Source organism: Pieris brassicae, chromosome 1 (genome assembly GCF_905147105.1).
Source record: "Pieris brassicae chromosome 1, ilPieBrab1.1, whole genome shotgun sequence".
NCBI lineage: Eukaryota > Metazoa > Arthropoda > Insecta > Lepidoptera > Pieridae > Pieris > Pieris brassicae.
The window spans coordinates 3,059,685-3,180,131 of NC_059665.1; the positions used below are offsets into that span (position 1 = coordinate 3,059,685).

The following is a 120,447-nucleotide window of genomic DNA, read 5'->3' on the forward strand; positions in this document are numbered from 1 at the left end:
TAAATGTTGATACTAATGAAAATGAAACATTTCTGGGATTTAAATTGAGTGCTACATTGTTGTAGTTTTATAATAAAATATAAACAGTAATCGCATTCAAGAATAAACTTCACTAAAGAGTAATAATTTATATGTTATTTATTTTAACATATTTATTATTTAGCACAGCTGCAGATTTTAAACCGAACATTCCAAGTTCAAGTTTGCGATCGCGATTTTTCAAAGCATTTTAAACGAATGTCTACCGCTGCGTCATACAAGCTCGCGTCAGCCGAAACGCCGGTTGCCAGTATACCTCAGACTTCACGAGATACGGCTGAAAACCGCGCATCCAACGCTCTTGCGTAAAGTAAGTTATCTGTGGTTTATTTTTCGCGGGAAAAAATTGTGAGGCACTTTAAAATTTGCATTTGGAAGTGGTGTTTTATTTGCAATAACTTTTTATTGTGTTTTATAGTTTGTAGGCGAAATTTCGTAAACAGTTGTTGAGAGGTAAGTTTTCAAACAAATTACAAAAAACAATGAAGTAATTTGCTTAATATAATTAACTAGCATAGTTATATATTTAATTATATAATTGCGTTTTTAAGAAGTTAAAAAAAATATCTTTATTTTAATGTTTCTAATACATTTATTGTTAAAATATCTATCGGCTATATTAAGCTAAGAAATTTGGGACCAAAAATACCGATTAGTTAACGTTCACTATTTTAAAAAAATATTGTTAATAATGATTAATTTATTGTTAGTTTGTATTTTTATATACAGCTTAGTTATTATTTATTTTATGATTAATGTATTTACACTAACCCTTGGGCAGCAGATGTTAAACTTTTGCAATTAGTCATGTCGGAATGTTTACGTCACACGGGTCTGCCCAATTGGTTCGAAAAACCACCCATTAGGTTAGGCTTAATTTGTAAAAGCAAAATTCAACCGCTCAGCAATCATATATTTCTTAATATGAGGAAAGCTTCGTAATTTGTATGTTATAAATGCTAAAATTTAGAATTAGCAGCAATTAAAAAAAAAATTCACCATCGAAATTCTATAATCCTTGAGTAATATAGGCTGTATACAATTTCATATTTTAAAAATCTAGCCGAGGTTTTCTAAATATACCACATATGAAAAACAGATAATATCAAAGACTTTGCTACTAGAGTTTTTAAAAATCGACTTAATATACTACTTTGGGAAATATATATTATTCTATTAATAATTATTTGCGTGAAACAGTATATTTATTGAATAACGTAATAATATATTTCAATAATGTGATGATGAAAAGATAAAATAATATAAGAATTGACTGTAACAATATGACTCATAATGTAATTGTAACTTCTGTTCTACCTTTTAAAGACAAATTTGCACGCCATTATGTGTGGCAGAATATGCGAACTTTAGATTGTACCACCCGAAAATGTTTGTACCATATTCTTGCAATATGTTATTATTATAAAATAGTTTTGTGAAATGGTGTAAACTGGTTGCTTCAGTGTGTTGTTTGTGATGACTCCTAAATAATATTACCAATTAATTCTAAATAACAGTACCAAGATATCTGTGTCAAAGAACCACTAACCTCTGTACGGCTACGCATTTTAACATTTTATTACTGGACAGAATTTTGTATATATCCTTTAATAAGAATTTATTACTCTCTAGGGAACTCACTATATTTATAATTGACTTCGCTAACCAAAGTTAAACATCGAATCCCTTTAGATCAAAATTTGAATGATTGCCCAACAACTTTGAGCGATTTCATTTCTATGATGCTCGGATGTAAGATAGCCCCAATAAACTGATAATTTCTATTTTTTATTGATAAAATTGATTTGCCAGCTCTCAGCACACTGATACATCGATAAGAGCCCCATAAAATACAATTTTTGAAGGGAAACTTATTTATCGGCGTTGGAAAAAAATTACCATCTCATTTTTCGGTTATGCGTCACATTTTTTCGTTACGAGCCATATTTTTCTTGTCCGGTCACGGTTGATTCGAAGAGATTCGAAGCTATTAATAACAAAAATATATAATAACGACAACAATAATAGTAATTCTATTACACTTAATGAAATTCTGTAATAATCTTAGTAGTAATAAGGTAAAATGAAATAATTGTGTTATTTGTATTCATGTCTATAATAATATAAGCTTTTGTTAAACTTTATCTTATTTACCATTATTTAACCAATTTCTGTAAAGTTGCATATAGTAGATCATTTTTCAAAAAAATCAGATCATAAAGAAGTTTCACTTCTTACGTTTGTACACTAGTACAAGCACTTATAGGCAAACATCACATACACGAAGAGATCATACAATTATTAAACAAAACCATTACAATAAAAAATTCAAATTACAAAAAACTTACTCAAACACATCTTACATAAAAACAGTACCCAAGCCGAAAATTTCTGTATCTTGTTCGTGTTCATTAGCTTTTCTTAATAGGAAAGTAGGCATTCTGTGCGTGACACACGCCGCCAACTTTAGTTATGACGCTTGGTATTCAGATGGCCACTATAAAATGATATACTGATAATAAAAAAAAACACCAGTTCAAACCAAACCGGATAATGCGTGCTTATGTTAAATGCGCAAAGTGTGCAAGAATATCTGTGCGCAGTCTTCAACACACGTTTCAAACTTCACAGGGATAGTAATCAAGATCAAGCTCCTCGGCTAACACTTATTATCAATGCTACTTTAACATCATTGTAAAATATAACTCGGAGAAAATGTTCGGCTTGTTAGAGTTTTAGTACGAGATGTCTGGATGATTTTATTACTATTGGCTACAACATCAATGGTACAATAGATAAAGATGAATTGCATTTTTATATCAGACGAGGAAATTCTATAAGCAAACACTTTTTGAGGCCCTCCTAGGATGTCTTTACCGACTTAGGAAACCTCTTCCTTTAACATTACTATTATAAGTTGTAGTAAAAAAAATATTCGTATCTAATTTAAATAAAGATTAAACCCATAAAAGTTGTCGTTCCATTATCATTGTTTCCATCCTTAATAGACAGAGCCTATAATATGTTTAATAATTTAGTATTATGAAAAGTTATATATAAATTAAAGAACTGGAATGGTCATTGGAGAATCGTAGAAAAATAATTAATATAAAGTTTGCAATTAACATATTTAACAATCGGGATGATTGCCCCAACCTTTTAACAAAATTTAAATTTCGTGTATCCTCTAGATACCCTTATTTATATATATACAGATATAGATACTTTATTATTCCGAAAAACGCGTTTGGGTCAAAGTTCGCCGCTGTCCAGCTTGACCATTCTGATTAACGAGCTAGGTCTGGATATCCATAGTTGCTTCCCTCACACTTTGAAATCGATTATTTTTAAAATTCAATCGAATTGGTTTTTTTTATTATCTATTCGTGTATGTCGTTTGCCTATATATGCTTGTCATTTTAAAATTTGTATTTTATTGTTCTTGTAACAATGTATCAATGTCCCAAGCGTTTGCAAGCTTTTATAATTAAAATAAGATTGACATTCTTCATCATATATAATGTTCTTCATCATCTTTATCATTCGTGTAATGTGTTTGCTTTAACTTAAAAATATTTGCTACGCTATCTTGTTAATTGTGAATTTTTTGGGCACACTTAAAGTCCTAAAATGTTGCTTTAAGTGTCTTGATGTGTGAAGCGTTGTCGAACTAAATTTGGCAGACTTTGCAGCTGTCGACAAGAGTTTGCCAGTCTGACCGATGGCTTTTTGATAATATTTGTGTACGTTAACCGAATTTTTGTAATAGAATTACGTCTTTTAAAACGTTTTATGCGTTATTTCACATTCTTCCCTATCAAAATAAACATACTACGAAAAAATGATCTCTTAAAATCCTATACAGATAATAAATCAATTATTACTCTAACATAAGCTCTGATTTATCTATATTACGTCTCGTTTTCGTTACCTTTTCTTAGATTTAATTACTGTTTATTTTCATCATCAAGGCACTATAGCTTATTGATTGATTGGCCTGGTCGAGCACGAACCTCCAGCCCTCCGTGATTTTTGCTTCCAGTTCGTGATTATTGGCTTAGAGGTCCTGCTCAAGTCCAGTCATCGTAATTTAGCTTGCCGAGGCTTCGCTTCCAGACAATAGTTTAATAGTCGTAATGTGTTGTTTTTTATAGTTTCTATCGTATCGTCTCTCTTCTTTTACTGAACATTATTTTCATGTATTCAAAAATAGAGATGCTATCAGTGCAATACGAAATCATATTTTATAAACTCAATTCAGACGACATTCGAAGAGTCGAGTTTGCAATTTGTTTTCTTGGAATTTCTTACATTCCATTGATTCTTTATTGCGTATTACGTACATCTCCTTGCATATTATTTGGAGTTTTATCGTTATATGTTTTTCATTTACTTTTACTTGCTTAATAATGTGGCAGATTATTTGCCTATACCTATTCTAGCCATAAATAGTAAAAAAATAACTTTTATATTGCAAATAACATTTATTACTTTTACGTTCAGGCTAGAAATCAATAGAAGCACGCACTCTTTCCATGGAAAAATTCTTCACTGCCAATCGTAGGGATTGTGCTAGGGACTTCCAACTAACATGGCGGTTGGAGCAAGCCGTACTCTCTAAAATTGACCATAAATCATAATCCAGCGGGATTAAGATCGGGACTAGACGACGGCTTGTCTTCAGCTCGGATGAAGTCCGAAACGTTCGTTTCTAACCAAAACTGCGTAAACCCAGCTTTTCGAACCGGCACCGAGTCTTATTGGAAGGACCATTCTTGGTTATATGCACATGGTGTTCTTAAGGGGGCTACCTTCTCAAAAATAGTATCTTGATACACTTGTGCCGAAGATTTGATTTTCATAAAAGTATGGCTCAGTCACTCCTTCATAGCTCACACACACCAAACTGTCACTGAAGTCGTATAGTACCCACGTTGCACTCTGTCGACTAATTGAAAAGCTTCCTTAGAGCTTTGAGCATAAATACGTTCGTATTGTTTGTTAAAATGTTGCTTTTTCTGTGACCTCCCTTTGCGTTCCGCTTTAGTAGTTGTTTCGGTCAGTTAAGAAATGACTCGACGTCCTAATTCATCTTTTAAAATACGCGACATGGTTCTAAGTTCTATCTTCATCTCCGGAGATAAAATATTTTGCTTTCAGACAGGATTTCTTCGAATTCTTTCCCTTACTTCTTTGACCACCTTTTTCGTACGAACACCACGTACGTGGACGGCCAGATCTTTTTCTGTCACGAACAGAGGAGGTCTCGTTGTACCTATTAATAGCCCGGTCCACAAACATTTTACTAATACCAAGCGTATGGAGAGTTTTAAAAGTGGCTCCATACCTACTTTGTGTAATGCAATCACAGCGATTCGGTTCTCTTTATCACCACACTCCATTTAATATCGCAAAATATTGTACAATGTATTGGCGCGAAAATGAGAAAACCCAACGAACAATGATATAAAATGACAGATTCTAAATTCAAATGTAATATTTTGATAATTTTCAATTGTAACGCAGTATTTATGGCCAGACTAAATATAAATAAAAGATTATCCATACAGTTGTGGATGAAGAAAGGTATATCCTCAAGAAATCCTCTTCCTCCATCCTCCAGGGGCTTGACCACTGACCTCTGACTGGCCCAAAAGCCCCAGTGGCTAAAATTGAAAAGTCGTATATAGCCTTAGTAATTGCTTACGAAGTATTGCAAATTTTACATACAAAAATAGATCGTAAGGATAAATATCTGTCTCTTTTAGTCACAAAATAAACCCAATTAGTCAGAAAGAGATAATAAGTAAGCGAGTACAATATTTGACACAATTTTTAAGATTGATTTAGTTTATATGAATTGAAAAGTATATATTCGCAAAAAATAAGAAAAAGGAATTACTTATTAGTCATAAATTAACCTAGATCAAGCTTAAGATGTTATTGATTCTTGATTCGTTAAGAATCGAACCTCCGGCAACAAGTCATATAAAAACTTCATGAAGCGGTAGCATTGATAAGTATAATATCTGGTAAAAATTGTCATTTGTTTTTACCACAACTGAAACATCGTTAACTACAATTTTACAAGTAAAGCTTGAATTACTTACTGGAAAACCACGCGTTTAATGGAGCGTGGATAATATAACAATGTGAACATTCTAGTCACTATCAGGAAACGCTGTGGGGGTAAGTATGATGGTGTGCTAACCTCACTCCACAATAGGAGTTAATTTCCTAAATGACGGTATCCTCTTTTATGGTTATGTGAAAAGTAAAATGTCCGGATATTGTGCTAGTCTATTTATATTCTATATAAATCGTTTTGTGTCATTATTTTGGCAATTCATGCATAGCACTAGCGATCCGAAATTTCGTCATATGTACGAATCATTGTGTGCAAATTTTCACCCTCTTACGGTGAAGGAAAACAAAGGCATGTGTATCAAGCACGGAAAAATAATCACAAAATAGACACAAAAATCTGAGGCTAAGTCATTCTAAGTAATGGTAATTGACAACCAACAACGGTACTCTATAACTTCCGAATACCATTATTTTGTTATTTCAATCTCCGCAGCGTCGATATTACAACCTAGTCATTGTGATCGTGATCAAAACGCAACGCAACGCTTAGGGAGGAAGGTAGGTAGTAGTACTACGCAGTTACTCTGTATCTCCCAAAGCGATAGTTTTTCGCAGTTGTAAAATAACACCTGAACACCTACACATCGGCAAAGAAGACGGAGGGTGAAGGCTGAGAAAAAAGCGGGCGTAAAAAACTGCCGGTACTCTTTTAAAATAACAAATCATCATATAAAATGACTATGGCAAACATAGATAATACCAGAAAGGAGTTCAAAGACACCTCATCGTCAGACTTATTATTATTATTAAGCCTTTATTGCTGACACCCAATATAATGTATATAAACAGTGTTTGGTTTTGTTTGGTTAATCAGCGTGTCCTGTGACGTATAGGCCCCTTCTAGCTGCTTCCACTATTTTCTTATGTTAGTTCTTCTTGCCCAAGTTCTACCGCCCATTTTCTTTAATTCGCCTGCCAATCTCTTGCTCCGTGTTCCCATTTTCATTTTTCCGTCACGTGGTTGCCATTCTGTAATAATTTTTGTCCATTTCAACCAACTATGTCTCATCATGTTCCGGTCGAGCGCAATTGAGTTATTTCGAAAATAACTTAAAATTCCAATTGAGTTATTTTCTTAATAATTTCCTCAAAATACACCGTTGTAAATGAAGCGCAGGCGCCATAGTTTTTGTCCAGTCACAGAAAAACTTTATGCATACAATTGTATCTTTATTTAATCACCTTCTTAGAAGTTTTTTTTTTTTTTTATAAAATAGGGGGCAAACGGGCAGAAGGCTCACCTGATGTTAAGTGATACCGCCGCCCATGGACACTCTCAATGCCAGAGGGCTCGCGAGTGCGTTGCCGGCCTTTTAAGAATTTGTACGCTCTTTTCTTGAAGGACCCTAAGTCGAATTGGTTCGGAAATACTTCAGTGGGCAGCTGGTTCCACATAGCGGTGGTGCGCGGCAAAAATTGCCTTGAGAAACGCTCAGTCGTGGAACGTCGGACGTCGAGGTGATACGGGTGGAATTTTGTATTTTGCCTCGACGTCCGATGCTGAAACTCAGCTGCAGGTATTAATCCGAACAACTCCTCTGAACACTCTCCATGGTAAATGCGGTAGAAGATGCAGAGTGACCCCACATCTCTACGCAACGCCAAAGGATCGAGCCGCTCGGAGAGGGATTGGTCATCGACGATTCGAACCGCTCTTCGTTGGATACGGTCAAGTGGAAGGAGCTGGTACTGGGGAGCCCCCGCCCAGAGGTAAGAACAGTATTCCATGTGGGGCCGTATTTGCGCTTTATAGAGTTGCAAGCGGTAGCCCGGAGTGAAGTACCGTCTCGCCTTGCTGAGCACACCAAGCTTTTTGGAGGCTAATTTAGCCTTTCCCTCCAAATGACCGCGAAACTGAACGTCGTTCGATATGTCAACGCCAAGTATTCCGATGCTGGCTGTGGCTTCAAGAAGAGTGTTTTCGAAAAGAGGAGTAGCGACAAAGGGTATTTTTTTCGCGGAAAACGCGCAAACTTGTGTCTTCTTGGGGTTAAATTGGACTAGGTTTAGTCTACCCCAGTCCGAGACTCCACGTAAAAGAGTTTCGACTTCAGACACAAGTTTGTTCCGGTACTCATCGACAACTGCCCGAGAAATACCTGCCCGGCCAGTGTAAAGAGTATCCCCAGTACTGTCGTCCGCATAGCAATGAATGTTGCTAAGTTGCAACATGTCATTGATATGCAGAAGAAACAGGGTCGGGGACAGAACACAGCCTTGTGGGACCCCAGCATTCACGGGTTTAAGGTCGGAACATGCTCCGTCGACGACGACCTTGATGCTCCGATCGGCTAGAAAGCTGGAGATCCAGTCGCATAATTTCTCAGGAAGCCCGTAGGCTGGTAGCTTCGAGAGCAGTGCTTTGTGCCACACCCGATCGAAGGCTTTCGCTATGTCCCAACTAACCGCTAGTGCCTCCCCCTTGGACTCAATTGCCTCTGCCCATCTATGAGTAAGGTATACTAGAAGGTCACCAGCTGAACGACCACGACGAAAGCCGTACTGATAATCGCTAATCAGCTGGTGGCCCTCTAGATAACTCAAGAGCTGGCCATTAATAATGGATTCCATTATTTTGGAGAACAAGGAGGTTATTGCGATTGGGCGATAGTTGGATGGATCAGTGCGATCGCCTTTTTTAGGGATCGGATGTATCGAAGCGGTCTTCCAGCACTTCGGGACAGTGCCGAGCGAGTACAGGTACCGGAAAAGGCGCGTCAGGACCGGAGCCAACTCAGGAGCACATGTACGCAGCACAATTGGAGGGATACCATCCGGCCCGCTCGACTTATGAATGTCCAAGGAAGATAGTGCTCTGCGAACAGCACGTTGCTGGAATGTGATTTCCGGCATTGAGTTATCACACCGCGAAATCGCCGGTGGTGATCTCCCCCGGTCATCCAAAGTCGAGTTGGACACAAAGAGACAGCCCAAGAGGTCGGCCTTCTCCTTCGCAGTGTGGGCGAGCGAGTCATCCTCTCTGTGCAGCGGTGGTATCGATGGCTGACAAAAATTCCCTTGTACAGCTTTGGCGAGAGACCAGAAGGCTCGGGTCCCAGAAGGGAGTTGGGCCAATCTCTCGCCAAATCTGGCGATGTGCTCTGACTTTGCCTTAGCGATTTCCCGTTTGAAGGACCTGGAGGCTGAGTTATATGCTTTTTTATGTTCGCTGGTATTGGCATCACGAGATATCGCCGCCTCCGCCCATGCATTAAAGCATTCTCGCTTTCGACGCGATGCCGCCTTGCAAGAACGCTTAAACCAGGGCTGTGACCTGCCACCGATCGGCACCGCAGAGAATGGAATAAAAAGTTCCATGCCCTGCAGAACCACTTCGGCGACAGAGGCAGCGACGGAATCTGGAGCTTCCGACGAAAAGCACATAGGCCCCCAAGGGTAGGACGCAAAGAAAGACCGCATCCCATCCCAATCTGCTGACCGATAGTGCCAAATACGACGACAACCCGAAAAACGGGGCCGAGGAGGGCGCGTAGTAGGCACAGTACTCCGGACCACACAATGATCCGATGAACCTAATGGCGGGTCAACAGAGACTTGATAGGTCTCCGGATGTGAGGTCAGCAGAAGGTCCAACAAAGAGGGTTTATGACCATCCACATCTGGTATTCGCGTAATCGCAGGGACCATTTGTGACAGGTCGTAAGCTAAAGCAAAGTCGTGAAAGGATCTTCCCGCGTGATCGGTGGTTTCCGAACCGAGCCAATCGGCATGGTGAGCGTTAAAATCGTCAAGTATCACGATTTCAGCGGTAGGAACCCCTTCGAGCAGGGAATCTGTAGCCATTTGGATGTGCTCAATGAGTCGCTCAGTTTCGGTATTTCCGCTATGGGACCTATACAGGCATGCGTAGAATCGCGGATGGTCATCGCAGTCTACGCGCAGCCAGAGGCTAGATAGGTCCCTTCCTTCAAGCGACCCGAGGCGACGAGAACAGATATCCTCTCTGACGTACACGCAAACTCCCGCCCGCGGCACAAATGAATGTTCCAATTTGTACCCCGGGTAGGAGAGGTAGGAAGTATCAGCCGGGAAGGATATCTGAGTCTCAGTAAGGAAGAATAAGGCCGGCTTCGCAGTTTCGAGGTGAAAGTGAACCGCGTTAAGATTAGAGTTGAGCCCCCTAACATTGGTAAAGTCCACTGAGAGCGTGGAAGGGGATGCCTTCGGTAAATTCTTCCGTTTGCCCCGAGATCGAAACTTATAGTTTTTTGAGCAGTTTTTGCCCAACCCAGAATACGAAGGGCAGCCTGTGCATCCACCACCGAATACTGATTGTTCCGATGATGGACGCTCAGAGGGGGATTCTCCACAGCGGAAACGTGTGGTACCCCCCTGGGGTAATCTCTGTTTAAACTGCATCTTCATATTCTGGGGGAGGGGGGAATTGATGGGCTCCGGGAGTCTCACTCACCGCACGAAACGCGAGTACAATAAGATGAACCTATTGCATCACTTCACGCCGGTTTTCTGTGAGACAGTGGTACTGCCCCGGTCGTGCCTGCCCGATTCGCTGAATCCCGAAAGCAACAGCATGGCACTCCCACTAGGGCATGGCACTCCCACAAGTTACAGAACACTACCCTAGTAACTAAGGCCTATCCAAATCATTATATATTTCTACCAATGCAAATAATATTCTAATCATGGACTGTTTCATAACAAAACTTGTACGATTATATAACAAAACACCATAATCCAACGGTTTAATTCAACACATACAATATCTATGATTAACTATACAACAATATATATTTACTAGGTATAAAATAATTACATATATTATGTATGAAAAACCATAGTCAATCCGTGTTATATGCAAAATACATTATCAGCGATATGTAGTATTTATTATATTTGTTATTATAGATAGAAAGAAACATTTATTAACAGAAATTCACACACCTAAAGCTAAAACTAAATATAACTAAAAAGATATAGAAGAGTGCAGTTTGGACTGTTTATATTTCAAAAATCACTCCGCAATTTCAAGTCAATGTTTAAGTCTTCCGCCAAAAACTCAAAAAACTTATTTTGTTTGAGTCGCCCGTAAAATAAGCCCTCACAAAGCTCTTATCAACTGGCTGTTATTATAGGAGTCCAAACATCAAATTATTGTCAATATCTACCTAATTATAGTAATGAAAGAAAATAATTATGTTAGATGTTTGTCTTGGTATGAAGTTTTGATAGTAAGAGTCTAGGAAATTAGTTGGCTATTTTTATAGCTGGTGGTACTTTAATATTGTTAATTGGCCACATCTGTAAAAAACATTCTAATACTAATATATAAATGTCACCTAACTACAATCTAGATTATTTAAGTGTGACGGCAAAAATATAATCGATTTTAAAGTTTTTTTAGGTAATAAGAGGCAAACAGGCAGGAGGCTCACCTGATGTTAAGTGATACCGCCATCCATGAACGCTCACATTACCAGAAGCCTCGCAAGTGCGTTGTTGGCCTTTCAAGAATTGGTACGCTCTTTTCTTGAAGGACCCTAAGTCGAATTGGTTCGGAAATACTTCATACAGGAATCATCGCTTCTTGTCTTAAGAACTATTTCTAAGAACTACATCTCATTTGTATCCGTAGAATATATATTTTCTATTATTTAAACTTAAAAACCTTGCGTCATTCAATACTTAACAACACAACAAAACTCTTTTAGTCTAATACAATCTTTAACCAATTCCTGACACGAATCTCAAAGAATTATGTATCAAAGGAAATTGCCAAAAAAGGCAATCAAAAATGAAATCTGTACAGAATTACAGTTATGTATTCAAAATAATATTGTTATTCCACAATAACGAATGTCGAATGTGACTGACGTTCCATACATATTTTTACCAATTTTCTGTAAAGGTAAATAATGATTTATATTTCTGTGTAAATGTGAAAACAAGATAAATAAGTTATTGGTTTACGTCACGTCAACATTGTTATGCTTTTGTAATACATTTCATTTAAGCCAATTCTTTTAAGTCATTATATAAACTATGAATCGTTTGTCGCTCATTACTTCAAATTTTTATAGTAAAATAATAAAGGCGTTTCCTTGGAGACAGGTCACACAACAACATCTGTAACTATAGCGATATACACTTCTACCTTAATATGGGTATATTTTTTTGTACCACTCAAACTCAGGGTTGTGATAGTACTATATTGAACAATCTACATTGAAGTTGGGTTTCAATAGATAATAATTATTCGATAATTTTTAACAGATTATCAATTTTAGAGTCTCACAGTACTGGCGTAAAAAATAGACAAATACAAAACTTTAGTCAATAACTAGTTATGTAATTGCGTTTTTGTTACCATTGCAATGAAACTTGGGACGTCTTCGTTAATTTAATGTCAAACTTAAATCTAGTTTTAAATGCTGTCAAGCCATCTTTTGCGAAGTTTGATAGCGCTTAAGGCAAAATTAAAACGGAATAAGAAAATCACCATTAAAATATTAAAATGTGTATATATAACAGTAGTATAATAATGTGATCTAAAGTTGTTGATTCTTATTTTTCTCATTCTTTATCAATTTTTGGTTGGTCGGAACAAATTGTGTCGGACAAGAAGCACAGTCCCATTTATGTACTTTGTATGCTTGTAGTGTGAAGTATCAAATTTTTACTCGTTTATTCTCTAAGTCCAGAAAGGAACCGCTATGTCTTCTCAGTAGTATTCTTCATTGTCGTTTTATTCAAAGATCCTAAATTAAAACATTAATTTTCATACATTCATATTAATTTTCATAATTTTCTATACAAAACGTCACGACTGCAAGAACGAACGATTTTTTAATATGAAATCTGGACTTACACCATAGATACCTTAAACATATAGCTATGTTGTTTAATAACGTCATTAACACTGCCTGTTATAAATCGGTTAGCGTGAAGGAAAACTTTCCTCAGGTCTATGATATTTTTAATTGTACATAATTAGGTAACGCCTGAGATGGTCAGTATCTTTTCCAAGTATTTATCACTCAAATTACACTCAGATACATACTACATTAACATAATTTTAAATCTATAAAAACAAAAGACAAACGTGTTCTAATTTCAAAAACGAATATACACGTCGAATTATAAGGCTTTTAATAAGTCCTACCTTGTGCTACACCTACATGTACGCACTACTATCACTTGCGTGCCACCTGGCAATGTGAGTGACCACGAGCGGCCTCGGGATACATAAAAAAACGTGACTTTACTTTACGTCGGTACTTTTTAATGATTTATACAAGCATTAATAAACCATCTCAATCGCTCATTAATCAACGAATTGAGTGCACATAATTTTTCTGAATAATTAAGTCAGAAATTTTAATTTTGCTGAATCGCTTTTCTATTATTCCGCGTGAACTGATATTTGCTCGAATCCATTGCTTTTGAAATCCGAATGGATTTCTACAAATAAAGCCATCAATTTGTTTCAATCCTTTGCAGATTTGTCTGTGTAACTCATGTAACGTGCCTAAGTCCACAGAGTGTGTATTACAAAGCGATAAAGATTTTACTTTTCAAACAATTCAAAGGTGAAATTTAATTTGTTAGACTTCTGAACTTCTGAAATATGTATTCAGTGTATCTTCGTTCACTCACTAATTTGTCTATCTATTTTGCAATAATAATTACTTGTATTTAATTACAATTTCACATATTTCAATAAATACTTAAAATTACAATTACAATTTTTGATATTATTAAATGTATGAAATATTTCAAATTCATATCATGGTGTATTTCGCTTAGCAATTGACAGATGACTACCAGCTAACGCAACCTTTGATTTAGGGAAGGGAAAATGTCATTACTTGTGGCAGCGTCCATGCCGGCAACGCACTCGCGAGCGTACTGGTATTGAGAGTGTCCATGGGCGGCGGTATCACTTAACATCAGGTGAAACTCCTGCCTGTTTTGTAAAAAGAAAAAATGCGTCGGGCTGTCTCTCTGAAATATGGCGAGGGGGCCGATGGCTGACCATGCGTGAAACTCGTGAATGGGTGCTACTTGTGGTGACTGGTCGTACTTGCGTGTTCCCACGGGATGTAAGTGCGTGCTTCTATGTCACCATGCCTCCTGCTGATAGAAGGTCTTTGACAATCTGAGACAAATTCTTGTTTTTAATTCATTTTATTATTATTCATTACTTAAGATGTCATATGGTACATGGTGTAATTGTTGCAGCTCCTTACAAACGATGTGTAATACAAAAGAAACTTGGCGATTAAAAAGAGTGGCGGAAAGTTAAAAATCCGAGTGAGTGAGTGAGTTCATAAATGAGACTGATGACCTACGTATGTCAAAATCGAATTCGAATCTGACCCTAAGTAGGGGCATATACAGTATAGTGTATATATACATACATAGTATAGTATAGTTATTGCAAAGGCCTAGTTTCATTCATTACATTATTATAAAATTGGCTGGCTTAGCTTAAAGTAGCTTTTTATTTATAATAAAACTTTAATCTAATAGTAAAAGTCTTCATGAAGCGAAATAAAAGTTACTATCCGTCGTGGAGATAATTTATATGTCTGGTCACTGATCGACCACTAATTGAAAACAATAAAGACAGCGCACGTCCATTTTCTCTTACCAATTTAGTTCGACACTTCCCATTCCCACGTTTTCATATAACAAGGAAACTTTCACGAATCCAATAACAATAGTTGTTTTTGTAGTAATTAGGAAAATTATTACAGATTTTCTATAACGATAACGTCTTATTTTTATACGAGTATTTTGTGTTAGGTAGTAAATAAGTAAGGGCTTAAGATAATGTATTAAATGTAAGTTTTTTTATGAGATTTGGTCTTCAAATTGATTGGTGGTATATTTTTTTTGGATTCTGGTCCTTTTTTTTGTGTGCGAGCACGTCCGGTGCTAAGTATTATATGCTGGTCTGGTGCTGTGAATTTGTAAACATTTACAAATCTAACACTCGTGATTATGCGTTGATGGCTTTAATGGTGTTCAATATGAAGTAAGGAAGTGGGTGCCGCTTGGACGGAATGGAAATAAATAGCATGATGATGAAGGTGGCACCCCACTGCACAATTTTTCAAGGCGAAATAATGGCACGTGACAATAAAATCTTCAGTGACTCTAGGTCAGCATCGATGCTATTATGTGAGAACGATCTCTCGATCCCCAGGTAGCCAGGATCCGCAGGAGCTCTAGGCTCCAGAGTGCCTCTTCTGAGCAATGGCGCATGTTGATACGCCAAAGAACGTGTCCAACGTTAGCAAACGTAGCGGCGGAAAAACTAAGGTCAAAACCTGAATACGCCGCATACAGAGGGTATAGGGTCACATATTAAACGTCAAATAAGGCAAAAGACGTTAGTACCTTGGAATGTGCGCTACCTGGAGGGTGAAATAGATGGAACTACAAATAGTATTGTTTTTTGTTAACATAGCACACTACCATACACATAGCAGCGGTGACCACGCACGCTGCAAAGCACTCGAAACGTCGGAAAATTTTAAATTTAAAATTATGTAAATAATTATAAGTTTATTATAATAATACATAGCTTCAATCCGGTTAAAAGGTCTTTTCTTTCAATGGAACTACAAAATTGGCCTTGCGAGAAATTGCGTCCCGACTCGCCCATGAATATTGTAAACAAAAAAAAATATTACCTATGTAGCCGGGGCGTTTCTCGCAAGACGCGTAACACACCATTCGGGAACTAATAATAATATAATGTATCTTCTAAAAGTAAAATTTAGATAGAGTAAACATTTGAGAGATAGAAGTCCCTGGACACAATGGCAGGGGAGTAGAGTACCTACTGTTAAACAAAAAAAAAATATGATGTACATATTTATTTCGATTTAATTATCTTAAATCGAAATTATATAAACTTAAAACCGTCACTTTCGATGGAATTAACATTTAGATTCTAATGTTGCAATGTTAAGTTGAAGTCGTGTAATTTTACCAAATGCAAATCCATACACAATATTTTCACCGTAGGTATATAACTGATGGAAAACCATCCTTTATCACAATTCCAATAGAATATCAAAGATTTTACTTATCTTCAACTGCTTACAAGTAAAAAACTGTGCAGTAAAAAAGAGATTCAATTTCAATGGAAATCTAAAGAAATGTTATGAGTTCATTCGATTATTTGAAAATTGTACATTGCGGCACTGCATATTTATTTTTCGGCTAGGTTTTAAAAGCGTAAATTGAATTAAAGATCAATGTGAATCTCAGTGTGTTTTTTTAGATAGACCAATAAACCAGTAACGCAGAACCTAAAGGTTAAGCTTGCGACTCTGAACCCTCCAAAGCGACATGTAGGTTGGCTTGACTAACGTGAAAATTCTTAGACCGCAACCTCGAACGAAAGAAATATAACCTTACATAAAACATATTTTTTCATTATCATTATCATTATATACATTATCTTCTCTTAGTACGATTTCCAAGTAAAAAGGGATTTGATTCCCTTTTCCCGTGTCAGAGAAACTGTTGACTTATTCAAACCATGAAATCCAACGTTTTGTTTTGTAAAAGTGCATGCAATACCGGTTTAACAATTCAAAATTAAACTGCATTGATGATGAATTAAAGTGCAGTGACAAAAGTGTTTTAATCTTATTTAAATCACGAAACATTTCGTAAGATCAATAACAATGTACTATACATTCTTTTTTTAAAAATCTTTAAGATACGACATATCAACATTTTCGCCTCCACGTGTGTTGTTAACTTTACTAATCCAACTTAGTCATAACATATCCGTGACTCTTTAAAGGTTTGTTTTAGAAACTTACACCGTTGATAACACCCAGTTCTGATTATAAAACTCCTTTTTAGGCTTCACAATATAAGATTCCTGATATAGCAATGATACTATTTAGACACGTACGTGCTTATGATAGTTAAGTGAACTTCTGTTGAATTGTATTGTGTCGCGCCAAGCCGACGCATATTCGGAACAATACACGATAAATTGTTTCTTTTTTTCTTTTATCACGAGGTATATAATTTTATTGAGGTTTTATTGTTAATTAAAAAGTACTTAGTCGTCACGGGCGGCTATTTGATCTGTTTATAGTAAAGGTTTGAATATCGTAGATAATTGTGTGCATCCTGGCACAAAGTATAATGGTAACTTTAGTAATACAAACTTCATTTGATTTTTGAGTTGACTTATTTTAATATGATGTTATATGCGATTACATAATTTATTATAAGGACAGATTTCTATGCCTCTGTCAATACCTCAGCAGTTGACTTATTTTGATATATTCTATTTACTTGATACATTTTCAAATCTATGACCAATTTATATTATAGAGCCCATTGGTTTAGGATATATTATTAGATTTTCTGCTAAGATTTTTTGACTCTTTGAGAATAATATAAAGTTTTTAACGAGCAGAAACAACTCTCCTTAAACCTGATATCGCACTTTTGAAGCTCGGTTTTTAACAAATTTGTACGTTAGCTAAAGAATCACCGACGTCTGGCTTAGCTTACTAGCGTCAAACGAAAAATAACCAGGACTCTTAGACAAAGACTCTTTATGACAAGATAAGCAGTTATGACTGTAAAAAAACATCCAAAATTGTTTAAAACATTCATAGAAACTTGCCTTTATATACCGAGGGATCCAACACTGGGGGTCCCTGCATGCTCCACCACGATGTATACAAATTATTGTTACGCCATGGCTATAAAACTGTTACCTTAGTCACCTTCTTAGAAGTTATAGATCACTGCCATGTAATTATTTCAAGGGGAAGGTGATTAAACTTTTAAAGGCAAAGTGCCTTTATAGCGTAGGCGTGTATTTGGATCGTAGATTTGACACCGATTGTAAATAATTTAACTTTGACATTATTTTATGTACTTAACAAGACATTGTAAAAATGTATATGACATTTGCATGCCTATTTATATATGGCTGATTTGCGGATATTGATCGATCGATCGATTACCCACTGTACCACTATCTTGACAAAGAAACGATTATTATTATTATTAAAGCGTTCTGGGTTGTATAGTACTAAAGGAGTTTATTTACAGCAGTAATACAGATATACTGTACAATTAAATCATTAAATAAATGTAACGGGAACTGGCGACAAGCTGAGCGCAAGAAGTGATGGGTTTTATAATTCTTATTATTGATAGGTAGTCGATAAGTCATGGAGGTATTTTAATGGCCTTACTAGAAATGTTATGAGAAATGTCTTAATTAAAATCCTTATAGTGATCCGCTTATTGAAGTGAACTTTGTGGCTTTCAGACAATACCTGGAGTCTACAATATTGTGATTACTGAACGCGGTTACAATAGTTCCTTTGAAATCGTATTTCAAATTAAAGAGAATGACGTCGAAACAAATAATTACAATGCAACACCTCGGTAGTGTCTTACGTATTTTTCATACTATAATCCTAGGATAACTGTAACTAAACGGTTTTTGGTTTTTCTTTCGATTTATAAAATTGAATTTTTGCTCCTAAACCAGACTTCAATCAGTGTAGTTATATTAACACAAATTAGTTATTAATAGAAAATGTATAATTTGTGGTTGATATTAAAATATAGCGATTTTTTAGAATTTACATCTTTCGTTATATTACGAAAGTGTGACCGCAACACAAAAACATCGAATGTAATAAAAACATCCAACAATAGCTTTGGAGGAGGCTTTTACCCTTCATAGGTTCCTTAAAGAACAGTTAAGTATATATACAAAATAGAAACAGCATTTAAAAAAACCATTTTACCAAATATACATTACCAAGGTAAAGATAACTAACTGTTCTTTTAAGTTACTTACAGCAGTTTAATAAATCGAAGTGTATTAATAAAAGCTTTTTTGTTTTTTTTAAAAAGTCTACATATTGCGCAGTGGCATATTTTATTGATATGATATACTATTTGATATCAATAGTGCAATCGATAGATGGAAAATATTTCCATATAAATGGTTTGCGATATTTATAAGTTATGAAATAGTATTAATATAAGAAGAAAAGTTCTAAATACAAGTTCGATATTAAATCAAGAGAGGCAATCTTTCTTCGATTCGTAACATTTGAAAAACATATTGGTCCCAAACAATAAAACATTCTGATCAGGCATTGCCAGTTCAGTGATCAGACGATTGTGGAAATTCATTACGAGCTAAGCCTATAAGGTTTTGCATTATTCAAGTTTCGAATCACATTCGGTATTTTTTAATATAAAAGGGTTCCCAAATCTTACGTATTATAATGAATTGTTATCAAATGACACAATACACACAACATTCTTATTTTTGAAGTGAAACTTCAAAATCGCCGTTGAAAAAAAATACAGTCACATTTTTCGGTTACGCGTCACATTTTTCCGTTACGCGCCATCTCTTCTTGTCCCTAACACGATTCATTCGAAGAGATTCAAAGCCATTTATAACAAAAATATATAATAACGATTACAATGATAGTAATAATTCCAATACAATTAATGAAATTCTGTAATAATCTTCGTAGTAATGAGGTAAAATGTAGTTGCCTGGAAGAGATCGCTCGAAAGCGATAAGGCCGACGCTCTTTTTGATTTAATTATATTAAATTTTTTTATTTTCTGTAGTGTAACGAAGTGTTAATAAATAAATAAATAAAATGCAATAATTTTATTTTTTGTATTCAAGCTTATGATAATAAAAGCCTTTTGTTAAATTTTATCTAATTATACCAATTTCTGTAGTTGCATATAGTAGATCATTTTTCTAAAAATAAGGTCATAAAGAAGTTTCACTTCTTACGTGTGTACACGCTCACATTTTATTTTATTAACATCTCATGGTCATATGTTTGTTACGTAGCTAAGTGAAAAACTTTATCGTCTTGTCTTTGGTTCATGTGAGTAATAATAATACTGTAGTGACGCTATCAATTCAAGACGGTTCAAGTATCCGTTTCTTTGATATTTTTTTATATACAAGTAGCCTAATTAGACGAACAATAATCTTGTGACTTACATATTTAATAAAATTAAATTAAATCAAAGGACGGGAACATTTAGCATTATTATTATATGTCTTTCGGTGACGCGAAAACAGCTGTAACAAAACGGCATTCGTCAAACGTCAAACGTCGTTTTTGATCATAAAATATCAATATCTGGGGGCACGATAGTGCGCCCGCCAAAGCGACATGGTCGTACTATCATTTTCTCGAAGCAGTCCCGGCCATTTTCGACCCCCTATAACTTCGTTGTGGATAAAGTTAGGAAAAATATTTTCAATTACCAAGCAGGGATTGCATATTTCAGTTACCTATTTGAACCAGTAGTTTAACAATTATAATAAATAAACGATCTAATTTAATATAACATTTATTTATTCCCTCATTTCTTTTTCTTACAGTAACCTAATACTAATGCAATCGAAAACTTATTAATAGATAAGATAAACTAAGAACACAAATATACAATACAAGAAAACATAATAAAAATGACTAATTATAAATCATGAAATTCTTGTCAATTCAGCCAGTGTGCAACGAATATCCGTCTCAGTTCTCAGTCTCTATTCAGAGTCCGCAAGACACGCGTAAATGATAAATTTGTACGCGCTCGCGGCACTGCAACATGCATTACTAGTGATATACATTGTGTTTTCATGCGATGGCCATGTCAATTCAATTATTCAAAACATATAAGAATTGTAATGTTGATATGGTCAGTATAAGGTGTTGTTAGGTTGGCTAATTACGTAGTAACTTATTCAAAATTCAAAATCATTTATTCATATAGGTAGGTAACACAATGTACACTTATGAACGTCAAATTGTCAACTTTGTATAAAATGCTTCTAATTTTACATTTAATCTCAGATCAACGTAGAACGGAAGAGAAAAACTGGCACTAAACTCTCCGCCACTCTTTTTAATCGCCAAGTTTTTGTTTTACACAACGTTTATAAGGAAGTGCAACCATTCCACATGACATGTTAAGTAATTAATAATAATAAAATAAATTAAACACAATTTTTTTTGTATTCTCCTCTATCAGCAGGAGGCATGGTGAAATAGGAGCACGCACTTACTCGTGGGAACAACACGCAAATACGTAGTTGAAATAACTAATATCCCCGCATACGCTTAAGTACGACCACAAGTAGCACCCGTTCATGAGTATGATGCATGGTCAGCCATCGGCCAACTCGCCATATTTTAGGGAGAAACTTATAATTAAGTAGGAGCTGAATATTAACGTCTTGGTATTACATGGATCTTTCCACTTTCTACGTAGAAGAACTGCGTTGCGAGACTCGTTTTTTTTACAAGTTATGTTTTTGACGGCACTATTCTTTTTTATCACCATATGTATATGGTGTATGTACATGATTTCAATAATATATAAAATACACGTGATCCCTTAAAGAAGTTTAATTTAACCTTACTATAGAAGTCAGATTACTTATTCACATATTCATAGAATTCCGATGACCTAAGCTTAAAGCGTCTAAGTGGGAACTATTCCAGTCCAGCGTAACTTCGTCATAGCCTGCCCTTCATTTGAATATTGCACTTTGCACACTATATATCACATAGTAAGACGATTTGATGCTACTTTGAATGTTTGTCAACTAAGCAATGTACTTACTATACTAACCAGATTTTTGTAGTTTACGAGTACAAGCTCTGGGTTGGGCATACTTAAAAATTATTTTAAATACGATTTGTTCTATATTTATTTACAAAATAATTAAAAAGAAGCCGTCCGTAGCCGTGACAAGCACCTATTGGTGTATATATCCTTGATAAATGGACTATCTAAGTTATCAAGAATTTGACACTTAGATGATAGATTAGCGCGTCCAACGAAACAAACACACTCTATCTACCACTTGATAATAATAGTATAGATCACAGTTTTTGCTTCCATTTCTTTACAATTGTATTTATAGTAATGAATTATAAAATAAGAGAGCGTATCTTGCGCTTCATTAAAATATTTTTATTGTTTTCTGTTTTATCTCTTCTATTAGGTTTACATGAATATCGCTTAATAGCCATTAGGCATTGCGCCATGTTTAATATTGTTATTAGAGCATTGTTGGTCTAGTGGCTTCAGCGTGCGACTTCTCATCGTCGTCATAGGTCGAGGTCGTAGGTTCAATCCCCGGCTGTGCATCAATGGATTTTCTTTCTATTGCGCATTAACATTTAAGGAAAACATCGTGAGGAAACCGGCTTGACTTAGACCCAAAAAAGTCGACGGCGTGTGTCAGACACAGAAGGCTGATCACCTACTAGCCTATTCGATTAACAAATCATCATGAAACAGAGACAGAAATCTGAGGCTCAGATCTAAAAAGGTTGTAGATTTTTATTGTTATTTTTTAAGTCTTGAATGTGTTATTTAGTGTTAATTATTTAAATAATATGCATATTCCATAATCACATAATATTTGATGAATTAATTATGCGCTAACTAACAAATTGTTAAATGTACTGTAACTTTTACATAAACTACATTTAAAATCACTAAAATATATTGTTATACAACTGAGATATATGTTATATTTACTTTATCTTTAGCACAATGTATAGATATTGTGGACTCAATTTGTATCTGTTACAAATAGGCAAGTAGGGAATCAGCCTGACGATAATCCCCGACCCTGAACACTCGAGTGTTAAATGCAAATAGACAGAAAAGGCACGGTTGAGGTTCAAACCTACAGCCAGAGGGATAAGAGTCACACGTTTAAGGCCAACGCTGCAGGATTGTACTAAAGTCACAATTACAAAACATTGTAAACCTATTTAAAGATTTAGATTTGACAATCTCCAATCTTAACATTGTCGTATTTATCATAACATTGTCTGCTTCGTGAACTAAGTATTGTTGTATGATCTGTATGATGATTTGCTATTTTATAAGAGTACCAAGAGATTTTACGCCGGCTTTTTCTCTAGGCCTACACCCTCTGTCTTATTTGATATATATATATATATCAATTCAAATTTAATGACGTGGAATAAGTGATACCTGTATACTATATTCCATAATAAATATATTCTATATATTGGCCGTGGCTCACTTTTTAAAATTTATATGCTTGGTGAATGCTTATGAGGGAGTCGTTGCGAAACATATTACGTATTTGTTTTAGACATTCTGTTTAAATCACAAAAAAATAGTTATTCAATTGTAATTAACTACATAACATCATTAGTACATATTTAAAGTAATTTTAATAAAGCTTTATAAATTTTAAACTTGATTAAGTTATAAAAATGTCTACTTTGTCAAGTCAATTATGATGACAATGTCATTTTTAATTACATTATTTGCGACAGAATATAAGTTAGAGTTCGTCATAACTTTTACACCTTAAGTATCAATAATAAAGTTTTATATAATTTAATTAAGCGGTAAACGATGAAACGTGTTAATTTTAATTTATTATCTTCATCGTATAACTTTACATATATAATAAACATTTAAATAAAACTTCAACGAATATAAGTGTCAAGGTATTTTTATTAAAGCGTTTTAAAATCTAATTTAAAACTAACTACACAAGATTTGTATGTAAAACGGCTTTGCTTTGAATATAAAACATTACTAAACACTTTTGACTTCCTATGTCTTACAAAATTGACAATGAATGCTATGTATGCAATGTATCAGACACCCAAATACAACGACTATGAAATTGGGATAAATAAGCCTTTCACTATAGAAATGTTTCCTTAAGATTTCCCGGAAAGTTTTTTCTAATACTAGGATTAATATTTCTCTAGTATGCTATGAAACTGGGTTTCAAGCTCTTAAGTGATTGAAAGCAAGCTATTTCCATCCGCAAATCTGTTTGGATGCAGCAAAATGGTTTAAACATTTTCTTATGTCTCTCCATATTCCGAAGTGATACTTAGACAATACGGAGATACTGCAGTTTATTGGAAATGTCTTAATCTTTTATTCAACAACTTAAGATATGTCTCAATAATGGAGATAACTATAGAAGTTAAAGTATTAGCCTAATAATATTGGGTGGAAGTTTAAGTGTTTTGTACACAAGCCTTCGCTCACTTTGTTGGCGATGTATTAAGTCTTAAGTTATTAACGTTAAGTGCATACGCTCTGCGTATGAAAATTGAGTCAACCACGCGAGATCCACAACCCTACGATTTGTTATTGTTACGAATCGTAGCATATAGACACAAAAAACACGTGCACAAAAGCATTAGGTCTCTTCATAGTGAAATTCAAGATCTCATAGATAATTGGGATTATTTTTTGAGACCGGTTTGAAAAACAAAATCCGGCTTTGATAAACAACTTTAACATTCACTGTAATTATGTGTTCTTTGTAACGATCTTCGAATGTCGATAAATTCAGTCAAACGATAAATAGGGTTTCTCTCACAGAGCTCTCGACTCTTGAGGGCTTTTCAAATACCGAGGAAAATATTGTTTACAGTTAACTTAAGTTTTGCTTTCCGTTTCACGTTTTTCTAAAATCCAATGTAACCGACACGGTATTTTTATATAATTCGCATTTAGATGTAAGATTCATTTACTTAATTTATGTGAAACTTTGTATCCACATGGAAAACATCTTTCGATAGGATCAAATGACACTTCTGAATAACATTAGCTTGATAGTCTAACTTTGCGTCTCGTTCACTGTCATTTAGATTAGAAGTGTCATAAGGATAATGCATTGTCTTCACGTTACTTTTATTGTATAGTATAGGAATAGTTTGTTTGTCAAATAAAATAAGATAGAGCAAAGCTACCAGAGCTGGCAGCTACCTCGAACAAAGAATTAGTCTAGCTATTTAAAGTTGCCAGTGTCTTCGGGACCTTGCCTTGACTCCTTTTAATAATATATTTTAGTTATTATATTTTCAGGTTAGCCATTGTTTTTTGTTATAGTAATTTATGTAGGATTACTATATATGCGTGTTCGTTTTACGATTATACATTTTGGTGACGAAGACTTTGTAAGATGCTTTGATTTTCCAATATTTTATGTTGACATTTATTATAAAAGTCCCTCAAAGGTCGGAAACGCATTCACTAGCAGTTTTGCCTGCGATACCTTTTATGTCCATTCTGTAAGCTTGTTTCCTTCTAATTCATATAAATATATAATAAAAATATATTAGGTCCTTACATATGAAATTGGCGTTTTGTCGTACTGGCCACTTTGACCTCAAATACCTCCTCTTTGGTTAGGAATTTCAAATTCAAATTTGTACGCCTATTTACTCATGTATTTGTGCTTCGATGACCGTCATTCATTAGTTTTTTTCTTCTGTTTGCGTCACTCATTTTACAAAATGGAAAACTTAAAGTATCGCATTATTTACGAGTACGAGTTCCGCCGTGGCACTAGTCTGCGGAAACAACTCGAAGGGTGAATGATGTGTATGGCGGTCATGTTGCAAAAGAAAACATAGTTCGTTTTTGGTTCCAACGTTTTAGTTCTGGAAATTTCGACCTGCAGAACAAGCCCCGTGGACGGCCTGAGACCCAAGTTGATAATGAAGTATTGAAGGCTATTGTGGAAGCGGATCCATCGCAAACCACGTCCGAGTTAGCTGCAGGCTGCGGTGTTAGTGATAAAACTGTTTTAATTCACTTGAAGCAATTGGGAAGATTAAAAAGCTTGAAAGGTTGGCTTCAGTCAATTCGTGAGGTACCCACGAATTGACTGAAGCCAACCGGCAAACGCGCGTCGACTGCTGCGTTACATTACTGAACCGGCACAATAATGAAGGTATTTAAAACCGAATCATTACCTGTCATGAAAAATGGATTCTTTACCGTAATCGGAAGCGCTCAGCGCAAGGGTTGGATCCTGGCCAGCCAGCCAAATCCTGCCCCAAGCGAAAATTAACCCCAAAAAAGTTACTTGTAAGCGTTTGGTGGACTAGGTACCGGCAGGTATTGTTCATTGCAGTTTTCTCAGATGTCTATTGTCAGCAATTGCAAACCACGACGGAAAAGCTAGCGGCTAAACAACCTAGGCTGGTCAATCGCTCCACGCCACTGCTACTTCACGACAACGCTAGACCACACACTGCACAATAGACGGCTATCAAATTAGAAGAGCTTCAATTGGAATGTTTAAGACATCCTCCGTACTCCCCGGACCTTGCTCCAACAGATTACCATTTTTTTCGAAATTTGGACAACTTCTTACAAGGGAAAAAATTGAACTCTGATGGGGCAGTCCAAATCGCCTTCACAGATTTTATTGATTCCCGTCCGACTGTTTTTTTTTAGTAAAGAGATTAATGAACTACTACTAAGAGATGGCAAAAGTGCATAGAAAACAATGGTTCATACTTTGATTAATTAAATATATTAATATTTAAAAATATTCGACTTTTTGTTCCTCCCATACAAAACGCCAATTTCATATATATTGCGAAAGATGAACCTCTTTAAATATTATTAAGATGCAAGGTAATGGATTAATATAAATCGTGTATGAAGGATAATGAAAAGACTATATTTGTGGACGAAGTACTTTATACTTACTTATTTTTGGCTATACCTACCTCCTAGAGCAGTCTATTAAATCAGTTTTCAATTTATAAACAAAACTCTATTAGTGTCGACTAACAAAGCCTACACTTTGGTATAATCTTTTACGTAATTAGAATTTAAAACCGGGCGTGTTACGCCCAGTTTGTGTCTATACGCAAAATGGAAACGATAAAACATAACAGGGGGCAAACGGGCAGGAGGCTCACCAGATCTTAAGTGATACCGCCGCCCATGGACACTCAATTCCAGAGGACTCGCAAGTGCGATTTTAAACTTGGTACGCTCTTTTCTTGAAGGTCATAAGTCGAATTGGTTCGGAAATTCTTCAGTGGGCAGCTGGTTCCACATTGGGGTGGTGCGCGGCAAAAGCTGCCTAGAAAAACGCACAGTTGTGGAACGGTAGGCGTCGAGGTGATACGGGTGAAATTTCTTAGTCGGCCTCGAGGTCTCATGATGAAACTCAGCTGGCAGGCAGGCAGGTATTAATCCGAACAACTGCTATGAAAATTCTCCATGATAAATGCGGTAGAAAACGCAGAGTGACATCACATCTCTACGCAACGCCAGAGGATCAAGCGGCTCGGCGAGGGATTGGTCGTCGACGATTCGAACCGCTCTTCGCTGAATACGGTCAAGAGGAAGAAGCTGGTAATGGAGCCGAATTTGCGCTTTATATAGTTTACGTGTTCACTATTATTTCAAATAGGCGTTAGATTTTACAGATAAATTCATTTCACTATGAAAACACGTAATTACTTTACCGTAAACCGTAATAAGAAATAACTTCAATACCCATTGTACCTGGGTTTTATCTCGATAAAATGTAAAGTACGAATAACATCAGTTAAGGATATTACGAATTCCGTGTACCTCACATATTAACCCTTTGATAACTACACCCGCTTTACTTGGGACAAAATGGATGCCAAAACTATGACAGTACTGTGTCGTACCATTACAAACAGTAATATTTACATCAGTTAATTAATTGTATCTACTTTAATTTAGGAAATTGTTTAAGTAATGTACGATGCAAGGCCAAAGATTTTGCTCACTGAGGTTTTCTTAGTTTTATAACCGCTGCCATATCCTAAATCGTCAGAGTTTTATCCCGAAAATTAGTTGGTTGCTGACATATGATTAACAAAGCATCCACGTAACTATAAACTATTTTACCTGACCGAGAACCGTACTAACATACTGATTCATAAATTGTTCAATAAAGTATTCGAACACTCAATATGAATACATACATACATATATAATGAATTATCATTTATGTGCGTATATAAAGTAGTTTAAGTTAGGTAATATTTTGTCTCATTTATCTAAATAAAAATATAAAAGATAAAACTTTATACATAAAGATATAACTATGACTCGAAAAAACCCAAATATGATAAATTGCAACTAAAAATTGTTTTTTCCGAGAAGGTTAATGAAATAGTTTTCCGTGATTTCATTTATTTTCTGGAAAATTAATTAACGCGGAATTTATTTTGAATGTACCAAATGAAGAACGAAAATTAATTCGCCTTCTGTATGCCCAAATACGAATTTTATTATTAGCTCTTAATTACGTGAAGTTTCACGTCACGTTCTTTTTAAAATTATATAGAAATTTAAGATGTTTATGAATAAACCAACGTTTCTTTACTGAAAGGCCGGCGTGAATTGCTAGTATAGTAATTTAGTTTTAAGATTCAAATGCTTATTTGCCTGTATTAAATATGAGAGAAGTTTCAACTATGTTACTAAAGACGGACGATAACGATATGTAAAATGTTAGTACAATCCGGGACTTAAAAATACACAAAGATACTTTAAATAAAAATGTATGTGTGTACTAGTGTACACACGTATGAAGTGAAACTTCTTTATGACCTTATTTTTCGAAAAAAATTCTACTATATGCAACTTTACAGAAATTGGTTAAATAAAGTTAAATTAGATAAATATTAACAAAAGGCTTTTATTATTATAGACATGAATACAAATAATACAATTATATCATTTTACCTTATCACTACTACGATTATTACAGAATTTTATTAAAGTTTATTAATTCTGTTTCTAAGTAGTTTATTTATTATTAATTCCTGTAAAGTTGCATATAGTAGATCATTTTTCGAAAAATAAGGTCATAAAGAAGTTACGCACACAACATTTCTTTGAACAACAAGGATAAATAAATAAATAGGATAAAAGGTTAATATTTAAGTTACAACTACTACGTATATGGGTGAATATAACAATGATTCTATAACAAACAAGTGAAATACCAGGGGTAACATTGATTTATCAACTTTGTAACTACTACGCAACATGGTTAAAATACGTTACTAAATGGGCGTATTCGACTAAGCAACAATATAAAGTAAATAAAGCTAGTACAGTATCATGCATTTTTAATATCATTTCCACTTTTATATCTTGAGAAAACAAGGTGCAACACAAATATTCCAAGTCATTGTGAAGTTATTTGTGAGCAGTAAATGGTTAAAGAATACATACTGTTCTTTTTATAGAATAGGGGGCAATACGGTAGAGATTGCGTGGCCGGCCTTTTGAGAATAGTTCACTAAATGACATTAAATAAAAAGAAAAATGGTTGGTATTGAAAAAAAACAAATAAATACATTAAAATAAAATATAAAATTCCATTAACAGTTTTAAACTCCAGACACAAGATTGCGGATAAAATTGTTAACTCCGACGTATACGCGAAAGAAACATTTTTAAAAGTTCATCCTCTTCACGTCTTCCTTGTACGGAAAAATTTAAAGTATGTAAACTTTAATGAAGTACCTAACTTTAAATTACATCTTCGAAGTGAAATTGGCTATGTCGAAGTTCATACATGACTTAACCTTAAACTTAGAAGCTCGTTGTAGTACAAAACTTTTCTTTCTTTTACAAAATACATTATTAAAAATACAAGGTATATAATATTTATTGTCTTTTTCACCATCAATCTCATCCACGAAAATATTACTTTTTATCTCAGTAAGATCTAAAAAAAATAAGAATTGTTATGAAGTGTTAATTTATTGTTGCAATGTTCTGTGCTTGTGGGTTTTAATTTGAAGATAAGTACACCGTATATCTTCAGTATTTTGTTTTGTGTGTCTAAAAATCCAAATTAAATGAAATATCGCACATTATCGATTGTGTATCATAGTCGCTTATTCATATCTTCGAAAAAAATTGTTTATACTCATAAAAATAAAGTCGTAACAGCTAGACCGATCATTATGATTTTTTATTTATTCTCTTTATATTCGAATAGCGTAATTATTAAAACAACGTTCAGGGGTTTCGTAGCTGTCAAACATTTAATGTTCATTCCGTCGATACGGTAAACTTTCCCTTCAGATTAAACGTATTTTAATAAAGATTTCTAATCGACAAGATATTGTAATGGCGTATTTAAGATTCAAAGAAAGTTGAATATCATTAATGAAAAAGGATTGAATTATATTGATTCTTAAATATTTATGAATGCGATCTAAAATTGTTTCATGTAAACGAAGGAAAATATATCAAGCTACTGAAACATATAAGAAAACAAGGCTCATTGTAACGTTAGGTATTGCTGTCCGGTTATAGTAGTGAAAAATATTTTGTAATTTTATTACTTTCATAAAGTCATAAATCTATAACACTAAATTAATTGAGTTACGGGGTACGAAATTCGCATTGACTTTAATTTTTTTCGAAACAAATTAATAATGGCACTACTACATATAAGTTTTTCCCCGTTTTTCCCACTGAAGAAGTTCAATAATAATCTTTATCAGTCGAAATATACATTTTAAATTGTTAGGTGATAGTTGTAATTGTGAAATCTACCGTAAATGACAATAATTGACAAATGTTGGTCCTATTGTAATAAATAAAATATTTTGTATTAGAATTCACATAAAAATAAATTTTTGTATTATTTAATTTATTTGTATTGCGGTTTCTTGAAAACGTTTACACTGCACACTGAGAGCTATCATTAAATAAATATTATGATTATGCGGATATAAACTGTATTTGCTTAGACACAGATGAGATAACTTTATGGTCTTTGATCTATGCCGAAATGCTGATTTCGCGAATTTCATTAATTACTTTTTGTATGCACAGGTTTTAGAGTTTAAATCGTGGCCGGCCGGTAAAATAACACATGAAAAGTCTAAACCCCAAAATCGATCACAGACGGCTGACAACCTACTTCTCTATTAAGAAAATTTCAAAGAAACAGATACATAGGCCATCCGGAGTGCTACTTATATTGTTAGTTGTTACAAATAATGCAGGGTAATACGGTTGACGGTGACATAAAAGGCGAGCTGTTGGCGTACTAACCGCTGCGAAACATTATCTTTGAGACGTCGGTGTCGTACAGACGGTAATAATTAAGGTATAAGTAAGAAACACAGATAATATCTAAGGAAATTTTGCGATATTCTGATTGTTTGGTAAACTGAAAATTGGGATCAATTTGTGTTCCAATGGCACATTGCGTTATTTTTTAATTGCGTAAATTTAGCGACATGTTGTTTTAAACATGGTACTCTTTGTTTTGGTTATAAGTTTGTATTATTAAATAGTCCTGATTTCTAACAACCTACCTAGTCTTGCTATAAATACAATGAAACATACTTGTACAAATACATACTTGTATAAATACTTGCCATGAAACAAATAAAAAAAATCCATTGTACAGCGTGTTGGTTTAATACATAAATATAAAAAGAAATTAAAATATAAAAAGTTTATTCCAAGCAGTCTCCATTGGCTGCAATACAGTCCTTTAAACGTTGAGGCCAGATACCAATAGAAGCATGCACTCTTTGCATGGGAAAATTCTTTACTGCCAAACGGACTCCAAATTATCATGGCGTTTAGAGCAAGCCGTACTCTCGAAAACTGACCATAAATCATACTCCAGTGGATTAAGATCGGGACTAGACTACGGCCATTATTCAGCTCTGTGATGAAGTCCGAATCGTTCGATTCCAACCAAGACTGCGTAGGCCGACTCCATGACCCGGCGCTGAGTCATGTTGGAAGGCCCTTATTTGGTTATTGCACATGGTGTTGTTAAGGGGTTTCACTACCTTCCCAAGAATGGTATCTCTAAACACTTGTGCCGATGTTTTGATACCTTTTTCATAAAAGTATGGCTCAGTCACTCCTTGATAGCTAATACCCCACCAAACCATCACTGAAGTTGGATAGTGCCCACGTTGGATTGGATAGTGCACTCTGTCGACTAATTGAAAAGCTTCCTTAAAGCTTTGAGCATAAATACGGTCATATTGTTTGTTAAAATGTTTCTCAACTGCAAAAATGTTTTCATCCGTAAACAACTTTTTCTGCTTTCTACAAATTCTTACCTCCCTTTGCGTACCCCTTTAGTAGTTGTTTCTATTTTACCATCCTAATCTTTTTTAAAATATCAGTTAAGAAATGTCTAGTATGTCTTTTATAGTTTAAAAGTCCTAAGTCTTCTATTAAAATACGCGACATGGTTCTAGGTGCTATCTTCATCTGAGAGATAAAATCTTTTAGCTTTCGAATAGGATTTCTTTGAATTCTTTCCCTGAATGCTTTGACCACCTTTTTCATACGAACACTAGATGGACGGCAGATCGTTTTCTATCACAAACAGAGGAGGTCTCGTTGTATCTATTAATAGCCCAGTACACAAACATTTTATTAATACCAAGTGTATGGCGTTTTAAAAATTGCCAAATATTGTACAATGTATTGGCGCCAAAATGAGAAAACCCAATGAACAAAGATATAAAATGACAGATTCTAAATTCAAATGTAATATTTTGTTAATTTTCAATTGTAACGGTATTTATGGCCAGACTTTGTATGTTACTATTTCTTATTTTACAGACAAGTATAACATTCAAGTGCTATATCATAAAATTGGAAATATATGATCAATACTTCGTGATATGAAACGATTCATCTTGTATCAGGAAATTTCGTTTAACCGGTGTTGCGGTTCATGTTGCCTTGAGGTTATTTTTACGTGTTGCTGTATGTTATAAGATTCTTTTAGTTGTATCATTTTAAAGATAAAGGAAACTTTTAAAGACTTGTAATCTTTAATTTATAAAAGGTTTTACAATATAGTGTTATCTAGAGTACTTCTGTGATAGAAATATAATGTTTAAAGAAATTTATTTCTTTTATTATAAAATTATGTAAAATAATTATAAATTTATAATAAAACATAGCTTCAATCCGGTTAAAAAGTTTTCTTTCAATGCGTAAAAGCTATGTTAACAAAAGATAATACTAAAATGTATTTTTCTTTACATGAGAAACTTAATATATACGAACGACATACACGCCATCAGCCGTCCTAATTTTAGTCTAATAGGTTCATTCTGATATGTTTTTTAATGCCCTTTTGAATTGGTTAAACACGCTAATATTACGAATTTTAGACGGTAATTGATGAAATAGTTGCACACCCTCATACTTAATAGACTTCTTCAAATTTTTACGCGGCTTTGGCAAGATAAGCAAACTCGCTCGACGAGTATTGCGTGTAGTGTGTTAGATTTCTTTGAATGGTAAGCTACTATGGAGAGAGTTATTTAAAATTTAATAAATGTAGAGATGATGAAAAATGCAGAAACAAAAAAAAAATTACTAACAATTGGCACTTCTCTTTTAAAGATAAACTTGCAAAAAACCCATCGTATAAGTCAACAGCACTACAACTCAAAGCCACTTCATTGTCGTATGTTTCTTTCTAACCTGTGCAACAACATGCTGGACTAACTTCATACCTTGTTTTAACCGAGCATTTCTGGTCCTAGAGATTTGAGACGTCGAAAGCGTATCTCCTACTAATCGCTCTTATTCTGGGTTCTACGCTACACTAAACAGAATAGTTAAAATGTAAAATTGGCTGCTGGGCCTTAACAATCTTGATATTTTTCCGTTTCGCCCATCCGATTACTGGAAAGGCATTCTGTAATCACCATAGGTTTTTGCTTTGCTTTATAATTTAAGGTTTTTCTTTTTGTAATACTTTAGTAATTTATCTTTGTTATCTTATTGATTGTAAGTATTATGTTTGTGCACGTCGTCCGCACCTATTCTAGACGCCACATATTGGTTATATATTGGTATAACTAGTTTCTTTCCTCTTTTTTGTTATTTGTGGCCTTGTTAGCGTGGCTATAAATAAATAGGTAACGTGTAACGCATATCATAACTACTGAACTTCACCGGTTTACTGTTACACTGAACAGCGATAGCAAAGACAACTTCATTATTGTTTTTTGTGCCACGTAATCCTGATTTTAATCATCACTAGAAACGAGTACGCTACAGTTAGAAGTCTCCTAAGGCTGTGCTAAAAACTTTGATAACTTCCGTATGTCAAAAACGCGTTCGTTTTTGACATATGGCAGTGACGCTAAGTATCGTTTCGAAATCTAACCCGTAGATTTGGAATCGAGAGCTAGCGGGCATGATTTCGTTATGGCAAAACCTATACGTTTTAAAATGATCTTTCCCTTATTTTTCCCTTAAAGTAATCAAGTCGTCATCGACAGTCCTTATAGTGTACTGCGAACGAGTTATTCTTTGTATTTCGAAACATATTACGTTGGAAAAAGATTAATGATCTTTCATTTTTAATACTTAACTAATCACCTCTGATGTGAGCATATTTAAAATTTTACGTTGAAGCAATCATCGTTACCTCACTTTATTTACTATACAAGATAAATGGCTGTATCTAATGCTTTTCACGTGCAAAATCATCTTTTACTATGACGTTTTAAAATTATTAACATGTAACATAGACAAGGATTTATCTTCTCTGATAGATTGTGTGGTTCGTGTGATGTTATAGATTGAAATTCTATATAATTTAAACATTTATAGGATATCCTTTTCTTTAGATTAGATAAGTCTTAGTTTCAGAAAGTTTCAAATTCGTTTGGTTAATGTTTACGAATCAAAATCTGTGTTTAATTAAAAAAAAATCAATGGCGCTACAACCTTTTTAGATCTGGGTCTTAGATCTCTGTATCTGTTTCATAATCATTTGTAGGTCATCAGCCTTCTGTGCCTGACGCACTCCGTCGGCTTTTTGAGTCAAAGGCAAGCCGGTTCCCTCCCGATGTTTTCCTTCACCGTTGAAGCGAATATTAAATTCGCACATAGAAATAAAGTCCATTGGTGCACACGCGGGAATCTAACCCACGACTTCAAAGATGAGAGTCGCACGCTGAAGCCACTACACTGCTCTTGTGTTTAATAGAATCCTACAAAATACCTTACTATGTAAAATAATAAAATAGTTTTTAGTAATCCTTGGCTTTTTAGGATTTCTCAAAAACAACTACTTATTTCTTATGTTGTATTTATTTCATTATGATTTAAGAGTTTTTGTACTTTCTCTTCTCAATCGTTACTCACTCCACAGGCTCTGCACTCCCAAAAGTATCTTGGCCTCCGAAACTAAAAACTTCCAACTATCCTGTGCCACCTACCACCATGTGGAGGTCATGCGCATTGGTTCAGCGCAGTCTTGATTTGATCGGTCTACACATGATTTATTTTTAGATGAGCTTTTCTAGTAACAATTTAACTTGATATAAAACGTCGCTTTGGCAATATTTTTTTTTAATTCTTAAAAATGCCTACCGAAGTATTAGACGCTATATTAAAATGTACTGTAAGTCGTGTTCTGAATATTGAAGAAAATGTCTTTATCTCGAACTTTCGCAGATCCGTACTTTGGGAAGTTTTAAGATGATTTAATAAAGGTAAAGTTCTGACGTTCGTTTTAACGTGCGTGCCTTACTACAAGTTTTCTATTACAGACAGTATAATATTAATATGATACGAAGTATCCAATTTTTTTGTTTGATAAAATGTATATAGGATTTGAACAAGCTGTGTTAATAAAGTTACTGTTGAAAACATAGCTTCTTTCCCAACTTGTTATATTTATAAAATAAAGATTGTCTAGTAAAATAATTCTAAATCTTTTATTACATTAATGCGTATGAATGATAAAAACAAGTTTGTTGGCCTAATTTATCATAAAGTAAAACATGTTACAGCTGTCGACATTCGTCAGGCTATTTTTTAATTTGGCTAATGTAAATGAAATTTAAAACTGCTGATTTGATGACGCATTTTCAAAGTCTTCAATTCTGAAAAACACTTTTTGAACGGATTAAAGCAATTTTTTTCCGACATTTCGCGTGCTTTTCAGCGTGCGTGGTCACGCTGTGTTGCGTCGGTAAAAAATAAAATTTAGAATTATGTAAATAATTATAAGTTTTAATAATAATACATAGCTTTAACCCGTTCAAAAAGTGTTTTTCTTAATGTGTAAAAGCTATTTGAACAAAAAACAATACTGTCTTCAATTCTATTTTTTTTTATATATATAAATCGGATACAATTTTAATTTTAGGGCAAATAGTTCGGGACGATGATTTTTTGCCTAAAATATGTTCATGCTAAGAATGTTTAGCAGTGTTTTCTGTAGTATGTCTATAATCTATATGTCATTCTATGCCCAGTTAATTTTTCGAATAATTGCTAATATATTACAATTCACGGGATGTTATAACCATTTTGTGTTGAAATAAAACATCTAATCTTTAAAGTCACGTCAATATCTGATCTCGTTTTGTTCTCAAATTTTTAAATAGATTAAAGAAGCGAGTGGTTAATTTTGTTACTGACATCAACTTCGATTAAAGTTCACTTATGACTGCCAAGGGATCTTACCTGAGGAAAGTTGGCGTTGCCTCAAAGAAATGTTATAGAACTTTTCATCGTGGGCTGGCAAACTTGGAAACCTGTTATGTTTAAGTATACATTATTTTAGCGACATTTAAAAGTATTATAGCCGCTACAATATACCTTTTGGTCTGTTTTGTGTTATGGGTGATTATACAAAAGTTGGGTAATTCTTGAGGACATTTTGTTTATAATAGTTATTAAATCACATTTCCACAAATTCGGGTATATATGATAGCTAATCTAATGAATATGTTGTTCCAAAGCGGGCCAGGGGACTGACGAGGGTAACATAGTACTGATAAAATACACAATTTTGTAAGAATTATAATTCAATTGAATAAAAATGAGTATAAATTTCTTAGGATTAAACAATGGCACATGTCTTTTAAGTATTAAAATCACTTGGTAACAATTAAAAATAATTATTAATATGTAATACTGGGAGAAAATACTATCTCAGTTATCAAAACAGATTTTTGACATTTAACGTAACGTTATTCACTTAACTTTTACTACTGCAATTTTTTATTAATATTACTTATAAAATTAAGAACAATAACAATATAATACTATGAAAGACAACTATTCCAGTCTTCATAACAGCCTTTTGAAGTTTTTATATGTTATAGGACTTAACACTACGTATTTTTTTAACAAATCTAGTAAATATTAAAAGCTATGCCTGAAAAGCATCTTAAGAGATAGTAATAATTAAAATAAAATGAGATCTTCTGCTTCACAAAAACAAAAATAATGCAAAATAAAAAATTATTTCTCGAAAACATCAATATTTTCTTTAAATTGGTAAAAAACTCTCTTCCCTTTTGTGATGAGGTTTGGTACAGGTAGTTTTTTTATTATTTGATCCACAGGAATATCTGACACATCTTGTTCATCCAATTTAAACAGAGTGCCATTCTGGTTACAAATTTTGAGAAAAGTTACTCTTACTTCACCGTCTTCATCGTCAACAGAAGAGCAGACCGCTGCATAATGATATTCTGTTTTCTTTGTGAGATATTTGACCAAAACATAATCACCACGACTATAATGACTTTGATAGTACGAACCGCTAGTTCCAGGTGCCGATCGAGTGCTATCCAATTTAGAGCGATCGTCATTGTCTTTAACGTATGTAGATAGTGGTATATCATCTTCAGAGTCTGAGAATATGGTAGAAAAATTGAGACGTGTACTATTTTTAGCACATAATTCCCTATGATAATTAATAGATCCTAGCTTGTAATGATTACATTCATCGGTATCACAAAAACAACTTAGTGACTTCATTGTAAGATTGTTGGGAATATAAGCTGTGCCAGTCACCTGATGCACCAATAGTGTCCCCTTAAAAGCGACCATTTCAGACGACTTATCATTAATGATGGTGTTCATCTGCTCAATTTCACTCTCTTCGATCACCTCCATTTTTATACCTGGGCATCTTTCACGAATGACAGTAGCGAATTCATTCAGGTTAGTTATATCCCCTCCTGTAGCAATCACTTGGTCTGCTGTTCGTTTACAAGTGGCCCCTACACCATCGGGTGCCCCCTTCCCATGTCCAGCTTCATGAAAGTTCCAGGTATATTTAATAATATTAGGGAGAATGTCTTGCAGTTTACAGCATAATACATAAAAGATGTTAGATGGGCCCAAATTGCACCAGCGTTATGAGACAAATTAGTTGAGATAGTGCAGTGTGAAACAACGGAGTTTTTTAGATAAACGACAACAGTATGTAATGAAATTTGGGTTCGCGACCCGCCAAAATGGAAGGATTGAATTTCTTGGTTGTATTTAGTCCAAAAAATTTCTGAAAAATCCATATGTACAATAGCACTGGTTTCTGATAATGACTTTTTCAATTGCTTAATGGCATTGTACTGGTGTAATATCCTAAAAGAATGCCGGAAAAAATTATCATTTCAAGTTTTGTAATGGCATTTGTAGGGGACAATTCCTGTGTTTCTATTTTACATTTCATCACAAATCGTTCTTTCTTAGTTTTCAAATCTGTTATGGACTCTTTCTTACTCACCCACTGTTTTATTGATATTAGTTTTGATTTATTAAATTCCGTGTAAGACAGCGTTTAGAGCAACAGTTATCACATGTTCTCTCTAGACATCTCTCAGAATATCGATCACAACAAAGCAATTCCAACATATTTTGGTGATTACTCACGGTTGTAAGTATATTTACCTTCTTTAGAGCAGCAAGTTGAAGGTCCATGTTTTCATGGATCGTGCAACTACAAGTTTCACGGTTTGACAATGTAGGGGGTACCACCCAAAATGGTCGAAGTCGGGCAAATAAGGAATAACTGATTACACATGGAGTGGTTTTCAAAAATTTCTTATGTAGGTTTTTTATGGTATCAAGTAAATATCTCTTCTGTATTTTAACTTGTTTACGAGACACAAATTCTTTCTTACCTGCAGCTTGACGGCTGTTAGAATCGTCTTCGAAAAACTTCTGTACTAATCCTTGCATTCTATTTTTACTTTTATTAAGTTTTTTATTTGTTTTATTCTTCATTAATTCTTTCTTTTTAGTTAAATCTTTACTCATTTCTTCAATTCTGGTCGTTGGTGTTTTTTCAACAGATTTTATAACTTTTTTTAGCTGTTTTTTGACTCGTTTATATTTTTGACGCTGAGTATTAAGTTTAGTTTTAAGCTTTGAAACTATATCCTTCATCTTTTTAATTTCTCTGTTTCTAGATTTTCTTTGTCTTTCACTTCTCTTTTTAGCTTCTTTTGCTCTTTGGTCTTCGTTTATAACAGGTCTGATTTCTTCATTAACAAAGGATTGCATTTCGTCGTCAGTTGGCGGAGGAGTATTCTGGTGTATGAAATTATTAGCGGTTTGTTTCAAGAGCTGTTTCCTTTGCCTGTAGTTTGATGAATAATTTTTCCATTTTTTTCTAGTTATTCGTTGCTCTCGTGGTGTCATATCTTCAACGTTTTTTCTTTGTCCTTTCTCTTGTTTCTTTAAGTATTGAAGTTTTTGTTTTTCTTTGTATTCCGCTAATTTAATGGGGTCGCTTTTAATTCTGGCCAAACGAATCTTTTCGGCATCTCTCTTTTTTAGTATTAGTATTTTTAGTATTTCTTCCCTAGTCAATTTGCTTTTAGCGTGTCGCATGATGTTTCAAACTAAAAAAAATATAAATGCTTATACACAGTTGCAATTAAGACAAAGTTATCTAAAACAAAAAAAACATCAGTCCTCTGGAAACACGTCAGTCCTCTGGCCCAATACCTGACAGAGGACTGACACCAACGGACTGACGAAAAAGACTTTAATTGTAGGTTATAATCAGAACTAATGTATTTTTTGGTAATTTCGAATATTGGCAAACTAAATTTTAACAAATCATAGTTAACAATGTATAAATGAAAATAAACCTCAGATTAACAAGAAAATTGCGACTCACCACAGGACTGAAATTTTGACTGATTAGCACGTGTATAGATGACAAAAACAACCCAAACACTGGTACAGTTATGGCGGCCGTAAAATTGTGCGGTCCGCAACTAACTTCATTACCAACATTAAAATTCAAACAGGGATTAGTCGTTGAAGCAGTGATATTTGGCGCGAATTTCCAAATTTAAACAACACACAACGGACTGACGAATAAAAAAAACACAAAGTTTCTTTCATTTTTTTAAATAAAGTGGAGAACATTGCATTATGAAAATTGTAGTATATATAACTATGTACATAACAGATTACAGTAAATCAGTAAGTTTTCTTAAATCAAAGATAATGTTTAATAGATAGGCACTTGATTGTTAGTTTTTGGGATTGTGACATGCCAAAGGACTGACGTTTTAAGCATAAATTGTGTGTTATTATTAAGTTGTATTTAAAATAAAGAGCTGAAATTGGGTGAACAAATAAAGGACATTTCATTGTTTTAAAATATATTGTAATCTTAATAAAATATAATGAGACTTTGTATATATTGGCTGATGACGTTGAGTTACCCAACTTTTGTATAATCACCCATATATAGATCTTATACAATGCAATTTTTAGATTGAAGATCTTTTCTCACAATATCTTCGTTCAACGTACGTTATATTTGTACGTAAATCATTATACTGTGGAAAACGAATATAAAAATTGATATAAGTTTATTAAAAATATCTTATTTATTCCAAACCGTATGAATATACATATTTTATATTCAAAATTTGAATAATTAACTCAAGAGAACCGGCTCACAAGAAAAGAAACAATGCTACAACTTCGAAGCGTTTAAAAAGCCAACCTTCTGTGCCTGACTCACACCTATTGTGCGATCTAAGTTTGCTATAAGCAAATAATAAGAATTAATTATTTATTTGCTATGTCAGTGGTACAATGCGTGGATGAATCACAACGAACTTCCAATTCAATTAAATTATTATTTAATTAAATTATTTATGTTATATGTGTGTATTAAAAACCTATAGCTCATATAGAACTAAAGAAGCACTACACTTTTAAAATCTAATCACCTTGCTGATGAAAACATTATGAGGAAACTCCTGGAAAAGGTAATAAAATAGTTTAGACGTCATGGTATAGCATGAATACAGCGTGGTGCGGACATGGCCATTAAAGTCGTGTTGGATCTGTTGATTCAGTAAAGCATCTTTAAATGTTTTATATACGAAACGCCTATTAGTCGGCCTCGCTGATAAGAGTCTCACGTTTTGCTAGATCAACACAACTCTCATTAGGGAAGTTCATATATTAAAAATACACTGCATAATGTAAAATGTCTTTGTTTTATAACGGCTCGTTTATACCGTGTACGTGGATGTGGGTGGAAGGCAATTAATTAGCAAATTAATTTTCATTTTCGACGTAGTTGATGTTGAAAAGCACGCAATACATGAAACACAACACTGTGTGTAATTTTTACGTCAATTTATTCAAAAAGATCCGGCTTTTGATTAGTTAATGGTCTTATCCGACTTCATTAAACTAGACCATTGTTTGAAATGGTTTTTGTTGACAAACACAGCCTTTTCGCCCAGTCCTGGTAGAATACGAATACTCAGTGTATTTCTATTTTAGTAGGAACAAACATCGTACTAATAGGAATGCGCTTACTTGCTGGTAGAGATTTTGAGATAGTACGTTCCGGACAATTATCACTACTGCCGGAAACATAACCTTTTCGATGTGTATTCGACTCACACAGTCCAGCATCACCAAGCTCCAATTTCCCGGTTGCTCTCTTAGCTTAATAGTTTTCTCGACTTTTCGCCGGAGAGCGAGCTATTTGTGATTTTGAAATGTACTTAGAGTTTAATGTATAGAATAGATATTTATTTACGTAAGCTGTAAATTAATACAAAATTGTGTAATAAATCCAGTTTATACTCAAAATCAAAATAACTTTATTGATATAGGTAACAAAATACCCTTATGAACGTCAACAGAAAAGTTGTTAAACTGATTCTAAATGTACGTTTACTATAAGTTTCCAAGCCAAGAAGAAGCTGGAGGAGGCCTTCACCGTCGGAGGTCGAGTACTAGTCAAAACATAAACGACATGGATTTAGTGTAATTATAGTGTCCTCGAATAAAGGCTTTTTATTTTATATTAGATCCCAAGCCAAGGGCGTAGAGCGTAAGGAAACAATTTATATATAATATAAAAAAAAACATTATAAAAACAATATATGGAATACCGATATGTGAGATAGTTGTTTCCGAGTCCCCACTAATAGTTAGAGCATGACCAATATAGCAAACATCTTTTAAATTTGACTTGTGAGTCGCACTTAGCCAAAAAAAAATATTGCATAAAATGGGATTTCACTCCCCACTTATTGCTTTATATACTTGCCTTCAGACGTGTTTTTTAACATGGATTTTAGTCTTAATATTCCATGCTTCACACCTTATAAAGAATGAAGAAAAATAAAATATAGCGGTATCCAATTCAAACAGATGCTTCTACAGAAATATCTCAATAATCGTAAAAGCATACAAAAATATCTGAATTCCTTTCAACGTTAACCGTAAACACGTTCATATTAAACTCGGCTTCACACGGCTTTCACAGAACAGCAGTCCAGGGAATCATTTATGAGCCCCTAACCGCTCTTAAACTTTTCTTTATAGGCGAGAATACAATAAGCGGGTCTTGTACATTGGCTATACTTTCCTTTGACCCTCGGAGATTGCGTAAAATCCGCCCTCAATGAAGTTAATATCAACTTAATAAAAATATCGTAAGGTGATTTTTAACGACTTCCAGATAATATTATTTGTATATGGCTTTTTGTGTTGTATTTTAAATCTCTGTAACAAGGAGACAGACTTTAGAGTTAGTTTCGATGATGGGTTATTGTTTTAGTGTGAAGCAACCCAGGATTGTTACAATTCAATTACTATATCTCACTTTAGATATTTATTTAAATGATAGCTTCGTAATGGTAAAGAACATTCAAGAAGGTTTAAATTTATTAGAACATATTGCTACCTGTCGAAAATGAAGCCCGATTTTCTGTACAACGATTTACAGCTGACATTAACTTCATTACAGGAAAATATTGACGGTACGAGCTTTGCACGAAGTTAAAATATAAGATACTTTTATCATATTAACAATATGTTTCATATTTCATTTTGTATTCGCTTTTCATGGACGACTTTATTCTGAAATCTAATATGTTTAATTAATTTTCGTGTAAGGTAATATGAATATAATAATTTAATAGGATTTCATAGTTATATATTCTTAAAGGCATGATTTATTTTATTCTTACATTTCCAGGACTCTTTCAAGAAAACGGTACCAATTTATAAAAGGTGGACAACGCATTGAAAGTGTCCATGTAGCAATTAACATCAGGTGAACCTTTTGCCAATTCAATTGTTCTATAAAAAATATTCGCATAGAATCTGAGCCCTAGTTTACGACGAATGATATTTGTGAATTTACACTTTTGACTTAAATATTCTTAACACAAGTCTCTTCACTGATCTCAATATATACTAATATGGAATCGTAGGAAGTGTTTGAGTATTTTAATTCTTTTAAATTAATAAAAATGTTACATTCTTAAATTGAACTAAGAATTCCAAGAATTGATAGATTTGTCGGTCTTCCATTGCACAAAGGTTTTCTAGAATGTAATAAAAGTTCTATTTTTAACTTTTTTCCATTGAACAACAAATAAACTCCTTTGCAAAAACGGGCATCTAAGGAAGTTTACATTCTAAGATCGACTTTAGTTAATTAAATGAAGTTTGTGGTGTAAATCAATACGCGTGAAGTGAATTCTGGCTTTTTTTCATGACTTTATATAACCGTTGTACACGGCCATACAATAAGAAGAGGCCGCAATGACTAGAATTTTCTTCAATCAAATAAAGTGTAAAAATCTAATAACGAGTGGGACCTCCCGTTGCCAAAATCACAGCTTGAATGCTTCTAGGCATGCTTCTCACGATATTTGAATAACTAACGTTTTGAGGAGTACGTTCCTACTCTTCTGCAATTACTCTTTTTAGTTGTTAGATTTTGTGGAGCAGGTTGCATTGATCTTACTCATCTCTTTAGAACATACGATACATACTCAGTTGGATTGGGGTCAGAACCTGACGGATTCCAACTTCTTGCAAATACCTTTTCAGGTCGCCAGAATGGCGAGCAGCGTTCATAAAAACGGAATCTTCCTTAAGATGAGTAGAAGTTAACTTGTGGACATCGGGAAGAGGCTTTTGGCTATCAATATCAAGTGGGCCCTAAATTACTTCGTGAGGACCTTGTTGCTTGACTTCTTAAATGTTACTGTTCATGGCCCGCATTCAGAAGTAGCCTTCAGTGCCTGAAACATATAGATTTTCGGATGTACTGGCCGATTTGTCAGTTTTTGTGCGGTACGGTGAGGTTTTTTACTTGCATGGTGACTTGATAGTGACTTGCATTGTAAAAATAGGAGCATTTCTAAAAGCAATAAACGACGTCATGTATCAGATTTAAAACTAATTTTTCCATAAAATAAAATAGGCCTAGAGTTCAGTAATAGTATATAGTAATATAATAGCCCTTAGTTCATAAATTATGTTCTATAAACTACGACTTTATTATACTAAAGTAGGTTACCTAAAAAGGTTATATATAATACTAAAGTAGGTTATAAATAATATAGCATTTGACAGTAGTTTCATACCGAAGATAATTGCGGCTTACGAAATGATGAAATTCCTGTCCCGAGCTCGGTATTTTCAGGGGTCAAATAATCGATTAAGGATTGCCGAATTGTTCGGACGATTTTCGAGTATAACTCTCGCAGCTGCAAGTCGTGAAAAATTTTGTACCCTTTTTCAAACCCAGGTTGAATTTGAAAAAGTTTTGTGGTTGTTTTGAAATCTACCCTTTTTTATCTTTTAACATTCTGTTTTGCGAATTTTGTACTGACATTTTTTTAAATATTAAAGGCAACTGGACTAAGGACGCAATGCCACTACATTGCATCTCTAAGTGTGGTACTACGAAGAGTCTTATCACGATTTAGTGTTTTGTATTCTAATGATTTATTTAATAACTCACTGAATTTTTATTATTATTATAACAATAAAAAATTTCAACTTCCGTGAACGGAATTGTGAACGGAATAATTCAAAATTTTGCCGCCCGTTTTGCACCGCATCAAAGTTTGCCCAATAAGGCATTTCATTTAACGAATTAGTAAGCACCGTCTCGCGATACTTCTACATAGATTGGCCAGTACATACGGCCAGCAATGCACCATTTAGATAGGACCTTTATAGGGTAACTCTGCTTCGGTCACTCTCTATAACATCGTTACTAAGCTAGTTTAGAAAAACATGCCATAAGTGGTTACTGACACGCATTTTATATTGTCTCATTGTAGCAAGCAAATTATTATTCTTTAATGTGAAGTACTTGCGAATCAATATCGACAAAATATTATTCCCTTAAATTGACTTTGCTAAATTAATGATACGTAGACACTTAATAACAAACTATGTATTGTCATAGAAACTCGAGCAGAGTGAAATATGCGGGAAAAGAGTATTAATCACGGAAAATACAAGTTACGTGATATGATGGGGATATCAGGCATTAAGTAAGCCATTTATTATCGTTGACGGAGAAAAAATATTACACGATATAAGTTCATAAATGGGTTCGTGCTAGATATTACTGATGGACTTTAAACTAAGTGTTATATGAAGTCTATGTTGTATAATTCATTAAATATTCATAATAAACGTTGTTTAATTCGTCAAAGGACAATTGTAAACCTAAATCAAGTTCACCATAATATCAAGTATTTTTCTATTTCATCAAGACAACGCACCGTGTCACAAATCAATGAAAACGAAGGCAAAATTCCATGAATTTGGGCTTTATATTGCTTCCGCATCATATTCGTCAGATTTGCCCCCCAGCGGTTTTTAAGTAATTCTCAGACTTCAAGAAAATGCTCGCTAGGCAAGAGGTATCGCCGAAACTGAAGCGTATTTGAGGACAAAGACAAATCGTACTATAAAAAATGGTATTGAAAAATGTTGAATAATATAATTCTTTAAAAAAATCTACGTTATCCCACAAACTTTTCAGTCCCACTGTTACAGATAATAAAAGAGATAAAAATTGTGTGATTGTATTACGTGACGATGTCAAAGTCATTCATTAGATTTAGGTGCTCTATGGATGGCAGTCAAAGTGACTACAGTACATTATAAATAAATATTAATAGCGTGACCTTATATATAAATATTAATAGCTAAATATCTACTTAATTATAATATCTTAACGAATTATTATTATATTGTTTATTAAACCGTCGAGTGTCAAATACTTATCATTTTTTTATATTTTCCTTCTATTCTCCAAGTTACTTATATAAAATAATGATATATATATATCATTATTTTACGGGGACTTTTACAACCAGTAATGTGAGCTCAATAATTATAATTTTATTATCGGAAGTGTTCTGCTAAACTAATAATTGATTTTATGTTTCCCTTGAGCATAGCATGTGCGTCCGATATTTATTATGATTATAAAATATGTTTTTATGAAAATAAAATAACGGAACAAATTGTATACCAGTATTTTCCAAATTACGCTCTGCGCGAACGACGTATGATTGACGTGATCTGAGGATGTCAAAAGTTTGATTACGTTGAAGATAAACTTCGAATTCAATGTTAGGTAAATTCACAGTAAAAGGGATAATCAGGCTTAATAAACTGTGTATACATTTGTGTGATTTTAAATTCTCCGTTTATTCGACTCCGTGACTTCACAGCTATACGCAGATATTTGACAAACAGTATGAATTTTACTCATTGGAACTAAAGAATAATAGTAGATAATAATAACCTGAGGCCACGAGCCGTACTGGTTGCCTCATTATGTTTCCCTTTATATCGATTAATTGCGCAACAATTGAATTAAAAGCAGTGTTGGTCTAGTTGGCTTACGCGTGCGAATCAACCCTGATTTGAACGCACGATGCGTTCAAATCGCGGCTATACTCGCATCTATATAAGCAATAAATAATAATAGTATAATATTACAGAGGCGTAATTTAAACAACGCTCTTAGTTTAAATGTACGTATACAAACAATATACATACTTTACATAATTTTTAAATACTTTTACCTTTTTATCGTCTTAAATGATATTTTTCTCTATGTGGTTCGCACCTAAACAGAGAAATCACCTTCTTCGTAGAGTAGTAGGTTAATAATATACGATAAACCTTCTCTCTATTCTCGAATTTCAATGAAGCTTTAATATAAGTAAACTTCACTTGAAAATGCGTGATGTGTAATAATGTAAACAGTCTTGAAGACATGCATCCGGGTGTCAAATTTTGTTAGTTGCTTGCCCGCGTTCTTAAATTTGTAATTTACGTGTAATTTTAAAAATAAATGCTTATTGGAGCTCACAATGTCAATAAATATGCAATATTTTTTAATATTATTATTACACACATAAAATAAACAATGTTTTCGTATTTAGCCACTGTCCTGTTTTAGGAAGTAACACACAAATAACCTCTTAGTAATGTTGTTAAATAAAAAAGACGGAAGTAGTAAAGTTTATACCTTATAAGGTTTCAGATTACTGTATCTGTTTTCTGATTATTTATTTTTCTTAATAAACAAGTTATCAGCCTTCTGTGCCTGACACAAGGCATGTCATTATCGTACGCTAGAGTTAACTGGTATGTTTTTCCACTCCACTGGCTGGCGGGTCCGAGGGCTTCAGTGGGTAAGGTTGGAGAAAAGAAGTTGTATCCTTAGCGGCCGGAATAACTTGGTTAGCGGTTATCAAGGTATGACGCCATCGCAGTGATTTGTAACCGCAGGTTGTAGGTGTCGCTACATTCGCACATATACAGAGAGACCGAACATGGTCAGCCAGGGATTAAACCTACATTGTTTATTTAATAATTGGTTACACTGAAATAAATAAATAAAAATTTGTACCTTGAAATAAAATTAAAAATAACAAATAACGCTTGCGATTGAATCATAAAATATCTGTGTACAGTTGTTTGATATCAATCACCTCGTACTGTGAAGAAGGTTAGTACAGCGTTTATTATTATATTAACATTACCGCTGAATAAATAAAGGTATCAACAAAACGTTAACGTAAACATTACGTCAACGTTATCGTCTGCTACTGGTCTGATATGACATTTCCGTAATTATGACAGACACGCGTAATATATACTTCAAAGGGGTTGTCTGTGGCCACACCTCAGCGACAGAGTATCAACGCATAAGTAAAATAATATTTATAACTTTACTAATATTATTACTTTACTTTTAAGATAATCACTTAAAATTACTATCCTTGATTTGCGTATATGTTGCCTAAACATTACGAAACGAAAAAAAGAACGACTAAGATTGTTCTGTAGGTCTGACACGTTCTCAATTTTTGGGCTTCGCGTGCTACTTTGAACACGACGTTTACTGTGTCCTTTACCGTATTATTGTACACTTAGTTAGGGTTTGGGCGATGTTTTTGGGCTTTTGTAATAGAGCTAAGTGGCTTACAAGTAGGATATAGTGCGGTGCGGCGCTCGGCTTACCTGGACCAAATCCTGGACGTACAGAGAGGGGACAGGTCAAAAGTGCCTATAACCCATTGTATTGGATAAAGCTCTCATGTGTCAAATCTCGACGTGATAAGGACACAAATAAGTAAATAAATAAAACGTAATATCATTATTCATATTATCAACATTAAATCTAATCTACCCTAGTCAATTTGTAGATATATTAAACTAATAATATTAACCTATGTTAAGTTATCCAAGTTAATTATTATATAAAAACCCAAGTTATCTACAAGTTTGTAACTATAATAACTTTGGAATAACTACCTAACTATTACCAAGTAGTAGTTACTGCAGCAACAAAACTGTCAGTCACTTTACAAGTGACAAATATTAACTTTATTTTAATTAACGAACTAAAAATAAGTATTTACTATTTTATTGTTCTGTTTATTTTACTAATATAATTTGGTTGTTACGTTAAATATGATAAACGACGCTTATACGACAAAGTTACAAGTTGTATGACGTTATCAAGTATAACTTTGCCGACAGTTTATTACGTAGTGTTGCAAGCCTACTAAGTAAACTAATTTAATACGTCATCTAACTCATATTGCAACAGTGATTATTGAACTATGTAATCAAATATATTATATAATCAATGGCCACAGATAAGAATGGCAGCTAGTTTCTTAGAAGCTTTTATTCTCCGTGCAAATATAATAATTTTCCTGAAGCTCATAATTATATTACGTATCGTAACAGCAGAAGGGCAACTACGACGCTGGCGTGAACACTTCGAGGAAACCTTTCGTCCCACAGCTACGCATGGAGGCATGCAAGACACATTTCCACCACCCAGGCCACTAGACATCGATATCGAACCACCTACACGTGATGAAGTGGAGAGAGCGGTCATGGGTCTTAAGACTGGTAAAGCACCAGGGCTTGATTTAATAGCCGCAGAAATGTTAAAAGCGGACCTGGCTACTACCGTCGACACGCTGACACCTTTGATTGGGAAAATCTGGGCCAGCGAGAAGCTTCCGGAGGACTGGAATAGGGGCCTTCTTATTACTGTGCCCAAAAATGGTGATCTAAGCCAATGCAGCAATTGGAGAGGTATCACCTTGCTCTCGGCCCCTTCCAAGGTTTTCTGCAGAATTATCTTGGACAGGTTGTCTGCAGCCGTTGAGCCTCTCCTTCGCATAGAACAAGCTGGCTTCCGGCCTAACCGCTCGTGTACCGACCAAATTAACACTCTTCGTATCATTCTCGAACAGGCATCAGAATGGCAGAGAGAGATTTATCTTACCTTTGTTGACTTCGAAAAAGCTTTCGATACGTTGAGATGGAGCAGCATATGGTCGCGACTCTCTAACATTGGTGTCCCGCCAAAGATAATTAACCTAGTTAAGGCCAGCTATAGGAACTATTCTTGTAGAGTGATTCACGATGGTCTCGTCTCAGACGATATTCAAGTGCACGCAGGCGTCCGGCAAGGCTGCTTACTCTCGCCACTACTTTTCCTGGTTGTTCTCGACGGGATTATGGATCGCATACATCAGAACCAGCGTCGCGGAATAGAGTGGGGATTAACCAACATCTTAGAAGATTTGGATTACGCCGATGACTTCTGTCTGCTGAGTCACACGCACCGCGACATGCAATCTAAGTTGGACGACCTGGAACGCGAGGCGGGATTTGCGGGACTCAAAATCAACACCCGGAAAACGAAAGAAATGCGTGTTGGAGTTGAGAATCGCACCCCAATGCGGGTGGGTGCAGAGAACATAGAAAGCGTTCAACAATTTGTTTACCTCGGAAGCGTCGTGTCTGAAACTGGAGGTACAGAAGAGGACATCACTTCGCGCATTGCCAAGGCCAGAGCAACCTTTGCACAACTTCGGCCTATATGGCAGTCACGGATGTTGACGCGTCGAATCAAGGTTAAAATATTCGGATCCAACGTCAAATCTGTGCTGCTCTATGGGTGTGAAACGTGGAAGGTCACCAAACACATCTCGCACCGACTCCAAGTCTTCGTTAACCGCTGTCTTCGCCGTATTCTGAACATCTACTGGCCTGAAAAGATCTCTAACGAGCAACTTTGGGAGAGCTGTCGAGAAACCCCGATCAGCCAGCAGATCAAGCGACGCAAATGGAATTGGATAGGCCATACACTCCGAAGGGATCTCAATCATATTCCCAAGCAGGCGCTTGATTGGAATCCGCAAGGAAAGCGGAAGCGTGGCCGTCCCAAACAAACCTGGCGCCGAACAGTTGCGGACGAGGCAAAGAGAGCCGGAAAGACTTGGAGCGAGGTGAAACACGAGGCTCAAGACCGAACGCGATGGAGACTCACTGTGGATGCCCTCTGCCCCACCTAGGGGTTATAGGACATTAAGTCAGTAAGTCAAGTCATAATTATATTACATATTTTAATGTTAATACAAGAAACATAGTATAAAAAGAAAACGTACCGTCTGGCAATAGTAACCTTTTAGACAGTTCGTTAGGCAAAATTATCGACTATCGACCGGGACTTTTTAAGACAAACTTGGTTTGTTTAATTCCTTAACATTATTCGACATTATGCATGTGATGGATTCAATTTGCTTAATGAACAAAACCGAAAATTTCTGCAGTCAGAAATGCTTGCGCAATCGCATAAATATCTGCATGTCATATCTTTCTTTAATATAACCATAATTTATCTACTAATATGGACGCTAAAGTATATAAAGTAGTAGCTAAAATAATAAGGCCATTTATTATATTTCAAATGTTGTTATTCATTGATAGCTAAATGTTAGTAGATATGTTAGTAAACTGTGGACTCGTCTTGGATGAGGGCCGTTTTTATACTTGGGGAAATGTATTGCGCATACGCATACCGCAGCGCGACTGGTTAATGCGGAAGGGTTAGGCGGGATGCGGTAACAGCAGCGAGGATGAAGGCCTCCTCCAAACCTTGTCGGTTGTCTGAATCTTTGCCAATAGTCTGAATCATCATCATCAATCATCACAAATCATCAGCGCACCTTCCTTTTGATCCGCCCACACTTCTTATCCCGGGTGGTTTCTATTGTCTTTCTCTTGTCCAGGTCGTGTTACTTGACCAGCCCATTGCCATTTTAGTTCCAAGCTTCGGTCACTAAAGTATCATATGATACCATAAAAATTACTATTATATTTTATCCATAATGCAAATTTTTTAAATATTTTTTCGACATGATGTTTTTTAACCAAAAACCGCCTTTACGGTGTAACTTAATAGCATTATTGATTCCGACGTGTTTGTAAGTTCGATGTAATTTTTTCAATAACAGTAGCATATGTCGCAACCATGGGATCGTGAAGAACAATAACTCATTTTTGGAATCGGGACAGCTGTCAGTATCCAAAATCTGGATAAACAAATAAAATATCTGATTTACACATTGGGCAAGACGTCGCGATTTTTATCCCCGGGGAGTGGAAAGAACTGGCTAGATTCATACAAAAATGCGAGGAATGTTTTTGTTAATAATAACAGTTAGTTCCTATTAATTTCTTGCATAAGTCTTGGGTCAAATTATTACAGCAATTATATTATTCAATATTATTTTACATTTCTACATGACAACAATAGCTACATAACAATAAAACCGTCCAACAATAATCCATTAAAATAAAATAAAAGTAGCCTATATTCGAGTACTAATAAGGATTACATTAAGTTTATGTTATTATATTTAATATTAGTACACGACTTCCAACGGAGTGAAGGCCTCCTCCAAATTCTTTCATCTAAGCTGTTTATTTCAGGTTTCCGGTACTCCCAATAGGCTATTTTCACCCATCTGTCAATCAAAACGCGGGCAATGTGACCAGGCCATTAGTGTCCTTTTTTGAATGTGTTTCGACGTCGTTTTTTACTTTGGATTTATTGATTAACCGAAAAGTAGAACGCTCTATAGCCCTTTGGCATAATTAAATCTTCAACATTAACACCTTATTAAACATCCACGTCTGGCATGTGATAGACATGGAAGTATCCATCCATTACAATAATAATGATGACATATTTAATTTTTTAAATAAAAGACATCTGAAGATCAAAAGGCAAAGGCAAACTACGACACAGCACCTACGCGACGTCTTTAAAAACCTAAAACAAGAGAAATACGTAAACGTCTACGTACATTAAAGACGTTTGAAATCTCATTTCACTGTTTCAAAGCGTTTGATTGATGGCTGTAGCATTTTTAACGTCTTTGAAGAACCGAATCGCACTTCATTAAACTCTAAGACGTGAGGTTTCGATTTATGATCGTGAATTTAAGGCAACGTAAAGGTTGTTTAATAAATTTTATGTATATGTTAACAAAAAAGATTTATCGGATAGATTTTTTACTACTAATTGTAAAAACTGTTTCACCTCTGGGTGGCAGTTCCCCAATACCGGCTTTGTCTCGTATTCAGCAAAGAGCGATTCAAATCCTCGACGAACAGTCACATTTTGAGCGGCTTGATCCCTTGGTGTGCGATGTGGAGTCATTCTACAACTTCTACCGCATTTATCATTGAGAGTGTTCAGAGAAGTTGGTCGGATGTTGAGTTTCATCATCGTCGAGGCAGAATACGAAATTTTACCCATATCACCTCGACGTCCGTCGTCCAACAACGGAGTCCACTGTCATTTTTTAAATGTCCATGGATAGAGTATCGATTAAAATCAGATAAGCGTTCTGTCCGTTTGCCTGCTGTATTATACTCGTAGAATAAAGTTACAAGTGACAATACTAATAGTAATAATAATGTTAGAAAAAAAATAAAGTAAATCATGTTTTTTGGAGTTTACTCCTTAAGAAACGATTTGAGTTATAAGGCCCTGTACGGAAAATTTATGAGGAGTAAAATCAAGTGTAACACGAAAAGTTGAGGCGTTACGTAGAAAGAGACAAACGTATATATCTGTAGGATTGAACGTGTAAAAGAATGATTCCATCTCATTCTCTCTCTAAAATTGGATTTGTATAAATTGAACACAATCATTATTGTTATTATTATTATTTATATTGTTTTGTTATTATTATTATTATTAACATTTATATTGTTTTGTAACATACTTTATGTATTACGCATTATTGAAGTAATATAAATAATCCGAATAATTACAGATATATGTTTGTTTCTCTTATCATTTTAGCAGATGCGTTCATTTACCCTTTTTTTATATTCGATATATATCATAATTATCGTTCGTAAGGAGTAAACTCCAATCGTGCGTCGTAGCTGACACACACACACGTTTTTTTTATTTATACATTGCTTTTGTAATTCAGTATAAAAGGTATTCTCATTTTGAATATTCCACTAACTAATACTTCATCTTTAATGTCTTAATAATTTTAGAAAATTAAATTTTCTACTATATTTTAGCAATTTGTTCCTAACTTGTTACTGTCCATAAATCTCACAAGAGTCGAGCTTGTCTTAATAAATGTTGTAGTAAAACTACCCTCCTAAGCTCTATTTTACTCACAAATTGTTTGTCCGAGCGTTCAGCTCGATTTCATTGCGGTCGGACTCGTAAACCTACTCGATCCTATTGGATACGATTTTAAAGTCCTCCAGAATGGCGCGTAAAACAGTATCGAGCTTTTGTTATGGTGTATAACGTAGCTATATTAATGTTTCTTATATAACATTGCATATAGAGTTTAAAAGTCATAAAATCGTCCTCAATTAAAAGGACCCAATTTCCATCTGTATCAGGCTCTTATTGGCCGGTGTACCTAGCAGCTGCCCATGTCAATGAACTTGTATCATAGTATTATTGATAATTTCTTATTATATACGGTTTAAAGAAACGCTCACTTTGTTTGCAGAAAAGTTATCAATGTAAAAAATAATCATAAATATCTACTCAAAATTATAATATATAAAAACAATAATTAGAATTTAATGTCACAAAAAACGTTGCTTTTGGTTTAAATATGATTGAACTTGTCTATACTTTTTCTATGACACACGAATGAATTAAACAAAAGAAAACCAACTTCAAACTACAATACAAACTTATTAATTAATAATATTCATTCATCAAAGTCACAAACTAAGTCTGTTCTATGGATTACTCGGTCCCTCGAGAAATGTAGTAGCTTTATTAAGCAGAGTTTTATTATAGTAGATTTCATTTTGTCAAAGCCGCTAGAATTTGATGGGATGATAGAAAGACGGATGGCATGGTATTAATTAGTTTCTACTCTGTATTGCCAGTATTCATCAAATATATTGTTGATTAGTACTATATCAAAAAAATCTAATCGTAATAGTAAAAATACAATAAAATAATAAGGTTTTTAACTTTGACTAATTAATAGGATCGAATTATTCAAAATACGAGTAAAAAACCGGAAATATATATATATATAAAATCGACCAGACCAATCTTTCTCATTGGTCAAAAGGTTTATGAGGTTTTGCTAAAATTTTATGTTATTGATACCTTTTAAACTCACTATGCACTTAATTTATGACTTAAAGAGTGAATAAATTAGGGTAGTTGGTTAGTATATTTAATTAAATAAATTTAATAAGACAGTATCCTTAAAATATAAATACGTACGCCTTACCAGATACAGTACAGTTTTTATTGCTATATAAATTAGCTCTAAAGCCACGACTATATACACACATTATCTGGCCAACGAACCTAAAGCAAATTTAATAAAGCTAAGTGTGTTTTCGGTACCAAGTTTACACTTCAAAGGCTTTATTGTTGAATGCCAGATTCTCACTACGGGGACATACTTTCGGATCCAATAAATCCAATTGGGCAATCGTATCTATCTGAATTACACCAAAGGGATCTTTTTCAATTACGTATTGAGAGACGCTGGTTACAAATTTTGTTTGCTTTTGCGTACATAAAGGATACATATATGAATCGAACATCAGCGGTAATTAACAGATAAGAAGGTCTTCATCAATACACAGTAACACATATTCTAAATAATTTGGTACTGGTAGACCAGAAGACTAATTTATTTATTAATTCTTGTAGTGAAACCTATAGTGGTATTGGGGGTAATATTAATAAAAGTTTTTTTAATACCAATTTATTATTACGACTTGATTTATGATAATTTCGCTTTAATCGCAAATTTATTTCTAATCAGGGCCATACTATCGCGTTTAAATTCAAAAGTTTAATTTAGCTTATTTAAAGTGTTTATTGAATTCAAATAAAATAAATACAATCATATTGTTAAAATGCTCAAAGTTCACAATTATTGTAAGCAAATATTTCTGATTTACGCATTTTGATAATTTAATTAAATTTGTACTAAATACTAATCCCAAATGTCCTCGTATAGTTTTAACACTGGTCTGGGTTGGTTATCAGCTCACAAGGAAATATGGAAAAAATACAATACGGCTATATAAAGACGACAAAGAAACCTTGTATAGCAAGCTCTCTTTTCTTTCATGTGTATCATACATGAGACGAGTTAATCAGTAGTTTTTTAATGTAAATAAAACGAATGCTTATAGGGCGTCATTTGTAACACTGTGTTTAAAAAGGTTTTGAATTTAGTAAGGTGTGTAGAAATTTTATCTTCTAATACTTAATATTGATGAGACATGTCTTATCATGTTGGATGAGAGATTTTCTTAATGCTTAAAGCGTTTCAGGTCCCGGGGTTTATACATAGCGTAAAATGTCGAAGTAAATATTTTGTTAAGTAGTCCATGCGGAAAATCCTTGTCAAACTTTCAAGTGCGTACTCTTAATAATAATTTAGCAGAACTTTCTGCGGAATGTTGTTTGGGGTAAAAATAATATCTAACAGGAAGACACACATCTATTAATAAATATATTAGTTCTTTAATATCATAATATCATTAAAAGATGCGGGTAATAAATATTATATATATATCCATAAAATAAAATATATTTTTTTGGGGTGGACACCCCTTATCACTTAGGGGTTTGAAAGATAGACAGTAGCCGATTCTCAGACTTACTGAATATGCATATCAATTTCATAAGAAACGGTCAAGCCGTTTCGGAGGGGTATGGGAACTAACGTTGCTGACACGAGTATATTATATATATATAGAGATTTATTTTATAGATAATACTTGGGTAGCACTGAAAATGTTAGCCAGTTAGAAACATTGATAAAGAAAACTTTTTGAATTTCAATTTTAGAACTCTTTGGTAACCTAATGTAGTATTTTGCATTCATTCGTCATTTGTTTTTGTGAATTGGTGGCAAATCTAGAACTCGAAATTTTTGTGGTCAATGATTTGTTATGACTTTGGTTGTGGGCTGCGATTAGCGTTTCTTAATGAATCCCCATCTCGTGCCACAACTTACAGAGTTTAAGCGTGGACGTAGCATTCTCAATGATGATCCGCGTGAGGGACGTCGTTTAACAGCGACTACTGAAGATAACATCAGTGCTAGTTGCACTACATTAAGCTGTGTTTAATTTTTTTAACATTTTAAGTGTTACCTAGGTAAAATCAAAATAATGGCCATGATCATGTTACATTTGAAAACCACAGTGGTTTGTATTAATGTAATGTATAAAAGTTATACATGTTATTTTTATGTTGATTAACGTAAAGCTATCAACAACTGACCAGGTAGACCATTTCTTCGGCAGCAAATATCTCATCGTTCCCTTACCATAGACGTTGTTTGCTCTACAGAGCCGAACTTGAAGCTAAAAAAGCTAAATATCTGAAAAAATAAGCTATTATGAGATCTAGTTAAATACAATTAGCAATTAAATTCATTTAGACCATCCCATAAACGATCGACGGGAAGCCACTTCGCATCACACGCTCCAACCGCTGAATTTGACTTAAGTTTAATGCTAAAATTCAAATTGGTAAACATTCGCGTATTTCGCATTTGTATAGCTGAGCTGATGCATCCAATTTAGGAGCAATTGCTAAATTAATATTAATGGTTGTCGTGATTTCTGTTTTCGCCAACACTAATTATCGTTTGACAATTGCCTATCACTAAAACTTGATCAGTGCAGACTAGGAGAAACAGTAACTTCTGACAGTTTAACAGACTATAATTAAAAACCAAAAAGCAATTCCTTTGTTACTGCGCATATGGTTTGCAAAGTGTGAAGCATAACAATATACATAAACAAAGACACTTCCTATATGGAAAAGAGCTTGAATGGTCTGATTACTTTCGACTAGCATTTGACTACAGATAAAGCAATTAAAACATTTTGTAAACAGAGAAAAGAACAATACAACATGAAACAAAATTACTATTTTACCGTATAGGAACTGACATTACGCAGACCTTTTGTCAGTTACCGACGATTAAAAACGTTTGTTGATTAAAAACACCAACACGCCTCGATAAAAATAAAACGGTATAATAAATAAACAAAATGACAAAGTATATGTATAAAATACAAATAAAAAATATAAATTTCTTCCTCGGTGTTGGTGAGTCATAAAATGCTTTAAGTGTGATGTAAATATTTATTTTTTCTAATTCAGACATCTGCTCTATTAAAATATTGTTTTAATACAGCCGTTCCGTTTATATCGACAAACACGCGTCGTAATTTATACATCAGTGTTATGAAATATTTTTAAATTAGACCATACAATTTCAAGTTTTATGCGTCACTTCTGCATAATACACTATCTGCATTCATAAAAATAAAATGACTACAATTTCTCTTTTTACAAACCTCTTTCGGTGAAATTGTGTTTACGTTGTGATGAAAAGAGCCAGATACAATTATTGCCAATTAAAAAAGGCAATGAATTTTATTCACCTATGATGTTCTTCCTAATAGTATCACTAAAATTGATTATAACACCCAACCAGTCAGATAGACTGTAAAAAAATGAATGTGCAATTTTGGAAAATGACATAAAAATAATATCCCATTTAGTCAGGCTTCCAGTGTGATCAAGAAAAAATTTATATGGTTAACTATAACTCGTTTTTTATTTCATCTTGGCATTCTTATATATGTACTAATAATTTAAAATCACGATACTAACTATAGTAATTATATAAAGCTTTTATGAAGATTATAGGTGCTAAATTTAACCAAATAATATAAATATATCAGCGTTTATTACATATACATTTGAGCAAAATCGCAGTCCATAGCAATAATGTCAAATCGTGTCTTTATCGATATTTACATATTGATGATTGATGTTTCGTTGCCTTTGAGCCACAGAACATATCCTTTGACAGAACTCAATCTCATGTAAATAATGTTTTGTAAATAACTTCAATTTCCGTGGTATATATTTATATTATATATAAACATATAATGTTTATGTATCTATGTATATTCAGAAACTTGCTAGATTATTTTTTATTGAGAAAGATAAAACTTACTAAATATAAAGTTATTTTTACACCATTTAATATATTTGGTTGCTAACAATAAAATCATTTTAGTCCAACTATCTGTCGATATATCACAGAAAGCAATAAGCTTACTAAAACTAGTTAAACAACACTTAGGCTAGAATAACTAATATACTTTTAAAAGGTAAAATTTTTAGTATAAATCTAAGGTTTCGATGGTTGCAACTATTAACTAGACTGAGCCAGAACGCCATGCAATACTTCAGAATTGATAGGAGTATATACTAGATTTCACCCGCTGCAGTGTCAAAATATTCATAAACTATTTTAATATTCGCGTAATTTAACGTCAATAAATTCTACTTTACGCTGCGTACTTATAAACAAGTATATACGACACGATGTTTAACTTTTTCTAAGCATTGTGTTACTATGGCAATTTAAATTTTGCCCAATCATATTGGAATTGATGGATCTCGAAGCTGTCAAAAATACCATGATAAATTACTTGGCAAACACCACGTATGGTTTGAATTTAACCAATCGTTACATTTTATAATCAAGAACGAGCGTAATAATTATCGTTTTTCAAGTAAAGTAAGATATTAAAAAAGCTAAGTAACAACAGCAAATTCCTGTCAATAGAATGGTAAAATTTATAGTCTTTAGTTCTGAATGCGTCCACAGAGCACTGCTAAAGTGTTTCACTATATGTATTGGTAATACATAAAACTATAACGTGCTAATTTAATAAAACCTGCTTTGACCTAATCCCATATAATTGATTAACAAATATCAAGTGCCATAGACAACAAACAAAGCAAGGAATTAATGAGTTTGCATGAATCTCTCTATTAGTAGGTTTAGCGGTGAGTCGGCACGCCCAGTCATTTCATTACCCTCTCGAATTACAGAAAATTAAAGCACTTTTTGTTTGAATATTTCTATAGAACGTAACTGGATGACAATACAGTAATATTATGACATAGATGTGCAACTCTTTATATTTGATTAGGCTTCATTAGATTCCTTTGAAAATAATAACTTTTTAAAGGAAAAAAATATCCATAAATTATAATAATAATTTAGATCATATATTTCAACCCTTATTTGACGCTTTATATAATATTGTACTTCTCTTTTATAAATAAATTTAAAAGCAAGCGTTTACGCTTAAAAGGGCACTTTAAAAAAACCCACGAGTTTTCGTCAGTGAAATGTGTGGAGACAACATATTTGACGTTAAACTAGAGTAAAGTGAAACTGCTCTTTACCAACAGCGAATGCTACACATACAATATCTATAACACCAAACTAAATTCCGCGAAGCTTCTATACAAATGCAAGCACTGAAAAAAAATTATTTTTTTTCTATTTTATATAATATTTATACTGATTTTAATGTTAGACGAAATTTTAATGAACTTTTTTTAATTTAGACACAGAGGAAAAGGGAACACTGGACATGAGACAGTTGAAAAGTGCCAACACTTCTGAGATTGTTTCACAAAGAGATATCAAAGTAAATATGCTTTCTTGAAAGAACTGAAACAATATTTTTTAAATAAGTAATAATTTTCATTAAATATTTGCTAGCATTAGGTGTGAAAATGTGTGTCACCTTCGATAATAATAAAACAAACTAATAAAGAATACATACACATTTATAGTGCAACGTTAAGGCCTTTACTTATTTATACACATTATTTTGTCTCGCGAGCACTGAGAGTGTCTATGGGCGGCGGTATCACTTAACATCGGGCGAGCCTCCTGTCAGCTATTTAGCTGCTGAGATGTAAAAAATGACAAAATTTTTTGTAACGACACGTGTTTTGAACTTAAATTGTTAACGATAAATTGTCGTGAATTTCTAATATAATCGTTATGAAAGAATAACTATTATTTTCAAAATAATTTAGTAGTTGTAATAGTCAACATGTTTGAAGATGAGATCGTATGTTTAATCTTCATTTCAGTGGCTTTTTTAAATTCTAAATTTAAAAAAAAATGAGTTATTGCATTTTGTACTTCTACGGAATCTTATTTACTCAATGTACAGGTATATTCCGAGCACTTTACACTTCTAATTAATTAGACTAAAATTTCTAATTAAGTTGTAATTACGCAAGACTTTTTGCTCATTACACCAAACTCGCAAACAATTGCCTTTTGTTTATGAATTGTTCATTACAATATGGTTATATCTATTGCATTATATTTAGTTCTTAATGTTTTAATAGTAGACATCTATTTTTTCCTAATAGAAACGGTTAAGTGTCAAATGCTTTTCAATGAATTGATATAACTCACGTGATTTATAAAGGTCTTGAAGCAGAGACTCGACTATTTTGATAACTTAAATCTATAAATATTTTATAGGAAATACAACGTATGTTGTAAAGCTCCTTATCTTTGTTCAGTTCTGGCTAAGACTAGCACAAATGCTTTGTTGTCTTTGATATGTTCATGAAGAAGACATTTTTCTTTGAATCCGTTTTATAGTACTAATACTGGTTATGTGTTGCAGATACGTGCTATTAGTTATTTCATGTTTATATTTATATTATATTAGGTTGGGGAAAAAGTCTTTTTGCATTATATGAACTTGTAATTATAATCTTTTTGCATCTGGCTGGTTTTGGTATAATTAAAATTTTAAACTTTAAAGATGATTATTACAAACTCAAATTAGGAAAATGTGTGATTTTTATATTTATTTTTCGTACTGTGAAGATTCACAGAGTGAATCTAATGAAGAAATTCGTTACATTTTAAAATTTTACTACCAAAAAAATAAAAATGCAACGCAAGCCGCAAAAAATGCGTGTTTTATAGACTTGGTGCAGTGTCTGTGAGAGTAGCAGAAATTTGGTTTAAGCGTTTTCACTCCAGAAATTTCGATGTCAAAGATGCACGTCGCTCTGGTCGCCCTATTACGGATAAAATGGATGCCATTTTTGAAAAAGTGGAGCAAGTTCGACATATCAGTAGTTACGACGTACCTGAAGAATTGACCATAAAACAGATTTGGCGCATTTGAATAAAACTGGGTACACAAAAAAGCTCGATATTTGGGTAGCTCAAGAGCTCACTGAAAGAAACCTAATGAACTCATTTGTGATTCTTTATTACGACGTAATGAAACCGAACCATTTTTGAAGAAGCTGATAACTGGTGATGAAGAGTGGATCACGTACGGCAAGAACGTGTGAAAAAGGACGTGGTCAAAGGCCGAAACCCGGCCGGTGGCGAAACCCGGGTTAACTCGCAACAAGGTGATGCTGTCTGTTTGGTGGGATAGAAAGGGCTTTATTAATTATGAGCTGTTACCACCAGGCAAGACTATCGATTATGAAATCTACTACGAACAACTGATGAGATTAAAGCAAGAAGTTGAGAGAAAGCAGCCGGAATTAATGATAACGCTAGACCTGACACATCTTTAGACACTCAGCAAAAATTAAGAGGCTGCCAGGTGTTAATGCATCCACCGTATGGCCTTGACTCTGTACCTTTAGATTTCCATCTGTTTCGGTCTCTTCAGAATGGAATGGAATCATATCCCTCCCTACAAGATGGCAAAAAGTTATCAAACAAAATGGTACCTACCTACTAACCTACATACTTTAGTTAAGTGTAAATATACTATATTAAAAAATGCGAAGAAACTTTTTCCACAACCTATTATATTAAGACCAAGTGTTATATACGTGGTATTATATTGACAAATAGTACTATTTTTCACTATATATTTTAAAGGCCGGCCGGCACTTGCGAGTCTTCTGGTAATGTGAGTGTCCTGGTGATGACTTAAGATCAGGTGAGCCGTTTGCCTCCAATTACATTAAAAAAAACTCAGATTCAATCGTGTTAAAGCCAAGGCCGTACTTACATCCAGCATTTATTACTATGATTACGTTATTCGACATAAAACCTTCTACACTGAATCCTTTGAAGCAACATGGCTAATCAAAGTGTCTGAAACTTAATGAAGGAAAAAAACGTTACAAACATCGATCACCAGAACTACAAAAGAGTTCCTTTGTGTATTTATTTATACATTCTAAAACAACGTATCCAAATAATTGTACAAGAAAATATGACATAGCAAATTTTACTTACATACACACCAATTATATTAGAATTAAATTATGATAGGTCAACGACATCTCTAATCCAAATTGTACCATACAACCCATCTTTCTCTTTTACTAATTACAATCAATCGAAACGCGTCATCTTTCGTTTTCTCACCCCCCAGGTCATTAGTTCTTACCTCATAAAGTTGTTTCGTAAAGAATGCCCGACGCCTACACTTTATTACCACGAACATTATGTTGCCGTAAACACATTTAATTTATACTCTACTCAACGATATTTGTTTGCTGAAGTGCCCTTCCACTTAATTGAAAAAGTAATCTGGCATTTCGCTCCTTAGTAGTTTGAAGATACCGCCGTAAGATTTTTAATGATACTGCGTAAATATTTAATTTAAAGTTCCTAGAGCATATTATAAATTTTAATATCTTTCTAATCTGTGATTTTATTAGGTTGTAATTTTAATAACATTTGTTTATTTTTAATTTGATTAAAGAGTATTTTAGTTGTGTTATTTTTATGAAGGAGTAGATAATAACTTAAAATCCTAGAATTTATTGTGATTTATGACTATTAAGATTAGGTATTGAAGGGATCGCTTACTAGCGGTATATCCGCATGTTGCTTCCCTAATACTAATGTTAGCATTAGCATTAACGTTATATATACACACATATATATATATATATATATATATATAACGTTATCTGTTTGTATACGTATTATAAATGCAACAAAGTGTTAATCAATAAAATCTGCTACTCCAGAAAAACGTATCTAAAGTACATTCGACATTCATACAATAGAAAATGTTCCTTACATAAGTAAGAAAAAGTTGAAACTGCCCTTTCAATAAGTGTATTATTAAGTATAATCGCGGAAACCAAAAACATTTCCTATTTAATTAACACTCGGCTTAGGAGCCTAGTCCTGATTATATCCGATTCCAATATATTCTATCATATTCACTCAAGACAGAAATGAGAAATGCGTCGATGAAACCCTCAACGACAATAGACGTTTAGTTGATGGATATAATCGATAGGATACGCAATGCTGCGAAATAAATTTAAGCAGATAAAAATAGTGTAGGTTATAAAAAATAACAGTATATTTCATTACATAGCTAAAAGAATTATTGAAATATTAGGTATTATAAGAGGGTTAATACTAAACTTCAGAATTTTGTTTAATTAAAAACAAACTTTGACTGCGGCGTTGCTGTCGTGGTTTTCTGGTTGACAAACAAGTTATTGCGCCGTCTAGTTTGTTAAGGTAAAACTATATTATATACTTCTCTGTTACTATAGTTTTTAAATGTTTTAAGGGAAACTATTTATTAAATATTCTTAGAATTGATAGACAACAAAGAAAAACTAATGGATTATATTGATCAATATGAAAAAAAGTTAAATTGTATATTACGTAAGATTACATAACATTTTTATTTTATTTTAACATGGTTTTTCTTCATACACGTACCATATACCCCATACAGTAAGATAAAAATCGATTTCAGTCATGACACGACACTAATCGTATGACATATGATAGTGACACTGTTCGAATCCAGTGAAGTATCAACACAAGATTCTGATATTTTGAGGAATGGCTTAGTTAATGAGACCCTTATGCCTTTGTTTCCATAACCTATTTTCATAAGTTCTATGCCGTAGGTACATGCATTGTGTTACAGAATAGCCAATATCTAAGTTATATATGAATAAATGATACTTTGATTTTAATACAAAATTAGGTTACTTGTTAGAACTGTAAAATGTTTTATCAAATTTCCAATTATTTATTGAAGACTTCTATTTATCATTGTTATATATTTGTATCTTATTCAAACTACTGAATTATAATTTATATTTATTTATTATAATTACTACTGAATTATAATCATAATGCAGATCGATAAATATGTTTGCTTTTAACCCTATTATCTAGAAGCGAAACGCAACTCTTCTTTGTCCTCTTAAAATATTTTTGAATATCCCAACTTCATAAAGAATAATTAATATTATCTAAAAGCTTACAATTTCTTGTTAAGCCCTGGGTACTTACGAAGGCGCTTTATTCTAACGGCTCATTAATTAACGAACGATTCTATAACTAATACGGAAAGTATACCTAATTATTTCAACCAAAAATATACAATTAAAGGTAATTAAAACGTAAAATATATAGTCACATGCACATGGTACTTATCGTTTCCAATGTTCTGTGGATTCTTTTATTAGTGACATTTCTCAATCCAAACAAAGCAGCCGCCACAGCCACAAGTCAATCTACAACGTGACGTTAATTATTAACTAATTCCTTCCTTAAACTAATACTAATATATTGTGTTACTTTAAAATAGATAATGTTTATTGCATATTGAACAACGCTTTCAATACCACAAAATTTTGAGTATTTAGAAAACTAGTTCCTTTTCTTACCACGTGAATCTAAACTTTTACATATCTACTTATAACCATCTGACTTAGTTAAATAGAAACGTCATAGAAGATTTCGAAAAGCTCTGCAATATTTATTATTGCTACATTTGACAATAATAAATATTATTATATAAATAATCGTTTAATTACTTTAAAAACTATTGGTCATCTAATGAAATAGAAAAAAAACTAATAACTTTCGATTGCTAGATGTAGATAATCGAATTGTTCTACCAATAAATAACCAAATTCGAATTTTAGTGACAGCCACAGACGTAATCCATTCCTGAACTATCTCGGAGGAGTTAAAGTTGATGCTAACCCCGGTCGTCTAAATCAAACTAACTTCTTTATTAAGCGTGCAGGAATAATTTTTGGGCGTTTCTATGACGTTTCTATTTAGTTAAATAGAAAGAGATTTCGGAAAAAACTGTAATATTTATTATTGCTACATTTGACACAAACTATTCAACTTCATTTTCCATAGAATGATAAATGAAAAATACTCTGTAATACTTCTTCTCTCTGTATAAACTTTAGTCTGCCTCCAAATACTAAGAATGAGACACGGAAATGTGTCTATTTGTAACATTAGCACAACGCCGATTTTCACTTATTTACTTTTGCCGAATGTTACAAACATTTGAGAAAAGCCATTTGAATGAGATTACTTTGTTACGTAAACATAAAAATAACCTCTAAGTTCACTCGCGCTGAGTGCTTTTTAGAATAAATATAAACATTTTTGAAACCAAATTCGTTTTAGTTATTTTTTTTAAGTTTACTGTAGCCCATAAGATACTATTATTACATTTCATTGACTATATCTCACATTCAAAATCGCAGGTGTGATGTGACAATGCTGGAAGAGTTACGACCGACAGACACATCGAACTGGAGTACGACGTACGAACAAGACTTCTACATAACATTCTACGATCAGACAAGCGGACAATATGTTAATAACACACAGAATATTACACAGGTAAATGCCTGGGTTCAGCTTTTAATTGCCAATAGCGATAGCTGTACCGATGTAGATGTTCTTCTTTGCATTTCATTGTAGTTCCCTGAATATGCTGTCTTGAAACAGCGCGTTACAAAAACTATAAAAGACAGAATCTAACGCTCCCGGAAGTTAAACAGTACTGGCGCTGTATTCACAATTTCAAACTTACTTGCTAAGTCATAGATTTTCTTAACGACCGGCTGATAAATGATTGGCAGCTAAGTACATTTTCAAGGCTTCAGAAATTATCTATAATAATGAAATAATGGTGTGTCCAACAATTTCTTCTTCACCTCGGGTTCTAGAGTCTTTACAAAGACCTTATGAATATAAATTAATTTTGTAATATTTCGGTATTGAAAATGTTAGCGTCCATCTGGCCCAGTACTTAAAAATTCACAATCCATTTCAGGCCGTTAATTGAGTTTAGGCACTTTTGAGTAAATAACGTTATGGTAGATGTTTTGAACGGTTCAATTTGACACCATTTTCTGTGTACGTTTTAACGATTTTGACAACTAGATGCTGAATATTCAGTGTGTATTGCTTTATCGCACTTTTGTTTCTGTATAAAGTCTAATATATTTTGTTTCTTAATATTGAACTGTTTATCATCATTTTCAATCTGTTTATTGTTTAAGTCTTTCATATATTTACTAACTGACTGACCATACTTGTAAATAAAATGGATGTCTTTAAACTATAACAAGCATAGCAGTACACAAGTCTAAACATATAATTACAACAATCTGCAGGCGCTTAAGTGCGCGCCTTCATTTAAGAATAAGTATCGCGGTACTTTTTCTATTTAACAATTTTTACGTAAAAGCTTAATAACGGCATGGTAGATGTTTTGAGCTGAATATTCAGTGTGTATTGCTGTATTATTTTAGTTCTTTATTTTTAATTATTATTATTACTATGAATATGATTTTTTATGTCATATTGGGCTTGTATATGTACATTAGCTGTCACCACTTTTGTACTGAATAAAATAAAATGAGTTTGTTGCATCTACTACGTATTGCTTATAAATTCGGTTTTAAGATATACATATAAAAAGTTTCATTCTTTGTGATTTAATCTAATATAAAAATTTAGAATTCATTAAGAATTAGACTTTGCTTTGTTAGATGTATTTCAGTGTAACTTCTGTTCCGTTCCATTCCTCTTTACGGTTTTAATTTTTTTTTTCAGGTGTACCAATCATTCATATTACCATGGTGGCGACAACTCCTTTGGACGGTTCTTTTCGCGGGTATGGTCGTGGTATCAACCGTGGGCAACCTCGTCGTGATATGGATAGTTCTAGCAAATAAACGTATGAGAAGTGTGACAAACTATTTTCTTGGTAAGGTTTTAAAATGTTTATAGATATTCAATTACCGACTTATATGACGTCCATAATAACTCTTTTTTGCAATTTTTTTGAAATACTTTTTAAATCACTGATAATTCAAGTTATACTTGGCTGTATATCAGTTAGTTCATTTTTTTTGTTTATTTCATTAACCAGATATGTTGATACGTTATATCTCACTTTGTAACAAAATAACTCAAACCTTTTTCAACATATTTTTTATCGTGTTAAGCGTACTATTCAAAACCGAAGTCATGAGGTCAAGCCTAATGATTTGTTATTTGTTTGTATCTGAAATAATCTTAAACATTTTTTTTTTCATAGAACAGTTGACAAATGGGCAGCAGGCTCACCTGATGTTAAGCGATTCCGCCGCCCATGGACACTCTATGCCAGACGGCTCACGAGTGCGTTGCCGGCATTTTAAGAATTGGTACGCTCTTTTCTTGAAGGACCCTAAGTCGAATTAGTTCGGAAATACTTCAGTGAACAGCTGGTTTCGCATTATAGTAGAACAAACTGCTTTAAAAACGCTCAGCTGTGGAACGGCGGACGTTGAGGTGACACGGGAAAATGAAGTCTTGTCAGGCAAAGACGGCTGATCCAGGCTGAGGTAGTCTAAAGTAAAATAATCAATGATACTGATGTAATGTGTGCTGAAATCCAAAAAACTTGTAGCGTAACAGTAGTAATTATTATCTGATATTAAGGTATAAGATGAAAGTTAGTGCTCACATATTATAATGAAATATCTTCCATAAGCGTTTGTAAACACTCGAAACGTTGGGATAGTTATATAATAATTAACGTTAAAATTACTAGTAATTATGTATACTCTTTGATGCGGTCGAGTTGGAACTACCCGAAGGAATTTAGTGGGTATAACTCACCCGGTTCTCGTTCTTCAGGTACGAATTCCATTTGGTTCGAAGGATGCGCAATTTTCTAACTAAAGACGACATATTTTATCATTAGTATCTGAAAGTGTGGAGTAGAGCAACTTTGTCTAGCCTTATCTTGTACACGTCACTGGAACCGTTACATTTATCTTAGTAGGCCGACGCGTAGAACTTTTCCTTTGTAAGCTGATAAGTGACTTTTTAAAACTGGCTTCTTTTGTCTTTTTCTTCCTATTATTTTATACGTATGAATAAAGGGTCACCGCACACATATCAAGTCGGAAAGGGATCGTCACCCTATCACCAAGTTCAGTATTGTTTGTATACAACTCTACTGCAAAGCACACTAACCGGAATCGTAACGTAATAGCCTTGCCTCGGAATAGGCTCCGAACCACGATGTGATGCGAGGTCAACTTGCAGTTCCCGCGCTTATGTCTTTCCGTACCCGAACTCACGATTCTTGATATTTTCTTTTTCCTCTTCATCAAGGGTATTCTAAACCGGGACATAACCGCTACACTTAGCAAGCCGTAAGCGCGGTGTTGCCTAGCCGTAGCCGAGTTGACGTACAGGAGCTACTGATATGCTTTGGTTAGGTTGACTGCTAGGCGAAAAGCGATATGTTGAGGATCCCTTTCCGAGTTGATGTGTGTGCTGTAACCCTAAGGAAGTGATATTTTTAGTACAAGGAAAACCTCTGTTAATTGTTTTGTGAGTCTTATAGGCCGAAACAATGATTGCAACAGTATTATATAGAATTTATATGACTTCCGAGCTCATCACAGTCGCAAGACAAACAATTTGGCGACGGAGAATTTCAATTGATAAGTAACTACTCACATTTAATTGAGACTGATTCCATTTGGAATAAAAATTATGTTAAGTTTAGTTTTTCATTACTAGGACGTTGTCGAAAGATTTTGGTGGTCGGTATAAAAATGTTTTGGTATTGTTTGAAATTCACTAATAAGCCTGGCATGTATATAATGTAACCCCAGTTCGATTTCCGGTAAAACTTTTCTCCAAAGTTACGATCCACGTGCACTGATTAAGAAAATTCAGTATTGTATGGTTAAATAATGGTAGGTAGAAGTTATACTTCCATATTCCGTTCCGCCTATATTAAAATTCCGAACGCTAAAGCTACAACAAATATTTGAATAATGTTCTGTATCAAGAGAATTTTATTTAGCCTTTAGTTAAACTATACAGGACTGTCAAGAGCTGAGTAATTTCTAGGAATATGTTGAGAACTTTTTTGATAAACATCTAAAATGTCTGAATAAATTCAAAATTGTTTCTAGTAAATTTTAAGAGAGTTAAAAATGTGCTGTAATCGCTATGATTTCTTATAAGAATATAACCGATAATCATAAGGTCTAATCGTAAGATGTGTTTAATAACTTTGTATGAGACCTGTAAAACAAGGAAAGTACGCTGAATGCCTGAAAAAAAATTTGAGAGCCAGCAAACTTGAATGGTTTATAAATCAATATGATCAAGTATCAAAGAAATAAATTTGAATATAGAACGACTTTGAATTTTGACATAAGAAATTTGAAAATTGACATTATGCGATTTAAGTTGACTGCTTGCTATTAAAATAACGTGCAACACGCAAAACTTTAAATAAATATATATTTATTATGTAGTAAGTGCTCTATAGTATATTGTAGACTTTGGCATGTAATTTCCGTTATTCAAACGCAAGAAATACATTTCAGGAGTACTAAATCTGGTAAACGAGTTTATTTTAGACGAAAATTTCCTATTTTCTGGGAATTTTGCGGTTCAGTTTTACTTGCTACAAAAATAGTTTGATATAGGTTTAACGTAATCGTTGTGACGGGACATCATATAATGCCATTTCCATAAAAGAGATTAACAACTAGTACACTTAGGCGATATTATAAAAGTACAGTAGTTCAAATTTAAAAATAGAACATAAAACTGGAAATCTAAAATCCAGTTCTTTTTAGTGTTTTACACGCAGTTTAACACGTAATTGCTTAATTACGTGTTAACGGTGCATTTTGTATAACATTTGTTATATTTTAAATGGCTTACGCTTTTCAATAGTGATATCAATTATCATTCTGAATTAATTGTTAAGTTCGTTATGAACTTACGACATCTACGGAAGACTACGGATTGAACTACATCGAAAAAATAGTTTGACAGCTCTTGAAATTAGAATTAACTAGAAAACGAGTCCATAAGTTTCACAACAGGACTAAAACTTGAATAAGTTTTTGTTTTATAGAGTAGCAATTCATCTGTACAACATTATAACTGAAAGTTTGAGCGTTCACAACCGTCTAATCGTAGACCACTTCATTACTCGTTCCATAAGCTCCATTAACAATCCCGCCATCTAGATTTAATTTTCACAAACTAAAATTAATAAGCTGCCCGCCATTGCCATCTAGTGGCTACTTATACAAACTAATTTATCACAAAGGCCCGTTGAACACGTACATGACTAACTTTGCCAACGTCCCACAGATTAAAAACGTTAATAATACGCTAGCGAAACTCTTTATGTTCTGTTCAACTTGACAAATTAAATCATTCTGATGTCTCCTGCTTTGTTATGTGAATGAACTTAAGATAATACCGTTTACGGTATATAATATTTATATTCGTGTATATTTCGTGCTTCAGCATGCGACTCTCATCCCTGAGGTCGTAGGTTCGATCCAAGGCTTACCACGGTTCACTAATGGACTTTCTGTCTATGTGCGCATTTAATATTCGCTCGAACGGTGAAGGAATACCTCTTTACGAAAGAGGCTATCTTGCCTAATAGATTGACAAATGATTATGAAAGGGAATCAGAATGTTGTAGCGCCAATGATTGTTTTTATAATTATATCTAAATATTGTTTTTGAAAAAAATGTATAGTATATTGATGAAACTTATTAATTGTTGTTTCTGTATTAGTAGGTTTATGTAATTTGTACAGACTATAGAAGTAGTAATTCATACCAAGTGACTTAATTTTTTTAATGTATATTCAACTTTATACATAGAAAACAATTATGTTAAACAAAAGCAAATAAGAATAGACATTTCGTGGTATTATACTTTAAAATGTTAAATATTATTTATATTCTGACTATTTGAGTTCCGTGCTCGGTTTATCGTTTAGTTTATGATCTAATGCGTTCTCTTCACAGGGAGATAAAATGATATAAAGCGATAAAATGGTCTAATCGGATGTGGTATAAGGATGCAATTCTAAAAACTGACTCTGTTTGTCGTTCACTTTGATAGTTATTCGACGTCTCTGCAATCACAATTAAGCGACACGATTACTAGTTTCAACGGTATCTTTTTCTGAGAGAAGGCTGAATTAGCCTCTAAGAAGCTCGGCTTGCATGGCGAGACGTTACTTCACTACGGGCCATCGCTCGCAAATCTATAAAGCGCAAATTCGGCCCAACGTTTTGTTCTCATCTCTGGGCGGGATCTCCCCAGTATCAGCTCCTTCCGCTTGACCAGATCTAGGGCATTTTCATCTTTTACCGTATTTACCATTGGATTTGGATTAGACAGTGTTCAGAGGAGTTGATTGAATTAAGTTCGCTGAGTTTCATAATCGGACGTCAAGGCTAAATACTAAATACCACCTGTATCACCTCAACGTCCGTAATTCCACTGAACTGAGTGTTTTTAAGGTGGTTTTTGCCGTGTACCAAAATTAAGTGGAACCAGCTGCCAACTGAAGTATTTCCGAACCAATTTTTATTTAATAGACTTAGGGTCCTTTTAGAAAAGAGCGTACCAATTCTTAAAAAAGTGTGCGAGATTATCACCTAACACCAGATAAGCCTCCTTCCCGTATGTCCGCTGTTTCATAAAAAAGAAAAAAAATATATGGGTATCATAGAAGAATTGTGGATGTATTTGTAACTAAACGGAAGTGAAAGCTAGAAACGGAACGGCATATTCAAAGAAGATACGAGCATTCTTTGACTTGTATTTATATATAGAAAAGTCTGTTTAATACATGGACATCGTATCATCGAATGCCAATTTAGAAAATACCAAATGCTCCGTTCTGGAGGTAGTGGTGACGTAGTGTCCAGGCACGCGACTCTCAACAGTGGTCGTGCAATTGTGACGTCTCAATTCCACGACTGTGCTAGTATCACGTCTTACACTCAACATTCATTGGCGTTGAGAAAAATTATCAAAAAACATATATTTACTAGCAAACCAGACAGATGTTGTTCTGTACACATATCTTAAATACAGTAATCTTATTGTAAGTCTAAACAATCTGCTTGAATTAGTTATTAAAAAATTATATTATAAAACCTAAACTTTTTTCACACAAAAAAAAATCAAATTTGGTAAAGAAGGAGTTTAATTACAAACACGCACAAATATTTGTATATATTAACACTACTGATTTTCTATTATAACGTATTATTAAAACTGTATTTTTTTTCAGTGAATCTATCAATAGCGGATGCAATGATGTCGACATTGAATGTTACGTTCAATTTCACATATATGCTGTACTCCGATTGGCCGTTTGGACATTTTTACTGCAAATTCTGCCAATTTGTTGCCGTATTGAGTATATCTGCTTCGGTGCTTACTCTCATGGCTATCAGTATTGATCGGTAAGGATTTTATATACTTAAGACACATTATGACACAGGCAACACAAATTATGACGGCGTCATTACTATCAACTCATTATATCCACATGAGCTGAGCTCTACGGTTCTACGCACATTAATTAAGCCGTTGCATCGCGTCAAGGAATTCTATAGAACATTATGATGTTCAATAGAATTTCTGGACTGTTAAATACAAATATTATGTCTGATCGATATGTGATACGTGACATTTTCGTAGATATTGCTGTAGTCTATAAAAGTGTAGTGCATCAGTTTGTTCTATTGTCAATTGTTTCCGCACCGTATAGGCATTGTTGCACCGTGAAGGTTTCCTATGCACTCTTATCTTTTTGAAGTGAAACTTCTTTAGGAGCATGAGGGTAATTTTTTTACGGATGAAAAGCAGTAATAATAATATAAGCGTCTCTAAAATGTGCAGTTTATGTCGAAAAAAAGAGAGAGCGATTGAGACTGATTGAGAGAGAGTGCGAAAGGGCGAACGTTAAATGAAGCAAACAGCCATGTAGGGAGAGTAGAACGACAGTAGATGCTATTTTTACAAGATATTTAGATAATGTTGAAACACGAACTGATATTGCATATTTTACTTATCATAATGCTTTAGTCACAACAATACCAATATAAATCGCATCGAATAATGTAAGTATCGAAGATAATTTTTTTTTAAATTTGTATTAATTTCCGACACTTTTAATATTTTAATGACAATATTAAATTCATTAAATTCTTTTTCTCTTCCTCTAAGTCTCGGAATTCTAAAGTTTTAGATTTGTATAAATATGAAGGAAATTTATTTAGTTTGCCAAAGAAGTTTCACTTCTGACATGTGTACTTTTTACTCAATTTTTTTTTGCCTATGTAAATCAGGGATAATAAATGGTTTTAAATTATTTTGTAAATAAGTTCAATTGGTCCGGTCAGTATTGGAGCAACGCAAACAGATAGTCGAATCTATCCTCTTTGTATAATATATTTGTACTTTGTATTGTCCTTATTCTTAATTCTAATATTAGTATAGATCAAACGGGAATACTTCATTAGGGAAAACTTAACATATGTATAGAATAATGTCATTGCGAATTTTTATTGAATAAATTTAGTTATTTATTCAATACTTTTATTTCAAATATTACGTTAGTTATAGTATTAGTATAAATAGTAATAGTATTATGAGGAGCAAAAGCTCCGAAAGTACAAAAGTTAATAACTCATGCCATATCATACTCAAACAGCAAAGAGGGGGGGGGCGTAAATCTGTGATGATCAAATAAATTTGCATGAAAAATTACAGTCGGTGGTAATGGTAATTTTAATTGATTTTTAAGTGAGAAAATACATAAATATTTATTTAAATAACTCAATTCTCTTGGTCTAAAGCGCTTCGTAAAGAATTTTTTTCTTAGGTTTCATAAAAGTTTAATAAGATGACTCGCTTTGTAGGGCTAGGCATTCGTAGGTTTTCATAATCAGACAATTTTGTCCTTATTCTTAATTCTAAATTCAAATAATAATGATAAAGTAAATCAAAAGTATCGTGCGATTTCTTAATAAAATGTAATTTTTGTAAAATACTTAATTCTGAAAATTTCATACACCAAAATACATTTTTTATCATAACGAATACGATACTGGCACTGTGCTAACAGTAACATTACTCACATTTCCTCCAAAAGTCCAAAATATAACCATCGCTAATATAATATTATCCCTTGTCGAACGCGTCATATATGAGAAGTTATTTGACAGTTGACATTATATCGGAAGTTATGTGACATTCGTATTAAGTGACGAATGAAAAGTAATAGCTTATCCCTATCTACCTATTCGCTTAGATCCTTCTCTATATTCCTTTACTGTACCAGCATTACCTGTCGACATCGTATCCCTTACTTTCTTACTCACTGATCTGAAACTGATCTGTCTTAATATTGTCCTAATCGCTGTTTATCTTTTAATTGCTTTGTTATATCTTATGTAATCTTGCGCTTCTTGTAATCTATTTTTGTTAATAATCTACTATTGACTGGAAGACATCGCTCAAAAACGATTAGGTCGCCAGTTGTCCTCCTTTTTATTTAATTATGTCAATTGCATTATATTTCTATACATGCGGAGTGTTAATAAATAAATAAATATTATTACGAAGAAGGGTTGAATTAGAGGGTTTCTAGATTTTTCTACAACTTTTAGACGTTTTCAGAAAGCTAAATTAAGTTTTAGTGAAAGTGCGTGCGTAAATGCGTGTAATTAAAGTGATTAGTTTGTGCATTTATAAGTGTGTATTTTGTGTATTTAATTGCAATTGAATACCTCGTTGATTATAAACCTTTTAAGATATTTTTAAGTAACAATATATACCTTACTAGGCATCCGGTTTTCTGTACGACTCGCGGCAAAATTTGGCATGCAAAACACTAAATATACTACGACCTATAAGTAATTCATGAGTACTTCGTTTATGAATTAAATAAGTGCAGAATCAGCTACGTCTCAGGCCACGATTCCTCAGTAGCAATGAAGTATGCCTTATATTTGTATCAATTACAATGTGTAACATATGTTCTGGCGGAGTAAACTTCTCTGCTCTTCTTCGTATTCTTGGTCGTCGGTTTTAAATAACAGAAGTTCCTCATTTCATCTCGTGAAAATAAAAATCTAGAAATCATAAATAGCGAGGGAATATTATAAAGGATCTTTTCAAATAAATATAGGCTTATTACGGACAAGCAAGCTTCGTTGCACGACGAAAGCTGCACTTTATTCAATTGCCTTCAATTATAATTATACTTAAATTCATTTGAATCTGTTTAACAGCGATTTAAGATACTAACCATTTGTGAGATTCAACATTAATGGAAGATTAGGAGGAAACATTAAAGTATTAAACCGTGGTCAGAATAAATTGATGTTCTTAAAACAATTTAAGAATTAATGAGCCAAATGGAACCTACGGACTCTAATAATAAAGTTTTTGCCTAATGACTGGATTTTTCATTCTTTTACATTTTAAATTTAATTCTTTATATAAATTACGACATGTCGTTAATTGCCGGGCGTAATTTGAGGGCAAAGAGTACTTGAATTCAAGAATTTAGATATAATTTAGATTTAAATAATAGGAACAAGATTAGATAAACATATTGCCTACATTATTCAAAAATGTAAGTATACTTACGAAATAGTTTACGCCGATGTAATACATCATATAAATTCTTGTATTAAAATCAAAAATACACAATTTTATTCCAAGTGAACAATACTGAAATTGAAGTAAAAAACGGAAGCTCGCAGTCCTTAACAAATTATAAACAAAGCGTTCATTTCACCACATTTTGCGTAATTTGAAATTGTGTAACTTATTACGCTATTAGGTAATGGGAGACATGCCACTCCTACAATTAGCGAAAAACAAGTGAATTCTCAAAATGCTAAGCGTAGCTCGCGTATCTTGTTAATTATTTTATTAAGAGCTTTTGACACAGCCGGGTATCCAAATATACCGAAAGCTGTGAAAACACAGTACATATATCGAAAACAAAAACTTAAGTTCTACTAAATATACTGTAAAATGAAATATTTAGACACCAATTATAATATTTTATGCTGTCAGGTCTTGACAACGATACTTTGACAGCCATCTAGAAATTTAACGGATAACAACACAAAACTTTTTTTCTTTTTTTTTAAATAATTAACTTTATTACAAAATATGGTTGTGACAAAATTGTTTTAAAACTAGTCTACTAGGGACTTATTTAAACGCATAGAAGTCGTATAAGCCTAATCTAATTCTCGTTTAATTACTTGAGGTTATAATGATTAAAGTTATTTTACCGATCCTATTTTTAATATAAAAATCTACATAATTATTTTAGAGAATAATAAAATACGTAATATGTGCGTATTATCCCTCGGAATAAATTATCGACCACGCTAAATATTCATTAAGAGAAGAAAACAGCTTCCATAATCCCGATTTCCCGGGAGCATTCGCGTTGAAAAGCAGTGTGTGTTCGGAACAATCAACAACGTTTGTTACACAAATGGAATGTTAATCAGATACCTTAGTTTTAAATTAAAATAAACACATTTTACTTTGCCATTTCCAGACTAAGATGTATTGTTTTACAGGTAAATGGGAATTTAAATAGCATATGACACTTGCGAGCTGGTACTATTGTAGATATCTACGTCTGGAATTTTCTCATCAAACTATATATTGCATATAATTTTAGATGCGGCGCTGCAACGAGTGTCGTGTATTGTGTAAACAATAATACGTTGCACACAGTAACGCAATATAAAATAAGTATAGAAAAGCCTAAACTTTGTAAAACGGTCTAAAATTTTTATAATATTACAGGTACGTAGCAATAATGAGCCCTCTTCGGCCGAGGTTGGGGAAGCGCGCGACGCTTGCCATTGCAGCCGCGATTTGGGCCATCAGTTGTGTGGTCAGCAGTCCCAATTTCCTCTACTTCACCACTGAAACTGATCCATTGCCGGATGGAAACGTACGGTTCGTAACTGTACACATATCTTCCTTTATTTTATTTTTATTTACATTAATAAATATTAAACGACAAGAGTGAAGAGAGAGAGAGAGAAAATTAGTTTTATTCGTTAATAATAAATTTTACGTATTGCTCATTTTAAGGGTTATAGTTTATTTATTTTATTTCAATCAAAATAAATTCAGGCCGTGTGATGAAAAATCACGAACAATACAGAGTACGTGACAAATTCAATATAAATAATGGATTCACAGATTGATCTAAGGGATTAATTGAAAAAAAAACTGGTGATATTTTCATGCCACATTTTCCCAATACTCTCGGAAGCATGAAAAAATGCTGCACCGGTAATTGCATTTTCCTCGTCCGACCGTAGTGTGGGTTTAAATGAACTCTCATATTTACGCGAAAGGTCTGCGATACGCTATGGTCAAACTGTTGTTGAAGAATATAAGGCGCTTTGAAATTTAATTTTCCGGTTCTAGCTTTTGAATTTATTTTTAATAATCTTTATTTTCACTGTTAGTTTCTCTTAGCCGCGGTCACAGCTGTTCAATAAGAATTCAAAGTTATTTAACAAATAATATAATTTTACTAGTCTACTACTGCTGAGTACTACGAAGGCTCTACCAGTCGCCCATACGTTTTCAACATAGGTTTTAAAATTATAAAATAAATTTCTTGGAAAAATGTTGACTATAGATGGATGATAAAAGTACTGATGCTAAACTCGTATCATATGTATTCATCTCGCTTCCTCTCAAAGTGTCGAAGACTACTTCAAGCCCTTAATTATCGTGGGGAGCCTTGAACCTTTGATCCTACCCGTAGGGCTCCGTCTGTTACCTTACGTCTCTTGGTGCAGTCATCCCGTATTTATTTATATATTCACAATGTTAGGATACGTCTGTAGGGCTCAGGGATCCGTAGGTTCTGACATATCACCCATTTATATATTTAATTGTAGCTTGCTTTTACAGATACTCCTGACATTTAATCCATATAAATTTAAACACACATTTCACTGACTGGCGACCTGTACAAAATGAAAGGACATTAAATAAATACTTTACTTTATAGTAAGGAAAATATTACGTCAGCCTGCTCCGCTAGCCATAAATCTTATAAGGGTACAAATTTAAAATTCAATTAGATTACAAGTAAGCCAACAAATATTGCGCGGTACTTAATATATATTATACATCTTGGACGTTGGTAAATAGCTCTAGCATTTTCTTCCATTATAAACCTTAAGTTAATGTGAAGTTAATAAATGAAAAAAATGTTCTATGTTTGTAGAAAAACGACACTAACAATAGAAAAAACTAAAATGTTGACTATAGCTAACTTCATTCCATAGTAGTTTATCATTAAAAAAAATCAAACACACAACTACACGCAATACTCGTCGAGCGAGTTTGCTTATCTTGCCGAAGCGGCGTACAAGATATTTGAAGAAGTCTATTAAGTATGAGGGTGTGCAATTATTTATTCAATTACGTCTAAAATTCGCATAATAAGCGCGTTCAACAAATTCAAAAGGGCATTAAAGATACATGTCAGAGTAAACCTAGTAGACTAAAATTGTGACGGCTAATGGTTTCTCATGTAAATAAAATACATTTTTCTAATGAGATATAAAGTTCTTTAAACATTAACTTCAGGGTGTCGGTTTTTTGTAACAATGTACGCGCGTATCGTAAAAATTCACTAAATTTAAATAAGCCAAAAGAAGTATAACTTCAAAAATATAAATATTTATTGAATTGATATATTCGTGCTACCGAACTTAGTAATTTAATATAAAATTATTTTCCAGACGCATATGCTTTCCTGATTGGCCGGATGGTATCACGACAAGATCCCAATTAGAATACATGTAAGTAATTTAAATTGTTACCAAAGTAAATAGGAACATACAGAAACTGTTAATCAACACGAAAGTTGATTCGGTGTTATATTTTAATATACTAAAAAGTACTAGTACGATAAACTTCAAGTAATCTTGTCATGCATTTTCAAAAGATTTATATAAATAATCATTGTATTTATATATATTATGTATTAACTGGTGAAATCAATCGGACTGTTTTTAATGTTTGTTAACAATGAGGATCAGTCTGTTACAGACAGGGCCTCAAAGAGCGCGAGAGCCATCTAAAGTTAACATTGACAATGATATTCTATCAAGAAGACGGAAATTTAATTACATATAACATAACATTTCAAAATGAATAAAAGCATTATTAAAAATCTTGAAATAAATTCAGAAATATATTAAATTAAAAAACAGCATAATAGGATCTTTATAATGTGTATATTGATGCTACTGTAGAGTTTTAAGATAGAAATATTTATTTAATATTTCAATCTTTTTATAAGTAATCACACTATAAAATCAATACAAATAATTAATATTTTTACATTGCAATTGTAAATGCATGTATTCGATTTTTTAAGGAACGAAATTCTAAGACTGTTCAAATATTGTACTTGTTCAGTTAAAACTTTTACATAAACTTACTAAACTTATCGTAGAATATGTGTAAAAGTTTGTAGGGGAAACTTTTACAATGAAACTTTGGCATTCCACGTGGAGTTACTTTAACTTAAAGAAATTAAATAAATTGAAATATGTTATTGTTCTCACGCGAGTATTACACTTAAAAGAAAATAAAAAAAATATATATATAGTGAAGAGATGATGAAAAGAACATTTAATATCACAAATAATTATAACAAACTATTAATTTCTACTACTTCATCGATTGACAGCGCTTCGATCTGTGACGGCAAACGGGCCGGAGGCTCACTTTCTCAATGATACCTGCTGCCCATTGACACACACCGCCAAAAGGCTCGTAAGTCCGCTGCCGGAAAATCAAATAATTACTAGTCAATTCGTGGAGCAGAATATTTTTCTTTATTACGGCTGTATTCAATGATAAGGAGTTATTTAATTTGCCACTACTCTCTCAGCCTTATATAATATACTCGGAGATACTATATGGCACATGGGTAAAATATTGTTACGAGCTAGGGGATCGTATATATATCGCCGTAGATCTCTTCAAGGGTTTTTAGGTAAATGAATGAGAAATTTGTTTCCATTAAATAGCCACAAATACACGAATTACCATATACAGAATACGGTCACCCGTAACTTCAATTACGCACACTTCACACAGTTCTTTATCACTTGTCTTTACTATTCGTACTTGCAAACTAACTTAATTGGTCGCGTTTCAGCTTGCATATATAATAATAGGGCTGGGAATAATCTTCAAACATGTTCGAGATTCCTCTATGTAGGATTGGTACTGAGTAGCGATTGCACAATTCTAGAACGTACTACTACGTACGTACGTACTCTTTATCTTTTTCGCACATTGATCCGTCCTTGTCGTGTGGCGTTCTAGAATGTTCAGTCTGGCTTCGAGAAGGTTCCGATCTTCCCTCTCTTTTGCATATCATCCGTACTTGTCTCAGACCTAGAAAATTCGATCTAGAATATTCCTTCATCAAAGAGGTATAAGTCTCGAAACTGCCTGAAAACGGTCTTCCTGGAAACTACCACTCGACTACACTTGTTCTGATACTGCATGAAAAAAATGTTTCAGCTTCCTGAAAACAAGGGTAACATGCAAATTGCCATTCCCGTAATAGGACCTCTCATGAACGGCCATAAATCATATTTCAGCTTGCTGAAAACGCCTCTAACTTGTGGAAAAATCGAGAAACATTTCAGTCAACCCGTCTTTGTAACGATATCTTATTATTATTTATTTTTATAAATCTTCTGTTTTAAACATTAATTAAACACTTAAATAGCTGGAACGATTTTTATAATACTTTTTTGTGTATGTTCGAGAAAGGTTTACATTTACAGTTACATGATTTTTTATTTATAAAGTTCGTATAAAGTTATTTTTATATTTAAGACGTGTATACAGAAGGTTTGCCGGGTCTGCTAGTTCTACATAAAAATTAAACAGTTACGGACACTTGATCTTTCGATAGAAAGACTAAATACACTTGATTCACTTACATACATTATTATTCATCATAAAAAAAACAGTTGCTTGTTTTTAGTAAAGGCATAAAATATTCCATTATGCTTATTAAGCCTTCGACCTGTCTCGGGGCAATTGCGATATAATGTTACCCATACAAAATGAAAATTTGATCAACGAATGTAAAATAAAATCTGAAACAATAGCGGGCTTCATTTAATTGTGTTGGGTCTAACCGTCTAGCGCCTGTCTGTGATTGGCCTATTTGCTTTTGACCAATCACAAGTAAAGTTAAGTTAACTATCTGATGTTAAGTGATACTGCCCTACCGCTATAGACACTCACTTTGTTGGGCTCGCAAGTGCGTTACCGGACTTTCAAGAATTGGTATGCTCTTTTCTTAACCTCTTCTTGGACCCTAAGTCCAATCGGTTCGGTGCGTTGGTGGGCAGCTGGTGGGTTGTGGATCGACGGATCTCGATGTGAAACGGGTACAATTTCGTGTTCACACCCCTTTTGTAATTTTTCAGGTATAACGTAATGTTCATGTTGTTGACATACTTTCTACCAATAATGTCAATGACTTACACCTATTCTAAAGTTGGAGTCGAGTTGTGGGGCTCCAAATCTATCGGTGAATGTACCCAGCGGCAATTGGACAATGTCAAAAGCAAACGAAGGGTAATTAGAAGTTTTAAATCATCATTTGACTTGAAAGAAAATCGCTGACCTTAATAATTTTGAGCATAATTACACAAAGGGTCTGTAGGACTCCCCATGGAATTTTTTGTATAAGTATAATGTAGGATTTTAAATTAACCTGATTTTATCTTCAATCAATGATTTGCTTCTTGAACCAAATTTGTCAGTTTAATGTACATTAAAATTACTAAAACTAATCTATTATTTTATTAGACAGATATTGAATTTAATTTTAATTTATATTTAATTCATAGAAATATTATATTTAATTTTTAACAGTGTTTAGCTTTAATGTTCTGGGTTCGGAACTTAAATCGTATTGGAAGGCCTAGAACTTATTTATAAAAGTCTATTCCACTTTATTTTAACAGATGAACCTTAAACAACTGATGTCTAATTAGTATCATCTAATCCACCCCTTTATGTTACTAAATGTAGGCGCAAAAAATTGTTCATTTTGATTATGTTTGTAGTAGCCCGTACCCATTTCAAGTTATTTAATTTTTTAAATTATTAGAGTTTTGGTCTATATAATAAAACTTTTTACTTTAAACTTAACTAATTAAAATTGCATGCATTCTCCCATAGATTCTGTAATCTTAATTAATTAATACTTAGGTATCAAATCATAAACAACTTCTTCAAGAGTTATTGTCATACAAAAAACTATGAATATGCGATGCTCTTCTGTTTATTCGGCATTCGTAGTCAAAGAGGTTTAGGTCAAGAAATTTAGGAATTAGGAATTTTATGGATCGTATTAGACACCAATATGTTGTTGCATTTGTAATTATATCGTAAATATTGGATAGCCTTGATTACTATTAATATTTCGTTTCGAAGTAGCTTAGCGAAAAAAACTTGACTAATTATTCATTGCAGGTGGTGAAAATGATGATAGTTGTCGTTGTGATATTTGCCGTATGTTGGCTGCCGTTCCACGTTTATTTTATCGTGACGTCATATTACCCAGACGTGGTCAACTACGAGTACATACAGGAAATATACCTCGGCATCTATTGGCTTGCTATGAGCAATTCCATGTATAACCCTATTATTTACTGTTGGATGAATTCCAAGTAAGTTTTATCTTTATATGAGATAACCGGCTTTTTCTTGTCAGATTTTTTGGAATAACTTGTTTTTTCCATAGATTTCGTCGTGGCTTTAAACAATTCTTCTGGTGTTGTGGTGCGATGGGTAACGGTGGATTCAACCGGCACAGAGGCTTTGGTCCAGATCTACCCGACATGTCCATGAGATCTGTGTCCCCAAGCCGTAAAAATGGTACAAGTAAGTTTCGTATACTAATTTTTTTTTCTACATATGCTACGTATTACCTATACTCTCTTAGCAGTGTTTCGTCTTTAAATGCTTTTACTAATACATGTACTGTTATTTTTTAATTTCATATTTGTACGGTCTTACATACGCATACATAAGGTCTATTGTTTGATGTAACACTAAGACCATTTTTCTTTTAAAAATACTAGTATAGTGAATTGTACATATTAGCACAACCATATTTTTGTCATAAATACAGAAGAAAGTTAATGAAACACGACATTTATACAGGGCTTAAACTCTTCTTTACTCTTTGTCAACTGCCTTCCGATTTCGTCTGTGACAGGGCTTATAAATCAAGAAAACCCTGAGTATACATTATACAGGATTTTTAGAAACAGTATTCTTATTCTACTAATACCTCCATCAAATTAGTTTTGTACATTTAGCCCTCCTCAAAAAGCTTTCAAAGTTTTGTCACCAATCAACCGCTAATTAATTTAATTTAATAAATGTTGTCATGGAAAAAGGGCGCATAGTAACTTTTTTCAATAAGAGCATGATTTTAAATAATCGCATTTTAATCTAGTCTGTTATAATTACATACCCACTTTGAACTCAACTCTCAGAACATTCTACTTCGTAGGTATGTTCAAGACGACATTCAAAATGACAAAGTCGAGAAAATCCGGATCTCCACAATTTCTACATGTCAATAAATAGATGAGCGGTGACCAAGCCTTGGTAACTACTTTATGTTTGTGATAACCATCTACCATTGAATGGCTTAGTAGTTAGATCCTGGCATTGGTCATTGGCCATCCTGCTTATCATGCTTTTTATTACATTTATTGCTCGATACACATTGCCATTGCCGCTCCTGTGACCGATTCCAGAATGGTATTATCATTAAATGAAGATCAAATTATAGCATCATGTATATGGGCTTCAATGGTTCATTTCAATTTATTTCTTCTTCAGTTTCTGTTGTGAATAATCGCAATAATAAATGAATAAGAAACAAATCGCGGTATTTTACTCCTCTTGTGTTAGATGCTAAGGCATCAAGGACCTTGCATTATTTTATCCTTACATATATTATATTTGTTTATTATTGGCTAAGATGTTTAATGTTTATCTCAACATCTCTAGTTTCTATCATTGCATTGAATATCAAACTAATATTTTACTCTTTATTTGTGTCAATCGATACCTGTGTACTGTATACACAGGTAAAAGTTAATTTTCCATGACATTCATTGCAGGTACGATGCGAATCTCGCTTCACAGCACATATAACAATACAATGATGAGCAGCATTTGACATCGACGGGGCACGTCCGCGCGCCGCGGCGACTTCTCTGTAAATGACCCGCACACCGGAAACGGTGACGAACGTACGTGGATTTGACGAGCATACCGTACTCGACATACTCCTACACCTCAAGAACTCTATGGTTGAGTATATTCTGTATAAATGATTCCATGTACTTTGTAATTAAACATTTATGATGTCTAGAATGTATCTGTAAATATTATTTATGAAACAATAAATTTTCAATGTTGAGACATCTTCCTATTATATGTAAATTTAAAAATTGTGGACACACGCTAACAAGCACTAATACACTAGTATATTTCGTAATGAATGTTTCATATGCCTTAATCAGATTACTATTATTATAAACTACCTAATAAACGGTTGATAAGACTGTTTTAAGAGACAACGTCGTGGACCATCTTTAAAGAAAATGTTTATTTTAAAAGTCTGTAGACCACGACTACGGTAAACTCATTCGAAACGTTGAGTTATGTATGTAATAAATTATTAGATATACAATCACTTTATAAAAACATAAAAAACTTCAATGTATAGTATGTCAAATTGTGTTTAACCTGATAAAAGACATAGATATATTTTCTTAAAACGGTGCAGCAATTAATTAGTTCATATAAAGTTAATTTTTTCATGAGTAATAATTATTTTGTTGCACAGTTTTAATAGAGTTAGTACACCGTTTCCAAAAAGAAGTTTTGATAAAAGGTTATAAGTAAGAGTGACGTCCCAAATCCCAGCGAAATGAGAAAAGTCGAGCGACTTACAACTTGAAAATTATTTATATCATACTCGTGAATTTAGGGGCAATAAAATTTTCATGAGAATGGTATTATTAAAAATTTCATCTCATAAAAATAGCAATATAACTCACCCATACTTTATTCGTTTTAATAGATTTCACCGGAATTCCATATAGAAGAAATCTATAATTTTTTTATATATATTGTTTTATAGTATACTAGTGATTTAGATCATCAACAGTAATCTGTAATGCCCATTGTAAACTCTAATATTAAACTTCGATTCGTATTTCAAAGACCTCCTAAGCAAAGACAGTTGAAATTAAATTGTATTCACCTCCTATCTCAAGGGTGGGCTTTCTCTTTTTTTAAGTTGAGTTTGGATTTGTTATGACGAACGTAACTGTATATAAAGAAATGTAATCTTTTAATAATGCGTAATATAGTATATTTATTGTTAGCTTAAACTGTATAATTAATGTACATATAAATGTATTTAGGTAGAATTTAATAAGGTTTTTGCGAGGCTAATGTATTTCTAATTATTTTTATTCCAATACAATTAAATATGCAATGATACGAAACTAACAAAATTTAATATATGAGAATGTAAAACAAAACACGAACGCTGGCACGTTTTGTTTGATTGGTGAAACGTAAAGACCGATCGTGTCGCGTAACTGTGATTGGACTAGACACGTTGACAATCGTTTCATGTTTTCCGCACCTGCAGCTTTGTAACTTCTAGTAGCAATCCCGAATTCAATATTGTAAATTTGTACTCAATTACGATAACTATCTGTTTTATAAATTTAATGTTGAGATCGCAAACGTGTTCTTGTGTTTGCAATCGCAACTGTAATTTGTAAAATTAATTATTATTGTATATGATAAATATTAATAAATAAATGGATAACATTTTGTAATGTATTTTTTTTTCTAAAACAGTAATTATTTCGGATTAAACGTAGGAGGAGGTACCTTTAATGGATTTAAAATGAATTAGTGACGCAGGCAATGGACGAGAGGACAAAATATAAAAACGCTTGGATTTTCATTTTTCTTCCTTAAAATATTCATCTCATTTTTGCATCTAAACGGAAGCGGTATTTATGCCACTTGCACACCATTGCGTTTCAGAATTTCATGTTAACCTTTTAAATGATGTAAATAAATCAAACCATCTTAATTATTAACAACAAATAATTTTAAATTGTCGTATAAGCATTGGCTTTTCCCGGTCTCTAGAGGGAAAGTAGACTTAGGCAATCTGATCCCTTCATTATGGGACTAAATGGGCAAAACTGAAAGCATAAACATTTCCCGTCCTTTGGGTCTATTATATAGATAACACAAGAGCCAACAATATTATTATAAGCTATTGTAAAGTGCCTCAACTATTGGTATTAAATTTTAAACAATACCGAAATATTAATTATTTCGAAATAACGTGAAATGGCCAATTAAGAGCAAATCTTTAGGAGCTTATAAATCTTGCAATATTCAAACACATATTATACACTTAAGAGGGCAGATCGTTATAATTGTGAAACAAAAGTAAATAATAACACTCAAATCTTCATTTGATTTGACAGAAGCAATTAATAGAATATAGAACAAAGCGCAATTATTACTCAGACTTGACAAAAGGTGCCTTACAGCACTCAAAAATAATTACGACTTGATAGGCATCGATTTTTATTACATTCGAACTGATATTATTATTTAATATGTAGAGAATTTACATAATTTTTATAATAAGGCAGAAATGTGCGTGATATCATTTAAAATATTTGGTTATCTACCATAATGTATACTTATGAACCTTAAAAATATTTTAAATTACATCAGTAAATTTGTCATCTCATTAAGTCATGAGACGCCACACTTTTCAATCTTCATGTTTTTTAATTACCATATTTAATTTGAACTTTTCCTTCAATCAAAATAGAGGGTAATGTTTGGTTTTTGTTTTGGATTAGAAAAATATAAGTAGAACAGTAGCTGTATAAAACACAATAGCCAAAGCAGAATATCTAAACCTAAATGAACAAGCACACACGTGAGGTTCACAAGGGTTGTTAAGCAATAAATCAAATCCTCTGGGGGAAACTAAAACATCAAGTCAGCAATATATCTACTGGACACCAAACACGCGGCCGGCAACAGCTTGCTGCGTATAAATTAAATTCCCAATTTATCTTTCGCTTTTATCGAAAAACTCCGCATATTCGTACCTGTCCATATTAAAGTACACTTTATTACGTTTTATTGGTTCTAAAAAAGATATTTGAGTCATATTTTTGTCGTTGTTTTATTCGCTTTACATAAGGAATTGTCGAAATTTAAAATTAATAAATCAATTTAAAGCACTGCTACCTGAAAGCAGTTGGTACATTAAGTTTAAAAATGACCATAGGAAGATTCTTTTAGTCAATTATCTGCTGCGGGTGCATAATATAAACTATATTGTGCACCCGTATGTCGCGTATATGTAACGTATATATGTCCTCAACCGTCTCCTTATAAGTTATTGTTCAATTCTATACAATATGACTTGGCTACTAAGAAAATACTTTATTATTTATAGCGACCGTGAAGTGGCTACGTGTACGGAGAACTGCAATTTATCCGTCACTCCCATACAGTTGGATTAGTTGTCACTACGTTACTCGTGCCGTGCATACACATCGGAATTTTGTTAATACTACTGAATTTCTAAAAGAAAATATAAAGAAAAATAATATTAAACTACTGAATATTTACTACATTAGGTACCTACCTATACCTCAATGGTTCCAAAATTTGAAGTTATTACCGACAAAGTTTAACATTGATTTATAATCAGCAAGATTCGTGAATGATTTCTTCATCAGAAAGGTTAGATTTATAGACGTTCAGTCTAGAATAGTAGTAAATATTACCTGCATAGGCGTAATAGATTATACAAAGTGACCAATGGCTTGGGACTAGTGACTATTGGATTATTTTAATGTACTGGTGTGGTACCTATATATCCTTAACCTAAAAATCTTGTCTATTTGTCTGCCAATATAACTTAAACTGAAAATAACTTCATTAATAAAGGTTTAAGTACACTTATGAACTTCATAAAAGATGTTAAATTAATCCTAAATTTACATTTACTACCAGTTCGCAAGTCAAGTGCGTAGAGCGGGCAAGAAGCACTGGCAAGAAACTCTCTGTCACTCTTTTTAATCGCTAAGTTTTGAGTCATACAAATTGTTTGAACTGGAGGAAATCAATACTAAGGATTAGGATCATTTAAATATTCGTCAAATTTATAAAAACTTTATTGATTAATTTACGCTTAACGAGAGCTTTGAATAAATTTTGCGATAAGTCTCTAATTTAGCTAGGATTTTTTTGTAAAAATGAATACAATTTTCATATAAAGAGTAGTTTATCTTCTGGGGCCTGGTTGTTCGTATACTTAAATTAGTTCGGTTTGGAGTATTATACTGGTGAAAGTCACCATTTGTTTTAAAATCGTTTATATTTATTTGTACATACAACTAGGCTTCAATAATATATTGACTATATAGTGTCATAATATTTAATTCCTTAAACTAATTACGTACCGTCTCTTTTGGGGAAACACAACAAATACACCGAACAGCCCGCTTATGCAGCAAAAATAGGAATTGAACCTCTGCAGCAGCACCCGAAAGTAGCATATGCAGCATATGATACACAATTTTAGCAGTGTAATAGTTACTATGTATTGTTATATACCTAGAAAGACAGTTTTGTCAACAAAGTTTAGTTCACTGTCCGTAACTTTCAGGCTACCAATATCTCGCTTTACGCTAGTTTTAAATCTAATACATTTTCTTTTATTCTCAGTAAATTATTTACATTAAACCAGTTAACTATATGAGGGATAGAATTGTTCACATCGTCGAATAATACGTTTTTCCTATTCACTTTAAATAGCAGTGAAGTGTCATCAGCAAACAATACCATCTTATGAACTGCGTTGGCAAAAAATGTGAGGTCTTTTATGTAAATCAGAAATAAGAAAGGCCCGAGAATAGAACATTGGGGTACGATGATTGACACCTCCGAACCTGGAGAGGTCACTCCATTCACATGCACTTTTTGGATCCTTCTCTTTAAATATGAATTCATCAGGCTGGAAGCTTTGCCATGAACGCCATAGTGCAGGAGCTTTCCAACTAATATATCAGGATGAACACAGTCAAAGGCATTTGATAGTTCACAAAAGTCTGTCTGAAAGTGAGATGTGAGATCTGAGAGTGTGACTGAGTCACAAAAATATGTCTGAAATCAACTTCACATCGGCATCGATTGTGGAGCGACGCTTAGTGAAGTCATACTGCTTATTATGAAAGAGTCTATTTTTATTAAAATGTAAAGAACCATTATCTTTTCAAAAATCTTACTCCACGCGGGGCAAGTACTGAACAGGTGTGAAGTTTGATGGATCAGGGGACTTTGTCAAGGCCCATCTAAGGCCCTCAGTTCCTCGAACAATGATCTAATCTTACTTGATTTCATTTGGTCCGGAAAGACTCCACAATCGATACATCTGTTGAAAATTACAGACAATTCAGAACTTATTACATCAATAACGTAATTTAAAATGACTATGGACATACCACATATATCATTACTTTTGAAAAATTAATAAGCTTAAATGTTTTAACGATATCATTACAAGTTATATGTTTAAACTGAAATTTAATATAACGATTAGGTACACATTTTTCTAGTTATGAGATCGGAGGAGCGGGTGAAGAATCCAGGGACTCGGTCGTATTAAGTGGTTTGTAAAATACTATTCAGAAGTAGAAGCTACCTCTTTAGCTTTTAACATATAATCGGTTCGCTTGTGTCTGACAAGTCTTACCGGATTCTTCAATTTTTATTTTTGAGCAGAAATATTGTGACTGCAATTTGGCAATCTTTTTTGAAATTATTTGAATAAAACCTATTCCCTAAACTCCACACTAGTGTATATTGCTTTTCATAAATGTATGAATGATAATAGGCGTATTTAATTTAGTCGACCTATTAAATCTAATTCAATAATGAAATGTTGTGGTGGTTGTTAATTGAGAATATAACTTGGCCTAACGACGTTGTCCTTTGCAGAAATTTGATCCTCAATCTCTGCTTTGAGCCTCTAACTAATGAATGTGATAGTTAATGGTTAACTAATGTAGATAGACCGCCTTTACCGTAACGTACTTACATATTAATGGGGACTTTGGGAACGAATTCAGAGAAAAAATATAATTGTAAAGGTGTAATTATAATTATAGACAGTACTTGTATAAAACTAAAGATAATATATTAATATTGTATTTATTGAACTCTTTCCAAAACTACATAATAAAATAACTATCGTTTCATAGAAAGTATTGTGTAAATTTTCCTACTACTACCTTTTTTCGACATAATAAAATAACGATTATTATGTAGTTTTGGGAAGAGTCTAGTCAATACAATATTATTATTTTTATCTTTCGTTTCCACGAGTCCCGACTATTATTATTTGTTTTTAGGTCCATTAAATGTCATTATTATGTCGAAAAAAGGTAGCAAGTACTGTTATATTTTATATCTATGTTATTAGACTAGAAACTCAATTCCTACTTAACGAATAAATTAGTGAAATGATATTATTGAAATTAATTATATAATAATATTGGTTTTTATAAAGGACTGTGAAGACGTTGCCTTACAACAAATGCCAAGTATAAGTAGCGTAGTAGTAGTAAGCCGGTATAGTTCTCTCAATATTGCCAGAATTACGTTATACGACAGCAGCAGAAAATTTACTTTTAAAAGTTACACTGTAGCTTTATTGGCAACTCGGCTTGCACTGCACAACGTGTTATTAGGTAATCACCGACTCTTACGCTGCCAGAAAACTAGCAAACAACTGGTTGGTTCTGTCGAACAACTGCCTGCTTAGGTAAATATAAAATAAAAATAAATCAGATAAAGAAAAGTATAGAACAGGTAAATTGAAATGTATTACCTGAACAGTTAATGTCGTGGTTAAACTCTGCTACGACTAAATTTTGTTTATTATATGCATAACTAAATATTATATTCTCTATAACTATATATTCCGAAAAAATAATATTCAAAAGATGAAATAAAATTATGTTTTTAAATGCAAAAGCTTACATTTGCAAAGCTCTGGAAGATTAAAAAACTTTTTTAAAAGTCCTAAAATAACTCTGACAAGAACCGAAAATATAAATATAACAACGACTTCTGTTTTAATATATACATATATTAAAACAGAAGTCGTTTCTAACAATGTATTCATGATAAATTATAATAATTAATATAAATAGTTAAAGTACTAAATAGATATAGGATAACCTTTAATTTTATTACTGTTTTAGTCAAAATATAAACTTGAATTTATTGAGAGTGATTTTTCAGAACATGAATTTGAGTTGTATAACGAGTTATGTAAAGTATGTAACAAATTCTCTCTTCAATTAGTTTCGTTAGATATGTACTTGTCTCGTAGATATTTTTTATATATTTTGTTTAGGTAGACAACAACTTAAAATAAATTGATAAAAATCCATTAAACTATAAACGAGAAAGTTCGTCATTTTGTGTTTTGTGTGTTTAGCCAAATTATAAACATAAACTAAAAAAATGTTCTACAATTTTATCTACACTGGTATTTCTGATATCTCAAAAAAAACGAGTTGTTTTTTAAATACGTTATAGAAACCCATGCAACATTTAAGATTAAGGTAATAAACAAAACACGAATCTATAAAAACATTACGCTTTAAGTTTATTCCAAAAATACAATCATCTAACAAATTAGACTTCACACAGTATCTCGTATTTTCTGTAACCAATTTCGGAGCCTCCATACGAAATGTAGCACCGCTTGTGACTTGGGTGAACCTAAAACAAAACACGAGCGTTATTTATATCCATGATCATTATGACGTCAAAACGCGTGTTATTGAAATCATAAACTGATCTATCATATTTCATGAATTGGTTATTAATAAACAATGGATATTGAGTTGTTTTCTGTAGTCTGCAATTTTATTTTTTCAGTTTTTTTTTTAATTTCGCATCTACAGATTTTTTATTATACAATTAAAGAGTTGCTTCGACTACCATAGTAGAATTCTTTACAAAAAAGAAAGTCCTATACAGAAACATTAGTCGACATCATTTAGCTATATGTATATCTTTTAAATATGTTGGTCCTAATCAAGGCAGCAAAACTAACGGCAGCTCCATTAGCGTAAAACGGGCGATGGACTTATCTTTATCTGTGTAAAATAAACAATTTGTACTTCCTTATAAAAAATCAATGAATCAGTCAATACTTGCCGCATTAGGTTGACCCGTAATGGCAACGTATTTGGTTTAAAAAATCAATGATCGCAATGTAATAGTTATTATAAGTAAACCATTTTCAATAAACAAATGAATATCAGTAATTTATAAAACATTTGAAACGATTTAATTTAAGTTTATCTGTAAACCTATCATGTGATAAGATATTAGTTGTATGGATTTTTATTTAATTCTGAATATTGCACATTTTATATCAATAATTTTATCAGACAACTCATAAATTGCAATCTATTTCCTTATCAGTAATGGGTTTGGTTTACACATTTTAAATACATTATACAATTAACAATTTGTGACCTTTATAGGTCAAAATACTTCATATTTGCCTAATCAATTTTAATCCGTCGCTAATTTATATTAAATTACACGGGACGACCCGTGTGGCTTGATTAATTACCGATTTGAGAGTATACAATATTTGCCTAAACATTTTAATAGCTAAAATCAATCTATATTCCGAACCAATTCCACTGAGATCCTTCAAGAAAGGAGCGTACCAATTCTTAAAAGATCGGTAAAGCACTTGCGAGCCTTTTGGTAGTGTGATTGTCTATGGGATGCGGTATCACATCAGATAAGCCTCCTGTCCATTTGTTCTATGTAAAAACGCAAAAAAGGCAAACCAAATTACCTATTATGAGTTATCGGTTATTTTATTATTAATATTTATTTGGTAAACTTACTTTTCCTGGTGTAAGAGAACCTCTATGTTTAACTCTACCAAGGTAAAGTGGCTCGCCATCACCGGTATTTCCGGCTGGTATAGCCCCATCAGGAATCGCGTCATCCATTGTAGGTACCCACTGGACGGCTTCTGGTTGTGCGCAAAGGACCTAAAATTGAGATATCACAAGCTTTACCCAACACCATCACAAGAACGGTCATCCAGATCATTATACAGATGTCATCTTAATTCTACGAATATATTTAATTATTCAGTATAATTGTAACGTCTTAACTAAAATAATACCCGGATAAAAAGAGACCACACGTTAATTATTTTTTTCAGATCATTTGTATAAGTACGTACGAGCGAATGTAAGATGCACACAAAACAGGAATAGTTCTATTTTAGTCGGGGATGAAACTTGCCCCCTACTACACATGAGAGTCGCCTTGAAGCCAACAGTAGCTACATCTACAATGTATGTTCTCTAAAACTCCGTGTTGATGTCGCAAATTTAATTCTCGCCGTAAAATTATAATACATTCAAATTGGAATCGCAATCGCTACCTGGGAGTTACAGAGTACTAGCTCAGAACTTTAAAAAATATTACAAACACGATAAATACTTAATTTTTAAACTACTATACCTCAAAATCGTGGACGGGTACTTCCTTGCCGCGTAAAGGTACGTATGCCGCACCGTGCATGACAGCTAGCTTGCCAGGAATCAGACCATTTTCTACGTACGACCTAATAGCCCATAACGGACTGCGATCCCAACCCTCTTTGCCAGCTAAATATGCACGACTCAAAAGGGTGTAAGCGGTCTGACGAGATGCTGGTGCCCAGTCCACTGGAGGTGCTTGAAAAAATATATGCGTTATTCCAGGATGTCACTTCGCGGCCTTAAGAGCGTATTTGCACAACTATTATGGTTATGGTATAGTTTTCCATTGAAAACATAGAGCTCATTCTGGGGATTCAAGGTGTTAGAGATGGTAAACTAAAATGCAAAACAGTATAAAGGGCTTAGTCTTACTAACACGTGATCAACACATCGGATAAAAGCTATTAAAAACCATACTGCCAAAATCTTTTTGAAAAAAGTTAAATTTTCCTTCGCCGCATTTCGTATATTTAGGCATTGAGCGAATTTGTAACTCGAAGTAAGTTCTAAATTCCCTGAATTAATTTCGAAAATAAGAGATATTAAATACTTAAATCGAATCGCCCTCAAAATATATTATTATTGTATAACGATTTTAACCAGTATTGAACATTTTTCCTCTAATTCATCAAACATATCTATGTATAAGTGGTAAAACTGGATGCACCAAATGTGATCTAATCTATCGTTATGGCATGCAAGCACGAAGGTAAAACACTAGTATCTTTTGTCTTTATAAAATTTAAAATCATATAGGTTACCGATGTACACTCATGAACGTCAAAAACAGAAATGTGTATAAAATGCTTCTAATTTTACATTTACTGCCAGTTCTCAAATCCTTGATTTGTGTGGAATGGAAAAGAAGAACTGGCGATAAAGTCTAACGCCACTCTTTTCAATCGCCAAGGTTTTGTAAGATACTGCAACCATTATACTATGTTCTACATGACATCTTATCATCTATAAATTACCCTTACTATATATGCGTTTTAAAACTTCTACAAATGCTACCTTCGATAAATCCAAGAAATTTGTATACTTACCATCAACGACTTCTACTGGGTCCGGTATTTCAATAGGCTCAGGGTACGTGGATGGTGTTGCAGGTAATGGATCGATGCCAACGAAAGGCATAGGGGGTGGTGGGTAGCCAATGTACGGTTCATTTGGATCTACAAAAGATACACGTCAAATCGTAGAACTCCTTTAGTTTTATTTAAATCCTTGTTTACATTAATATACTATATTAACGTTAGAAATTTACCAATTTTATAAACATAAAATCATCAACGTCCTGATGACTGACCAGTCATAGGATCGAATATCGAAATGTTGATATAATCATTATTTTATGACATGAAACTTATAGGTATATTCAATTGTCTTCAAACTATATATTAATTAAATAATATTTGTATAATTTTTATTTAAAAGTATGTATATTTCATAACATGTATACTGTATATATATTATTATATTACATTGGAGCCTTTTAACCAAACTATAATATGGTTATGATTAGCCTCGAATTTCTGTATCTGTAATTTGTTCTATTTCTTTACTAAATGGTAATCAACCTCATCTTAAGATTTTTGGTCAACCAAAACACTCATGATGTTTTTCTGTACCGTACGTAAGGTGTTAAGTAACGTATGCAAAATAACTATTAGGAAACGTGCTGTAGTGTTGAGATTCGAATGAAGTCATGATTTCAGGGTTGGGAGTCGAACATTAATTCGCGCCACGCCTATTCTATATTCAAATAAACTAAAGTAAATAAATTAAGCCAAAATGCTTACAAAAGAGACAGTTAAATTCTCCAATTCATTAAACAACTCAATATTTGCAAATATACCATTTGAATACAAAGGTCGGAAACTCAACTCGATGAAATTTAAATGAAACGTGTACCATTTTGAACTTTTAAGACAAATTTGTTGCCTTTTTATGCGAACCCAGATACAAAGTTTTAGAAGAAGAAAAGTTTAAAGACTGAATAATGCGAACAGCTGCAAACCTGGTACATGAAAATATTATTGTGTGTACTTTAACGGGGTTGTTTGTTGGCGAAAAAAAATATACAGAAATTTTACTGAGCAAATAGAGTAATGACTGTATAGCGTTTAACTAAAAATATTGAGCAAAGTTCTCAATGGTACAAGTCTGTCTTATTATGTCCATATTTTCAGTAAGGTTTTAACGCAATTCCTGGGTTTGTTTCTCCATGTCTTTTGAGTTCAAAGGCTAATGAGTGGCCGTTATCACAGGGTACAGGAATTTTATACTGTTCATGCCTTTATATACATTAATCTTGTGTGCGCTAAACTCCTAAGGCGGACAGATTTTGATAAAATTGACTTATTTCTTTTTACTCACAAATTATTAAATAATTTAAAGATTATAACGTAACCATAGTGTCCACACCGCCAAGACAAAATATAAAATATAGCTAGTTATGAGACAATATATATGAAAACACATTAATTAGGTAATAGACACAAAATAATAATTTTGATAAATTTATCTTAATTGTATTTTTATCAATTATTCGACTAATGAATACGTAACATATGAAATCCACGCTAAAAGTGTATTGAAATAAAAAAAGTGATAGCCACAAATACACCTATTTCCAAACAGCGAAAACTTTTCTACACGTTATTGGATTTCTGAATTTATTAACTCACTTTCCGGTTCCTCTGGTCAGAATTTAGTCGGAAAATGTTTTACAGATTGTATTTTGCTACGTTTTCATAAAAAAATGTAAAAAACTCTCCTTTTATACATTTCCAATTAATATATGTAATGATACAAATATTATGTTTTCAAATCGGACAACTAGAGGGCGCTGATAGGCGCTGGCAGAACATTTAAACATAATTTCCTTAACTAACATAAACGCGGAATTCTTACATGCCTTACATAATTCCTCTCACTGATGATGCAGAAATTAGCTATATTCGTTATGGAAGATTTATTTGATCCGTAAACAAAAGACAATATTATTATATTATCATCACATGTTAGAGTTAATGTGTAGGCATAAAATTAAATTGCCAAAAAACTTGGCATGCATTTCTGATTACGCTTCAATAAGGTTTAAGAAAACACTTTTTTACTGGATTGAAGCTATGTATTATTATAAACTAATAATTATTTTACATAATTTTAAAATTTTCTGACGTTTCGCTTTAAAATGTGTAAAAGCTACGTTAACAAAAGACGGCTTAAGAACTTTTGCTTCCAAGTTGTTGATACTATGGTAATATATATTTAAATATGAAACAATGTAGTTCTATAGTTTGAAGCTTAAGTGCAATATCTTTAACCTACTTTTAATGCGTAGCTTATCTGAGTTGCTAAGCTAGCAATCACTGGTTTAGAATTTGTATGAATTAGGTACTACATTGGCCTTGAGATTTTAATTATCACAGCTCTGCCCTCTTCGTGGCCTATATTAACACATGACACATATATTAATGCAATAAAGTCGAAGTTCAAAATGTTTCAACTCCACATAACGTGATCGTTAATATCAATCATAATTTTTAAAACACCTTTGTTCAACATCAATATTGGCAAATTAAATCTTTTCCGTGAATTAAATTGATAATTTTTATCTAACAAGATAATTGCCTGACACAAAATATATTAATTATGAAATAAGATTGAAAATCAGGGATTATAAAGATGTTTCACTTTCTAGTCACTAAAGCTTATAAAATATATTCAATAATATTCTTACCGAAAGACATTTTAAATAATTATATGATCGCACTAAAATTAAAGTAGTTATATCTCTGCAGTCTTGCTAAATACTGTCTGTTATATTTATCAAACCAATCACATTCATAATCTCTACGTTCCACGAATCGATAAGATTACAATAGTCATCGAATTCCAAAGAAAAAACTAATTTATTTGCTTTTAATACATAAACCGGAATTTGTATGAATATCGGAATAAAATTCGCAAAAAAGGAATATACAGGGAATAAAAATATTAATAAAATAGTACTTTATTTACGATGTCTTTCTTCTTGGTTCGCAGAAGTTTATTACAATAGTTCATGATACATCTTATTTCCCTTTGTGATTTTTTTTCTTTTTCATACTACCAGCCACGCGATCACGCAATCCTAAAAAAGGACTTTATTTCTGGTCTGGTGGACTTGGCGTTTAGACAGACCCAGGTGACAACTTCTCCGGAAATAATTTCATAATATATATGGGCGGAGTTCGCTTGCCGGCTGGACCCGCGTCACCTGCTATTAATCTTACAAAGAAATTTGACAATTCTGTAGAAGTATTGAAACAGCTGCGATCTATGTTCGACCAACATTTTACATAGCCCACGGATACCCTTATGTCAGTCTCGAGGTTCTGGTTTGAAATCGATTTTAGCAATATTTTCTCATTCAGGGAAAATCTTTTATTAAAAAGCATTTCTATAGTATTGATTTATCTCAATGCTTTCTGTAAACAAAATTACAATGCGTCAATGAGAGTGCGACGTTTATGGAGACGTGAATGACTGTCTATGGAGACTTTAAATCGCATCATTAGGAAAATAATGGTCTCCTCAAAGTTAAGGTAAAATATTGTATGGTGTTATGGTGGTTTTTTTTATCTAATAGGAGGTAAACGGGCAGGAGGCTCACCTGATGTTAAGTGATACCGCCGCCCATGGACACTGACATTGCCAGAAGGCTGGCAAGTGCGTTGCCGGCCTTACAAGAATTGGTACGCTCTTTTCTAAAAGTTGAAATGGTTCGGAAATACTTCAGTGGGCAACTGGTTCCACATCACTATGTGCTGCGTGGCCTTAGAAAACGCTTAGTTGTGGAATGACGGACGGATGGAGGTGATACGGATGATATTTCGTATTTTGCCCTGACGTGGCTGGACTCCGGGAATCTTTCTCACGGCACGAAACGCGAGTACAAGAAGGCGAACCTTTTGTTTCACTTCACGCCGGTTTTCTAAAAGTGGTACTGCCCCGGTCGTGCCTGTCCATTTGGCTGAAGCACTCCCACTAGGATGGGGATGACTGATTGCGCTGATGAAATAACCTTTGTCACAGGTTATTTCACCAGTGGGCGATGGGTCAAGACATAGTTTCTTTTATTTATTACAACTAGTATATAGCCTAATTCTGAATTGTTCTAATCGATTTAACAAATGGATCAATAGTCTGAAATAAATTATTGTTTATGTTAAATGTGTCGGTCCCGTAACTACGCGATATAACTTTTGCATCTATCTCATCAAATTATATACAAATGTTCCACTCCGAAAAAAATATTGTTTGGAATGTATGAAAACCCCGGGTTTCTTGTATATAAACCACATGTTCTACCTATTTCACAAAAGCGTGCTGTCATATGTTTTAAATGTCTATTGTTATTTAATTAATTTTTCGATAAAAAGCCTTTGTCATTGACAATTCAATAACGCGAATTTTCTTCAATTTATATTCGCAAATTAGCGGAATCGTTTTCAGACCTGTCAAAACCAGTTTCGAGGTTTATAACATTACCCATAATATAAAAGCTGTGTTCAATTGATGTCTGTACATTGCGTCCCTTAATAATAATATACATGTACATATTTTCTTCATAATATTTATTTTGCATGCTTGCGTCTGTCTGATAATTGTTTATTTTTAAGTGTTACCGTCTAAAAAGAAACTTAACACTCCGGCAATCGCATCCAGCAACTTTTAGGCATTTGAATTAACCAAGATTTGACACTGATATTGTTCTTTAAATACTTAATCCGTATTATACAATAATCCGTATTTCGCTCTTTAAGAATAATAGTGTCCATGTCAACATTTTTTCGATCAAAGTGAGCACTACCTGCACTTTTGCTTCTGCTTTTTCTGCCCAAAGTGTACACCGTTCGAATAAATGAGTAATAAAGAAGAAAAGTTAGCATTATATGACCCATGTACCAACCATTTAAACGCAGACGACGTCAGAGCGATCACCAAGTATTTTTATCGAAAGCTCTCATTATCTTGGTAATTAGCAATTGTTTTCGAATTAATTTCCAACCTGAATACCATTAGCTTCGATTCAATGTGGTTAAAATAACGTTATTAGCTATTTAAATACTCAATTATTTCTGAGCGCCTTTCACTATATTCAGAGAACTGATTATTTTATACGTTTGAATATTGAATTTTGAAATATCAGTGTTATAAAGTCTGACGCTTTTTAATTAAAATCGCTAAACGATGCATAATTTACATATGACTGTCTGGTAACTTCGACTAGGGTGGCAGCTCCGACAAGGCTCTGTTGTTATAGTATCCCAACCAAAGTGGCCTGGGGGTTTTAGTGTGGCAGTGATATTTGCTAATAAAATACTTTATCTAAAACCCTTTTTGAGTTATAATGTGTCGTACTCGCGTAAATAAAATTCAAGAGCAATATCTGATTCATCTTTCGTTAAAGTTCATGGTTTTATTCACTTCTGTGTCTAACAAACCGAAAGACCTCATCAGAAATTGAATCTAGGACCTGAGATGTTACTAACTCAGACTAAGTGTGACAGACGCAGATTTTGTAAAAAAAAATACTTTTTAAATTTTAATGAAATTCGTCAATAGTAAGTGGGGCTGACATGTCGGGTTCATAGTGATGGTCCAAACTGCGCGTACGAAGGATCTCCTTGTAGACATACGCGGATTTTCTTGGCGTGCGTGTGCGGTCTGGACTATTGTAATCCACCTCGTACAGACCAAAACGCTCCCTGCAAATAATGTATAGTATTCAGGTTAAAGAAGTGTTTTCTTTCAAACGATAAGTTTCTACAAAATTATAAAAAGAGAGCGCTGTGAAATTTCTGGATAATTTATAAGCTAATTTACACATTCTAAGAACAGCAGCGTTAGAACCTGGGATAGTTCCGCGAAAGGGAATGGGAAAAGCCTTAATAGGAACTCTAAGAATTCTTAAGCTTATTTTTAAGAGAAAAAAGAGACTATCGATGTAGCTTTTGATAATTATAATTATTATATAATAAATTATATGTAACAGTCATGTCCGCTAAGTCCTTGCCAATGAAATTTTTTTAACGAGATCAGTAATTTTTTATCGACCCGGGATATATGTCAACAATGTTCTGGGAGTTTCCAGTCTAGCGTTGTGGTTTCAAAATCAAGAGGTGTTAAAAAAACAGTCGTTCTTCTTATTGCACTATTTTTAATCAAGTACAAAGGAATCTCGCAGGTTTCTATTCTGTAGAAGATGTGATACTCACGTATAACCAAATTTTCACTCGAAGTTATCCAGCAAACTCCAGGCTGTGTATGCTCTGACATCCGACCCTTCTTCCATGGCATCTAACATAGCTGACAGATATTCCCGGTAATAATAAACTCGGTGATTATCTTCCAGACCAGGACTGGTAGCGAAGCCATTCTCCGTAATATATATGGGTGGATTTCCATATTTTTCTCGTATAGCAGTCAGTAGTTTGTAGAAGCCCCATGGTACTGTCTAAAATAAAATAATTACGTGACAGTGACAGTGACAGAAAATTGACCTATTGGGTAACATTATACAAATAGTCATATGAAGCCAAAAGTTAAATTTTTCTACATTTGTTCCAAAATTAAATGAATCAGTAATGTATTATCATTTTATAAATCAGGGGCCTGGACAGAGACTGGAGGCTCAAATAGGTTTTATATTTGCTATTTTAGGAAGAAAAAATATTTATTCAATTATTATAACTCCTTGTTTTATCTAATCCAAAAGAAGTTTTTAATTTTCAATACTCACATATACTTTTTGGGACTCTCCAATCTGCCATTCCGGTAAAGGGTACTGGACTGCACCAATATCATCGAAAAATGATGGTGAATCAAACATAGTATCAACGGATTCATTTCTATACACCATGCGAGTTGTGTAATGGTTAAGACCAAATGCATCAGCGCTTCTCTTAACAAACTCGATTTCTTCTGGGGTAAAATCAATGAGCCGGCTCCTAGGATAGCCCTGCTATGTACTTTTAGAAGCAATCCTTTCTTTCATAACCTGTGGGTAGCCTCCGGTTTCAGAGAATATAGGATGCACGTACTGAGCCCACTGTAATCATAAAAAATAATCTAAAATTTAAGCCGAATAGTTTGAACAGGCCAATAACAGGAACTACATGCTCGAAGTAAAATAATACTTTTATGTTGGATTGAGTCGACTTAACTAAGAATAAATAATCATTAAAAATGTATTTGGTTAACGTTGAAGTTGAAGTTTTTAATGGATACGTTTTACAAAGCTGTAAATAATGCAGTCGACCGCGCTTTAATAAAATACGGGTATTTAATACGTGAAAAGTGATTACCATAAAATCATTAGGATCATTAGCAGCCTGTTCATGTTCTTCGCTTTCAGGCTCATGCCACTGAGCACTGTATCCTATAAAAACGATGCCATTCCATTTGTATCTATATTCTTTGTCATAAATGTGATAGGCTGTTGCATGAGCAATCAACAAATTCTTTGAGCACATATACTCTGCTACACCTTTCATGTTTAACATCGGCGCTTTGGCGATATCGCCGTATCCATCATTACATATCTGGTATGGCTCGTTTATTGTGATCCAATACTTTACTCTATCTCCGAAATGGTCAAAGGCTACCCTAGCAAAATCAGCAAACCAATTAACAATATGAGGGTTCGCCCAACCTCCTAATGTTTGCAACTTTTGAGGCAGATCCCAATGGTACAGCGTTATCATAGGTTCAATGTTGTGTTTTAATAGTTCGTTGATCAAATTATTATAATAGTCGATGCCAGCCTGGTTGATAACATCGGGGAAGCTGGTCGGTAGTATTCTAGTCCAAGAAAGGGAAAATCTATAGTAATCCAGACCTAGTTCTCTCATCATTACAACATCCCTTTTGTACAAGTGGTAGGAGTCGTCGGCAATGTCGCCATTTGAACAATCCAATATCACACATGGTTGTGTATGTGTCAAATGATCCCAGATGTTTTCAGATTTGCCTAAAATAATGTATTTTATGTATTAAATTATTTCCAATAGTCGATAAATAAATAACTTGGATATTATATTTATTGTCTGAATAATTAAAAAGAAATTTAAGGAAACATAAAAGGTAAAAAGACTCAACATTTTTAGATTTTTCTTATTCAATCGTTACTTAATATAATAGGGAATACTCACTAACAACTCTAAGTAATAAGTAAATATTGATTCTAAAATTTCAGAAATTTCTGTAAATTTCAGAGTAAAACGACGTACTTGAGTCACACTCACCGCTGTCTAGGTCTGAGTCTGAGGCATGACTATTAGGGTCAGAGTCGGGACTTAGTTAGCGTGACACCCGTATGTCAAAGTCCAATAAATTTTTGTCATAAGGGAGCCATATATAAGTCTGAGAACGTGTGTCCAAGTTTCATAAGTTTGACGACTTGGTGGGTGGAAAAACGTGGTTAACATATCTATTCCACCACATAGCATACACTCTAGAGAAAAATACAAGTACAGACACATAAATGATACATAAATAATCTACCATCTATATTCCAAGCTCCCTCCACTTGATAAGATGCGGTCGCGGTTCCAAAGAGGAAACCTTCCGGAAATTTCCTCACTTCATGTCGCTCCGACGGCTTGCTTCGCGCCACAGCAATACAAAACGTTAACAAGCTGAAAGAAATAATTACTTAAGAAAAAAACTTGGCGTTACTGTTTGGCGTCCGTGGCGAAGCTCTATTCATTCGAATCCTTAAATTAATTAAAACAACAAAAAGCGTCTTTGTATTGTTTCCATTTCACTGAAAATTTATCTGTCCTTGCTTACTTAATTAGCCTATATTCCTACGATTTTTTCTATCATCATTTATCCTGAAGAACTACCGTTTTGACCATCAAAAGTGGCGGAGAGTTCAGTCCAGTTCTTCTCGTCATGTCAACTGGGAGTAAATGTAAATTTGGAAACTTTTACTTTTTTATACATATTTAAGATATTTTTTTAATTCAGTTAACGTCGCTCGGATGATGATGACAACAAAAAATTAATATTGGACTATTTACATTTAAAAACATTAAACGTTACTCACAGTATACTGAGTCTGGTCATAGTCGTGTCTTCTAACTTTACATATAATCTACTTTAAGTGTTGTTTTTATATAAACAGTTTTATCAAAGGTACTAAGACTTACATATCTTATCCATCAAAACATGTCATTTATACGGATTTAATATGACAAAGCACGATAACATAACTTGTAGGCGTAGAATAAGTGACCTACGCTATATATACAGGCCAAAAGGTCGTGGATCAAAAGCAACGAGGGGTTAGATGGGGATGCGGATCATCAGCTGCAAAAAAATATTTTACGGGAGGTCATTAAACTCAACCCCTGCAGAGATTTTTTTTTTGTTTTTTTATTTAAGATAATTTACTTTTTTGGCGTTGGTCAAAGTCTTTGTGCAGAACTCATTTAAACTACTCTCGTATATCAAAATCTATATCTAAATATATATAAATTTAACTTAATAGAAAACAATAGAAAGTTTTATTTTTGTTATAGATTCCAAACAATATTTACTATCTTTGTTTACAAAAGTCAGAAAGATTATAATTCAAGATCAATGTGACACGAAAAAATCTAATCTTTCAAGGAGGTCTCTTGTTATTATACATTTCCGAGCATTTATAATCCCCGACTTGAGGGAGATGCAACTGACAATAAGTTTAAAAAAAACAGATAATGTAAATGTAACACTGTACAATAATTATCTATATTAATTAATTTTACACTTCACTTTTTTTATAATACTATTCATAACTACTCAAATTGATGTTTTAGTTAAATTAGTAAGTAAGTACCTCAAAGATCCTTCCTCGTCATATTTTAACATGAAATCAAAAACAATAGAAGGCATACTTACTGAAGTTTAACAAGAAAAATATTATAATTATCTAACTTGGTTTGGTCTAGCCCTGTCTTTGACCGTCTTACAGTAACGACTCCAAATCTATTATTAATCTAACTATTTATCGTATAAATATGTAGAAGTAGTACAGATGCGGGTGTTGAGCTCGTGAAGCAAATATTTGATGCCTGGGAAAAATAAACAGGATGCTTTAGCTGTCTTCTGTGACCTGTCCAAGGCCTTTGACTGTGTAGAGCATAAAACATTATTGAAAAATTACAGTATTATGGCGTCTTATTAAACTCAACAAAAATAATAAATTCATACTTAAGTGACCGATTACATAAAGTGATTATAAGTAAATCAGGGGTCGATATTAGGGCTGTTTGACGATGTGAATAATGCCCTTTCCAAAGTTATGTGTTGGTTTACTTATAATAACTCGTTACTAAATTCTAATAAAACAAAATGTATAAAAATTTCTTTGCCTTAAAATGTAAAACAGCAACATTAATGATGAAATTATTCAATGTGTTGATTCAACTGTATTTTTAGGGACCACTCCAGATTCTCGTTTGCAATAGAAGCCTCATCTAACGGTTATCGGGAAGACTTAGTTCGGCTGCTTTTGCGATAAAAAAAGATTAGATTATTGTCTGATATTGAAACGGTGATGCTTGTATATTTAAGTTACTTCCATCGTGTTTGGCATATGGGATGTTGTTGTGGGCTCAGCAGCCGAAATTTAAGATATTTTTGTATTAGAAGAAAGAACAACACGCGCTATATATAAATTAAAAACTCGTGGCTCGCTAAGGGAATTATTTAAATAATTTTAACAGTTGCCTCCCAATATGTGTAATATTATTTTCGTTTATAACAACATAAATACATTTCTAAAGCGCAGTGACTGTCTCAATTAAAACACAAGAAGTAGGAATAGATTTGCCTTTCTATCTTCCAGTCTTCATAAAACTGCTCACTGATTTATAGGAAAATGTATATAGATATATAACGAAAGATGACATCATGTAACCAAACTTCCGTTACATAAGTTTAAACGTTACATCAAGAAAATAAAAATAAATAGCATTTGAATCTTAATCTGACTCTCGAATGTCAAAAACGTGTTGGGTTTGATCTATGAGTGCCACACTTTTCGCTAAATCTTATGATATAAAACTTTAATTTCTTAAATCACTGCATGTAATCGACGAATCACTCAGTGAAAGTGGTTCTTTAAATCAAATTTGTTGTACATATTAAATTGTAAATTATTATTGGAAAATTTAATTCAATTAATTGAATTCTATTTGACAAAATTAATTTGATTTCTTCTCTGTATATAGGTTGAAGCAGTGTTGGCCTAGTGGCTTCAGCGTGCGACTCTCATCCCTGGGGTCGTAGGTTCGACCTCCGGCTGTGTACCAATGGATTTTCTTTCTATGTGCGCATTTAACATTCGCTCGAACGGTGAAGGAAAACATCGTGAGGAAACCGGCTTGCCTCAGACCCAAAAAGTCGACGGTGTGTGTCAGGCACAGAAGGCTGATCACCTACTTGCCTATTCGATTAAACAACGATCATGAAACAGATACAAAAATCTGAGGCCCAGGCCTACAAAAGAAAAGGTTGTAGCGCCATTGATTATTATTATATTGGTTAAAGAATATAAGTAGGTACTTATACGTACTGAGTTCAAAAATATACTAAATAATTAATATAATAAATAAAAACATTAAAATATGATCTTTTCTGTTTGTGCGCTTTATTTATCTCGGTCACTTTATGTACAATTTGATCAAGGGTTTGTTTTGTTGGAATTATATAAGAGCAAAACATAAGATTTACTAATACATTTTTAACAGGTATTTGGTAAATTATATAATTGCGGATAGCTTTTTTTCCAACATACTTACTAATAAACAAAGCCAGATCAAAGTTTACATATCGACACAGAGACAACAACATATTCAAAAACAACTTTATTTTTTTTAAGAAAGGATTTGGGCGACAAAATACATATTACATACATCAGCTGTATTGAACAGCGGATTTTCTACGGTGTGACTACAGTCAACGAAGGGTCTACATATATTTGGTGGTAAAAACCGATCGTCGTAACAGCCGACGACATTGTTATTAAGTACCTAAAACATAAAATTTAGCCGGGACCTTTGATTTTTGTCAATATAACCGGTATGTTGTTCTAAACGATGTCGTCGCAAACGGTTGTGGCTGTATATCTTTTTAATATAAAGTTCGTTGTAAAATTTTCTATCTGCCAGATTTCTACTCGGACCTCTGACTACGAATCAACGCCCTAATTGCGGTTGATTCTCAATCGTTTGTTTGTTTGCCGTATTAAGTTTATTTAACTGAATAACAGCGATATTTAGATGTAAAAATTACAATGCGTCAATGAGATAAATGCGACGTTTATGGAGACGTGAATGACTGACTATGGAGATCCATCGCATCATTAGGAAAAGAGTAATATCCTCAAAGTTAAGGTAAAATATTTTATGGTGTTGTGGTGGTTGTTACTTTTGTTTATTACAACTACTACCTGCGTCTGTATTGTTGCAGTTTTGTGTGCTTTTGTGAAATGTATCGGCCTCATAACTAGGCAGTATAACTTTTGCATCTATCCCATCAAATAATATACATATTTTTCACTCCCCCTCCTGTTTCGAATATATAAAAAACCCCGGGCTTCTAGTTTATAAACTACATGTTCTACCAATTTCACAAAGCGTACACCGTTATACTCTTAACTAAACAAATAAACGAGTAACGGAGAAGTAAATTTAGCATTAGATACCTATGTACGAATCATTTCAGCGCAGACGACGTCAGAGTGATCACCACGTATTTGTATCGAACGCTGTCATTATTTTGTTAATTAGCAATTGTTTCAGTTTTATACAGTATAAAGCTTCTTAATTTAAATACAAAATCGCTTAACAATTCATAATTTACATATATCTGACTGTCCGGTAACTCGGACTAGGGTGGCAGGCGGACAAGGCTCTGTTGTTATCGCATCCCACCTAGAGTGTTGGTTTGAGGTTTTATTGGGTATGCGCTACGTATTGCCCCATCTATATAAAATGGGCCAGTGATATTTAAGACATTATCTAAAACCCTTATTGATTTATAATGTGTCGTACTTGCGTAAATATAAAGGCAGAATCTGATTTATATTTCGTTCAAGTTCATGGCTTTGGTACAGCGGATATTCTTTTCTGTTTCTACCAAACCGAAAGAACTCATCAGAAATTGAATCCCGGGCCAGAGTTATACGACCAGTGATGTTACCAACTCAGAGTAGGCAGACGTAGTTTTTTCTATAATTGTAATAAAAGTGATTATAGGTTTTAATTTTTAATGACCTGCGTCAATAGTAAGTGGGGCCGACATGTCGGGTTCATAGTGATGGTCCAAACTGCGCGTACGAAGGATCTCCTTGTAGCCATATGCGGATTTTCTTGGCGTGCGTGTGCGATCTGGACTATTGTAATCCACCTCGTACAGACCAAATCTTCTCCTGTAAATGAAATATAGTTATTTTTTTTAATTAGCACAACCATAAAATCTTACATCAAGTAGACAAAAATAACAATAAAAACTGAACTGACAGCCTTTAAAGGCTATCGAGGCATGTTTCATACTTAAAAAAATATTACCAACTAACAAAATGTTACAGACTATAAATATGTGATCTAAAAGCCGACATATAAATGATAAGTTGTTGCTAAATTTTAAAAAGATAGTTCTGCGAAACTGTGAGTAAGAGTCCTTAATTACATTAAAATTTATATGCTAACTTACACATCCTAATAACAGCAACGTACACAATGGTAACCCCAAGAATACTTAAGTTTATTTTTGAGAGCAAAAAGAGACTATCGGTGTTGCTTTTAATAATTATAATTATAATACGTGGGTAACACTGATTTTTTTTAGGTGTTGCTTTTAATAATTATAATTATAATACGTGAGTAGCACAGATTTTTTTTAGAACTGGCCAGTTAGAAACAGTGCAAGTGAAAACTTTTTTGAATTTCAATTTTAGAAATCTTTGGTAACCTAATGTAGTATATTGCATTCATTTGTCATTTGTTTTTGTGAATTGGCGGCAAATCTAAAACTATTGTTACTCGTGAAAATGAACCTAACGGTCAATGGATTTATTACAACTTTCGTTGTGGGCTTACTCAACAACAAAGCTATGATAGGCTGCGATTAGCATTTCTTAATGAAGCCCCATCTGGTGCCACTATTTACAATTGGATTAACGAGTTTAAGCGTGGACGTAGCAATCTCAATGATGATCCGCGTGAGGGACGTCCTATAACGGCGACTACTGAAGATAGCATCAGTGCTGTACAACGCATGATAGAGATAAGAGAGTTACCTATCAGCAAATACGGTCAAGCCTAGGCATTGGTATGAGTCAAGTTCAAAAAATATTACACGAACATTTAGCCGCCAGGAAGCTTTGTACCAGATGGATTCCCCATACTTTAACCGACAACCAGAGACACCTTCGCATGGACTGGTGTCGTCAAATGTTAGATAAGTTCAACAGCGGTGACTCAAATTCTGTATTTGACATCGTCACAGGTGATGAAACCTGGATATATTGCTACGAACCCAAAACCAAAAGACAATCAGCTCAGTTGGTGTTTTCTTTCGAGGATCGGCCAACTAAGGTAAAGAGAGGAAGAAGGCAAGGAAAAAAGATGATTGCTCATTCTTTGGTCGGAAAGGTCATTTTGAGACAGTTATGCTAAGAGATGGAAGGACAGTTACTGCCGACTGGTATGTCAATCGCTGTTTGCCTGTTGTCTTGGAAAACATTCAACAGCAGCGCCCTCGAAACAGGATCCTCCTTCACCACAACAATGCTTCAGCGCACTCCGCAAAACGGACTGTTGAATATTTGACTAGGCAGGTGTCAAGATAATGAGTCATCTGCCATACAGTCCTTACCTGGTACCCTGCGACTTTCATTTATTCTCAAGAACTAAAGATAAAATTCGAGCTATTCGCTTTCGGAGCCCTGAAGAACAGTGAAAGCGTACGAAAATGCCATAGAAGAGACCCCTAAGGAAGAACGGGCCCACTGCTTTTCTCAGTGATTCCATCCATTCCAATGCGAAAATGTGCAGAGAGATACGGAGATTACTTCGAAAAACAATAAAAGTATTGGCAACTTTTTACAATAAGCCGTTTTTCATTTTCTAAACATTTTCAGTGTTAACTAGGTATTATACATTATATGTAACAGGCGTGTCCGCTAAGTCCATCCTCTTGTCTATGAATAAAATTTTAAAGTGATAAATCCTTCTTTGATAACACCCGGGATATATGCCAAACAGATTCTGGATTCTTTCCAGTCTTACTCTTACGTGTTGCCTAGTGCGGACAGTTTAAAGGTCTATTACATATAAAAAAAATTGTCGTATTTTTAATCAAGTACACAAAGGTATTTGATAAAAAAACAAATGCATAATATAGCATTTGCATATCGCAGGGTTTATACTGTAGATGTGATACTCACGTATAACCAAATTTCCACTCGAAGTTATCCAGCAAACTCCAGGCTGTGTATGCTCTGACATCCGACCCTTCCTCCATGGCGTCTAACATAGCTGACAGATATTCCCGGTAATAATAAACTCGGTGATCGTCTTCTAGACCAGGACTAGTACCTAAACCATTCTCCGTAATATATATGGGTGGATTTCCATATTTTTCTCGTATTGCAGTCAGAAGTTTGTAAAAGCCCCATGGTGTGGCCTAAAATAAAATATTTCACTCCAATTAATATTCACTTTTAAAGAAAATGTAGTCATTTCATTTATGCGATTTTAGGTCTAACATAATGCTTATGTAAGAAATAAAATAAATGTGTGCGCGTGTGTGTGTGTGTGTACACGTAAGAAGTGAAACTTTTTTATAGCCTTATTTTTCGAAAAATGATCAGAAATTGGATAAATAAAGTTTAATAAGTTAAGTTTAACAAAAGGCTTTTATTATTATAGACATGAACACAAATAATATAATTATTTAATTTTACCTTTTTACTACTAAGATTATTACAGAATTTAATTAATTTTAATAAAATTATTATGATCATTGTTATCATTATTATATATTTTTGTTTTTAATGGCTTCGAATCTCTTCGTGAATCTCTCTTATCTCGTGGTTTGGACAAGAAAAAGAAGGCGCGTAACCAAAAAATGCGACGCGTAACCGAAAACTGTGACGGTAAGTTTTTTTACAACGCCGATAAAGAAGTTTCACTTCAAAAATACATTCGTACAGTCGGAGCTCCAACGTACGGCTTCGGGGCTGATGATGTCACTGCACACTTGCCACATCACGGTAAAAAAAACTGCTTACATTTTAGAACATAAGTTCTTTGATTGCATATTTTTATCAAGAAAAAAAATAAAATATCTCCTTTGTATGTATTGAGAAGGCAATATTAATACATAAATTCATTGCGTATAAGGAACCTACATATTACTAACTGCGGTAACTATCAAGCCGCCAATACTATTAGTTAATGGACTACTCAATATTCTGGCAATCAATTCCATTTTATAACTCCTAGCTTTTATATTAAATTTAAAAAGGTTTTTTTTATGCTTACTTGTAATATTTGGGACTCTCCAATCTGCAGTTCCGGTAACGTGTACAGGGCTACACCAGCATCATCGTGAAATGATGGTGAATCATACATAGTATCAATGGATTCATTTCGGTACACCATAAGAGTTAGGTAATGGTTAAGGCCAAATGCGTCAGCGCTTCCCTTAACAAACTCCATTTCATCTGGGGTAAAATCAATGAGCCGGCTCCTAGGATAGCCCTGCTGTGCACTTTTAGAAGCAATCCTTTCTTTCATAGCCTGTGGGTAGCCTCCGGTTTCAGAGAATATAGGATGCACGTACTGAGCCCACTGTAATGATAAAATATAATCTAAACTTTAACCTGAAGAGTTTGAACCCGCTAATCTCAGGTATTACTGGTTCGAAGTAAAATAATACTTTTATGTTGGATTGAATCGATTTAACAAGGAATAAATATTAATCAAAAATGTACTAGGTAACTAAAACTTTTTAACGATTATAATGCATTATTTACAGCTGTGTAAAACATGCGCTTTAATAAAAGACTGGTATTTATTAGATGAAAAGTGATTACCATAAAATCATTAGCATCATTAGCAGCCTGTTGATGTTCTTCACTTTCAGGCTCATGCCACTGAGCACTGTATCCTATAAAAACGATGCCATTCCATTTGTCTCTGTATTCTTTGTCATAAATGTGATAGGCTGTTGCATGAGCAATCAACAAATTCTTTGAGCACATGTACTCTGCTACACCTTTCATGTTTAACATCGGCGCCATGGCGTTATCGCCGTATCCATCATTACATATCTGGTATGGCTCGTTTATTGTGATCCAATACTTTACTCTATCTCCAAAATGGTCAAAGGCTACCCTAGCAAAATCAGCAAACCAATTAACAATATTAGGGTTCGCCCAACCTCCTAATGTTTGCAACTTTTGAGGCAGATCCCAATGATACAGCGTTATCATAGGTTCAATGTTGTGCTTTAATAGTTCGTCGATCAAATTATTATAATAGTCGATACCAGCCTGGTTGATAACATCGGGAAAGCTGGTCGGTAGTATTCTAGTCCAAGAAAGGGAAAATCTATAGTAATCCAGACCTAGTTCTCTCATCATTTCAACGTCCCTTTTGTACAAGTGGTAGGAGTCGTCGGCAATGTCGCCATTTGAACAATCTGATATCACACATGGTTGTGTATGTGTCAAATGATCCCAGATATTTTCAGATTTGCCTAAAATAAAATGTATTTTTTTAGATTTGGTCTTATTCAATCGTTAGTTAATATGATAGGAAATACTCACTAACAACTCTAAGTAATAAGTAAATAATGATTTTAAGTGTAATTTTCAGAGTAAAATGACGTACTTGAGTCACACTCACCGCTGTCTAGGCCTGACTATTAGGGTCAGAGACATGAATTAGTTTGTGCGACTCCCGTATGTTAAAATCCAATACATTTGTCCGTGTGTCCAAGTTTAATAAGTATGACGACTTGGTGGGCGGAAAAATGTAGTTAAGATTCCACTAAATAGCAAAAATTTTAGTAGAGAAAGCTACAAGTACAGACACATAAATGATATATCAATAATTTACACTACCATCTATATTCCAAGCTCCCTCCACTTGATAAGATGCAGTCGCTGTTCCAAAGAGGAAATCTTCCGGAAATTTCCTCACTTCATGTCGCTCCGACGGCTTGCTTCGCGCCACAGCAATACAAAACGTTAACAAGCTGAAAGAAATAATTACTTCAGAAAAAACTTCGCGTGACTGCTTTTCGTTCGTGGAGAAGCTCTGTCCGTTCGAATCCATAAATTAATGAAAACAACAAAAAGCGTCTTTGTATTGTTTCCATTTCTCAGAAAATTTATCTGTCCCTGCTTACTTAAGTAGCCTATGTCCCTACGAATTTTTTATCATCATAATCCTGAAAAACTACCGTTTTGACCATCAAAAGTGGCGGAGAGTTACCAGTTCTTCTCGTCATGTCTACGTCGTTGATTTATTAACTGGGAAAAAGCATTTATTTTTTTATGCATGTTTCAAAACATACAAACGAATTAATGCTATTTTTATTTATCTCTTTAAATTGCGAGTTGTTGAGAAAACCGCTATTCTCCAAGTCAATTTAACGACGATACGTTGTAGGACACCCTAGCATAACTGATGACGTAACCCCCGATATATGGAAATTAACTAAATAAAATACAGTTAACGTCGCTCAGATGATGATGAAGACAAAAATGTAATATTGGACTATTTACGTGTAAAAACATTAAACATTACTTACAGAATACTGAGTCTGGTCATAATCGTGTCTTCTATCTTTACACCTAATTTACTTTAAGTGTTGTTTTTATATAAACAGTTTTATCAAAGGTACTAAGACTTACATATCTTATCCATCAAAACATGTCATTTAAGTATATGGATTTAATATGACAGAGCACGATTACATAACTTATAGGCGTAAAATAACGAGTCAATAAAAAGATTTTAAATCAATTTAAAAAAATCCAAATTCTTTATTTCTTTAGCTATGTACAATAGGATTCAGATTGAGGCCTCCCTAGTAAGACAGAGACCTGTGACAGGGATGCTTCGCTCTTCTATAAATTAACAAAGTTTCACAATCAACACAATTGGTTTTAAATGAGTGTACTGTAAAAAAAATATGAATATATGACGATAACTGTGTAAAAGTGTGTGTGTGAAAGACGTAACAAATCTAAGTGAAAGTGTTTATGTAAAAGATGCATTGCATGCAAGATACATGCAAATTTATATAAGAGGATTTAACAATGATTCTGTTTTGATATTGAGTGTACCGAGCCAATGGATTAAAAGTTGTTTTACATTTGTGGTATGTCAGATTATGCAAGCTAAGGGTTTTATTTAAACTATTGTAGAGATAGGCTGAGGGATTATTGTATTGATTACGTGCAAAGACACTCATGCAAATTGCGTAACTAATCATTTGTGGTTAAGGAGAAACTAGTTTCGCTTGTGTCTTTCGATGGCGAAGTTTCAGTTTAAGAGAAGAAAAATATGGTAGAAACACTCAAAATTGAAGGCACAGAGATTGCTTACAACGAATAAACCTTTACTTTGCATATATGCACAATAATAATTGATAACTTCGTGAGTAGTCATTCCGTAAGATTCTTCCAGACCCTAGGTCTCTCATCATTTCTTTTTTAAAAGACGACAAAACCTGGACGAAGATTCTGCTTATATAGGTACCAAAAATATCTCTCATTTATTGCGAATATTGAATGACAGCAGAGCGCGGTGTTGCTTTAATCGAAGAATATAATTAATTAATTACCACAAATGAAGAACAAAAGCAATATTTGCCTTTGTTGCTAAAAGAGTATAGGAAAAGGAGTAAAGAATAATATTAATAAGTCAACCCTTGTATCTTAAAAATAAACAAATCACAATAATTTCGTAATATTTTGTAAGCACTGGGTATAAAAATAAAAAATTCTAACCAATACAGATTTTTAGTTTTTATTTAAAATTCAAACCTTGGTAGCGACCTCTAAATGACATTTAAAAAAATACTGAAATACTTATGGTATATAACCAAATTACGTGGTTCCATTTTCTTAGGAATAAGGACCACCCTAATATATACAAAAAACCAACGTTAATATAATTAATTTCTGCAAATAAGTTTATCAATGTCTTTGCGCAGAAGTCATTTCAACTAGTCTCGTATATAAAAATCTAAGGGTATCCATATCAATTTAACGTAATAGAAAACAATATAAAGTTTTATTTTTAATATAGATTCTAAACAATATTTACTATCTTTGTTTACAAAAGTCAGAAGAATTATAATTCAAGATCAATGTGACACGAAAAAATCTAATCTTTCAAGGGGGTCTCTTGTTATTATACATTTCCGAGCATTGGCATTTATAATCCCCGACTTGAGGGACATGCAACTGACAATAAGTTAAAAAAGCAGATAACGTAACACTGTACAATAATAATCTATATTAATTAATTTTACATTTCACTTTTTTTATAATACTATTCATAACTACTCAAATGGATTTTCTTGCAGTTTTAGGTGATCAATCACAGGGTTATGGCTTCGGCACCAACAATCTTCGGCTACAAATGAGTAAGTAAGTACCTCAAAGATCCTTCCTATTGGTTGAAGTCATCAGCATCCTTCCTCCACATATTTTTATCTGAAATCAAAAACAATACTTACTGAAGTTTAACAAGAACAATATTATAATCTATGATAGTCTTACAGTAACGACTCAGAATATATTATTAATCTAACTATTTATCCTCATCTAACGATTATTTGGGTAGAGAATTCGGTATACTAAAGGTAGAAGTAGTACAGATGCGGGTGTTGAGCTCATGAAGCAAATATTTGATGCCTGGGAAAATAAACAGGATGCTTTAGCTGTTTTCTGTGACCTGTCCAAGGCCTTTGACTGTGTAGAGCATAAAACATTATTGAGAAATTACAGTAATAAAATAATAATAAATTCATACTTAACTGACCGATTACAAAAAGCGATTATAAATAAATAAGGGGTCGATATTAGGGCCGATGCTTTTTCTTATAAATGGCCTGCCATTTTATGTAAAAAAATATGTAAAATGGTATTATTTGCAGATGATACATCTCTTATTTTTAAAATCAATAGGAACACAGTAAATTGTAACGATGTGAGTAATGCCCTTTCCCAAGATATGTGTTGGTTTGCTTATAATAACTTGTTACTAAATTCTAATAAAACAAAATGTATAAATGCATATGTAATTTTCTTTGCCTAATGTAAAATATGTCGGTAAAAATATTAACATTAATTATGAAATTATTCAATGCTCAATTCAATTGATTCAACTGTATTTTTAGGGACCACTCTAGATTCTCGTTTGCAATAGAAGCTTCATCTAACGGTTATCGGGAAGACTTAGTTTGGCTGCTTTTGCGATAAAAAAAGATTAGATTATTGTCTGATATTGAAACGGTGAGGCTTGTATATTTCAGTTACTTCTAGAGTGTTTGGCATATGGTATGTTGTTGTGGGGCTCAGAATATTTAAGATATTTTTGTATTACAAAAAGAGGAATACGCGCCATATATAAATTAAAATATTATGTACATTTGTAAAATCATAAATACGTTTCTAAAGCGCAGTGACTATCACAATTAAAACACAAGTTGGAATAGACTTGCTTTTCCAGCTTTCTGACTTCATATAACTGCTCACTCATTTATGGGGAAATGTATACAAATAAGATAGTGAGATGGCGTAAATAGACATGCATAAGTGTACAAATTGTACCTAGATGAATAAATTACTTTTTGATTTTGAATATAAATAAAACTGCTCACTCTTTTATGGGGAAATGTATATATAACAAAATTCTTATCTTACATAAGTTTAAACCTTACATCAAGGAAATCCTTATGAAAAAAGCATATTACAATGTTCAGGAATAACAATGTGTGGGCACTAATGCCGCTATAAGATACTGAGAGTAATATTGTGAATCACTAAATTTACTTATATTGACTATAGTGTGAGGGGAATACGCCATATCTCACTTTCCTTTCATTATATAATTAATGATATATATATATTATATATTTTCTTCTTATCTTCTATTATTATGTTTAGACGTATTGAACTTTTGAATTTTGACTTTTGAATCTTAATCTGACTCATGAATGTCAAAAATGTGTTGGATTTGATCTACTGGGTCATACTTTGCGCTAAATCTTATGACATAGAACTATAATTTCTACTATAATGTCATCGACGAAGCACGCATTTAAATTGGTTCAAATTTTCTCTAAATCAAATTTGATGCACATATTATATTAAACTATTAATATTGGAAAATTTAAGTCAATTAATTGAATTCTATTTGACAAATTAATTTAATGTCATGCACGCAACCCATAAATATCGCTTCTTCTATGTATTGGTTGAAGAATATAAGTAGGTACTATTATACGTACTTAAAAAACATTTAAATACGATTTTTTCTGTTTGTGCACTTTCACACTACATGTTTGTGTCTATGGCTTTTTTGATTGGAATTATATTAGACCAGATCGTCGTAGTCGCTATCGTCGAAAAATGTTCTATCTGCCAAATTTCTCCTCGAATCTCTGCTTACCGTATTTAGTTTATTTATCTAAATACCAACGATATATAAACTATAATGTATACAATAGGTATTTAAAAAAAAACGAATTGAGAAGATACCTTGGAGAGAGCCTTGAAGAGACCCACTAAAATCAGTCCGTGTCAGAAAATTAAAACGAGGATGGATATATGTAAAATAATATTCGTACATCGGTGGTAACAACTAAAATATTAGGTCCTTACATATAAAATTGGCGTATTTCGTACTGGCCACTTTAATCACGATGTTCTCCTCTTTGGTAAGGAATTCCAAATTCAAATTTGTACAGCTATTTACTCATGTATTTGTGCTTCGATGACCGTCATTCATTTGTTGATTTCTTCTGTTTTTTTCTGTTTGCGTCACTCATTTTACAAAACGGAAAACTTAAAGTATCGCATTATTTACGAGTACGAGTTCCGCCGTGGCACTAGTGCTGCGGAAACGACTCGAAGGGTGAATGATGTGTATGGCGGTCATGTTGCAAAAGAAAACACAGTTTGTTTTTGGTTCCAACGTTTTCGTTCTGGAAATTTCAACCTGCAGAATTTCGCCAAGCCCCGTGGACGGCCTGATACCCAAGTTGATAATGAAGTATTGAAGGCTATTGTGGAAGCGGATCCATCGCAAACCACGTCCGAGTTAGCTGCAGGCTGCGGTGTTAGTGATAAAACTGTTTTAATTCACTTGAAGCAAATTGGGAAGATTAAAAAGCTTGAAAGGTGGGTACCTCACGAATTGACTGAAGCAAACCGGCAAACGCGCGTCGACTGCTGCGTTACCTGTGATGAAAAATGGATTCTTTACGATAATCGGAAGCACTCAGCGCAATGGTTGGATCCTGGCCCGCCAGCCAAATCCTGTTCCAAGCGAAAATTAACCCCAAAAAAGTTACTTGTAAGCGTTTGGTGGACTAGTGCCGGTATTGTTCATTGCAGTTTTCTCAAATCTGGCCAGACTATTACGGCTGATGTCTATTGTCAGCAATTGCAAACCATGATGGAAAAGCTAGCGGCTAAACAACCTAGGCTGGTCAATCGCTCCACGCCACTGCTACTTCACGACAACGCTAGACCACACACTGCACAATAGACGGCTACCAAATTAGAAGAGCTTCAATTGGAATGTCTAAGACCTCCCCGGACCTTGCTCCAACAGATTACCATTTTTTTCGAAATTTGGACAACTTCTTGCAAGGGAAAAAATTTAACTCTGATGGGGCAGTCCAAATCGCCTTCACAGATTTTATTGATTCCCGTCCGACTGTTTTTTTTTAGTAAAGGGATCAATGAACTACCTATGAGATGGCAAAAGTGCATAGAAAACAATGGTTCATACATTAAAAATATTCGACTTTTTGTTCCTCCCATACAAAACGCCAATTTCATATGTAAGGACCTAATATTATTATCAAATTGTTTGCCTTAAAATGTTTTTATTGCCACCTATCGCATATATTTTTTTTAATTGTATGGTCTGGTAAGGGGACTTATTAGTTAATTAAAATATATTATTATCAAAATGTTTCGCATAAAATGTTTTGATTGCCATCTATCGGTTACTCGTGAAAACTTGTAGTGAGGAGCACCAAAACGATGCACAGACTGTGTAACTGTGGCTTATAAGTAGTAGCTTATACACATAGATTATAATCTTTAGATTGGTGATTTGTGTATGCCATATTTATAGTTTATGCATAAAATCAACACTTGGTTCATGGTATTTATATAAAGTGACGGAATACAGAACGTTTTATTGTACCTCCTTAATGCATTAAGTCGTCTCAATTCTCGGAAATCGCAATTATACTATTATGTCATTATTTACCAGAAAGTATTTTTTATATTATTTGGTTTCAGTGTGTGTTTATTGGAACTGTTATAGAA

At 33.5% G+C, this 120,447-nt stretch overlaps 2 protein-coding genes and 1 pseudogene across 2 annotated transcripts; 1 reads left to right on the forward strand and 2 right to left on the reverse strand.

The window, feature by feature from the left end:
• The first annotated feature begins 322 nt into the window (after positions 1-322).
• On the forward strand, positions 323-86,901 carry LOC123715023 (tachykinin-like peptides receptor 99D). Its single transcript, XM_045669809.1, has 10 exons — positions 323-492; positions 66,398-66,536; positions 67,758-67,911; positions 73,283-73,457; positions 77,842-77,997; positions 79,812-79,871; positions 82,536-82,686; positions 83,590-83,786; positions 83,861-84,000; positions 85,257-86,901. Exons 2-10 carry the CDS (start codon positions 66,411-66,413, stop codon positions 85,313-85,315), a joined length of 1,218 nt encoding a protein of 405 aa, XP_045525765.1. The 5' UTR covers positions 323-492; positions 66,398-66,410; the 3' UTR covers positions 85,316-86,901.
• A 5,963-nt stretch (positions 86,902-92,864) lies between these two features.
• On the reverse strand, positions 92,865-98,629 carry LOC123715549. The gene is made up of 5 exons (XM_045670645.1): positions 98,554-98,629; positions 95,852-95,980; positions 94,786-95,000; positions 94,155-94,304; positions 92,865-93,003 (listed from the first exon to the last, which is right to left on the reverse strand). The coding sequence occupies exons 1-5, from the start codon at positions 98,561-98,563 to the stop codon at positions 92,917-92,919; spliced, it is 591 nt and encodes a 196-aa protein (XP_045526601.1). The 5' UTR covers positions 98,564-98,629; the 3' UTR covers positions 92,865-92,916.
• Positions 98,630-101,269: 2,640 nt separating this feature from the next.
• On the reverse strand, positions 101,270-114,712 carry LOC123720320 (annotated as a pseudogene).
• Between the last annotated feature and the right edge of the window lie 5,735 nt (positions 114,713-120,447).

What these genes read in the sequence shown, in the direction of transcription:
- LOC123715023 (XM_045669809.1), top strand. Translation starts at nt 66,411, where the DNA reads ATGCTGGAAGAGTTACGACCGACAGACACATCGAACTGGAGTACGACG. An exon ending in TGTGACAAACTATTTTCTTG is followed by an intron (nt 67,912 to 73,282) that starts GTAAGGTTTTAA and finishes ATTTTTTTTCAG; the next exon opens with TGAATCTATCAATAGCGGAT. An exon ending in AGATCCCAATTAGAATACAT is followed by an intron (nt 79,872 to 82,535) that starts GTAAGTAATTTA and finishes GTAATTTTTCAG; the next exon opens with GTATAACGTAATGTTCATGT.
- LOC123715549 (XM_045670645.1), bottom strand. An exon ending in TACCCGTCCACGATTTTGAG is followed by an intron (nt 94,305 to 94,785) that starts GTATAGTAGTTT and finishes TCTCAATTTTAG; the next exon opens with GTCCTTTGCGCACAACCAGA. An exon ending in GTTCTCTTACACCAGGAAAA is followed by an intron (nt 93,004 to 94,154) that starts GTAAGTTTACCA and finishes GTTTTGTTTTAG; the next exon opens with GTTCACCCAAGTCACAAGCG.